The 144,179-nt window shown below is 37.2% G+C and overlaps 3 protein-coding genes across 8 annotated transcripts; 1 reads left to right on the forward strand and 2 right to left on the reverse strand.

The window, feature by feature from the left end:
• Positions 1-6,554: 6,554 nt before the first annotated feature.
• MSANTD4 (Myb/SANT DNA binding domain containing 4 with coiled-coils) lies at positions 6,555-21,311 on the reverse strand. 4 transcript variants are annotated; one of them, XM_012474452.2, is made up of 3 exons: positions 21,219-21,311; positions 11,745-12,362; positions 6,555-11,424 (listed from the first exon to the last, which is right to left on the reverse strand). In XM_012474452.2, exons 2-3 carry the CDS (start codon positions 12,204-12,206, stop codon positions 10,849-10,851), a joined length of 1,038 nt encoding a protein of 345 aa, XP_012329875.1. In that variant the 5' UTR covers positions 12,207-12,362; positions 21,219-21,311; the 3' UTR covers positions 6,555-10,848. The 4 variants fall into 4 exon arrangements, with proteins under 4 accessions (XP_012329875.1, XP_012329877.1, XP_012329876.1 ...); XM_012474454.3 differs by having other exon boundaries at positions 20,858-21,311; XM_012474453.2 differs by having other exon boundaries at positions 21,169-21,228.
• A 325-nt stretch (positions 21,312-21,636) lies between these two features.
• On the forward strand, positions 21,637-97,791 carry AASDHPPT (aminoadipate-semialdehyde dehydrogenase-phosphopantetheinyl transferase). Of its 2 annotated transcripts, XM_064375387.1 has the most exons (7): positions 21,637-21,774; positions 23,548-23,617; positions 80,558-80,783; positions 89,836-89,957; positions 90,592-90,753; positions 93,892-93,963; positions 95,878-97,791. In XM_064375387.1, the coding sequence occupies exons 2-7, from the start codon at positions 23,603-23,605 to the stop codon at positions 96,040-96,042; spliced, it is 762 nt and encodes a 253-aa protein (XP_064231457.1). In that variant the 5' UTR covers positions 21,637-21,774; positions 23,548-23,602; the 3' UTR covers positions 96,043-97,791. The 2 variants fall into 2 exon arrangements, with proteins under 2 accessions (XP_064231457.1, XP_012329845.1); XM_012474422.3 differs by lacking the exons at positions 21,637-21,774; positions 23,548-23,617 and adding an exon at positions 78,746-78,996.
• Positions 51,968-78,493, reverse strand: KBTBD3 (kelch repeat and BTB domain containing 3). 2 transcript variants are annotated; one of them, XM_012474418.2, is made up of 5 exons: positions 78,412-78,447; positions 77,612-77,812; positions 75,978-76,077; positions 58,977-59,221; positions 51,968-55,327 (listed from the first exon to the last, which is right to left on the reverse strand). In XM_012474418.2, the coding sequence occupies exons 4-5, from the start codon at positions 59,207-59,209 to the stop codon at positions 53,722-53,724; spliced, it is 1,839 nt and encodes a 612-aa protein (XP_012329841.1). In that variant the 5' UTR covers positions 59,210-59,221; positions 75,978-76,077; positions 77,612-77,812; positions 78,412-78,447; the 3' UTR covers positions 51,968-53,721. The 2 variants fall into 2 exon arrangements, with proteins under 2 accessions (XP_012329841.1, XP_012329840.1); XM_012474417.2 differs by lacking the exons at positions 75,978-76,077; positions 77,612-77,812 and having other exon boundaries at positions 78,412-78,493.
• Positions 97,792-144,179: the final 46,388 nt, after the last annotated feature.

The following is a 144,179-nucleotide window of genomic DNA, read 5'->3' on the forward strand; positions in this document are numbered from 1 at the left end:
GTGAATGAGGCTATAGCCCCCCCACAGCTCCCTGCTGAATAAAAAGCCACTTCCTTCCTCAGTTCGGTGTCGGAGAGGTTTGTTCCCCACCGCTCCTGCTACAGGCAGAGCAGCAGGTATCAGATGAATCAGCAAAAACTGTGAGACTTACCTTTCTGTCATGTCCCTGACAAGGCATCTTCTAGTTTGAAGATTTTCATTGACATTTTTAGGGCTGAAGCGCATTTGGAGTCTATTCATGAACACCTATTAGGAAGCACTGCTATGAAAGTACAAATTGCAAAATTCCCACTTCCAGCCTATTGCTGGTAACAATGTGGTGAATATGTTGTACAGACAGACAACTCATCTGTACCTCCCTTAGCTTTCACTCCCAATTTCATATTACTTTCTTCACTTCAGTCGGGAGGCTGCTGAGATCTGTGAATGATTAGGTGTGGTAAGACTTCTGCCTCCATTGGGGTTCCTGAAGAAAGAATAGGGTGGTCCACTGGAGAACAGCTAGAATCCCAGGAGTGATTCTGAAGGTAGGAAATTCCAAGAAAAGCTTGAACTTTGGGGTTTTGTGAACTGGAAAGAGAAATTTACCAGTAACCTATCAGTGTGTGTTAGATGTTAGTGATCCCAGAAGATAAAACATAACCTGAACAGGTGACCTGAGTCTTTCCAAACTTGAAGCTGGGAAAAGTACAGTAGAGTAGCCTCTTTCAGGTGATTTGGGCAGGACTGACAGCCTATCCTTATCACACAAGACCCCTTTTAAGTATTCCTGCATTAAGAATATATTAGCAGGAGCCAGGTAAGGTGGTTCATACCTGTAATACCAGCACTTTGGGAGGCTCAGCTGGGAAAATCACTTGAGACCAGGAGATCAAGACCAGCCTGAGCAAGATAGCAAGACTTTGTCTCTATGTAATAACAATTTAATAATAAGCCAGATGTAATGGTGCATGCCTGTAGTCCCAGCTACTCTGAAGGCAGAGGAGGGAAGACTGCTTGAGCCCAGGAAGTCTACTGCACTCTAGCCTGGACAACAGAGTGAGACCCTGTCTCTTAAAAAAACAAAAAAACAAGACGAAGAAGAAAGAAAATCAGAAACAAGGGCTTCTACCATTGTTTGGTAAAATCCAAATCTCTTACAATGGCCTAGAAGCCACATGGGATTTTGGATGAAGATTAAGAGTTCAATTTTGCACATATTGGATTTGAGATGTCAACCAGATAGGCTAGTGAAGATGAATAGGCACTTAGATAATCTAGTCCAGAATTCAAGATGTAAGTCTGAGCTAGAAATGAGATAAAGGTCATTCTAGAAAGAACTCAAATCCAGAAAAATCACATGATTGCATACATTTATAAATAATTTTTATGATGAAAATTTCCATAAAAAGTTATGAGAAATGAGAGAAGTAAATATACACAGTATTTTAGAAACAGTTAATATACCTAATTTTCTAAATAATTAAAATTATACATTGAAAGGAAAAATAATATATAGTCAATTTATATATGCAAATATGCTCAGCCTCACTAATTATCAAAGAAATGCAGATGACACCAAAATGAGATACATATAAGATTTTCAGTATTAGCAAGGATGAAAATAAATTTCAAACACTATTGTTGGGAGTTACATATTTGCATGTAACTTGATAATATAAACTAAAAGTTAAAATGCACATACTCTATGATCCAGAAATACCACTTCTAGAAATTTAACCAACTGTTCATATTTCCAAGCCTGTAAATATATACATATAATTTTATATACATAACTTCACTTATTTCATTGTTCATTTTACACTAGCTCTACTGTAAAGTAGCAATCCTCTTCCTCATCATCATCATCTAAGTGTCTAGCCATAGGGAAAGAGTTTAATTCTGTAATTAATATCCATAAAATTGAATTGTACAGTCATTAAAAATAATGAGGTAGATATCTACATATACTGACCTAGAAAGATGTCCACAATATCCTTATTTTACAAATGAGAAAATTAAAGCTCAGAGAGGTTAAGTAATCTATACAAGGTCATTCTAATAGAAAATGATGGCTCTGGGATCTAAACTGAGCTCTTACACCATGGTTTATACACATGTCTCTAGTATGCACTGCCTTAAACTAAAAGATAAAAAGCCTTAGACTAGATCAAGCTCCTTTAAAAAGTATAAAATATTCATTAAATACACCTTCTGTGCTAGTCACTGTTTTAAGTAATAGAAACAAAATTATCAGCAAGACAGAGGAGGTCTTTTCACTTACAGCATAGAAATGCAACTATATTATTTTTCTAATGTGAGAATATTGCTCTTAAAAGTTTTTGGAAAAAAATTAGCATGTTTTTCCCCATTGTTCTATTATTTAGTTTTAATTATGTGGATTTTTTTGTGTAACTATTAGTTCAAGAAGCAGAGTATGATACATTCAATTACAATGCCAGATGCTAAGAGCAAGCCACATTACATCCTCCTAAACCCTGCTAACCAATAAAATAGAAAGTAACATTAAGGGAGATGGTACTTGTGATAGAGACTGCTATTGTCCCACAAAATCTATTTTCTCCTTTTGGAATAACAGAACCCTTGTAATCTGAGCATATATCCTACTTCCCAGACTCTGTGACCATGATTCTGTCACTTAACCTTCACAAAAGCCCTAGATGTCTCCTAAGGGCATCCAATATAGCATAGTAAATCAAAAGTGTAACCAGAGAAGGAAATGAATATTTAGGAAGAAAGGAGTTGTCCAGTTGGATAACAATTAAAGATTAAGTGAGATAAAAATGGCCGGACATGTGGTTCATGCCTGTAATCTCAGCACTTTGGGAGGCTGAGGTGGGAGAATGGCTTAAGCCCAGGAATTCGAGACCAGCCTGGAAAACATGGTGAGATCTCTGTCACTACGAGAAATAAAAAAGTTGAGAGGCATGCTGGCATGTGCCTGTAGTCCCAGCTACTTGGGAGGCTGAGGTGGAAGAGTTGATTGAGCCCAGGAGTCCAAGGTTGCAGTGAACTATGATTGCACCATTGGACTCCAGCCTAGGTGACAGAGTGAGACTCAATCTCAAAAAACAAAAACAAGTGAAAACAGATTGGAAAGTAGAGTGGCGCAGAAGAAAAAAGTCAGAAAGCTTTTGCTGTGAAGGGCCTTGGGGAGAGGTGGATATCTAGGAATTATTCAGTCATTTCGTATGTGCTATTTTTAGGTGGGAGAGAAAAGAGAACATTTACGCCATGATGCAAAGCAGCAGATATATAGGCTGAAGTTGAAGACTCAAAAAAGGAGATAATTGATCACGTGAGTCTGAAAAGGCAGAAGAGGATGAGATCAAGACAACACCAGAACAGATTATCTTCTAATAAGAGTAAGAACTACCCTAGGGCTACATTCCGTGTAATAATACACTGAATATACGGAATTGCCAATGTTTAAGCATTTTTTTTTAACTTTTACTTACAAATTCTATAGGCTCAACTAATAACAAAATATACTAACTGACCTTTATTGAGCACTATATACTCAGTAAATTCCTTTAGCTATCATATTTAATTCTCACTATGAAGTGTTATTCATTCTACCTTAAGGCTGCAGTATCAATCACTGCCTGAGTTTCCAGTCTGCCCTTGCCCTACAGATAACAGATTTGCAAACTCCCACAACTGCATGAGCCTATATATTCTGTTCATTCTGTTTCTCTGGAGAACTGTGACAAATACATCAGATCTGAGGTGGGGTCTGAAGAGGACTATTTGTCATTGAGAAATTAGATATTTTACCCATAATTATACAGCTGGCAACTGATGAGTTCAGATTTAAAACAAAATGTTTTGACTACAGAACATGTACCCTTAATCACTGCTGTATTTGCTACTATACTGTTCTTGTTCTAGGAGTGATAAGAGAGCATGAGTATACTTTGTAAGTTTGGTGTCCAGCAGTTGAGGAAGTTACTGTCTGATGGCTTCTACTTCCTCAAAAGCAAAGTTATCAACTGAGTATGAATGGAGGGTCAAAGGGACGTTGGAACTGTCCAATGGAAAGACTTTAAAATCATGTGCATTTGTTTTCTAGGGTGGCCATAACAAACTACCACAGACAGAGTGGTTCAAAACAAGAAATTTATTCTCACATTTCAGAAGGGCAGGAGTCTGACATCAAGGTGCCAGCAGGGTTAGCTCTTTATGGAGGCTGAAGGAGAATGTGTTCTACGCCTCTCTCCTAGCTTCTGATGGTTACTGGCAAGAGTGTTCTTTGGCTTGCAGCCATATCATTTCAATCCCTACCTCTGTCTTCACATGTCTTTAATCTCTGTGTGTATCCCTGTCTCCAACTCTCTCTTTCCTTATAAAGACACCAGTTATTGTTTAATGTAGTATGGCCTCATCTTAATTTGATTATATCTGTGAACACTCTATTTTCAAATAAAACCACATTCACAAGTACCTGGTGTTTAGGGCCTTAAGATATCTTTATAGGGACACAGTTCAACCCACCACACCATGGTTTCGGAGAGAAGGAGCTGTGAACTTAGAGTAGCACCAATCTGCCTGGGTATGAGTAAAATCGTGGTCATCTAATCTGAGCTGAGAAAGGAAAGTTATGGTAGGAAAACTTGGAGCAGCCATTGGACTTGAAGTCCTGAGGATGAAAAGCATGTGCAGCAAACTGGAAGAATCATAGATTTTAGTCACTGGGCTGGTATTGGAGTTCATGATCATGGAGAAGCGCTAGTAACTGGGCCCAGAATAATATTGTAGGACAAGGACAGCGGAAGTTGAAGAGATGGAACTGGTGACAAGGACACAGAACTAAGTAGCCAAAGCTTTCAGATTCGCCACTGGGACACCAGTTTCCTGGGAAATTCCTAGGATGACCAGGATGGAGAGGAAGATGAGGCAGTCATTAGTTAACGAGGTGTGAGCAAAATGAATAATGAGAAAAGGAAGATGGCTTTAGTCAGCCAGCAGGTATCAGCTTCAAAGTTTTTTGTTTTTTTTTTAAATAATAGAGAAACAGTAATCTGGAAATAGCATGGGGAGCCAAGAAGAATCAAAACCAACAACTGACCCAAGTCTCACAGGGGGACACCCCAGAGTACATAGCAGGCAGGTGAGAATTGAAATCTTCATCATCCTATTCATTTGAGAAATCATCAAAAGCAACATTGTATCTGGATCAGGACATAGATAATCTCTGATGGGAAAGAGAATCCTCTGCACAGTACAGTTATTTCAGGGAACGCAAAGCCAAGCTGTGACCCTGCCTGGTCCAAGTATGTAGAACACAGCCAAAGCAACAGTCACAGAACACACATGAACGCCAAAGACCACTGCAATGATTTAGGAGCAGTTCTCAGGCAAGAGGGGAATGCGTCATAAGCTGGACAGACTGGTGTTGACTTTCACACTTGTATTCAAAAAATTTCCAAGGAGACTTTGAAAGACATGATACCAACTTTATGTGATAAAATATTCTAATTTTATTCAGTGAAATTTACTTTGATACTTTTAAATTATGGTAAACAGTAATAGAAATGATAAAGCCCCTCCATCCTGCTGAAGTTTTGTGCTGCTAAATGTCACTGTAGAATAGAAAATGGGAAGACGGGATGGGTGTGGTGGCTCACGGCTGTGATCCTAGCACTTTGGGAGGCAGGAGGATCACAGAGCGAGACCATGTCTCTAAAAAAGAAAATTAAAAAAAAAGAAAAAAGAAAATGGTAAGGTGAAGAGTGAAAGCAACACGATCAAAGAAAAACACAGAGTATTTGGAGAGCAGCTTGACAAGCATACTTAGTTATGATGGCAGGAAGAAATCTTAAAAGGGTAGGCAAAGGACATTTGCAGACTTTATACTTCTTACTCCTTACAAGAAAAACCAATTTTTAATACCTCCAAGCTGCTTTCCAGTTTTAAACTGCATTCTCATGTTATTATTCCAAACATGGTGAGTGTCAGACAGCACACATATACTAGATGTAATACAGACAAGAACAGTGAGGATCAGAGAGACCCACTGCTCCATGTCTGTCAGCCAAAGTGGAGCTGGGGCTGGACCTAAGTCTCCCCTGAGTTTTGCTCATTTTCACTACTTCGTGTCCTGTCAATTCTCAGAGTACTTTGGGAAAGCTATTCTGGAAATGTAACACAGGGAAGACTGGACAGGAAGAAACTGAGAGAGATGTTGCTGGAATTCAGGCTACACATGCCTCCATCCTAAGGACTACATGTGAGATTGAAGAAGGCTGTTCTGAGGCATCAGCAGAAGAAAATACAGGACTTGATCAGTAACTTGGATAGAATGAAGACAAAAGACTCAAAGACACATCTGAAATTTCCAAACAACCTGATACAAATGGTGTCCTTGCAGAGAGAAGATGATTTATGGGTATGAGAGGAGAGCTAATGAATTTGATTCTGGTGTGCATTGAGTATTTGAGGAAACAGGAAAATATACAGGGCAAGATACCTATAACACTTGTAAAATTATATTTCAGCTCAAATGTTGGACCTGGAGATTTTAAATTAGAAAGGAAATGACATTAAGAGTTGACTGACTTTATATTTCAGTTTATTTTTCTAAAGATGAATGGGTCACATCAAAGAAATAAATGGTAAATAATAAAGAGTATTGATAAAGTTATTCTCTGAATGTACAAAAAAATCAAAGTTTATAATAATTGTCATTTCTTGTTTCTTCTTAGTCTTAATTCAAACAGCACAGTCTCAATGCCTCTATCTACAGTGGCAAATTAATCTGTGATTTCAGCATCCAACTTTCCTATTTTTTAAAGAGATATGTTCTTCTCCAGCTGTGTCCCAGTTACACCTAGGCTAGATCTCTTTCAATATGCATTGGGAGAAATTTTCAAAATGATACATTAGACAGACAATCTTCATCTGGATTTTAATTAAGGCCCTATGCAAAACACTGCCTGGCATGCATAAAAAGGAACTACATATGTCAAACAGAAGTTACAGGTGGAATAAGGAAACAGGTTAGTAGTTCTCTGGGAGCTTTAGAAATTATAATTCAGGTCTGATAATAGTGGCTAGAAATCTCTGATAAATTAAAAATTAAATATTTTCTAAATTAAATTTACTTTTGGGGAAGTATAACACAAATGTAGAGCAACACAGTAAAAATCATTTTGGATTTAAAACGAAAATGTTAAGGATGTGGAGGTAGAAAAAAGTAGCTATTAACTCAAAATAAAATATTCTGGAAGCATTATGATCTGCTTTTATATACAGCATAGAGGTGACAAAGCATGAAGAAGTAGAAAAATGAACAGAGAAGCAGTGAAGTAATATAAAATGGACAAATTAGGCAGAAAATGAAACAAGTGAAGCAGAAATTACAAAGACTAAAGCGTTTAATTTAGAAGAAAAAGCCTGAGAGAACACTATATATTTCTTTCTGCAAATTTATGGTCCCTTCCTTCTCTTAAACCAGCCATTTCTACAAAACAGATGGGAAGGTGCTCCTTACAATAAGAATGCTCGTATAATTCAAAGTCCTTATTGGGGCATTTTTGTGTAGAACTAACGCTAAACCAGATAGGATATCAGAACCACTGGTATAATCAAAGTATACCAAAGGCAAACCAGAGTGAAGGTGTGGTAGACTGATTGCAAATATGGCCATAATTCCTCAGTCCTCCCTGTATCCCAGTTTAAGCAAACTTCACAGCTCCTCTTATCAGTAGGTGGACTCTATTGCCCACCCCTTGACTCTGGTCTGGCTTTGTAATTAGTTCTGGCCAATCCAGTGTTACAGAAGCACAATGAAGTGCTAGTTCTGAGACTTGGCCTTGCTTGACATCTTGAACACCTCTTTCTCTCCTCAACTCTTGCCATCTCCATTAGAACAAGCCCAAGCTACCCTGCCTATAGGATCAAACACCATAGGGAGAGCTTAGCTCCACCATTTACCACCCCCTGCTCTTCTGTTATTTAGCTAACCCCAGAAGCTGAACCACATAGCCAACCTGCAGCTGACACTGAGAACCCAGCCAGGAGCAAAACCACTCAGCTAAGCTGCACCTCATATCCTCTAAAATTTTGAGCAAAATAAGTGGTTGGGATTTCCAGCCATCAAATTTTCAATCAGTTTGTTACACAGCAATGGCTAACAGATACATGCAGTATGAGTGTGCCTACCACCTCAGAGGTGCAGCAACAGTGTTTCCTACTGGAATGAACCAATCCAACCCATCTGCACCTGAAGCAGGGTTAAGAAATCCAAGGCTCTTCAGCCAAAGCCCTAGAATATATTATGCTTCTTTTTAGTTTCTTACTTCCAGGCATTTAAGAGTGCTTCACCCAAAATTAATTATTAGGTATTTTCAGGCTTTCCCTAAGAAATTAAAACCTGGCCAGACATGGTGGCTTACACCTGTAATCCCAAAACTTTGGGAGGCAGAGGCCAATGAATCACTTGAGGTCAGGAGTTTGAGTCCAGCCTGGCCAACACAGTGAAACCCCATCTATACAAAAAATACAAAAATTCACCTGGCCTGGTGGGGGTGGTGCTTATACTAAAATCTTGGGTCAATATTCGTATGTAATTTTTAAGATAGACAGTTAATTAAATAAATGAGGCTTTTTGTTGTTGTTGTTGTTATAATAGTGGAGATAACATGATGTATTAGTCCACTTTCATGCTGCTGATAAAGACGTAGCTGAGACTGGGTAATTTATAAAGAAAAAGAGGTTTAATGGGCTCTTAGTTCCACGTGGCTGGGGAGGCCTCATAACCACGGTGGAAGGTGAAAGGCATGTCTTACATGGAAGCAGGCAAGAGAGAAAATGAAAACTAAGAGAAATGGGTTTCCTCTTATAAAACCATCAGATCTTGGGAGACTTACTTATTCACTATCATGAGAATAGTATGGGGGAAACTGCCCTATGATTCAATTATCTTCCCACGGGTCCATCCCACAACATGTACTTATGGGAGCTACAATTCAAGATGAAATTTGGGTGGGGACACAGCTAAACCCTATCACATGCGTTAGATCTCAAGGGTTCTTCTGAGGAGCAAATAACATATCCAGCATACATAGCTCAATGCCCAGCCCAAATGTTAGGCCTCTGACCTTATTGACCATGATAGGGCTCTCTTCTCTAAGCTTGATAACCTCTACCCTTAGAGCAATGAGTATCATTTGAAATTACAAATTCTCAGATAGTATAGGCAAATTTATTTCTACAGTAGAAGCATTTATCTCAGATGTAGAAAAATAACACTATTTCAAAGACAGAGTAAGTAAACAGAAGTATATTTTTTCCTTGCATACCCATCCTCAAATGTCAACATACATTTGAGTTTCAAGCCACTCTTAACAAGGAAGAAATGCAGAATCAAGGTAATAACTGTCAACAGAAGAGCTGTATTAAAGCTACGTATCAACCTTGAAAATCAGAAACCACGAAGTGATCAGTACAGCGATTCTCAACTTTAGTGTGCATCAGAATCACTTGGATTGTGGAGAAAGCAGCTTCAGACAACTGAAGGAAAACCATCAGGTTAAGCAAGCCCTTGGTCTCAGGGTAAATATCAAAGAGACTAAAGATACGTACTTTGTTCCTCAGGGAAGGGGAAGGACAAAATACACGACAATATAAAAGATCAGCCATTTACTCCGTGTGACTTCTCTGAGCTTCAGATTCAGAAATAACAACAGATACAACTCTAAAAAATTGTTCTACATATCAGGTTAGATAGTGTAATAAGTGCTTCTCTAATCCATAACACATAGCTACTATCATTATTTCAACATCATCGTTATTATTTGATACAGAGTACATTTTCCCCACCCACTCCCCATTCCCAAATGGCTGCTATTACTTATGTTAAAAGTCAAACAATCAGTCATTGGGTTCAAGCTCATGGAATACAAGTACCATTTTTATACTGTTATCATTTTTACTAGCTTCAACCATTCACTTATAAGATTTCAGTACATTATTGAAATGACAATTTTTGTACCCAAACCAAGACAAAGACTGAAAGAAAAGGAACTAAAGCTTTAAAATTACCTCTTCCTTCTAAAGCATTAAAAGTGAGATAAATAATTCTTTTCAAAGTGACCCATTTTAGATAATCTCTAATGTTCCCTGTATTGTTTTCTGAATCTGAGAAGGCTATTTATAGATGGAATCATGGGAATAAAATACCTATAATCTTCATCACTTCCTATATTCAATATACTACACAGTAACATTTCGGAGTTAAAGTTTTTGGCCATTTAAGTACCTATCCACATAAATATCTGAGGTTTTAATATTCTAAAACTATAAAACATAGCTATAGAGGTACAGAGTTAAGCAAGGACAGGATTTCTCAACCTCCACTAATGATATTTTGGGTTGGAAAATTCTTTACTGAGTCTGTGGCGGGGGTGGGGGGGGCGGTTGAGGAGGTATGCATTGCACAGTAGCAACCTTCTCCCTACCCCAGTTTTGACCACCAAACATGTCTCCAGACATCGCCAAATTGGTCTTCTAAAGGCCAAAATTAACCCCAGTTGGGAACTTCTGGGCTAGAATTTTATATAGACATAATTGTAAACTCTGGGTATACAGACTATACAAGACTCTATGTTATATTATAAGGTAGAGAGTCCAGCACAGTAAATTTCTGCTATACTGTTTATGCTAGGGCACAGTTTTCATATAATATACTATTTAGGCATACAGTTATCCACATATAACATTTTCCTACTGAACACTGACATGAGACAAGAAAAGAAACCACAGCTAATCCAGCAACCATCATTCTATCACCTGATATGAGAGAAATCTACAGTCTTCAAATATTCGCTAAATGGAGGCCTGGAAAAATCATTGCAAGTGTCCTTCTTTCTGAATTCGAAGTCTGTCTTTCTCTACTTGTAAGCGCTCCTTTTCAATCTGTAGCTTCTCCGATTCAAACTTCAAAAACTGCAGCCTATCCTTTTCCAGTTGCAAGCGTTCTCGCTCAAGTTTTAACTTCTCTGTTTCTATGTCCTGTGGTTGAAGCATGGACTTTTCTCCTTGACCAAGTTCAGTTTCCAAGGACGGTTTCTCTGAATTGACTATCTGTAACCTCAACTTCTCTCTTTCAATCTGCAGCCGTTCCTTCTCCAGCTGAAGCCGCTCGTGCTCCATGTCTAAATGCCGCAGCCTCTCTTTCTCGATTTGTAGGCGTTCCTTTTCTACCTGCAGTCTTTCAGCCTCGATATCCAGTCGTCGTTTTTCCAACTCTAGTTTCTGTTTCTCAATATTTACAAGCAAATGAGGCTCATCATATGCAGATCTAGACGGTGTTGAATTAAGGGTAAAAAACTCATCAATGTGGGGGAAATCAGGAAGTTCATTTTCTCTCCTGGAATCTGGTATGACGGATGATAACATTTCTTCCTCCTCCTCAATCTCAAACTAAGAACAAAGAGAAAAGCAATTTTCAGTATTGACTTCTACTTTGTGGCAATTTGTCTAAATATTTCTGAAAAGCTTTCTGCATCGTTTGGGGAAAAATACTTAATTTGAATTTTGAATATCATTTCCATTGAATTACTTGATGTCTGTAATACATATGACCTAGGTAATTATATTTAGGTGGGAAGAAAAGTATTAACGACGTAAAGAGAAAACAAATAAAATGAACTTTTTATGTTCTATTTTTAAATAAGCTTGAACAATAATCTCCCAAATCAGAATTGAAAAGATTAAAAGCGGGTACACAGGCTAATACTTACTTCAGGACTCTGGGGATCCCTTTCTTCCTCTTCCACTTTGACCTCTGTTAAGGAACCACCTGCATCCCTGAAATCAGCCACATTTTGCCAGTCAAAATTTGTATCATTTCTGAATCCAATCTTTTCATCTATCTCTTCAGTGAGAGAGTCATCTAAATCAGAGGAGGGAAGGGGAAATCCGGAACCGACCAGCTTAATGTTGGCCTTCATCCTCTTTCTCTTCATAAGTGCTCGCCAGTCAAGGTATCTTCTTTTCACCTCTGTCCCTGTCCTCTGTTCTCCTTCTCCCACAGCATTCACACACTGTGCAATCTCTTCCCAAGCCATTCGCTTCATCACATTAATTGTTGTATTGAGCTGCTTGGAAAAAATGACTTCTTTCCTTTTTGTAATTTCTTTCAAAAGGGTCTGAGTTTCTTGAACACTAAAATTGCTTTTCCTTTTTCTTTTTAACTGCTTCATTTTTTTAACTTCAATGCAGTTTTTATAGTAAGAGAAGATGTGAAAACAATTTGAGGAATGCTGCAAAGCACAAAAACCAAGGATAATTCTCTGCTGGCACTTAGTTCAAATCATCATCTTCCATTCATCTAGTAGCAGAGGCAGGCTGGATAATTCCTAAAAGAGAAAACATACAAGCAATCAATCTGCAACTTCTATAACATACTTCAACCTAATAAGCTATATAATATTTCAAAGAAACAAAAAGCAACCCTCTAAATATAGCTTTAAAATACTGAATGTGGATGATGGGATGATGGATGCAGCAAACCACTATGGCACATGTATACCTATGTAACAAACCTGCACATTCTGCACATGTACCCCAGAACTTAAAGTACAATAAAAAATAAAATTAAAACAAACAAAAAATTGTCTTCATCTTTGCCAGTACCAACATAGTCCAAATTGCCATCTTTTCCCCAGTGCACTGCTGCAAAGATTCCTAACCAGTTGCCAGTATTCACTCTTGACTCCCTTCTTATTCCTTCAGCTCCTTCTCCCACAAATTCTCCCTCTCTCCTCCAACTGCACTGGCCATCTTTCAGCCACCTATTCCTGTCAAGCTCTTTCTTGGTTCAGGGCCTTTGTCCACACTGTTCCTTCTGCCTGGAAAATGGACTGCTCCCTTTTTGGCCTACTTAATTCCTCCTCATCCTTTAGCTTGCAGATTAAGCATCCATTTCTCAGTGAAGCCTTTCCTGATAAGTCAAATTACTCCAGCATAAAATGTGCAGTACTTTTCCTAGACTGAATTTTACAGTTGTGCTAACATACAGCTCAGAGTCTGTCCCTTTCCCCACTTCACTGCAAAGCTTCACAAGGGCAGGGATGTTTCCTCTGGCCATTACCTCCCCAGAGCCTAGCAGAGATTCTGGCACATGGCATGCACACCATAAATACATTTTGAATAAATGAAAGAGTCGATTTGCCAAAATGATCATTAGTTCGAGATATCTAAAAGAAAAAGTATACTTTGGAGAATAATTTGAGGAAAACTGAAAGGCTGAGCTGCAAAAATCAATAAAACTCAGAAACCAATTTAAGACAATGTAATCTGATCAAATAAACTTTACTACTTCACAAATTCAAACTCATTTTAAGGTTAAATCAACATAGAAACCCTAAACCTGGAATAGAATTTCCTGAAACCATTAAAGTATTATAGCGATATGACAAAATAAAAGGAGTAACATAAAAATGGCAAGGATTTTACCAGGCCATCCCACCTAATTAATCAAGTTAAAGAAAGATAACCAAAAGAGATCACCAAAAAAAAAAAAAAAAAAAAAAAAAGATAACCAATAAAGAAAATGATCACCAAAAAAGAAAAAGGCAAAGATCACCAAAAATTGTTTTTAGATTCCTAAACTTTTCATAGACTAGTGCACATCATTTGGTTTGCCCTTGTAATTCTGTTCCTCAAAGCTCACCCCATCCTCCTCCCGCTCAAACTACCTAAACAAAAGCCCCTTACACCAAACAAAACCAGGCTGGACTATATTTTTGTTTCTAATTAAGGCTCTTAATTATGTGCCTTTCTTTGGAGAATTTCTCAGCCAGTATTTTGCATTGTTCTGTGCTACTTTAATTATAGAGCTGAAGATCACGATATAGGAAAGTAAACTATACTTGGTGTCTCCATTAAATAATTTTAAAATATCCATGTGGCAGTATTTGTATACAGAGTTTGAGTGGAAAAGATCCTCTCTTGTAAGCATTTCTTTTAGATATAAGACAATGTTTCTCCAATTTCCAGACTCTCGGTTTGTCAGACTGTTAAAGAGGGTGTACCTGAAACTTGTCAGAAAAGTAAACTTTTTAGGCTCCCTTCCAGACCAGGAACTCTAGAAGTGGGACATAGCAATCTGTGTTTCCATAAACCCTCCAGATAACTCTAATGCACAGTAGCCTTCGAAAACCTCTGTGCTAGACCCACACTAGTAAAACAGATGCTTCACATGCCTGACTCTCTTGTCTACCTTGAATTCAAGCCTTACGTAAGTGCATCTGGTGGAATCTAAAGCACATCCACAATCCTCATTGCAATGGATTGGGGAAGTGCGTAGTTTTTGTGCTAGCTAGCCTTTGCATTACTGGAAGGCATACTAGAAGGCCGGAACAGATGTTGAGTGAGTGAGGGACTGGATTTTCTCATACTGGCAGAAAATGAGGCCATCTATCAAAAAGGTTCTAGTGTCTTACACAATACAGTACATATTGCTTTATTAATATTGATTCAACTGAGAAGTGGGATAGATGTCAAAAAAGCATTTTGACTTGGAAAAGAGATTTTAAAAGATCTAAGGGGAAACAAGAGCTCAGAAAGAAGTAAGGGGTATCTTATACAGACCATGCTGTCTGACTTCAAATTCACTCACTGACAACTACTACAGAGCTGACTTTACCTCCCATACAAAATGTGAAATGGGATGACATTGCCAAGATCCCTTCTAGCTCTATCACTGTTTGACCTTAAACTTTTTCTGTCAATATGAAAAAAGTATCAAATATCCATGAAGTTCCAAGTCCTGTCATTTAAACACCACCATGTCATTATATGGGAGATACTAGCTTTTCTATTTATAAAACAAGATCCAGAGGGGTTAATTTGTCTATAACACAGCTAGTTAAATGGCAAGACTTATTACATCCATGTTCCCTCGTGTCACATCTACTTTGAATTTATTAGCAGCTTGTGATAGTTAAATCTTAAAAACGTGTGGCTGGCTGGGCATGGTGACTCACGCCTGGAATCCTAGCATTTTGGGAGGCCAAGGTGGGTGGATTGCCTGAGCTCAGGGGTTCGAGACTAGCCTGGGTAACATGGCAAAACCCCATCTCTACTAAAAATACAAAAATTAGCCAGGCATGGCGGTGCACACCTGTAATCCCAGCGACTCGGAAGGCTGAGGCACGAGAATCGCTTGAACCTGGGAGGCGGAGGTTGCAGTGAGCTGAGATCATGCCATTGCACTCCAGCCTGAGTGAAAGAGCCAGACTTTGTCTCAAAAACAAAAGTGTTACTAAGTTAAGTTTTTAGATGTCATTTGGTAAAATATTTTCAAAAGGAGATTCTTATCTATGTGGAAGGTCCAGATAAAATTCTTCATGTTGGCAGAAAAATTCCTCAAAACTTCGATCAGTTACATTTCCTCTACCTCCTGTTATGGTAAATTAGAATGGAGACCTGGCCTGAAGAATCCCTGAGCAAACAAAACCAGTTAGGCCTCATATGTGACTTTAACCTTGCTTGATTTGCAAACATATGCAACACTTAACTTGGGCTATGTTTTTGGTAAATACCTATATTTTTTAAAAAAAGAAACTTAAGACTAAGCAATCAGAAGCCATCAACTAACTTATGTAACTAGGGACCTTCCAGCAGGATAGATCAAATTAGACAACCTTATAACTGTAACCAATCAAATATTTTCTTTGCTTTACTTCTGTTAGCCCTATAAAGCCTTCCCATCTTACGTCTCCACTGCAGAGCCCCCCAGCCATTTCTGGTTTGGAGCTACCTGATTCAAGAATCACTGTTTGCTCAAATAAAATTGTTAAAAGTTATCACGTCTCAGTTTATCTTTCAACACATGGTTTCTTCTCTCTTACTCTGCCTGCCAATTTAAACTTTTCATTAGCGTGAAAAATAGTTCTATTGTAATTCACAATACAAATAGTATCTTCTACTGAAGCAAAAACACAGCAATTAAGCAAGGCTAAATTTTTAATCAGAAAATGCACATATTTTCTATCATCTTTTCCCTTTTAGACTGAAAACTGGATGCTAATACCTTACTTTTAAACTTTAATAACAAAGCATTTCTTATCACCATTGCATTAAACCTTTATGCATTTTTTCCTTTTCAAGCTCTTAGTCTTTGTTCAGCTGACTTTGTACATGTCTAATAACACCACCAAAAATATGCCCATCACCACATCTTTTTGTTTCCAATCACTCATGTGGAATAACCATCTCCTGAACTGCCACTTGCTGCTGAAATAGAGGTCAGAGAGAACTAAAAATTCAAAACAGCAGAAATGAACTCTCAAGAAATCACTGTCAATTTCACATACCCACAAAAAAGGGCAAAGTATGCAAAAAACTAATAAAAGAAGACTGCAAGCCAACTATTTCTAAAGTAGACATTCCATCAAATCAAATACCTACATATGATAAATTTTTGTTTCCAAAATATACAGAATGTATCAGAGCATTGACGTAGCCTTTTGAGTCATTTAAAAATCACTATCACATTTTAAAGGTAAATGCATGGTAAAAATAGAAATATTTATCAAAAGGGGACTGGATGAATAAACTATTAAGTCACATAATAGAATATATGCAATAAATGTCATGTTAGAATATGGATGTCTTAGCACATTGTCCCATGTAGATGCTATAGTTGACACAAGCCAACAAAATTGGCAAAGGAAATGCATGTGTATGTCTGTGTGTGTACATGTTCACAGATGAACTTAGGAACATTCGCAAACACAAAACATGCTATGCTCTACAACAGGTTCATTAACTCTGTCTACCACCAATCTGTGGATCATGGGCACGGTTATTTCTGTCTCAGCCGTATGGCTGTTTCTTAGCCCACCGCACATTTATTTTACTTTGAAAGGATCACAGTTATATTAAAAATCTACTCATGAGAAATTTTTATTATTGAGAACTACATTTTTTAAAGTCTGATTTTTTTTAAACAGGAAAATAAACATACAGTTAGAAGATCTAAATAAGAATGTAAATTCACAATGAAGTGAAAAATCTCTACCACCAATGTAACTAATATTAGCAATTTCTTGAAATTCTTTCCAGAAAAATCATGTTTATAGTAGCATGTAAATATTTATGGACAAATATATATTACATGAATACATACTAGTTCCACCACATACGTTGATTTAAAAAGCTATGTCTGTTGAAAATGTTAACGTATAAAACGATAAAAAAAATTAAAGACAATTTATTGAAAACAGAGAAATGACATGCATGTGAATGATTCTAAAGGACAAATGAAGAGACAAAGACGGAATCTCATTTTGTATTAGCCACATTTCAAGTACTCAATAGCACATGTACTTAGTAGCTAATCTACTGAAAAGTGTAGGTCTATAGCACATCAAAATAACCTAAAGAGCTTGTTAAAAATACCTATAACCAGTTCCCATCTCTGACCAATGAAACAATCTTTGGAACAGGGCCAGGCATTCAGAGTTTGAAGCTCTCCAAATGCTGCTTATTTGCAGCCAGGATTGAGAACCACCCAGCTAGAGAATCAATGTTAAGAGTTTACTTGCTCAGATAAGTACAGAAAGGCAAAGCAGAGAGCAAATGGTGTAGCTGCTAAGAAATTTCCTTTTGGAAATTATTAAGACCTCATCCGACACAAAAGACTTATAATACAGACAAAGCTGGTTTATTTATGGAAAAATATGCCCAACGAAATGTTATGTCAAATGCAAGAAAAATATGCTAGTTGTAAGGACCAGCTCACACTCCTACTTATTGGAAACACATCAAGGCCATACAAGCTTAGGTGATTTAGACTTAAGAAGAAAAGGACTGCTCTCTCGAGAACCAAATTTTCTTCTAAGTAGAATGTCTTTAGACATCTATCCATACCTTCATTAGGAAAAATTACTACTGAATTAGGAGTATAAATCAGGAACATGCACTATTAAATGAAGTAATTAGGACACTGTCTCATTCAACAGAAATATGCTGAGTGTTTAAAACCTTACAAGACTTTCCATTGCACTTAAGAGGTTAAGTTTACTCCCCTTGCTCTTCCTCTCTTCCTATTGTAAACCCTATCTGAACTCTACCTTTAACTTTCATATGTACCTTTTCTGGTCTTATCCATCACCTACAAAACCAACTCAACCTACTTTCCCAATTCACCTTCCCCATCAAACATGTACTCACATGTATGTGGCACACAAACACAGTACCGGTCATTGTGAAATCCCTCTAAATTCTAGATCAGTGCTGTCCAATAGAAATGTAAGAGCCCTATATGTAATTTTAAATCCTCAGGTATCCAGATTAAAATAGTAAAACGAAACAGGTAAAAATGGGTATTTTATTTAATCCAATATATCTAAAATGTTATTTCAAAATGTAATCAATATAAACAATTATTGAGATATTTTACACTCTTTTTCTAAACTAAGTGTTCAAAATCCAGTGGTATTTTACACTTCACGTCTCAATTTGGATTAGCTGCACTTCAAGTGCTCAATAGCAACGTATGGCTACTGGCTACCATATTGGACAGCACAGCTCGAGCCATCATGGTCCCTGCCCTTGGACTATCACACATATATTTCTCCAGCCCATCTTCCCAATTTCCATGGTGTCTGCCTTATCATCAGGCAAATACCTACTCATCCTTCAGCACTTGATTTAAATGTCTCCTGTTCCAGGATTGTCTTCACTGTTTCCATTCATCTAAGTCTGATGTCCTTCCTGTGTGCGTCCACTATCAGCTTTATTACACCACTGATTTACAATAGGAGCAATAAGGGATCAGATATGAATATACCACCCCTGCTTTCAGATAATTTACAACTTAGTAAAGCCTGTAAAACATAGATGCATAAAGATGTACATAAACAAACTGTAATGAAGTCTATAACCTGAAGGTTGTGGATACAGAACCTAAAGTTCTACCACTTAACTAGCTCTGTGATCTCCAGCAAATTACTTAACCTCTTAAACTTGTTTCCTCATCTATAAATGGAATAATAATAGACTAATACTCATGATGTTTTGAGGATTAAGAGATAATCCAATTAAGAAGCTTATGATGCCTAAGATATCATAAGCCCACAAATGTCAGCTATTATCCATTGCCCAGTATAGTATTTGGATGTAATTAACAAATATTTCTTCACTGGATGAATAATGCAAATATATAAAAACTACAATAAAGAAATACTAACAAAATACTCTGGATATTCATAAGAAGGACAAATCTTTGACGGGATCAAGGAAGGTTTTGAGTCGGAATCAGCCTTTGATTATGGTCTTATAAAACAAACAGACTAATGAGGGACAGATATAAAAGAAAGAAGTATCAGGGATTAAAGCTGGAAAATTAGTATGGTGCCAAAGAGCAAATCTTTAATTCTGTCTTAATAAGACCTATTCTTTGCTAAAAAATGAACTAAAAGAGATAAATATATCTGTGAAAGTTTTTTGAAATTCAAGCAGGCTATCTTTAATATGGAGGAAATGTTACTGTAGTAACATAAAAATATATAACCAATATAAGTATATAATAAAATAAAAATGATTGAAGTTGTCAAGAGAATCCAAATTTATGCAGACATCTATAAGATACTGCTCTTAGAATCTGAGATCAATTTAGAAATTGCACTGTTGTAAATGTATTGATACATGGCAGAAATAGCAGTCTTTTTTGAAGTACCAGTGAATCAGTATATTTTTTAAATTTGGCAGCAGCTGTTGCTATTTGCAAGGCCTAATTTTTTTTTACCAACAATTCCTAACTCCATACCTCTAACTTACAAAGTGGTATTCCATTGTCCCTGACTGATCTGTTCTGAACTAATGAACTATTTCACTCAATACATTTTTAACCTGACTAAAATTGATATTGGGATGCACTTTAGATATCCAGTCTTGGCTTAATTGTGTGAAAATCTTCTTCTCACACCTTGACATTTTCTGATTAAGTGCAAAAAAGTGCCAGCATTGATGCATTTTTACTTTTTTAAGTTCTGTAGCTATGTTTACCTGGATAAAAGCCATTTCCAACTGTCCTCCCTTTTATATGTTGAGAAGCTTGGGTTTTCTACCATACACTCATTCCCCAATAATTTCCTCAAAAACTACTTATTGAGCTCCTACTGTGTGCCAAGCACTATTCTTGGTGCTGATGATATAATACCTCATAAAATGAGACAATATGTCATTTTAGATGTCAAATACTATCCCTTTTATATTAGCTATCGTCCCTCTCTTAGCAGAAAGGATTCAACAGCTGCAGCCTCTAAAACTTACAAACCTTCCATGCCCAATCACAGAGAACAGCCATTTTCCTGAAATCCCATTTCACAATCGTTCTTTACTAGTTGGAAACAGAAATGAGATATAGTTCACTTACGTAATCCTTGTGAAGATGACGTACCGCATAACCAGATAACTTTTTACAAGCACTAAAACTTGAGAATGAAGTTCCTAGATACTTCATGATAAGACAGAATTAAGAAGTCTGAGAAAAACCAGACAGTAAGTTTCGGATCAAAAAAAAATTGAGGGTAAATAACTTAAGCAGTTCAAGAAAAGCAGCATAAATCTACAATATCAACCCCTACTCCACTTCTCTTTAAAGTGTGGCTTTCCCCTCCCCTATGTTCTTATGGGGGGATTCACTTCCCTGCCAAAAAGGATGTTCTTCTCTAAAACTTGTGGTGGATACATAACAAGTTTATTTAAGGGTTGTCGGTTATCAAAGTGTCTTTCACTTTCCTCCCGGGGCCTCCTTTGCGATCGTCTGAAAACCGCCCCTGGTAAGAATTGAATTAGACTTGACTCCAGGGAGGCCACCCAGGGGAGCAGGGGCGCGCACCTGACTCGGCCACAACGACGCGGTTGCTGCTGGTAGGAGTCCCGGTGGAGTCGGGACAATCTGAAAGGAGAATCCTCTCTCTGGATATTAAATGAGACTCCCGGCTGAGTGCCCAGAAACTTCTGCAGTCTTGTTTGCGTGGCCTGGGCCCTCTCTAGCCTCCCTAGTCAGGCGACAGAAGCGCGTGGCATTTCTCCCGAGCGTGCAGTCCCGCTACGCCACAACCCTAGGACCAAACCCGGCAGCAAGCGGCGCGGCCACTTGTCGCTGATCCCTCTGGGACCCTTCCCACAATGAGGGCACCTACTGACCACGGAGCCGCCACTTCCCTGGCCGCCTCCTCCGTCACAGAACCGCTCACCTGCGACCCCAGCGGCACCTCCCCACGATCGCCCCTGAGGGGGTAGGTAAAAAGATGCATCATTGATTCCCCTCCCGCTAACTTTGCCCGCCCATCTTCTGCCACCCATTGGCTAATATGGCTGCCGTTCATTTGATGAAGCTCATCCATTGGACGGAAGGGTGTTGCCATTCTGGCTGAGAGCCCGCCCCAGGCCAGGCCTCACAATGAGAATCGAGTCCCAAACCGGTTCCGGGTTAGTGCCCTGGAATTCCGCCCCCTCGTGATTCACCTCCCTCTCTGCGCTTCGTCTGTGGCGCGCAGCTCTGTCAGTCAAGTAGACTCTAGGAAAGGATTGGCCCCTAGCGATCCGCTTGCTTCGCTGTTCCAACTGATGGGGGCACTAGCCGCGCATCTCCAAACTCGTCTCTTGTCCTTGACCCTCACGTGTTAAAAGGGCAAAGAAGTGAGAGCCTGGTGCTGCTGCAGCCGGGTTCCTAGGCCAGCATCGCCTTCTCCCGGACCAGCTGCGACCTAATTGACCTCAACCATTCCTCTGAGACTGCCCGTGCCAAAGGTCACTGGTGACTTCCTTATGGCTAAATCTAGGAGTCGCTTCTCAGTCCTTATCATGCTATACTTCTCAGAAGACATTTGATTTTTTGACTGTTTCTTCACTGTTTCCCCAAATGTGTGCTGCTTCTGCTTTCTTCTCTCCCAGTCCTCTTCTGTATTCAAGTTTGCAGTTGGTTACTTTCTGCCGTCTCACGTTCAGGCGTTTGTGACTGATACACCTTTCTTCCGGCTGCCTCTGTTCAGGCCTCTGTGGACCCACCTGAATTCCACAGTAGCCTCCTAACTCGTCTCGCAATATCCTGCCGGCCAGACTGTAGTTCATTCTTCGCCCTGTAGCCAAAATGAGCTGCTTTTTTTAATTTTTATTTTTTGAGGCAGAGTCTTGCTCTGTCACCAGGCTGGAGTGTGATGGCGCAATCTTGGCTCACCGCAACTTCTGCCTCCCGGGTTCAAGCGATTCTCCTGCCTGAGCCTCCCGAGTAGCTGGGATTACAGGCTCCCGCCACCACACCCATCTAATTTTTGTATTTTTAGTAGAGACGGGGTTTCACCACGTTGGCCAAGATGGTCTCGATCTCTTGACTTCGTGATCCGACCGCCTTGGTCTCGCAAAGTGCTGGGATTACAGGCTTGAGCCACAGCGCCCCGCCCCTGCTTAAAGTTTTTTAGTGGAATCTCACCACTGGTGATACAGTACAAAGTTCTTATTGAACCCTGAAAAATAAAGGCACCTAGTTTCCCTCAAGCTTCAACTCTCAACGTTATATCCACCTTCCTTCTTCCTTACTCCATTCCCTTTGCTTCTTTCAGTTCCTGAACTCCAGTTTACATTGCTGTGTTTCCTCCCAGAAAGATTTCTTTCTGCCTCTTCACTATGCCCAGCATTCATTTCAGAAATTCCTTTCTAAAGGAAGGCTTCCCAAATACTCTCCATTTACCCTACCTCCACTTCCAAGTTTTCCCTCCCATGTAGGTTTGCCAGATAAAAATAGGACGCTCAGTTAAATTTGAAGTTCAGATAAAAAGCAATTAATTTTTAATCTGTCCAATGCAATATTTGGTATCCATATGTTTATTTGCTAAATTAAAGAAATAAAATTTTTTATTTACTAAATCTGCAACCCAACTTCTGCAAGCTCTTATCACGGCCTTTCCTCTGACAGCTATCACATACTTTGTGTGGGTGGGGCTTTTTTGTTAACTGTTGTGAATAAGGCAGTGCCTAGAATGTAACAGACATTCAAAAAAGATTTCATAAATGATAGAACGTTCTGGATGAATTGTGAATTCTTGCTGGATATTCTTGTAGGAACGCTCCCATAAAATAGGAAGTAAGTATGAAATATGCTTTTTAAATGTAATGGTCTGTTTAATCTTACAGATTGTTACTTATGACTTTGTCAGTAACTATAGACATGCTTGTTTAAGAAGCTTGTCTATACTTTTGCCTAAGTAGGTCAAAAGAAACTTTTGTTATTTTTGGAAAAATACAAGTTGTATTTTATAATTTTGGATTTTGTTTGTGGTGGGTTTTTTTTTATTTTTAATTAATTTATTTTGTATGAGTACAATGAGAAAGAGAACTAGCTATCCTCATAACCAGACACAATCAGTTCTGTTCAGAACCTGTCCACTGCTGGAATCCGTTTATTTACCTCAGTAACAGGGACAAGAATGCTGAATCGGTATTAACAAACTTTTGCTTTCATATCGTGAACTTTAAACTTTCCCCAAGTAATCTCAGGCTCTTTGCTAATTGCAATATCTTTTCCAGATCCCCTCACTATTTCTGCTCAACTACATCTTCTTTGAATGGATATGGACCAACAATGAAGAGTTTGAAGGTAATCCATAACGTGTACTATTTGTACTCCATGACCAACCTGTTTGCTGATTTAATTTTTCTTACGACTGAGTCCAGGCTACATATTTGACCCAAAGGTACTTACACACTTATTTTGAAGCTGGAACGATGGGGAACAAACCTCCCAAACACGGAACTGAGGAGGGAAGTGGCTTTTTATTTGGCCAGAAGCCGCGGGGGAGCTACAGCCTCATTCACTGAGCTCCAGGAGCTGCAGCTTCTCTCCCCTTTTATAAGCTTACAACACTAAAGGGGAAACTGAGGCTGAACTATGTCATTGTCCATTGCTGGACGTCTGACCTTACAATTTTTTGGCTTCATCGATTTGCTAATTCATATGCAGCATGAGCAGGGACCAGCAGGGGAGGGGGCTTACAGAGTCAAGACAAAACCAACAAGCTGTTTGTTGGCAGACCTGTTTCCTGGAGGGAGCCTGGTCCGTGGAGACGTAGGGGCATGAACCACTGCTGGGCTCCAGCCGGCAGGGATAGCATTCATTTGCAGCTCTTTCACGGTTAACAGATGGCAGAGAAGCTGGGAACTAAAGAGGGAGTAATTTTCCCAGCTCCTTGATATCTTATTTTATTTTTCCTTCTTCACCCTCCTTCCCATCTGGAAGCGAGGGGAGGGAGGAGGTGCCTCTCTCAATTTTACAACTGTGCCGTCCAACTGTGATAGCCAGATGAGTCATTGGAATGTGACTAGTACAATTGAATCACTGAATTTTATTAATTAACTTTAATTTAAAAACTGATATTTGATTCAAATTACTAGATACTTCTAAGTATATTTGGAAAACTTGGGTTATGTGTATCTACTTTTTCAATTGTAAACTTTTTGAAATCTAAATATGGATCGAGTATTCCTGATTTTAAAATAGTGTCTAAATTGAGATGTGCTATAAGTATAAAATATACACAGGATTCAAAGATTTAGTGTAAAAAATGTAAATATCTCACTGATAATTTTTGTGTTGATTATAAGTTGAAATTATAATATTTTGCATAATTGGGTTAAGAAAAATATATTACTATAATGAATTTTACCTGTTTTTAAATTATTTCCAGGTTTATTGAGGTATGATTGACAAATAAAAATGATATATATTCATGATGATTTGATAAGCATATACACTGTGAAATGACTACCACAATCAATACATCCATCACCACATATATTTACCAGTGTTTGTGGGGGCTGGGAGTGAGGAAACTTAAGATGTATTTTCTTAGAAAATTTCAAGTAAGCAATATAACATTAACTATAGTCACCATACTGTATGACAGAGTCCCAGAACTTACTCATTTTATAACCGGAGGTTTCTTCCCAACCCTCAGTGCTGGCCATATCATTCTGCTCCCTACTTCTATGAGTTCCATTTTTTTTTTTCTTTTAGAGACAGAGTCTCACTGTGTTGTCCAGGCTGAAGTGCAACGGCATGGTCATAGATCACTGCAGCTTAGAACTTCTAGGCAAAAGTGATCTTCCCACCTTGCTAGGACCCCAGGCATTGCTGCCACATCTGGCAATTTATTTATTTATTTATTGTTGAGACAGGGCCTTGCTGTGTTGCCCAGGCTGATCTAGAACTTCAGCTTCAAATAGTCCTTCCACCTTGGCTTCCCAAAGTGCTTACAGGTGTGAGCCACCACATCTGACTAGAATTCAAGTTTTTGTGATTCCACATATAGGTGAGATCATACAGTATTTGTCTTTCTATGTCTGCCTTATTTCACTTAGTATAATGTCCTCTTGATGCAAATTGCAGAATTTTCTTCATTTTTATGACTTCATAATATTCCATTAGGTGTGTGTATATACATATACACACCACAGGTTCTTTATGAACTCATCCATAGATGGACACTTAGGTTGTTTCCATATCTTGGCTATTATGAATAATGCTGCAATAAACATGGAAGTGTAGATATGTCTTTGACATACTCATTTCATTTCCTTATTAATATATATTTAATAGTTGGATTGCTGAATTGCTTAATTGTATAGTTGCTCTATTTTTAATTTTTTGAGGACCCTCTGTACTGGTTTTCACAATGGTTGTACCAGTTTCCATTCCTACCAACAGTGCACGAGGGTTCTCTTTTTCTCACATCTTCACCAATACTTGTTATCTTTTAAAAAACTGATAGCCATTCTAACAGCTATGAGGTGACATGTCATTGTGGTTTTGATTTGTATTTCCTTGTTGGTTAATGATGTTGATCATCTTTTCATGTACTTATGGGTCATTTGTATGTGTATTTTGGAGAAATGTCTATTCAGATTTTTTTTATCCATTTTTATCCATCAGGTTATTTGTTTTTTTTGCTATCAAGTTATATGAATTCCTTACATATTTTGGATATTACCTTCTTATCAGATATATGGTTTACAAATATTTTTATTCCATAGATTGCTTTTCCATTTTTTCTTTCATTGTGTTTCCTTTGCTGTGTAGAAGGCATTAAATCTGATGAAGTGACACTTATTTTTGCTTTTCTCTGTGCTTTGGTGTCTTATCCAAAAAATCATTGCCAAGACCAGTATCAAGGAGATTTTTCCATATCGTTTCATTTAGGAGTTTTAGAGTTTCAAGTCTTACATTTACATCTTTAATCCACTTTAATTATTGTATGTGATATAAGATAAGGGTCCAATTTTATTCTTTTCTATGTGGATATCCAACATACAAAAGTTTTCCAACATCATTTATTGAAGAGATTATCCTTTTCACATTGCATATTCTATGTGTTCATTGACACCCATATCAAAGATTAGTTGACTGCATGAGTGGATTTATTTCTGGCTTCTCCATTCTGTTCCATTGGTATGTGTGTATGGTTTCATGCTAGTACCATACTATTTTGATTACTGTAGCTTTGTAATACAGTTTGAATTATTTTCCTTTAGTTTGAAATGAGGAAGTGTGATACCTCCAACTTTCTTCTTTTTTCTGAATATTTCTTTGGCTACTTGTGGTTTTTTATTTTTTTTAATGGGGCTAATAGAAAATTTGAACTTATATGTTTATATGGTTTGGCTGTGTCCCCACCCAAATCTCATCTTGAATTGTAACTCCCACAATTCCCACATGTCTTGGGAGGAACTCAGTGGGAGGTGATTGAATTATGGGAGCAGGTCTTTCCTGTGCTGTTCTCATGATAGTGAATGAGTCTCATGAGATCTGATGGTTTTCAAAATGGGAGTTTCCCTGCACAAGTTTCATTTTCTTAACACTTTTAGACATATACATATTCTATTTAGATATCATACTATACTTTTTACTTTTTTTTTTTTTTTGAGATGGAGTCTCTCTCTGTCACCAGGCTGGAATGCAGTGGTGTGATCTCGGCTCACTGCAACCTCCCCCTTCCAGGTTCAAGCGATTCTCCTGCCTCAGCCTCCCAAGTAGCTGGGATTATAGGCGTGTACCACCGTTATAGGCGTGTGCTCAGCTAATTTTTGTATTTTTAGTAGAGATGAGGTTTCACCATGTTAGCCAGGCTTGTCTCGAACTCCTGACCTCATGATCTGCCTGCCTCAGCCTCCCAAAGTGCTGGGATTACAGGCGTGAGCCTCGTACTCGGCCCTTTTTACCTTTTTATCTCCAGCACCTAGCATATTACCTGACACCTAGGCTGGCAAATATATATTTGCTGAATTTAACTGAATACTAGACAAAGTAAAACTTACTCTGTTTTGTTTTCTATAGTGTTCCATCAAATTGCTTACATTTTTATTACCCATCAAGTAAATTACAATGGTTTGTAAAATGACATTGAAAGCTTTTCAGCAGCAAATTTTGTGTTTCTAAACAATTTACACTGAGTGGAAAGTCAGTATGGTGCCTATAGAAATTGTTGCAATTATTTTCCTTTAGTTTTTTTTCCCCATATAAATGGGAATAATAGGAAATGTTGGGACACCAGTTATGTTTATATGGTAATCATTATAGCAAGTAGGGTTGACAGATTTATGTTTCAAAGACCAGTCTGCTGTCTGGAGAAGTGAGATGGGTCCTGACGCTCCAACCAGCATAAAGTCTAGTTAGGTTGCCATTTTTGTTTATAGTGGGTGGTTGGCCAAACTTTGGTTTCTACTGGAACAGCCTATGTAATAAGAATAGCCAGTCATGATTTGGAGAATTATTAACAATCCTTAAATCATATTATCTTCATTACAGCGTACCTATACAGGGAATGAACCGTGGAAGAAACAAATCAAGTACAAATCTGTGCTTGCAGTTTAGAACGTGTGTCCTAGTGACTTTGTATTTGGAGCTCATTTTGAAAAAACACTTTTGGTATATCTCTCCTGTTTGGTAGTAAAAAAGGTCTCCTGTAGAACAATAATTTTAGTATTTCTGTAGTACAATCGCCTGTTTCTTTGAGTCTCCTAAAGAATGAATTTTATTTATGCAAAATAGCCTGTTTTACATCACCCCATGCCAAATGCATCCTGAATATTTCGTGAAAATGGGTCCAACTGTTTTTGTATAATGATGTATCAACAGAAAAACAGATGCACACATTGTTAGTAGTAAAGACTATGCATGTGATTGTCTCTAGCTGAGAAATTACTGTATCTTTTTGTAACTTTCTGTTTGTGTTTATGTGTATGCATTCTTGATTTCCTTTTTATAATATTTCACAGATTTTTTGAGTTGGAGGCTTTTTATTTTTTTAAGTTTTCATCTTTAATGAAATAACTTTGGAAACAATATGTATTTCCGTAACACCAATACTACAGTTTTTGGAGTCACAGTAAGATGACTGTGGTTGGCCAGTTCTCTTAACTCATTTAATAAATATTGAATATTATTCTGTGCCAAGCACTGATTTATGGCCTTTGTATGTACTAATCGATTTAACTATTGTTACAGTCCTATGTGGGAAGACCACTAGCATTTTCATATTATTTTTCAATGAGGAAACTGAGGCTAAGAAATATTAAGTATCTTTCCAATATTGCACAGTTAGTAAGTAGCAGAGCTGGAGTTTAAACCCTGATAGTCTGTGCACTTCAAACCTCACACTGTACCATCACTTAAAATGGATGTGATTGACACCTGCAAGGAGATTACTTTAAAGGTGACCAAAAGGCTTGAAAGGTTTTAGTGGAGTAGGAGGACACCAGAGCTCCCTTCACAATCCGCAACCTTTTTCCTAACATTCGTTGAATGTGTTGTAAGCTCTCAAAGGAAGGGATCTTGTTGTTAATCTTTGTTTTGTCTCCAGTACCTAGCATAGACCTTGCATTTACTATTTACTATCAAAAAAAATTAGAATTCAGGTTGTAGGATAGGCAATAATTATATAACTAATTAGAATAGTAGCCTTACTCGATTAATCTGTCATTGTTTAGCAGCCGATTGAGAGCTCTTTTATCCCACATTGTTCCTTGCTTTTATTTCACTTCTTTACCAATTTTCATGGAACACCTAGTCCTAAATACCAAAGACTGTGTTGTCTATAAGCAACATTCTTGATTTTTTTTTTCTATTTAGCCTATTTGTGGAGAGTAAAAGAGTCTGTGATCAATACATAATAACAGCAATGCAAATGTAAATGGAATTCTAAGGTTGCTAAAAAGTTTCCTTTCATTTAACTTGTGTTGAACTCATTTAAATTTTTAAATGCAAGAGCTGTGATTCCTGGCCAGGCTTTTTGGGTTGTTCAGCAATAGAAACAATATGTATAAATGTTTTTCTGAAGAGGAAAAGAGAAAAGAAACAATGGTCCCAATGCCTTCAGAGGCTGAGGCGGGAGGGTCATTTGAGGCCAGAAGTTCAAGACCAGCCTAGGCAACATAGTAAAACCTCATGCAAAACATTTAAAAATTAGCTGGGCATGATGACATGTATCTGTAGTCCTAACTACTCAGGAGGCTGAGGTGAGGGCAGGGGGTGGAATCACTTAAGCCCAGGAATTTGAGCCTACAGTGAGTTATGATCAAGCTACTGCACTCCAGCCTGAATGACAGAGCAAGACCCTGTCTCTTAAAAAAAAGTAATATGATAATATTCTGGTTCCTGATTATAAGTTTAAAAGTAGATGAGAATATAATGTATTGTAATGTGATATATGAAAGCCGCCTAAAACCCCTAGAGATATTTTTACTTCTTTTTGTGGCTCTTAATTGCTAATTATTCTACCCTATTTTCTAAAAAGAAACAAAAAGCTCTTCCTTCTGTATTAATATTGGATGTTAAATTTTAACAGGTCATAAATTCAAGCTATTTTTATATGTATTTAAGATAAAAGGCTGTTTTTAATAACAAAAATAACTTTTGTTCTACTTTATGTATTTTCCTACTTTTCAGGCGTGTTTTCCAGTTTGATTAAAATGCAGCGAAGTGTCTCATGTCATCTGTGTCGTAGTGCTAGAAGACATTCAATACATTTTGTATTTGGATCATATTGGCTCTCCCTCCTTCTTGGGGGATGAAACGGCTTTATTTTAATAGAATTTGGAATTGGTGTCAGAATTCAAGATTTTATTACTATAGCAACAGAGAATAATGAAAAGACTGAATGTCAAACATTCAATGTTGCCATAGTGACAATCAGTTGCTTTACCAGCTATGTTTACTGTTCCATTATGGTCAGTTTTTCAAATATGCTTATCTATATGAATGTTCAGAAAGGAAAGAAAAAGTTCAAGATCATTTAAGAAAGAAGCTCCTTAAGAGATGAAAGTAATTTGTTTCACTGTCCATTATTTAATGAGAGATTTACAGAATCCACAAAAAAAGGATGTAAAAGAAATAGAAATTCACATTTCTGTCCTAATGAGTATTCTTCCTATTTGCAATCAGGGAAATTGAAGTATAGAGTTTAAGGCATGTCTGTATTGTCATTTTATGCTATTTCAAACCATTCTCTGAGAGCTTCTGAAAATAAGGGATTCTACCATATTGAAATGGAAAACATTTTTTCTTCTTAAGCAATATCGTTGGGGGCACATGCCTGCCAAACAGTTGTGCTGACCCTGGAGAAAATCCTTAAAGCAGGCAATAGTTAATTCTTGTCTTTCTGATTGTCTTCCTTTTCCTTTCAGAAACCTCCTCCCCTTGCTGACAAAACATTTACATTACAGTAACTCATCAAGATCATTACTGCTATACAACTTTTTAGTAACCTTGTTTCATACCTGTCTCTTCCTCTCCCATAATTATTTTCACTAGACTAAACCTAGGGAGGACAGGGATGATTCTCACTTTCACCACTGAAAATGCAGTTTTTAGCACAATGCCTAGCACATTGCAGGACATGATAAATATTAGTTGAATGAATAAACTTCTTTTGTTTTAGTCTCTCGAAGGCTCTACCAGATCACTGAAACACTAAACTCAAGGTATTGTGTAAATAAGCAGCAATGGCCTAATGAGCCGCTTTTTTCAAAATACAAACTGCTTTACAAGTGACTGGTATTTTTTGGTTCATTTGGGAGGTGGTTGTTGAGAAGTAAAGATGCACTTATTCTACGAATGTGATTTGCTAAATGGTAGTTAAGTTTCTGGATTAACTAGCAAAACTATAAGTAATGCAAACTTCACCTGGGCTATAAATATAATAGTACCACTTTAATAATTTCTAATTCCTTTCCTAAAATTATTTCAATTCTTCAAAATCAATTGCTATCTCCAATTCAGGATTTCAAGAGCTTATCTCCACTAGCCAAGAATGGTAGTTCTGGCAACAGAAAACATTCCCAGGTGTCACCAACTGTTGGCTAATTATACTTCTAGGGTAGGCAGGATAACATCCGTTGAAAGGTATCCAAGTCCCAATTCCCCAAACCTGTAAATATGTTACCTTATAGGGCATAATGGACTTTTCACATGTGATTAAGGATCACGAGATGGACAATTTTTCTAGATTATCTTGTTGGCCAATTTAATCGCAAGGTTCTTGTAAGTAAAAGAGGGAGGAGTAAAGTCAGTGTCAGAGCGATGGCTGTGTGACAACACTCCACCAGACAGTGCTGGTACAGAAAAGGCAGTAAGGGGCCCATGAGCCAAGGAACAGGGGAAAGCCTTTAGAAGCTGAAAAAGTAAAGAAACTGATTTTAACCCAGTGACTCCAGTTTTGGACTTCTGACCTCCAGAACTGTAAGATAATGAATTTGTGTTGTTTTAAGCCACTATGTTTGTGTTGATTTGTTACAACAGCAATAGGAAACTAATACAACTTCTAGATCTATTTAAGGGAAGTGAGCTTTCGAAGAGCAATAGTTCTGAGATGCTTTGGATTTAGCCCACTTAACATTGAGTTACAAACTCCTAGCTCACCCACTACAGCTATCTTTATTTTCTAGTGACCAAAAGAACTCCGATCATATTGAAGAGGAAAATAATTAAAGTAATAATGAGAAATATCAATCATAAAAAGACAAAGGAAAAGTAAAAACTTTACAAATACATTAATAAATTAATAACAATAAAAAACCCCAACCAGGTTAAATCAACACAGATGATTCAGTAATAATTATTTTCCCTCTGGAAAATTTTGGACATTCTAATGCTCTGCATATCCATGTACACAGAGAAACTTTGAAGTGTTGTGAAGCATTTTATGCAGGCTGATTCTAAGTAAACTCATGATGTGTTAGTTTTAGTTTATGAGCATCAGATTTTATTAATCCTTAAAGGACTCCCTTGGAAGGTTACTCAGAATTAGCCTTTATGCATACAAAAAATTAATGTCTTTGAAATGGACTTGTAAGAGCTAAAAAATAGCCCTTGGTTTGGAACACCTCCAATGCAAACAATAGGAAACAAAACTTTGAGAAACAGTGCATAATTGTTCTTCCTGCAAGTCTTGTATAATGAATTGAAGACAAAATCTCATTTTGGCATAAGATGAAGAACTATAAAGAGGTTAAAAGGAGGTTAAAAAAAAAGTAATTAAAATGTTTATTCTCAAGAGATGATCCCACTCTTTAGGTAGATCATTCTAAAGTGATTCTTTTTCTTGGGACACTTTGGTTTGCGCTTTTATTTTTTATTTCATCTATAATGTTTCCAAGTGTATCTGTATTACATAAGGATTACTATACCGTTATTGCACCTTACACAATTGACAATTGTTACAATTGACTCCAGGTATTAGTTACCTTACCAGATAAATATGTGGCTGTGATGTGCTTACCTGCCATATTTTCCAAAAGCTTTATAGAGAACTCACAACATATGTTCCAAAGATTAAGATGGGAATCACTGGACACACAGGAGTAGAAGTGTCTCCGTAGATGATCTAGTTCAAATAGCTGAATATATGAATCCCATCATCCCAGCAGCACTAAAACTTTCTAGCTAAATTTCTTCAGATTCTTTAGTTGATTATCATAATAAGATTTCAAACCTCTTCACACTTTGATCCTTTAGAATACTGCTAGTGTTCTACCTCTTTTCAAATGTAATATGCAATATTCTAGATGTGAAAGCAATATTCTAGATGGAAACTCCTGTGGCAGAATAATCAAACAATCATTTTTCTTTTTCTGGATATTAAACTTCTATTAATGAAATCTAAGATGACATCAATGTCTTGATTATCTATTTTGATTATCACATTTATTTATTCAGCAAAAATTTATTGGAGGACTGCTAGGTAAACAAACAAAAATCCCTGTTCTCATGGAGTTCACTCTCTGCGTTCTCATGGAGTTCACTCTCTAGGACCTATATCATTGACTTGTAAATGTATAAATCCTAAATTTACTTTGAACTTATTTTCAAATGTACTTCTAAGGTTCTGCCAGCTTCACCTCCACTGTAAGTCACTGCTTTTCCAAATGGTGTCTACTAATGCTCTGTTCTGAAAACAGTTTTGAAGATTTTATAGCTTACCATGTGTAAGAGTCACCATTTTTTTCATGAGAAATAGGTCTTTAAATATAATATTTTACCCACTTTTTATGTTTGCCATTTAACTAAAAATTATTTCCTTATGAAAACCATAAAAAAGGAGCAGGACTACAGTGAAAAACTTAGAAAACTTAGAAAATAAGGCAACAATAACAAGAAACTAAATGATACAACTTCAGCACTTTGAAAATGATGAAAAAAAGAATATGCACAAATACAGGAAGCCAAGCATTGCCTTGTAGTTAATTGCCAAAACGACAGCAGTGCACTACTGAGGACAGTTATTAAGAAGCACATCACTTGGCATTTTCTATGTTGGCCGTTTGATTACACTTGTTTCCATTCGTGCATGTGGACTTTGGACATTTTTAAAAATTATGCTGCAAAGAAAGCCAAGCATGTTTTTTGTTTTATGTGGTGAACAAAATGGTTTTGCAGCATCACTGACTAAAGTAATAACTGTTATTTCAAGGCATTTTTCAAAAGCATGAGGCACTACTCTTGCTGGGAAGCAAAGATACTTAAGGTCATTTGATTCAATACAAACTAATCCGTAGGGAATTTCTCACAGCAAACAAAAGAAAGGGTCTGTTCATATTCTAATATGACTGGTTGTGTTTCTCCCTTACCCCCAACTCTAAGCAGTTTTTAAAACTTTCCTTCTTAAGTGCTTTTAAAAACTGTTCTATCCCATCTCCTCTGTGTTCAGGTTCTCAACATCTTTTGCCTATATAAAGGAATGACCCCCCCACAAACCCTCTGCTCCAATCTGTCCCCTCTTTGCTCTTCTCGAGGTCTTCATCTTAAAGCATAGATCCCATCTTGTTTCTCTCTTCCTCAAGAGCCTCTTATCCTGCTTCCTGTTCTTTTCCATACCAACATCTCAGCTTCTGAATCTTTACAAGGTAATTTCCATTTTGATTTCTTGCCACCAACAGGTAGGGGTTCTTTATCCTCTGCCTGTACCTTTTGTTTGGGATTTTATTCACCTGGAGATTTTTGTCTAGTTGTATTGTTTGCTTAGGGGGAAGTGGTGGAAAGTAATGGTGGAGTCTATATGCTAGGATGCAACACATGTTAATAAGTGGGTGGGTTTCTGTGTCTTTGGCAGAAAAGTGGGTTATTGTATCTTGGATAAGCATTGAAAGTTGGCAAAAAGAATAGACGGGACAGTGGAGATTGCCTAACAAACACACTTTCAAGGACAGCACAGGAGGAGGGGTTTATGTGGGAACTGGGTAAAGAAAGAGCAGACAGTTGACAATGTAGTTGGGTAGCAAGCTGGGCCTAGTTATACAAATAGGTGTCAGGTTCACAGCGACACAAGGATTTATAGTAGAGGCTATGTAAATGGTGAGTTTTGACAATTTCTCTAAGCATAATTAAGTGAGCTTGGTTAGTAAGAGCAACATAAGATATTCCCTATTCATGATTGAACTGGAAATTTAATCAGGTAGAAATAGTTTAGCCATTAAAAGACAAGTTTAAAATCTCATGCATTGATTTGTTGTTGTTGTTGTTCCTATCAAGAAGTTTTGTGTAGTGGAGACATCACTGGATGTCGATTCAAAGAGGTTTGAGTTTGTGGAAGATTATATATTACAAAGATGGCTGCAGTATCTCCCATTCCCCTCAATGTTCTCCTGCAAAGTGGCTTTGCCACTCCCCGATCAAGAGAAGGAATCTACTTCTCTTTCTTGAATCTTCTCAGATCCTGTGACTATCTTGACCAAAACAAAAAGCAAACCAAACAAACCCAACAGCAAAAAAACTAGCAGAAGTAACGCTATGCCAGTTCAGACATAGCCCTTAGCTGGCTTGGCAGTTTCCACTTTGCCCTCTTACAAAGCAGCAGCCACCGTATCAGAAGTGTGGTCACCCTGATACTACCAAGCTGTGAGAATCCCATGCATTGTGGATAGGTCCTAGAGGAAAAGATGTCACATGGTGAAGAAAAGATGCCAAAAAGCACTGAAGCAGCCGATAGATAAGTGAAGAAACCACCTTGGAAGTTGAATCCTCACCATCTGCCCCCGATGCTTCATAGAACACAAACAAACTACAAAGCCAGATCTTTTTGGAATTCCTGATCCACCAAATGGGGAGGGAGGGAGATACAATGGTGGTCCCAAACCACTACCTTTTGGGGTGTTTTGTTAAACAACAATGGATAACCAATATAGGATTCATGATTCATTTTTGTCATTTAGTAAGCCAGTAACTGAAGTTTTTCATCCACATCCATAAAATGTAGATACTGATCCTGGTCGATCTACCTCATGTTCTTGCTGTGATTTTCAAAGAAGATAACTAGATGAAAGTGTAGTGAAGACAAGTTATTACTATTGCAGCTTGAAAAATCTCTATGTCTATAAGACTGATTTGTATGTATCCATTACATATGTTTTCATTATCTCGTGATGGTTCTTTCCAATGATAAGCATGGATATTTGAGATTAGGTCACTGTATTTAATTTGCAGACTTTGAGATAGGTTTTAATTTAGGCAGAATGTATTTTATTATACATAGAATTTATACTACTATGTTATTCTGATAATATTTTAAGCAATTACTAGCATTTTCCTTTCAAAAATATTTTACATTACAGTTGAATATGATTAGAAAGTATGCCTACATTTTTTAAATAATCAAAATGATTTTTCAATCATCTGAACAAATCACAAAGACTTACAGGAATTCTATGGCTCATTGTTTCTTGACTAAAGTAATTTGAAACAGGAAATAAAAATCAATTCTGCTTCTCTAAATAATAGAAAAGCTAAGGAGAAATAAAAAAAAAAGCAGTAAAATAATATTGGCTGTTTCTTTTTATTTCTATAGAGCAAGCATATTTTAATTTCTAGTCAGCAGAGAGACTCTTAATCTGCGAAATTGGTCGATAATGTAGGTCAGTCACTGTCAAACTTGGAGGCATTGTGGTTAATGAAGGAAGGGCTCACTTTTCAATTATAATTCCCAGCAATAATAACCTTATAATGTTGAACAAAGGCTAAATGTGTATTTCTTCTTGTAATAAAATGGAAAATATTGACCAAATGAAATTTTAAAACTGTGCTACTTCCAAGCATTGTATCTTGGAATTGAGTGTTCTAGTCAATTTAATAATCTAGTTAATAAAAATTTTCATAGAGAGATAATGGGGTTTCAAGAAAATAGTTTAGGTTCTATTGTAAGCTCATCTTCTTGCTAGTTGTGTGCCCTTGGGCAAGATATACAACCACCTAAACCTCAGTTTACATTATCTGCTGCCACATAAAATTGAGATTATCTACATGATTAGGGTTATGATGGTTAAGTAAGAAATAAATGTAAAGTAGCTATCATTATCCTTTATGTCACAGAGCTTTGATTGGAATTTGTTGTTGTGATGTGTATCTTGGAGGCAGGACTGGCCCTGTTGCTACCTGTGTTGCTAACATCAGCCTCAACACTTCTATAAACACTGTTACCAGCCTTACTCCTATTACTCTTTATGCACCTGCCGGGTCAGAGGCAGAACCTCTCCTCACCAGAGGCCCCTGAAAAGATATTTTAGGTTTTCTTATAATCCCTTTTTCTAGATAAGCTTTCCTTGCGTTGGTTAGTGGAAACTGGAATCCTGCCTCCAGTCCATTTCTCCACCTGGCCACTGTCAGAGAGCCATGAGATGTCCTAGTCCTGGGACAGCTACTGCTGGTTTGGATGTTTGTCCTCACTCAAGTCTCATGTTGAATTATAATCCCCAGCGTTGGAGAAGGGTCTGGTGAGAGGTGTTGGGATTATGGGGATGGATCCCTCATGAATAGCTTGGGTCATCCCCTAGGTGATGTGAGCTCTTGCACTGAGTTCATATGATAGCCAGTAGTTTAAAAGCGTGTGGCACTCCTCCCACACTGCCTTTCTTGCTCCCATCCTTGCCGTATGATGTGCTTGTTCCCCCTTTACCTTCCGCAATGATTGGAAGCCTCATGAGGCCTCCCAGAAACAGATGCTGCTTTGCTTCCTATGAAGCCTGCAGAACCATGAGCCAATTAAACTTCTTTTTTTAAATAAATTGCCCAGTCTCAGGTATTTACTTATATCAGTGCAAGAAGAGCCTAACACAACTACCCAATAGACACACACAACACTTCTTTGAGCCTCATAATTCTAGTGTCTCTTAACAGCCCCAAAATCTGTAGATGCCTGTGACCAGGACATCTAGTAACCTACCCCCTCATGCTAGACTTTCCAGTAGGTGCATTCTCTTTCCTAAAGCCTTTTGGGACATTGCACCTAAAGGTTTGGATTGCTTGTAGATGATTTTCTATGTGAAATCCTTCTTTTTGTACCTACTGGTCTCTATGAAGTCACCTATTGCATCAAGTCAGAGGTCAGATCTGTGGCTAGGCTTACCTTTAGAGTATCATATGGCTAATGCAAACTCAGCCTAGGTATACAATGCTTATTCTTTAATTTACATTTCTTTCTTATTTTTAATTTTTATTTGAGACAGAGTCTTGCTCTGTCGGCCAGGTTGGAGTGCAGTGGCATGATCTCGGCTTACTGCAACCTCTGTCTCCCAGGCTGAAGCAATTCTCCTTCCTCTGCCTCCTGAGTAGCTGGGATTACAGGCATGTGTCACTACACCAGGCTAATTTTTGTATTTGTAGTAGAGACAGGGTTTCACCGTGTTGGCCAGCCTGGTCATGAACTCCTGACCTCAGGTAATCCGCCCGCCTCGGCCTCCCAAAGTGCTGGGATTACAGGTGTGAGCTACCGCGCCCGGCCTTAATTTACATGTCTAACATGGTAAAAAAAACCAGGACAAATTGAGAAAAGAAACAAGAGTGCCTTGAATTTTATTCCACTTAGGAAAAAACATTCAGCAAGTAGGCCACATATATTTGCATCTTTAAAAAATTAAATCAATACAGTAATCAAACAAAAATCCATTAAGCTATGAAACAGCAGAGCTAGAAATCTACGTTCTTTTTAATGAATGCATTTAATCGTTAAGGGATAAAATGTTCAGAGGAAAAGCTAAATGTGTCCTTGGTTTTAAATAGATTTAACCTTGCAAATACTATTTGTATATTCAAGCTCTACTGCTAAAAAGAAATTATTCTCAAAAATGCAATTTACTTTACCAAAAGATAAAAGAATAAAACATTAAATAGTGTTTTTGAAAATGCTGAAATATTAAACATTCCTTGGACATCTGCAGGATGGACTGTACTTCATTAGGTACTTTTGGACCTCTGTAATTTCCAAGCAGTTCTTGTCCTCAGAAAGCTTAGAATGAAATAAGGAAAGAAGTAGATAAATGTTAGATATAGTAAAAATGTGTTGATTTAGTTAATATTAAGTATAAAATTTGTTAGCTCATACATTAACATCTATTTAAAAATTCTTACTTTATACTGTTCTCTATATGTTTAAGTATGCATCCTAAGTTAAAAAGCCCTTGAATTTTTATGATGCTATTCTGCGCCCTATAGTATCTAAAGGCTTCTATGTATGTTAACACACTGAATTCTCACAATGACACTATAATGAAAACACCACTATCATTCCCATTTCTCAGAGGAAGAAACTGATCACTAAGATGCCAAACAGCCCTCTGGCTCCCTGTACCAAATTCATAGAAAAGAGGAAAGACTTGTTCAAATCAAAATAATTTCACATTGCAAAATTGATTTTTGAAACTTTCAAATATTCTCAAATACAGGACAAATAAAGTGTGGGACAAAAAAAAGGGAAACCCAGTAGTTGAAAGAAGAGTTTTCAACTGAATTTTGAAAACAAACTTTTTGTTATAGGCATTTTCCTGATTAAGTACCTACTTTAAGCCATTATGTACTAATATATTAGCAGAAATTAGTTTATGTCAGAAAAATAAGATAAGGAGAAAAGGCTAGCTGGGCATGGTGGTACATGCCTGTAGTCCCAGCTACTTGGGAGGCTAAGGCAGGAGAATTGCTTGAACCCAGGAGGCAGAGGTTGCAGTGGACCAAGATTGCATTACTGCACTGCAAGGTTGACAGAGTGAGATTCCACCTCAAAAAGAAAAAAAAAAAAGAGAGATTTCATGACAAAGACACCAAAGGCAATTAATTGCAACAGAAGCAAAAATTGACAAGTGGGATCTAATTAAAGAGGTTCTGCACAGCAAAGTAAACTATCATCAGAGTGAACAGACAACCTTCAGACTGGGAGAAAATTTTTGCAAACTATACATCTAACAAAGGTTTAATATCCAGCATCTATTAGGAACTTAAACAAATTTACAAGGACAAAAGTGGTCAAAGGACATGAACAGACACTTCTCAAAAGAAGAGCTACATGCAGCCACCAACCATGTGAAAAAAAGCACATCACTGATCATTAGAGAAATGCAAATCAAAACCACAATGAGATACCATCTCACACCAGTCAGAATGGCTATTATCAAAAAGTCAAAAAAGAACAGATGCTGACCAGGTTGTGAAGAAATAGGAACACTAGTATACTGTCGGTGGGAGTGTAAATTAGTTCAACCATTGTGGAAGACAGTATGGTGATTTCTCAAAGACCTAATGACAGAACTATCATTTGACTCAGCAATTCCATTACTTGGGTATATACCCAAAGGAATATAAGTTGCTCTATTATAAAGACACATGCATGTGTATGTTCATTTCAGCACTATTCACAATAGCAAAGACATGGAATCAACCTAAATGCTCATCAATGATAGACTGGGTAAAGAAAATGTGGTGTATATACACCATGGAATACTATAAAACCATAAGAAAGAATGAGATCATGTCCTTTGAAGGGATGTGGATGGAGCCAGAGGCTATTATTCTTAGCAAACTGAAGCAGGAACAGAAAACCAAATACAGCATGTTCTCGCTTGTAAGTGGGAGCTAAGTGATGAGAACACATGGACACATAGTGGGGAACAACACACACTGGGGCCTATCAGAGGGTGGAAGGTAGGAGGAGAGAGAGGATCAGAAAAAAATAACTAATGGGTACTAGACTTAATACCTGGGTAATAAAATAATCTGTGTAACACACCCCCATGACATACATTTACTTATGTAACAAATCAGCATATCTTGCCCATGTACCCCTGAACTTAAAAGTTTTAAAAAAGAAATATGCGGCCGGGTGTGGTGACTCATGCCTACAATCCCAGCACTTTGGGAGGCCAAGGTGGGTGGATCACAAGGTCAGGAGTTCAAGACCAGCCTGGCCAAGACGGTGAAACCCCATCTCTACTTAAAAAAAAAAAAAAAAAAAAGAAATACAAAAATTAGCTGGGCATGGTGGCAGGCACTTGTAATCCCAGCTACTTGGAAAGCTGAGGCAGAGAATTGCTTGAACCCATGAGGCGGAAGTTGCAGTGAGCAGAGATCACGCCATTGCACTTCAGCTGGGCAACAGAGTGAGACTCCATCTCAAAATATATATATATATGCCAAGAGAAAAAACAGTGTTATGTGAGTCTAACAATTCCATAAGAAATGTATAAAACCCATGAAGTTCAAATTTTTAAAATGGCAACCAGCGAATTATATCTCTCTGTTTCCTCACCTTTTACAATATGTCTTTACTGTTTGCTATGGAGTCTATTGAAATCTGTGCCGTTTTGTGACTTGCTTGGACCAATAGAATGCATTATTTGTGGTATCTGGGACTTTCAGGGCCAGGCCTTGAGACCCTGTAGCTCTGTTTTCAGTTAGAGGGAAGCCAACCACCATGGAAATAAGTCTAGGCCATCCTGCTGAGGAGAGGCGCCCTACAACAGTGCGTTCCAAAGATTCCTGCTGTAATGGAAGTACTCGTCCAATGTGGTAGCTACTAGCCACATGTGGTTACTGAGCACTTCTAACATAACTTGTAACTGAGAAACTAAATTTTATACTTTATTTACTTTTGATTAATATAATTTTCTATGTAAAAGATACACGTGGCTAGTACTTACCAGTTTGGTAAGTGCACTCATAAGGAAAGAGGTCACATGAGGCAAGAGGCCACATGAAGAACTAACGCATCCCAAATGACTGCCAGCAACAAGGCACCAGATGTGAGAGGTCTCCAACCCTAGTTAAATCTCCTAGCTGACACCAAATGGAAGAAATAAATGCTATCCCTGCTGAGCCCTGCCCAAATCCCTGACCTTGAGAATCATGAGCAATAAGATTGTTTCCAGGCATTGAATTTGAGGTAGTTTGTAATTCAGCAATAGGTGACTGATATAGACATGGTGACTGCAACAAGGTCCTGCCATCCTAATGAGGACCTGTCTCATGCAGCCAACTGCTGTTTTCCAGGTGACATCTTATGTGTCCATTCAAACTGTGATGCTGTTAGTCTATAGAAATGTTGACTGCACATCGTCCCTAGCTTAAGAAATTGAGATGCTTGAAATAAAAGGTGCAAGAAATCAAACCCATTTTCACTTATTAAGCGTGAGGATCTTCATATGTAGATTTCAAAGAGAGGTCATTATCGTGGGAATGGAACTTTATAACAACAAAGTCTGGGCTTCAGCCACTGGATTTGAGTGTTTCTTCTTTGTTCTCAGCAGAACCTGTAAGTCTGGATCCCTCCTACTCTCTCCATAAGATAGCCTCCCACCTTTTTCCTCTCAAAGACACAGATTGTCATAACTCTTGAGCATACGTAAATGTAGCCTACTTAAGGCCAGAGATGTTAGCTGAGCAGACCAGGGCTGAGGAGCGAGAGTCTACAGCATCTATTGATAAGGCTCCTCTTGTAGAATCACTAATTTCTCTCCTTCAGCCTCCACTTTTTTACTGAATTGCTGACTCTGCACTGTATAAATTCCTTCAATATTCCTAATCACATGGCATTTTCACTGTTTGACTACTTGCCTCTGCTTTCTTTTACTCTCCTGGTGCTACATTAATTACATTTTCAGGATTAAGGAGAAATATTAAAGTATTAATGAGAGGGATCCTTGTATACAAGTGGACTTTTTCATGATTGACTATTCTTGTTTATATATATATATATATATATTCATAAGCTGACTTATTCACGCTTTCAAGTCTGATAGTATTTTGGTGAGGATATATGATGGTGAAACAAATGAGAAATGGTATTCTCATTCAGTTTATCAGGTGAAAAAATATTAAAGTAATACTCTGCATGATATATGACAGTTTGCCAACATACAACATTATATAGGGCTGAGTGCCCGTACCAGGGTAGGAGATTACTGAGAAAAAAAACTTTTGGATTTTGCTCATTCAAAAACGTATACATTCTTCTGCATTGCACTTTGTGAAAATAAGTTATTTAATAGATTAAAAATTCCTTGTAGGCTGCTAAGATCTCTCACCCATTTAAATGACCACTCTAGGCTCTGTAAACTGATTGTCTGACTCCTCTCCTCATGGGTGAGCAGGAGAGCTGAGCTTCATGCTGTGGCTGTCATCAGTCACAGGAGCCCCTGTTGATCTTGAGACCCGTGAGTCGAGGAGCAAAGGGGAATGTTCCTCTGGGCAGAGCAGATGTAGAAGCTAAGGAACTTTTCAAGGCTTAAGGTCCTGGGAGATCATGGAAAACAAAAAGGAGGCCTAATTGAAAGTGTTAGCAATAGAAGCCAGTCAAAATCAACAGATTCACAGAAACAGCAGGATGCTCCGTCAGTCAAAAATAGAGAACACACTGGTTTTCTTGCCATAATAATCCCAAGCTTACTATAGTGACAACACACATTAGGAGCTCAGGAAATGGTTGTTGAATGAATTAATTAATAAATGAGAAACTCATGGTTGAGTCTAAGCGGGAACGTTTCGAACCAAGTCAAAACTAAGCTGTACATTAGGCAACATTTTACTTTGTCACAACAATTTCTTTACCAAGGCAGACTTGGGTACTTTTCAAATTTAAAATTTCATCCCTAATTGAAGAATGAAAGACTGTGATAGCATTTGCGACAGGGGAAGATGGCTTCTGTTGAAATCAAGGAAAAAGAGACAAAGGAGACAAAATATTTATTGAACATTTTCCATTTGCTAAGCATGTCACATGCATTATTTTATTTAATTCTCATAACACCCTTTTGTGGGTGCTTCAATTCTCTCATTCAGTTTTATTGATAAGGAAACTAGGACACAGAATCTTTAAGTAATCAAACTTATACAGCTTATAAAACAATCTCTGATGGAACTGAGATTCAAATCCAGGTTTGTCTGGTTCAGAGCTAATTTCTCAACCTTTAGCCCAGTGTGTTGCCTACCTTGCCCACCAAAAAGAATTATTTGCAGTGCTTGTTAAAAATATGGATTCCCAGGACCCAAATCTAGAACTTACTAAATCAAAATCTCCAAGAGTGAGGTCCTGCATTTGGTACTTTCAGCAGGCACCGCTTCCTCCAAATGATTGACTGATTGACTTAAAATTTTTGTAGAGATGGGGTCTCAATATGATGCCCAGGCTAATCTCAAATTCTTGGGCTCAAGCTATCCTCCCCACCTCAGCCTCCCAAAGTGCTGAGATATCAGGAGTGAGCCACCCACTGCACCTGGCCATTATTATTATTATTATTATTATTATTATTTTTTTTTTTTTTTTTTTTTTGAGACGGAGTTTCGCTCTTGTTACCCAGGCTGGAGTGCAATGGCGCGATCTCGGCTCACCGCAACCTCCACCTCCTGGGTTCAGGCATTTCTCCTGCCTCAGCCTCCTGAGTAGCTGGGATTACAGGCACGCACCACCATGCCCAGCTAATTTTTTGTATTTTTAGTAGAGACGGGGTTTCACCATGTTGACCAGGATGGTCTCGATCTCTTGACCTCGTGATCCACCCGCCTCGGCCTCCCAAAGTGCTGGGATTACAGGCGTGAGCCACCGCGCCCGGCCCTATTATTATTTTTTTAATTTGGAGACCTGGTCTGACTCTGTCACCTAGGCTGCAGTGCAGAGGCACTATCAGAGCTCTCTATAACCTTGAACTCTGGGATCAAGTGATCTTCCTGCCTCAGCCTTCTGAGTAGCTAGTACTACAGGTATGAATCACGATGCCCAGCTAATTCTTTTTAACATTTTGTTTCTGTAGAAATGGGGTCTTGCTATGTTGCCCAGACTAGTCTCGAATGCCTGGCCTCAAGCATTCATCCCACATTGGCCTCCCAAAGGATTGGGATTGCAGGCTTGAGCCACCATGCCTGTCCTAGATGATTTATTTGTGAAGCAAGTCTGAGGAGCACTGCCTAACACTGTGCATGCATAATAGACGTTCACGAAAGTATTTGTTGGAGCTTCAATATTTCTTTATGAATGGAAGAAATGTAGAAGCTTTATTTTAAACTATTGAATAGTTTTCTTTGTGAAAATTCTTAGAAATAAAGGTTCATATTAATTCATTCTTGTAAAAGAAATTAAATAGAAGAATACTGTGGTAATATTTTACTCCTTCAAGAATACTGAATTCAAAAGGTGAATACTGTTTGTAAAAGAAACACAAAATTTACAGATTTGTTAAAAGGTTGTTTTAAAAGGAGCTATAAATACTTTGAATTCCAATTAATGTTTCATAACATAAAAGGGTGGTTAATCTCTAAAAGGAAAAACATCAAGGCTAATTGGATTTTTAAATCTGAAAAGCCCACAGGGAAGGGCTTTTCTTGATTAAAAAATTTAAACTCATTTTACAGCACACATTTTGGTCAGGGTTAGGAAAGGGTAATTAACTTCCCATGGAAGATTCACTAATTACCACCAGAACAAAATCAAGTTAAACAAGCCCTAAACTTAGAAGAAATGCAAAAATGTTTATTATCAGGTGTAGCAAAATCTAACACTTTAAATACTAGGATAATGTATTTAATATTTATGGCTAAATTGTATTTTAAGATAGCTCCCACAAATTTCTTAAGTTTTATATAAATATTATTAACTTGGCTATCTTAGGTTTAGGCTCATTAAGCTTTATAAAAGTCTTTAAAATTATAAAATTTAATAAGCACAAAGCAACTGTATTCTGGATGCATGGGTTTTATAAAAAGTGGTAATAAAATCTTCAGTTTTAAATAATTAATGTTCATTATGGAGACTGGTCTAGTGCCACATTTCCTCAAAATTCAATATTCTGTATTTATTTCAAAAACCTCAAAACACTTTGTAAACATTTTGAAATTTTTAAGATCCATAATGAAAAGAATATTACATTTTTAGAGTTATTTTCACTGGAAAATATAACATAGAAATCAATTAAAATCTGTATACTAGCTAATTACAAATAGTTTTCAGTGAAACATATTTTGTTACTTACATTCTAAATGGATAAGAGCCTGTAGCCCAATATTATGTAACTCTTGTTGATTGGAAAGGGGACAAACTGTTATTTTAAATGCTTTTTGCAATTTATTTTCTGTAAGAATGGAGATTGAGATTTGTCATTGAGGGGCTTCTGTCCTTTTTTCTACTAAGTGGGAGGAAAGGGACTAATGCAGACAGGTTCGGAATTTCAGGAAAGTACTTCAAATGCTAATGCATCAGACTGCAATGATTAACCATTCTGCTTAATGACTTAAAAGGAAAGCTTCAATCAGGGCCTGTGAGTATTAAAATGTTAACTTAACTGAGAGAGGAGGCCTTGATTTTGGGAGGGGAGACCCCCTTGCCTCCTTCTATTTCACCTCCTCCCTCCCCTGCCTTCCAGGTGGGAAGGAGGGTGAAGAAGGAAAAAATAAAATAAAATAAAATACCAAAGAGCTGGGAAAATAACTCCCCTTTTAGTTTCCAGCATCTCTGCTATCTGTTAACCTTGAAAGCACTGCAAATGATATCCCTGCTGGCTGGAGCCCGGCAGTAGCTCACGGCCCCATGTCTCCCCAGACCAGGCTCCCTCCTGGAAACACCTCTGCCAACAAACAGCTTGTTAGCTTTGTCTTGTCTCTGTAAGCCCCCTCCCCTACTGGTCCCTGCTCATGCTGCATGTGAATTAGCAAACCAGTGAAGCCAAAAGATTGTAAGGTCAGACGTCCAGCAAATAAACAATAGCATAGTTCTGCCTCAGTTTCCCCTTTAGTGTTGTAAGCCTATAAAAGGGGAGAGAAGCTGCAGCTCGGGGAGCTTGGTGAATGAGGCTGTAGGCCCCCTGCAGCTCCCGGCCACATAAAAAGCCGTTTCTTTCCTCAGTTCAGTGTTGTAGAGGTTTGTTCCTCGCTGCTCCTGCTTTATTTTGAGGAGGACATCTCCAGCAACCTGGCAGGCCAATTCCCTATGATATTCTTAAGTTTTAAAATAAACTCTGATAAAGGATTCTGCCTGGGGGATTTAAAAGAAGGAATGGGTCTATGTTTGAAAGCAAAGTGACCTGCAGAAAGTTAGAGGCATATAGAAGATTAGAGGTAGTAAGGAAAGAAGTCTGGAACAATACTTTTGGAACAAGGACTGACAAGTAAGCACCAGAGCTCTTTGGAAATTTGGAGAAGGCAAGTGGCGTTATGCAGTCATGTGAGATGGGGACAGAGTTCACTTTTCAAGGGTTGGGTTCCCAAGGAGGAAATGAGTTGCAACCTGGGCCGTAGTCTGCAAGAAGGACTTGAGAGACAATATGACTTAGAAATCACAGCTCATCACAGAGGAAAACCAGACACATGATAGAAAATGGCCCTGTCCAGAAATAAGAAGAAATTACAGGAAATGGAATTAAGAGAGCATCTGTCCAATGCAAACACATTAAAAGCCCTTTTGAGGTACTACTTAGTCTCTCAGACTTTGACTCCTTCACTGGCTCCTCCCATGAGCATCTGAGTATATGTAGATAGGTTCATACCCTGGCAGCTGACTGGTATGCCTGGTGTGCCTGGTGTGCCTGGTGTGCCTGGTGTGCCTGGTGTCCAGTGAGGCAGGATTGGGAAGTTCCTGCCCCTGCAGATTTGGCTAGCTTCTGCTGCAGTCATCTGTGGCCCGTGGACATTTGGTCTGTTCTTAGCTCAGTCAGGACCTGGAGATCTCTCTCCACCTATGACTTACCTGAAGACTGGTTGTCACTCTATTCATTTCAGTCCTAGTTTTCCACCTTGAAATCTATGTTGCTGACATATCCCAGCTACAGAAGCCGTTTTGATAATCCTCCACCTTCACCACCACACTCTTAGTACTCCTGAGACCATTAAAGCCACTCAGAAACCCAGAACACCTGGGAAAGGAGAGGCAAGAAAATGAGAATCTTGGCATTTGCCTTTCTCCACCTCTTTTACTTGTAATAACAATAAATACGGACAATATATATTTTTTCTGAGATACATTTTTAATTAATCATTTTATAGAATTGAAATATTTTACTACATGTTAATATGGTTAACATGGACCTCAAAAATGCTAATTTTAGTTCTCATAGCATATGCAAAACCCCACATTCCACTAACAGAGAAATAAAGTAAGTTGTGTGTGCAATGTAAATAGCTTTGGGCACTATTCCCCTGCCTGAATGGGAAAAAGGTCACTGATGCTATTATACTCTTGTAGGATAAATAGGAAATTTGTAGTCATTGTTTTATCCATTACTGCCTTTGAAAAGAAACACAGAATTAAATATGAGAATTAACTGAAAACAAATACTCCCCAAGCATTAAAAAATTAAGTGAATAAATAACTTTAAATCTATAATTTCACTTTCAAGATCCAACTATATAGTCAACTATAATATATACATGCTCTCCAAAGGTGGGCAGTGCACTTGTATAATGCAATTTCACTCTAAAAAAATGCTTTTGATTAACTTTTCCATTTATTGTACTACAAAAACTAAAATTGCATAAACTATCTAAACCAATTTTTTCAGAGACTTTGAACATAAGCAAGATTAATATTACAAAAAGAATTAACACATACATTAATAAATTAAAGTACAATGTGGTAACATTCTAAAATGTAAAATCCTAACATAAATCAAAATAATTTCCTTTGCATGTGAAAATAAGTCAAAAAATATACAGATATACCAAATTGATTTAGAAACAACTAAAATATATCTTGCTTCACATGTCGGCTCAATATAATATCAGTTTATTGGAAGCTTTATTATATTACAGGTACTCTGCCAACTGCTGGGCCCAGAAATGCTGAAGGTATATCCCTATCCCTAAAAGTTTCCAGTTAAATGAGGCAGACAGACATATAAAGAAATATTTATGCTACAATATGATACTCATTAGCAGAAGACTGTACTCTGAGTTATTTCAGGAATCTTGTTACCCTTGAGACCAACAGCATAATTTGTTGAGCTAGTTAGACCTTTGTCATTGGGAATGCCAAAGTTAGTGAAATGAACAAAACTATCTGACTCACAAACTTTTAATTATGGCATTGTTTTCTGAAAATATCATGCTCTATTCAAATGAACTAACTGCACAAATGAACCTCCAAATTTAGATTGTTATTTTCATAAGGCTGGTCAGTATTGATTTGTGAGCAAATTGTCTTCTACTTCACCACCAAGGATGTGTTTGGTTTCTATTCTTTGTATACTTTCTGGAGTTTTCTTTAGTGTTTTTAAAAGTCTTCAAACCATATCTAAAGACAAATTGTTTGACTTACTAAAATTTGGCTTCATAATTCCTCTCCCAGAAAATATGGTTGTGATTATGTTGATAGGCATGAGTAGGAGAAGGGAGACACAGCAGGGCTGTAGTCCAAATGGGATATATAAGACTTAAAGAACTAAATGAGGGAATGACATGTCTGAATTATCCAGCACACTGAGAATAGACAGGGAGGCAAGGTCCATACATGAAACAGATTCTGTGACACTGGTCAGGCTCAATCCACCATAAAAGCAATAGAGCTAGGTAGGACACATTGTCCTGAGATAACTGGACAAGGAGATACATAACACCAGCTATTGTAGGAGATGTTAAAGTGCCAAGCATTTGAACAAAAATAAAAATGAGGCCTTGATTTTGGAGGAATGGAAGACTTGGTACTGGTTCAAACACTTAAATGACTGGCATGTGAAGAGAGCAACCTAAGACCAAGGGCTGGAAGTTATTACAGGAAGGCAGAGTTGTTTTCAGTGTTAGGAAGAATTTTCTATTAGAACTGTTCAAACGTGGAGTTAGTGATTCTTAACCACTGAAAACACCAATTTAGAAACTGAAAAAAAAAAATGCATGTCAGGATGTTTTAGAACTTAGAGGAAATTTCTATATCAGGTTGGCAAGCTGCATTAGCTTCCAAGGTTATTTTCAAATTTGAATGAGTCTGTGATTTAGAAGAGCTTTCTTTTGTTAAATGTATAATAGCATTTTCCTGTGATTGAATTCCCCATTTTTATATTAAATTTGATCAAGCACTAGTCATCAAGTATATTTTATAAACACATATAGATGTTTAAGACATATTCTTTCAAATTATATATTTAACTAAAATCACTATATTTGCCATATAAATACTATGCAGAAAAATAATAATTCAGGAGAAAATTGTAGGTACTGATCTTTCAGTTTTTACTCATTATGAAATGAACATGCATCTATGGCAAATCAAAAGAAAAATCCCAACTGGCAGCTCACTATAAATGTCAGCACCATTTACAGACTTTTTCTAATTAAAAAAAAAAAATTCTCTTGAATGAGATAGTTCCAAAAATGGTGTAGTTTTAAGCCTCAGCTCCTATGGAAAAAATTCGAGTATCAAGAACCACTGAAATCAAGTTATTCACAATGCCTAAAATGCTAAATATGTTGGAGGAGAAAACATATATCAGAAATGATGGTGAGTGAGATGTGTAAGTAGAATGTAGAACTCTTTGGTCATGCTAATTCATATAGGAAATTATTGATCTAATGATCTTCCATATGCCACAGTTTTTGGTAAGTGGTCTCGTTCTAAAGTATGACTTTATAGAGTGGACAGAAATATGATCCCTATAATTTTCAGCCTTTGTGTTTAGATTGCCATTTAGAGCTGCCCCCTCAGATAACATTTTTGAGATTTAAACTTTCAATTCTCAATAAGAGTTTCCATAACACTAGATCCAATTAAACTGAGCATGATGATCGTAAAGTAACATTATATATTCAACTACTTAATCATTACATTATAATATTTATTGCATTCAAATCTCAAAATGTAAACAGATGTATCCCTCTGTGCTTAATTCTGATTTTCAAATGGTATACCTTGAGCTAATAAGCACATTGAACATATACTCAATTGCTTCTCTTTGTTTCTGAGAAATATGGAATCATATTGCAGCGTGTGGTCGCTACTGAATACTAATCCAGCTTTCAAGGGTAGCACATAATGAATATTGCTGTGATAACAACCTCCTTCACTCCCCAAACCAGAGCCAATTATGGGAATGTAGTTAACTTTGTTTGATTATGCAAATATTCCCCACACTACTTAGTCTCAAAGGGTGTAGATGAACAAAAGGTACTCCACATTTTAGGAATGTCCATTAACTTTGAATTGATCTCATGTGTTAAATATACTCTTTTTTGTATTTAATAATGCCATATATCTACTTTCAATTTTAGAAGACATTACAATATTACAATATTTTTGCATGCATAATGCAAATGTAGTGGAGCAAGACAAACGATAATGGATTTAGAAATGTTAAATAGAATTTTTCCACAGGAATGATAGCAATCTGAATAATGAGCATAATTATTTTGTCTCTTACACTGTAGCATTGGCTGAAGGATATAATGAAAGGAAAATAGACTTAAAAAGACTAAGGGAAGAGCCCATTAAAGGATGTTATTTTCTCTTACCTAACCTTACAGACAGAAAAAATAGCTCCTTCTGGAGGTACTGAGAATAGACTTGAGGGATCAATGAGATTTGCATGTCAGAAATCCAGAAAGAAGGGTGAGGCCAGAATAATATATACGGTTCTTAGACAGTGAAGCCACAGTCATTAACAAGACCAGAAGATATAATCAGAGTTTAGTCATTGTTCCTGTGTGGTTGAGTTCCTTGAGGACTTAGAAGACACAAACCATTTTCCAATAAGGCATATAGATCAAATGAAAGTGCGACCTTTATAAGGAGAGGCAAAATCCAAAAGGAGATGAGTTAGTGGGAGGAGTCTAGCACCGATTGCTATGGTGACCAGGAAAAAAGAAAATAAAGAGTTGGAGGGTTTTTGATAGATAGAGTCTTTTCCTTGCAGTGATAATTGGTGGATAGAACAAAGGTACAGATGTGAAGGAAGGGATGACAGTCAGTGAAAATGATTAAAAAGTAACCCACAGCAATTATTAAAAAAAAAAAAAAGAAGGCAGAAAACCTTTTGCATTAGAAAAATGTATTATATCAAATGCAGAGGGAGCCACCTAGGCATTGATAACAAGAATGTTTCTGGAAATATTAGCATAAAGCAAAGGCCAATCAGAACAGTAGTGGAAATCAAGAAGATGATGCAACAATGAAGCAATATCAAAAAGGGATTCGATTTTGGGTGTCTCCTTTCTGAAATAGATGAACAATTCCTAAAGTCAGTGATTAAAACAATATTTATTTTAAACATACTCTATTAATATATATGCTTAAATTAACAGTTCAGTAACTCCACATATAGGTTACTCACTGTGTTATGGTCTTTCTCAAATAATTTGTTTTCAAAGCAACACACATAAACAAAAGCTCCACTGAATTTTCCATTTTTTTAAATACACAAAGTGCAGAACCAACTATTCATGTGCTTAGATAAGAAGGCCACCAATTTTACAGAAAACTCTATGCACCTGTCATCTAATCAGGAACAGTCCTTGATTTTTAAACTGCATGAAAATGTACTCTAATATTTCATTCCATTTTGAAAAATACATTTGGAACTTATGGTTGCATAAATTTATATGGTTAAATAACAAAATCTTCATTTAGGTATATTTCTACTTAGAGACACAGTTTTAAAGAATATGCACATTTGGGAAAGATTAACATTTACAACTGAGTGTAGAAAACTACATTTGGTTCAAGAGAAATACAATATACACATTACCTGAGATGTAAAGCAGGGGTCTTAAAACCTAAAATGCCTTTATCTTTTAAACTGATTAAAGAAACATACACTCTTAGAAGGCAGAATCACCTACCTGAGAACAATGACAATACTTTTTCATCGTTTCGGGTAAAGAACAAACATTACACAGATGCAGGTTGTGAATGCTACTATCAATACCAAAAGCCTAGCCTTTTTTTTTTTTTTAATTTAGAAAGTAATTCACTAAGAATAATTTACTTAAGTAGCAAACCAACATGATGCTTTATAGTTGGTATACATCAACACAGAAAATTGATTTGGTACTAATTTAAATCCTGAAATGTTTTATGTAGCTCAATTTGGACAAAGTTTAAGAAGTGCAATTATAATGAACCACTTAATTAGAGGTCAATTTTCCATATCCTCAATTAAGCTGGAATTTAGCAATGATACATTAAAATTATTTTAGTACTACCATCCCAGAATCCAAAAATTTCCCCTTGAGGATTACATGTTAACATAAACTCAGGCCTGGTTTAACTTAGAACCACTAATCAAATCCAGAATGTTAATTTACTAAGATTAAACCAGAATATGAGAGAGACTGCTAGAAACTGAAACCAACTGATACTGAAAACTAATAGAATCAGCACTTTAAAAAAGCATTTAAGTAACTGCTAATGGCATTATAAGATGGTACATTATAGTTTTAATGAAAAAAATGAGTCATTAAAAAAAGTTGGACTACGTTTAGTATAGTTTATAAAGTTGGGAAAATATATTTCTGAACTTAAAAAGGGTAAAAAAGGTACCTAAAACAAGTTAACCAATCATCACAAATGATAGGAATTCAACAACTCTTATACCCACAGTAACAAGTTTTTCACCTCTAATTTATTTTTTACTTCATATAAGATACAGTGTAAGTAATTCATTTTTACTCTCTCAAGAGTTTTCTCCCATTTAAATAGTACAAATCTTTTATGGACAGAGTACTTTAAAAATCAAAGTGTCAAAGTCCATGATTTGTAGTTTCATGAGAAAATACTAAGTATTCTGGATTCTCCAAGGTTATATACAATAATTTTTGGTAAAATGTATTTTGTATTTTAAGGTTTTGGAAACAGTTTATTCATATATAGTGCGCATACATAGTAACTGAAAGCAGGAACATTTTATTTCATTAAGATGTATAGACCTTTTTACCTATCATTTTGGTTAACAAATTTACTTTAGGTTACTAGAACTGGGATTGTTTTAGAATGTTCAAGCACATAGATTGGGAAACCATGGGTCTCTGTATTTATTAAATTGAATCACCTGGCAGTAAAATTCTGTTAAGGCTCTCGGCATTGGTGAAACTTCTTCCCACTCAGACCTGTTGCTATGGTAGACCTGCACTTCATCTGTGATTTCATCTGGTGCATAATCACCACCTAATATATAAATTTTATCTTCAATTCCAATTGCACCTGCATTAAAGCCTGCACACTCAAAAGATCCTTCACCTTTCCAAACACAAGTGTCTGGACAAAAACTATAAACCTTATAGGTGGAAAGGTCACATATATACAGTGTACAGTTTACTGGGACAGCTTTAATTAATGTTGCATGAAAAAATTGCCCAAACTCTGCTACTAGTTCAGACCACTGATCAGTTGTAGCATTGTATTTAAAAAAGCAATCAAGCGATGGGTTAAAAGCATCTGTGATCTCTACTTCTGATCCAAGAACATAAATTATATTTTGGCATGCACTTGCTTCTGGATAGTATATGCCTCTGGGTAGTGGGCTAACAGATGTCCATTCTTTGGAAAGAGGATTGTAAGATTCAACATCTAAGAGACTTTTAATGTCCCGGGATCCTCTAGTTTTTCCACCTATAACATATAATCTCTCGAGAGCCATAACTGATGTATGCATGGTTCTTGGTGTTTTCATAGTTGATACCAAGAAGAAATCATTTTTAACTGGACAGTAGCACCAGGTTTGATCAGTGGCATCATGATATGACTCGCCAATATGTAGTCGAACCGTTCTACAACATTTCCCTTTGCAACCACCTGTCAAGAATATTTTCTCTCCATAACTAGAAAGACTAGATCCTGGCAAATCAATCAGGTGTGATTGCGGCAGTATTTTCCATGAATCAGTTTTAATATTGTAGCAAAATGTATATTGATTTTCTCCATTTTCCTCAGTTTTGTGAATGAATATGTATTTTTCAGTTGTGGATGGTCGAGCATCAGGGAAGAGTCCACCAGAACCTTGCACACACTTAATTGCATCCATGATTATGTCAAAACAGTTTGTGCTTTTGAGTAAACTCTCTTCATTGAACAGACAGTCCTGAAGTGTCTCCTCAGATAACTGATGTAATCTTACTTTTTTAATCAAACGAGGCAGATACTTTTGCCTTGATTCTAAGTTATGTTTAGTCCAACTAAGGACAATTTTCAGTACCATTTCTTCTTCAGGAACATTTAATTCATCTGATTCCAGACATTTTTGTAGTACTCCAAAATTCATCTCTAAGAAATCACTGGATTTAAATAGTAAAGAAAAGTGATGTTGTACAAAGTGTAATGCATGATCAAACAAACTGGTGGAGCCATAGCTATCTGATATAGATAATAACTGTAAACAATTGACAAGATTAATACTTTTTATTAAAAAGTCACTGCAAGCTTTGGATAGGAAGGAAACTTGAAGAAATGATGACAACTGGAAGAACATTTCCACATTATCATCTGTTATTTTTGTTTTTCCTGTATAGGCATAATCGAGAAATGCTTTTACTGCTTTGGAGGACAAATTAGTAATGGTAACACTTCCATCATCTCTTTCTTTCATGTTTACTTCAAACATAGCCCTGCAAAAATAAAGAACACAGAAAAACAACAGGGATATTTTATTCCATAATTATTTTCAATATTACCTTAAAGAGTTTTCCTTTACTTTTGACTTAAAATATATTTATAAAATCATATTTTAATTGCATCCTAATTATTTTAATATCTAGAATTATATACCATATTTTTTATCTACCAACAAACATATTATAAAATGCCTATAGTACACAATATGTACAGTATAGCTGAGCTATAGCAACTAATAAAAAACACTATAAAAAGATTCAAATTTTGTATACTAATTTGTTCTTATGTATTATTAATACTTTTAGAGTAAAATCTTGCTGATGGCCAAATTTCTTTATTTATGGATTAATTAGTATCAACTGTGCTGGTGATAACTAAAATTACTTAAAATATACTTATTTAGGGCTTAGGATTTAAAAGTCTCTTTCAAATTTATCTTCGATTTCACATTAATGAAACAGAAAAGAGTACAGTGAGATACCTGATGTTTCCAGTGACTCTATTTGTGTGGGGGAAATTCACCAAATAAGATACATGTCTAAAAAGACATTTTATATAGTTTTTTAGGGAAAAGGAAATGTGATTTCCTAAAACTAACAGTGTACCACATCAAGCAAAAAGGTGAAAAAAAAATAACAGTTTGGTAATAGGTACTGAGAGATGGAGATAGGTCCCCAAATCTGAATAATTAGACCAGCTTGAAAGTTCTTCATAATAAGTTTTGTTTTATCACTAAATGGCAAACTGACAGAATCTAAGGAACTGGGGATGTCTTTGGCTCAGTTTAGGTAAAAATATAAATTATTTGGAAATGTGTACGCATGGAACAAAATCCATTTTACTGTTGGTTCTGGTTTAACAATGATTTGTATTTGTGCCAGTATTGTCCAGGATGTCTTTCTGAGCAGTGTTCCTAGTATTCTAGGGAAAACCAATTTACTTATTAGACTGTACTCCAGAAGCTAATGAAATCTATTTAAAAAGTACAACATCCAACTGAAAAATATGAGGAGACTTGCAAATAAGGAATATCCCTTAGAAAAAGGATGACAAAATGCCTTCCTACAACGCTATTTGTCACTTTATAAATAGCTATTTACTATCAGCTTCCACATTTTCTTTGAGAAGACACATGTAAGATTATGTTTGTATACTTCATCCTTATTCATCTTAAAGTATTCAGTTGACATCTATCTCCAATTTACCATCTCATACAGTACATATAGAATGTGTGTGATTCCTTTTCAATTTCTTGTCTCTAATGACCTCCTATCTTAATAATTTTATTTTCCAAAAACACCGTAAGAGGGATATTTTCATGTATTGTGCACTTTTCTGACACTTTTTACATTTTCAATATTCTATTAAGTGAGTTTGATCATATTTTGAATTAGTGGCATTATAGGATAGTGGAAATTGTCAAATTTCTATTACATATGTACATATTTTAATGTGAACTGTGTACTCATTTAATAAAGTAGTATATGTAATAAAGGATCTGATATTTTTGTTATTTAAACTAGGCAGAAAACTTTAAAAATACATTGGTCTAACAGTAATTTTAAAAACTAAAAGCAGACCTATAAAAAACTAGCAGTAAGCTGAACAAAGAACTATGGGCAAAAATTATGTGTAGATTACTAAAAAATAACATCAAAAGAGTACAAGACTACAAATTCAAATGCCTACATAAGAGTATTTTATTAGCATGAAAGGGAATTACAGGGAAATCAAGCTGTGTGTTTATACCAGATTATTTATATTTTTTTGCTAGGTTTAGAAATAATAATCATTGCAGCTAATATTAACTGAATGTAGTAGGTACTATGCTAATTATTACTCATATATTTTTTCATTTAAGCAATATAGTAATTCTGTGAGTTAAGTCCTAGTTTTATAATACTACTTTTTTACAAATGAGGAAACTGAGGCCTGAAGGGGTTAAGTTACTTGCCTAATAAAACATATCTAGTAAACGATAGAGCTTGGATTTAGATTTAGGGCATATGTATTAAGAGGCCAACTACTTAACCATTGTACTACACAGCTTCCTGTGATGAAGAGGGGACCTGAAGAATAAGGGAGGAGAAAAGAGTTACATGGAAGAAAAGCTAGGTTATAAGAGAGGAGGGAAGACACTGGCGGAAATGAGAGTGGCAGAGTATAAGACAGTAAGGGCCCCAGTGAAGTTCAAAGAATAACTTTGATTACCCAAGAGAAGAAATAAAAAGAACAGATGATGACATGTAGTTGAATTAGGCAAACAGCTAGTTCAAGACTATTGTAGCCTCCATGGTCCTAGTAAACTGTGCTGCAGTACTAAGCCATTGCTCCCAATTTTAAAGCAAGAGTCCCTACAGGTGTTTAGCAGGAAGTATTTATCAATAAATGTTTGCTGAATGAAATCTATCTTGGAAGATTTACTCTGAAAGCAATAAGGGTGAGGTCTAATTAGATGCTGGTAAAAAAGTAAGGGTTAAAGTGAGGATTCAAAACAGTATAAATTAACTTGCATATAAAAGATGCATCTTGGTATTTCTATATCTTAATTCTTATTTTTTTAAATCAAGTTTATTTATTGAAGATTTAAACCCTGCTTAATTCATATTAAAATTGCTTCCACAAATGAACATAATGCAAAATATTGCAATTAGGATTTAAGTTTCTTGTATAACCAGGGAGGATGAAGATCAGGGTTTCATCAAAAGGGGCTTGTCTAATGATCAAGACACCTCCCAGGATAGTACTCTCTTGATACAATTAACACAGTAATTGCAAGGTCATGTGTCTGAACCTTAACCTTGCAGAAAAAGAAACTGTTGTCATCATAGTGATTATTGCAGTGTCATGACTAGGACGTTCTCTTTAGGGTGATCTACATGGGAAACCAAATTATATTCAGAAGGTTGCTTAGAATTAGAACAAGTTGGGTGCTTTCAAGAAATATTTTATAGCTAAGAAGTACTTTTCCCTAATATAAGGGTATCTTTGCCAAGGAGAGGATAAATTTTTAAATCCTCTGAGTTAGAGCCACCTCTCCCCACAATACATGAATACAACATAGTACTGAAATTTACTTTTCTCGCAAAGTCATTTTCTTCAAACTTTGCTTCCATTTTTTTCAACCTGTCCTGTCTGCTTTTTCTAAAATAATGCAATATAGGGATTCTCCCCCCAAAACCTGACCCCATCAAAAAAAAATTTTTTTGTCCCAGAATATTTCAAATAATTAACGTTCCAGAGAACTTTGGGAAATGGTAACCTGGGAAGACCTATACTTTAAAATAAACGGCAGTTTTAAATTATCTCCTACTAAAAAATCATTAGTTAATCTTGGTTCTAATTAGTTTTTCTTTGTTTTTGTTTTTGTTTTGAGACACAGTCTCGCTCTGTTGCCCAGGCTGGAGTGCAGTGACACAATCTCAGATCACCTGCAACCTCAGCCGGTTCAAGTGATTCTCGTGCCCTCAGTCTCCCCTATAGCTGAGATTACAGGTGTGAGCCACCACACCTGGCCTAATTAGTTTTTTTTTTTTCTTTTTTTAAGAATTAGAAGTGACTGTTACATGTTCCTGTGAGTAGCATAAAACAGAACTTAATTATCCAAATCAGAAAATCTGAGGCATAGACAAGGTAAAGTACCTGAAAAAGTCACTGCATGCTGCTAACACACAACGATGACATGGGATTATTTCATCTTTCATAATTATTTTGAAATCATAAAAGACATTTTGTTCTCTAAAATTCTGTAGTACACTTAAGATTTTTTGTCCATGATCTTCTGATATAAGGAAGTTGTTTTTCTTCTCAGATGGAATTCCATTACAGGTGCTTCGTTGATTGAAAGCATATGAATTATCCATAGCCAATTCCATATGTCTTTAGAACTAGAATTAAAAAAAAAAAAATCACTGATGTAGTAGAAACCTAATGCAAGTTTCAGACTCTAAATTTTGCCCTCTTTATGTCAAATATACAAAAATGGTCACTAGGAAAAATAATAAGACAGTAAAACTTGTTCTAAACATTTGTTTTCCTGACATTTAATACTAAATTCCTTTTAAATTTTCATAAATGTTGACCTCATTGGAATAAAAAGTGTATTTTTCATAAGTGCTAACATTCAAGACTATATAATTGTGTTAAATAGCAAAATGTACAAGTTGTATAAATAGCTTATATAGGATTTCACTACATGATTAATATTATTATTACACATAAGACATGTTATTTCTAACATAGTTATTGAGTATATACCCAACACAATCCCTCACTTTTTCAATCCATTCTCTTCCGGTAGCAAAGTAGCTGTTAAAATGCTGATCTTGCAGCATAAACTATATGGCTTTTAAGGTTAGACTTTTACAAGATAATTGGTTGAAAAAGATCAAAGTGTTAGATTAATGTATTATGGCTTTAGTAAAGAAGAAAAAGGCAAACACTTTTCCAAGTTGGCCTATGTAAAAGTAGGAAGGAAAACCGCATATATCTTAATTAAGAAATTTTTTTTAAACATGAGGTCAGAAATCCAAGACAGGTAAAGATCAGATAATTGTGACTATCTTGAACTGCAAATTCAGCTCTAAACATAAAAGTTGTATCATCAAAAGCAAGGAAGTGGGAAACAGAAAAGATTGGGAACTTGGGGAGCCAGACAAATAGAAAACCTTGATTCTACATTTCTGTTCCAGTTATCATCCCAAAACTTAGTGTCTTAAGACAACAATTTATTATCTCTCATGGTCCTGTGGGTTTAGATGATGCTTCTTGCTTGGAAGCTTTCATATAACTACAGGCAGATGGCAGCTATGGCTGAAGCCATCTGAAGGCCTGACTGGATTACATGTTCAGTATGGTTTCCTCATTCACATTTCTTATGATTCAGCTGGGATCACTTGAACAGATGGGGCTCTTTCTCCTTTTATTGTTTTTTTTTTTTTTTTTCTGAGAACACTTAAATATTTATTCATTCATTTAAAAATAAGAATAAATTTTATATAATTATATTGAATATATCTAATATATGTATAATACATATTCACATATATCCATTTTATATTCATAGCTACATATATAACTATATATAATTACAAAAACATATAAATGGATAACTGTAAAATAACTATTTTCCAAAACAAAAAAAAGGGTTTCTTGAGAAGGGTTACACTGTTTTTTGCAAATCTCTTTAAGCATCTGGCTTAATAGAAGACAACTAGATTCTCATATCTGCTTCTTTATTCAATCTTTTGTGAAATCATATACCATGTGGCCACACGTCTACAACCATCTGATCTTCGACAAACCTGACAAAAACAAACAATGGGGAAAGTATTCCCTATTTAATAAATGGTGCTGGGAAAACTAGCCAGCCATACACAGAAAACTGAAACTGGACCCCTTCCTTATACCTTATACAAAAATTAACTCAAGATGGATTAAAGACTTAAATGTAAAACCCAAAACCATAAAAATCCTAGAAGAAAACCTAGGCAATACCATTCAGGACACAGGCATGGGCAAAGACTTCATGACTAAAACACCAAAAGCAATTGCAACAAAAGCCAAAATTGACAAATGGGATTTAATTAAACTAAAGAGCTTCTGCAGAGCAAAAGAAACTATCATCAGAGTGAACAGGCAACCTATAGAATGGGAGAAAATTTTTGTAATCTACCCATCTGAAAAAGGTCTAATATCCAGAATCTACAAGGAACTTAAACAAATTTGCAAGAAGAAAAATAAACAGTCCCACCAAAAAGTAGGCAAAAGATATGAACAGACACTTCTCAAAAGAAGACATTTATCTGTTCAACAAACATGAAAAAAAGCTCATCCTCACTGATCTTAACACACCCTCTCCAAGTGGCTAGCTGGAGCTTCTTCACAGAATGACAGTCTCAGAGTGGCTTGGCTTCTTGAATAAAGCTTGGTTCTCCCTGAGTGGGTATTCCAAGAGGCCTGGGTGGAAGCTAGATAATGGAGAAGTAGTCTAAATTGTCCTATAGCATCAATTAAAGCTCCATTCTAGGACCAAGCCAATCTACTGTTGTGCTGTGCAATACAGTAACCATGAGCCATGTGTAGCTATTTAAATTACTTGTCAGTAAATACAATTAAAAATTCAGGTTCTTCATTGCTCTAGCCACATTTAAGTGGTCAGCCATATGTGGTATGATGAGTGATAACTTGTTTGGGCCACAGGGTGCCCACATTTTTGGTTAAACATTACTTCTGGGTATATCTGTGAGAGTGTTCCAGATGAGATTAACATTTTGATTGGTAGACTGAGTAAAGCAATTGTCCTCCCCAATGTAGATGTGCCTTATCCTGTGTGTTGAAGGTCTCAATAGAACAAAAGGCTGAGTAAGAAGGAACTCTTGCTCTCTGCCTGACTTCAAGCTGGAACTCAAACTAAAACTATGCCATTAGCTCTCCTAAGTCTCCTGCTTGCTGACCTCAAATCTTGGGTCTTCTCAGCCTCCGTAAACACATGATCGCATGAGCTAATTCCTTGTAGTTTCTCTGTCTCTCTCCATATATATTTATGTATACTTGTTTCATATATATAAAAAACACACACATATATAGAAAACAAACACATATACCTCTGTAGTAAAAATACATATACATGTGTATAGTACAAATACATATACGTGTGTGTGTGTGTGTGTGTATGTGTGTAATATATATATCCCTTTGGTTCTGTTTTTCTGATTAAGTCAGATTAATACATCTGCCTAGTGACTACTGTATTATGCAAAGCAAATATAAAACATTCTCATCATCACAGAAAGTTCCACCAGATAGCTATAATACTCTGTGGAAAAATAGTGTGCCTGTGTGAATATATGTGTGCCTGTGGAAATGTGTGTGTGCCTATGTGTGCAGAAGAAAGTAATAAGTTGTAATTGGCAGTACTGCTAGAAATCTAAGTGACTTGCAGAAATAATTTTGTACACAGTATTCTGAATAACTGTGAATAAGGAGACATATTAAAAATGAGTGGATATCATGGAGGAAGAGAGATAATGAAAGGCTTAGGTGTTATTTCTAAGGAAAAGGAACTAGAAAAAACAAAACCAATACAATGGATGAAGATATATATATGTGAGGTCAGAGAGCGAGATCAAGAGAGAGAGTGCAAGATTGATTTATTATAAGCTTACATGATAACAGAGGCTAAGAAGTCCCAAGATCTACAACCAGTTAGATACCCAGGTGAGCTGACAGTACAGTTTCAGCACAAATCCAAAGGCCTGAGAACCACCACAGCTAAGTTTCAATCCAAAAGCTGGCAGGCCCAAGAAGAGTCAGTTTTTAAATTTGAGTCCAATGGCAGGAAAAGACTGATGAATGTCCCAACTCAAACAGGCAGGATAAATTTCCTATTATTCACTCTTTTATTCTATTCAATTCTTCATTTGATTGGATAAGGCCTACCACACAGGAAAATCTGCTTTACTTGGGCTCCTGATTCAAATGTTATCCTCACAGACATACTTAGAATATCTGACCAAATGTCTGGGCACCAGATGGCCCAGTCAAGCTTATATGTGAAATTAACTATCATAACAGTTCAAATGTTGACTTAACAATGTTGATGACATATGACCTAGGATAGAAAAAGAGTATTCCAAATTAGAGTGAGGCATAAAGACAATTTATATGGCTAATGTCCCAGCACTAATTCTTCACCTCACAAGACATCTTTATAAGGTTTTTTAAAATTATACATGTTTTCTCTTCTTTTCTAATATTTATAAAATACACAGATGTGAAATTGTGTATTTATATATTTGCTTGTATAAAACTTTATGTTTTATAATTGCTTGTATAAAAATCATATATCTTCCCAAGAGTATGATATAATGTTGTTAAATAAGGTGGCCATTAGCCTGAGGTTATCTCTGTAACCAGCCCTCTTATATAGGAGAACTGAAACTTAACTTGGAAACATTTATTGTAATTGGCTTAAAAACCAAAAGCCAAAAACAAGCCTTAGCCAATCACAAACAGCCAACCAGCCTATTGATTACAAATAGGGAACTTCCATCAGACAATATCCAAATAAGGCAAATGCCTAGCTGTAGTCAATCAGGTAACTTCTCTACTTTGTTTCCATGTTCAACCTATAAAAGCTTGCTGGTCACACTGCTGGAGTGGAGCTCTCTGAACCTCTTTGAGTTTTGAATGGTACCTGATTCATGAATTGTTCTTTGCTCAAATTCTGTTAAATTTTATATATCTAAAGCTTTTCTTTTAACAATGAGAAATGAAAGAAAAAGTAGGTAATCAGAATCAGGCTTGAGTTCCAATGCTGGTTCAGCATTTACTTGTGACATATTTGAGGCAAATAACTTATAATATTTTATTATTTTCAACATCTGTAAAATGGGGATAAACTAAATCTATCTAGTTGTTTTGCTGAAATATTAAAAAACATAATTTAGCATATACTATGTATGAAATAAGTGGAAGTTAAGGCTTATTTTCTAAGAAATTGAATAGAAAAGCAAATCATTTAAATGACATTAATCAAGAAGTTTACACTTATAAAATAGTGGGAGAAGGGACAAGAGAAGAAGCTCTCTAATAATTTCTAGGGCATAAGAGCAAAGTTGAACACAAGAGTTATCATTGCAAAGTCTCGTTTTATCTGGAGTGTCAGAATCAAAGGAAATAATAAAGAGAATTGGTGGGAGACTTGAGCTAGCCTCCCTAACTCCATGATGATGAAAATATATGTTTAAAAGGAATAGCCAGGGGCTGGGTACAGTGACTCACGCCTGTAATCCCAGCACTTTGAGAGGCTGAGGCGGGCAGATCAACTGAGGTTAGGAGTTCAAGATCAGCCTGGCCAACATGGTGAAACCCAGTCTCTCTGAAAATACAAAAATTAGCTGGGCACGATGGCAGGTGCCTGTAATCCCAGCTACTCTGGAGGCTGAGGTGGGATAATCACTTGAGCCCAGGAGATGGAGGTTGCAGTGGGCCAAGATCATGCCATTGCACTCCAGCCTGGGTGACAGAGTAAGAGGTTGTTTCAAAATAAATAAATAAATAAAAACAAAAGGAATAGCCATGAAATATTTATACTATGCAAAAGGGCATGCAAAGCAGGTAAACAGACAATATGATTGAAAACAGTCTATACTAGTCTGATAGATATATGTTAATGCTGTGCAAAAGATCAAAGTGTCCTCTCAGTGTCACAATGTAGCCAAGATGTTACTCCTGGTCTCATTCTCCAGTCTAGTGATGAGGTGGGGCATCAATAACCTAAAACAGTAATGTAGGGCATCTCTATGACCTGTCTAAAATAATTACAGAATTGGTTGACTCAGTCCAGATCACCTAGATGCCCCTTGGAATTGCTGTATATTTTCATCCACTAAAAGATATGTATTTGAATACCTCTATGCGTTAGAGGAAGTTAGATGCTGAGGATCAAAAGATATATTATCTCCTATAACTTTAGATTGCTCTGGATTTCTAAAAGTTCTCTCAAAGATTAGCATAATAGATGTTGGCAGGGATATTTGATCAACATGGAACATTCTAAAGTAGTAATTACTACCCTGACCTCTAGGCTATCCAGCAGGGGAGACGTGGGGAAAAGGATGTGGGTAGATACTGACTACCTGTTTCATAATGTTTTTGTTCTATACACAATCAATATGTATGCATATTATTTGTGGAGCACTTGCTACAAACCCGGTGCTGGTCTAGATGGATTGAAAATATAGCGGAAAATGGAATTTGTGAATGACACAAAGTGAGCAAGGTATATTGCAGAAGAAGAATTCACAAAGAACAGTGAGAGAAATGGAGGAAAACCAGGAGAAGTAGTAGAAACTAAGGGAAGAAAGTTTCAAGTATGAAGTTGTCACCTATATCATGAAAAGGAGACGGAAAAAAAGTCACTGATGATTTAAGGTGGAGTGAGGAGAGAACAGATTACAGTGGAGTTAAGTGGAAATAATGGGCACAATTTATAAACATTTTTTTAAAAAAGTTCATCAAAGCTGGGCGCAGTGGCTCATGCCTGTGATCCCAGCACTTTGGGAAGCCGAGGCAGGTAGATCACCCGAGGTCAGAAATTCCAGACCACCCTGGCCAACATGGCGAAACCCGCTCTTTACTCAAAATACAAAAATTAGCCAGGCATGGTGGTGGACACCTGTAATCCCAGCTACTCTGGAGGCTGAGGCAGGAGAATCACTTGAACCCAGGAGGCAGAGGTTGCAGTGAGTTGAGATCGTACCACTGAACTCCAGCGTGGGCAATAGAGCAAGACTCTGTCTCAAAAAACAAAAATGTTCATCAAAGTAGGGGCTAGAGGAGCATGTAGATACTAGGAAATTTTGTTTTGTTTTGTTTTGTTATAAATGGGAGAAACTTGAGCATGTTAATACACTGAAAAGAAAGGGCATGTATGGAGGAAAATTTTGACAATGATGACAACAATCTAAATTCACTATCTACATCCACCTCACACAGCAAAAGTTATTGGACCTTTAAACCAATAAATTGGAGAACAATACAGGAAGACTTCTATTTTTCTTGACAGGTAAACATTGATAGGCAAATAAATGGTTAGAAACTGAACTTTTACAGTTGTTTAGTGATGTAATGAGAATGAAGGTATCAGGATTTATCATAAATAATTTATACAATTATTTCATCCATACTCATAATAATCCTTTAAGATTGGTATTAATTAGATTACTTTTTCAAACAGCAAATTGAGGCTCAGAGATTAAATAACATACCTAAAAACATAAAACTAGTAGAAACATGCTTGTTCCACTAAACGTCCATATTCTTTCCAAAACGAGTCATTCTGACCCTGGATTTTAATATTAAATAAAAGCCCAGAAAGCAATTTTAGTGCTCCTGAGATCCAATCATAAATATACTTGTCAAAAGTTACCACAGCACTTTAAGATCATTATTAATAAGAATGACATACATGATAATAATAGCTAATATTTGCTGAGCCAGTAAGCTGTCCCAGGCACTGGCCTACAGCGTTCACATAGTATTTAATTTGATTCTTATAAATATAACCCCTATTAAAAAAACAAAAAAAACAGACTGTGCTTCCAGTAAGGTTTAGATGTACCTTTCTCTATTTCTCCTGCTAAGTACAAAAAACAAAGAAACAAACAAACCCTGGAGGTACATATACATATAAATAAACATATATTGAAGACAAATAAATGAAGACAATGAAAAGTGGAAAGATGAAATCAAACTGACTAGTGACCTGAGGAACAACATAGTGGTGAGTTCCTTGGGTTTTCCTTTTGCCTAATATCTTCCAGATTCTACAAAAGCTGCAACCCTGATACACCAACGGGCACACACATAAACAGCACCCAAACTGCCCTCTTTTAAGTCACAGAACCAGGAAAGAAGCAACCTAACAAGACAGAAAAGTTTTAAGAAAATAACCACTCTACCACAGCAGAAGACCACACACAAAAAATTCTGGCTCTATACACACCCAAGCCTAAAAGGTACAATGGAGAGCCTAGAATTTCACCAATGATAGGCTATAATGAGGCACTTCTACCTTTCTCCTCCTATCCCCCAACTAGAATCATATCAGAGAAGGCTAAATAATCACTAAAACATCTATGCAGGCCAGACGCAGTAGCTCATTCCTGTAATCCCAGAACTTTGGAGGCCGAGGCAGGCAGATCACCTGAGGTCAGGACTTCTGGACCAGCCTGGCCAACACGGCGAAACCCTGTCTCTACTAAAAATACAAAAATTAGCCAGGTGTGGTGGTGGGCACCTGTAGTCCTAGCTACTCGAGAGGCTGATGTATGAGAATCGCTTGAACCCGGGAGGCAGAGGTTGCAGTGAGCCGAGATCGTGCCACTGCACTCCAACCTGGGCAACAAGAGTGAAACTCCATCTCAGAAAACAGTAATAATGATAATAATCTATGCAAGAGATAACATTCATAAGTCAATAATAGCTAAACCAAAATGAAATTATAAAAAAGTTCAAGTAAGCCACAGGAAGATAGAAAAAAAAAAAAAACACTGAGAAATAAAGACAGAATAAATAGAAAACAGAAAATAAATGGCAGACTTCAATACTGACATAACAATAATTGCACTAAATGTAAGCAGTCTACATACACCAATTAAAAGACAGATTACCAGAGTAGATTAAAAAGTGACCCAACTTTATGCTTCCTAAAATTAAAATCACTTCAAATATAATACATAGGTTGAAAGTAAAAGAAGAGGAAAAGATATACCATGCAAACCACTAATTAAAATAAAGCAGGTACGGCAATATAATTACAAGATAAAGTAGACGTGAGCAAGGGAAAGGAATATTACGTAATGTCCACCCACCACCAAGAAGACTAGCAATCAAAAATATATATGCACCAAATGTTAGAGCTGTAAAATATGTGAAGCAAAAACTCATAAAACTGAAAAAAAAGACAAATCCACTATTATAGCTGGAGACTTCAACACTCTTCTCTCTAAAATTAATAGAACTAAACAAGAAGGATAGAGAACTCAACAATTATAGAAAACTCCACCTAACAACAGCAGAATACATAGTCTTTCCCAGTGCTCATGGAGCATATATCTAGATAAATCGTATCCTGTCCCACAAAAACAAACTTCAAATTATTTAAAAGAATTGAAATCACACAGATTATATCCTTTCACCACAATGAAATCAAACTAGAAATCAGTAACAAAAATACAACATAAACCTCTCCAAGCACTTGGAAACAGAGTAACACACTTTTAAATACTCCATGGGTCAAAGAGAAAGTTTCAAGTATAATTTAAAAAATACATTAAACTAAATAAAAACTAAAATACGAGATATCAAAATGTGTGAGATGCAACTAAAATAGTGCTGAGAGGAAAATTTATAGCATTAAGTGTTTACATTACTACAACTCACCCAACATGAAATATATAATTTGAACAGCCCTGTAACCAATAAGGAAATTAAATTTACCAAAAGTTTAAAGAAGAATTAATACCAGTTCTATACAACTTGAAGAAAAGGGAAGATTCCCAATTAATTTTATGAAGTGAATATTATTGTGGTACTCCAGACAAAGACAGTACCCCAAAAAAACAAAAAATGAAACCCCATACTATAGACCAATAGATGTAAAGATTGTTTTAAAAATATTAGCGCCGGGCGCGGTGGCTCAAGCCTGTAATCCCAGCACTTTGGGAGGCCGAGGCGGGTGGATCACGAGGTCAAGAGATCGAGACCATCCTGGTCAACATTGTGAAACCCCGTCTCTACTAATACAAAAAAATTAGCTGGGCATGGTGGCGCGTGCCTGTAATCCCAGCTACTCAGGAAGCTGAGGCAGGAGAATTGCCTGAACCCAGGAGGCGGAGGTTGCAGTGAGCCGAGATCGCGCCATTGCACTCCAGCCTGGGTAACGAGAGCGAAACTCCGTCTCAAAAAAAAAAAAAAAAAAAAAAAAAAAAAAAAAAAATATTAGCAAAAAATTTCAGTAATATATATAAAAGGAATTATACGCTATGGCCAAGTAAGTTTATCCAAGGATGTAACGCTGGTTCAGTATTTGAATACCAACTAGCGTAATTTATCTTATTAGGCAGCTAAAAAAGAAAAATTACAAGATGCAGAAAAAGCATTTGAAAAAATACAACACTCAGTTATGGGAAAAATTCTTAGCAAAAGAGAAAGAGAGGGGCAAATATCCCCCTTCTCAATTTGATAGAGAAAATCTACAAAAAAACTATAAGTAACATTATGGAATGCCTTCCCCCTAAGATGAGGAAAACAGCAAGGATATCCACCCTTACCACTGCTATTCATCATAGTACACACTTATTTAGAAGTGTATTATTCAGTTTCCAAGTGCATATAAGCTCTAGCCAGCACACTAAAACAAGAAAATTAAATAAAAGGCATATACATTGGAAAGGAAGAAACAAACTGCCTCTATTTGCAAATTCCAAGATAGTGTATGTAGAAAATCCAAAGGAATCTACCAGAAAAAAATCTCATAGAACTAATAAGCAAGTTTAGCAATGCCACAGGACACAAGAGCATCACATGAAAATCAATCATATTTCTATATACCAGCAATACATACATAGAAACAAAAATTAAAACAAAAACAAAAATTAAAAGTACAATAATTCAAAACAAAAAACTGAAGTAAATACTTAGGTATAAATCTAACAAAACATGCACAGGACTTGTATGCTGAAAAATATAAAATGCTAACAAAAGAAATCAAAGAAGACTAAAATGGAAAGACATGCTATGCCTGCTAATGGGAAAGTCAACTTAATAAAGATGTCCCCTTAATTCTCCCTAAACTGATACAAAGATTTAACACATTTTTTATCAAAGTCCTAGCACGTGGGAACAGGGGATCCGTTGAACTGAAAGAACATTGCCGAGTTCACCCAACTCCAAGGCAGCAGCAGGAAGGATCCCTCCTGGCCCCATTCCGCAACGACTATCGTCACCTGGATCAGCCTCTCTTGCTGTGAGTTGGAGTCCGCAAAGTTGAGATCTTTCTCTCTGTCTCTCTACCTGTACCTAAGACAGAGGTTCTCACGCTTTAGTGTACTAGAGATTCCCTCAGTGTCTTCCCAGACCCCTGGCCCTGCCCAGGCAACCAGCAGATTCTCTGGAGCTTGAGAATCAGGCATGTGTGTTGGACAAGAGGAGCAGGAAAGGGAGGAAGACAGAGTTGGTGACTTATGTGGCTCAGAAAGAACTCAGGAATTGGCTGGGCGTGGTGGCTCATGCCTGTAATCTCAGCACATTGGGAGGCCGAGGCGGGCGGATCACAAAGTCAGGAGTTCAAGACCAGCCTGACCAACATGGAGAAACCCCGTCTCTACAAAAATACACAAAATTAGCCGGGTGTGGTGGTGGGCACCTGCAATCTCAGCTACTCAGGAGGCTGAGCGAGGAGAATCGCTTGAATCCAGGAGGCAGAAGTTGCAGTGAGCCAAGATCATGCCACTGCACTCCAGCCAGGGTGACAGAGCAAAACTCCATCTCAAAAAAAAGAACCCAGGAATCTTTTTCGAGGTTGTCGCTGGGATAGTAGTGCAGATGTGGCTGGGGGAGGCCCAGCCAACCCCTGTGGGACCATCTCGCTTGGTGCACAGGACACCTAGTGACAGTCACCAGTGCACTAGCATGGAAGAAATCTTCCTGGAGCTCATGGCATGGACCAACCAGCACTTCTCAGAAGCTAAAAAAGGCCTAGCCCACTCCCCTTCTCTGAGGGTCCCAGTATATTTTTAAAAGTCAAGACAATTCAAAACAGGGTTTCTAAAACTATGGCATGTTTGTAATGTTTTAGTTATTAAATTAGTGCTTTTGATGCATACACACACAGGAAAAAAAAAAAAAAGTCCTTGCATGATTTTTTGTCTATATAGATTACTGTAAAATTTATATGGCATGATAAAGAAACTGGAATATCTAACACAACCAAAAAGAATAATAATGAGGGAAGCATCAGTCTACCTGATTTCAAGACTTACTATAGCTATGGTAGTCAATGCTGTGTAATATTAGTGAAAAGAAAGACACATAGATCAGTGGAACGCAATACACAATTGAGATACAGCCCATACAAGTATAGCCAAGTGACTTTTAACAAAGGTGCAAATGCAATTCAATGGAAGAAAAAGAATCTTTTTAACAAAAAATGCTGAAGAAAATGGATATCCACAGGAAATAAAAAAATGAACCTTGACCTCTACCTCATACTATATGCAAAACTTAACTCAAAGTGGGTCATAGATTTAAATGTAATATATAAAACTTTTAGAGAAAAATGTAGAAGAAAACCTTTGTAACCAGGGTCTCCTTAATGGGCTCCAAGACATCAAAAGCACAACACATAAATGAAAAAAATTAAAAATTATATTTTTTCCTCTGTGAATGTCCCTTTAGTTAAGAGGATGAAAAGACAAGCTGTGAGCCAGGAAAAAAAAAATTTGCAAACTGAATCCGATAAAGAAATAATCTAGAAAGAAATCTGAAAACTTACCACTAAAAAACCAGACAATTCAATTTAAAAAATGGGCAAAAGGCACAAAGAGCTGTTTCACCAAAAAGAATATACAGATGGCAAGTAAGTACATGAAAAGATGTTCAACATCATTAGTCATTATGGAAATGTAAATTAAGACTGCAATGAAATATCCTACCCATCTATCAAAATAGCTTAAATAAAATATAATGACAACACCAAATACTTGAGGGTGTTCAGAGACACTGGATCACCCATACATTGCTGGTGGAAATCATTTGTCAGTTTCTTAAAAAAAACTCATCATACATATACCTTATCACTCAACAGTCATGCTGCTGCACATTAGAAATAAAAACTTACATGTGCACAAAAGGCTGTACATGTTTCATAACAGCTTCATTTGTATAGTTAAAAGCTGAAAGTAACCAAAATGTTGTGCAATAGGTGAATGAGTAAACAAATCATGAAATCATGGTACATCCATACCATGGAATACTACTCACCATTAAAAAGGGATGAAGTATTGATACATATAATTTAGATAGATTACAGGAATCTACACATGTAAGAAAATGATAAGAAACTACACACACACATTGTACCAATGTCAAATTCCTGGTTTTGATCTTTTACTATACTTATATATATGCCCATTTGGGGAAACTGGGTTAAGGATACATGGAAACACTAGCTTTACAACTTCTTGTATAATTATTTTTAAGAAAAGATAACAAAAGATCGATTCAATTCAAAAATTATTTTGACATTCCAGCCTTCTTCTTGCTCAAAACATAGAAAATGCAAATAAAACATCATTTTTTTCAATGGTATAAAATCATTCCTCTGTGTTTTAAAATAAATAGTAAATAAAACAGTACAAAGGTGACTAAAAGAGATACTTCCGAAAGAATAAAACTATAATTCTACATAGTGGCGTAGGTCCTGAGAATATCAATTTTTAAAACTCCAACCACAAACACGTTTAATTAACTTCATTGTCATGAAAATCATGTATGTAATTTAGATCTTGTGTTGGATTAATTATTGAGCTTCATGGTTCATGAATAAGTGAACCACATGAGAGAAACTCAAAGTTATTTTTATTTCTATAAATAGTAACAGAAATCAGCTTTATTAGAAAATTTCAAGTATCCTAAAATAATATATAAGGATCATACATAGCTATTCACTTTTATAAGACTTTTAAAAAAAATCTGCCATGTTTATTCTACACAGAATGACAAATCCAAGGAGCTGAAAATTTCCATTTCTTAAATTTCATTTGAGTAAATCCTACTTGTATAGTGTATTTTGCAAATAACAAAGAATATGGCATTCGGAACTAGAGAAATAAGAGTCCTAAATGGTTCATCACTAACTAGTGACTCCTACTTAGGCTCTCTGAAGTTTTGGCTTCCTCATCTGCAACATGGACATACCTATCACACTGGACTGTAGTGATACTTAAATGATACAATGTCTATTAAGTTAATATTGTCAAATTATATATAAATGTTAATGATTAAAATCAATAACATTAACTGTTAAACAATTCTTAATTCTTGGTAAAAATTTATAAGGCAATTATTTTTCTTCAAATAGTTTTCAAATTCAATTATGCTATTTCACTGATTTTAAGACACAGACTTTTTTGCACTTAACTGCACCTGACAGACATCCTATAATCACTCTGGTTGGGTAGTAGTCATGACATATTTGTCATTACATGTGTATTAAATTTGAAGTATGGATATCAGCATCTTGGAAGAAAACCCTGGAGATAATAATGGACATTGGTTTAAGAAATGATGTATCACTAATGCTCTAAACAGAGAATGATACGATAAAAATAAAACATAGACATGGAGACTCTGAGTTGAAAATCAATAAAAGACACCTTGAATGTTAAGTTTTAGGAGTGCCTCAACCAATTAATTTTGCTTATGTTCTTTGTATGTAGGTGCAAGGATATTATATGATTTTTTTTAAAGGGAGCTCTTTGTATGAGTAGAAAAAATTCTTAGTGATAAAGAATTGTGTCATAGTTGGCATTTTTTTCTTAGTAGTATATAAAATAATAGTGTACTTTATAAGATTGCATCCTAGCTTCAATGAAACACCTTCCTGCCCAAAAAAATGATTCTCTTATTTTTTTAAAGTCTTCCATTAAAATTTGATTTAAATAATTGAATCAATAAAGGTACAAGAGTCAAGCCTAAGAACGAAGCCTTTGATAAAAAGTAATGACAAAAATCAAATGCCACTTGATAAAAGTAGAACATTAAAGCTGTGCTCTACCTGATCTGGGCTTTGATTTCATTGGGTCCTACAGTGATCTTAGTTTGGTCACTGATGTTTCAATATGTGGCATGATTTCTGGCCTATTCTAGTAAATATTTATTATAGATGCTAACTATATGACAAGCACTGAATTAGGCACTAGAGATAGCAAAGAGAATAAAAGACAGACATGGTCCCTGCTTTTTTGTTGTTCAGTATCCGGTGAAGAAGACATAATAAATAAGGTACTATAAGTTTTTATAAATACTGTGAAGACATAAGTAGGAAGTGGAAATAAAGATGAACAATGGGGGCATTCAATTTCAGACAGTAACAAAAGGGGTAACAGTGAACACTTATATAGCGTTTATTATGTGCCATGCTTTGTACTATGTTTTTTGTTTTGGGTTTTTGAGAGAGAGTCTTGCTGCGTCACCCAGGATAGAGTACAGTGGCAAGATCACAGCTCACTGAAGCCTCAGCCTCCTGGTTCAAGCAATCCTCCCACTCCAGCCTCCTGAGTAGCTGGGATTACAGGCGTGCATTAGCACACTTGGCTAATTTTTTTTTTTAAGAGATAGGATCTCACTATATTACTCAGGTTGGGCTCATACTCCTGGCCTTAGGTGATACTTGCGCCTCAGCTTCCCAAACTGCTGTGACAATAGGCGTGAGCCACTGCGCCTGGCCCATGCTATATGTTTTACACATACTCTTTTAATCTTGAAAAAAACTAAATAAAGCAGATACTTATTTTCACTTTAAGAGAGAGAAAATGGGCTTTGATAATTTAAGTAGTTTGGCTAAGATCATATAGCAAGTAAGTGGGGAGGCTGGTATGTGAACTCAGTCTGGGTCGAGATCCCTTGCTTTCATCCACTACACTATTAGGGAAAGCCTTTCTGAAGTGTCATTTGAGAACTGAATCATAAGAAGGTAAGGGGATAGTGAGAGAAATCACATATAAAGCCCTACAGGGGGAAAGGAGTCTTTCAGTTTTAGGAAATTAAAGGCGGCCAATGGGACTGGAGTAGTTAATGAAAGCAAGAGGGTCAGGAGATAGGGTTGCAGAAAGCAGTTGCTACCTCAGGCAGAATCCTATGGGTCACAGGAGCTCGGATTTTATTCCAAGTGAAATAGGAACAACTGATCACTTTAAACTGGACAGTGACATGACATCATTTTTTAAAAAAATATTTTTGTAGCTAATGTATCAAGAATGAATTGAAAGAAGGTACGAGGAGTCCAGGTCATTCATTTATTCAACAAATATTAGATAGTTTGTGGAGTAACAAATATTGTGGCAGGCACTATTCTAGATACTAGAAATGCAGCTAAAAATAACATAGACAAGGTTCTCTACTCTGGAGTCCACTTTAGAATGGTGAACACACACACACACACACACACACACCCCTCCCTTCTCCTACATTAAGAATTTCTCCACACTTCTGGACATTTTCCAACAGCATGCCACTTCTACTATCTTTCATCTTTAAACAAACATCAAACAAAAATCTATCATCTGACCTTTTATTCCCCTCTAGCTACCATCCCATTTTTCTACTTCCTAAATCCAGAAAAACTTTCAAGAACACTCTGTGGTAGTGTCACCTCCAGTTATTGTCTCAACCCACTACAATAAAATTTCTTTCTTTTACTCCATTAAAACTGCCCTTGTCAATGTCACCACATTACCATCTTGAAGCTAAATTCTCACTTCTCTCTCCTCATCTTATTTCACCTCTTAGGAATATTCACACTGTTAATTAGTCCTTCTTGAAACACTCATCTTTTAGTTTCTGTGCCACAACATTCTTCAGGTTTCTTACCTTGCTGGCCTCTCCTCAGTCTAATTAGAGGGCAATATAGCATAAAGATTAAGGGCATGGATTTCTAGATTTAGCTCTGAAAACAGGTTGTGCTATGGCATGGAAGACAGTCATTGGAAGAGAGTGCTCCCCTTTCTCAGGCAGGCTAGAAAAATGATTAGTACTTCAGATGAAAAGTGACGGTGGGTTATACCGGAGTGTTAACAGTGGAAATAAAGAGAAATAAATGGATTTAGCTGTATTTTAGAAGTAGAGCCAAAAACATTTGGAGATGGATTGGATATAGGAAGTCAAAGAAAAGGACCATCATACTTTTTTCATTGAGAAACTGGTAGAATTAGGGAGCTACTCAAAGAAGTCTTGAGGGGGGGAAAAGATTTGAGGTAGAATAAAGTTTGTGACCCAATAAAAAGTTAGTGAATATATCTAAAAAACACCTAGACTTAGAGATGATCTCATCCAGTGCCTTTCCATTGAAATTAATACCTGGAAAAGGTTACATCATGCATAGGATCCTCTGTAACCAAAGTCACACAGACAATTGGTGGTAGAGCCGGAAACAGAATACGAGTCTCCCAGAATCCTGCTAAGAAGCCACAGATCAGCATCAAGCAAGACAATCATTACAGACGGAGTGAGGCTTTATTACTTTAGTCCTCTTCTTCCCCTGACCAATGCAATAAAAAATATTTTAATAAAATTGTTGGGTTCATTTAACATAGTTTAAGGAACTTATGAACTGCATATTTATATTTCCTTAATAAAAGTGAGTGAGGGAAGTAAAGACAGATGGGATATAAAAGCAGTGTTACCCTTGACAGTAATTGTGGAGGCATTAATAACCTTTACTCATGTATCCTATTTGTAAAAGGTTTACATGACATTCTCGCTCAAGTACTATCCATTCTATTTTGCAAGATAGTGCACATGCAAATAATTCAGGACAGTAAAAGAGATGTCATAAGGCAATACTAGATTAACTGCCAAATGAATTATATAAACAATACTGTTTTGAGAAAAGGTACTCTGAAGTAGGCCTTAAGAGAAGGTTTAAGCTAAGCTCTAGAGGATGACACATAAGATTTTTAAAAGTACACAGGGAAGGGGATTAAACAAACCTATAAAATGTATTCACTAGGATGCTAGGTTTGGGGCTGAGGTTTGGGAGTGGGGAGAGTGAGCTATTTAGAAGGTTTAAGCTAAGCTTTAGAGGATGACACATAAGATTTTTAAAAGTACACAGGGAAGGGGATTAAACAAACCTATAAAATGTATTCACTAGGATGCTAGGTTTGGGGCTGAGGTTTGGGAGTGGGGAGAGTGAGCTATGTTCGACTGGGGGAACAGAGATACTCTCTTTGGTAGGACATTTGGGGCTGAATGATACAGAGGAAACAAGGAATGTGATAATGGGAGAAGAGGAGAATATTCTAGATATAACAAGTACAAATAATCCCTACATTACTGTCTGTGTGTTAGACTCCATAGATTTGACACACAGAGATCTTGTTCGATGGGAAAATAATGGGATATGAATTCCTAAACTTGAATTTAAACAAATTCTTTTTCTGAGCTCAGTGTCTCCATCAGTAATAAGTGCTGCACATAACATGTGCGATAACGGACACAGAAGTGTTTTGGAAGCAGAAACGTATAATGTATCAAAGTTATAAAAATCAATTTAAAAGGCAAGAACGAAAAGTTATATGATTCTTAAAAATAAAGAAGTGAGTTATGATCATTGATGATATGGGTATTAGTATTACCTTATGTATCTTTACACTGTCTCTTGTACTTTTTATGCATATGATTTATTTGCCTTACCAGATTGTAAGCTCCCTGCAGCTGGTAAGTAGATTTTCAATATGGTAGGTGACACAGGCTTTTGGTTAGCTAAGATGATATATTAAGCCAATAATTCATTTTACTGTCCTTTAGGGATCTGAATTTCTGTGTGTGTGTGCGCGCTCAGAATCCCATCTACTTTCGAGGGATTCGAGGGGGCTTATATCATGAAAAGTTAACGAAAACAAGTATAGATAAAAACAGAATAGAACCCATCTTAAATAGAACCCATCTTAAAATAGACAGAGTAATAGGAAGGTAATTGTGTTAATTACTACTGCTGGCCTTTGGCTGGTATATCCTGGCAGTCAGAGGAAGAAGGAAATCGGCTGAATCCCGCAGTACTGCACTTTAATCGACCTCCAGGTAGTCATTTACAGTCATCTGCAGAGACCTTTTCCCTGGAACAAAACCTGCAGGGCACTTGGATCGCGTGGGCTTTCATACGAGAATCAACAACAGCCTACACGGAACAACTAAGGAAACAGACATACATCAGTATGACCCTTCATAAAGCCTGAGAAAATAACTGAGCAGAGTTATTTACTTGTTTCTGCTGCTGTTAGAGAAAGGACCTCTGTCATGATGGAAACACTGCTGCCTCAACAACGGAATCCTGTTTTCTCGCTAGGGCTCTAGCCCAGGCTTGGCAATAGAAAACAGCACCTGGATCGCTTCATCGCCCCCAAATAAACTGCCATCATTAGCCCAGCTGCTCGCTGGCAACCTCGGATTCAGGCAAGGTCGGTGTTCCGCACTGGGGGCAGTGCCTCTGTTCGGCCTTCGGAGGGACAGTTTCAGGTAGGTGGCTGCTAAGAGTCGGGAGCATACGATGTGAGGGTTGGTCTTAGGCCGATGGGGCTAGGGGGCAGGGAAAGAAGCAACTCAGGGTTGCCGCGTTGCACAACTCCAGGGGGCACCACCGCAGACCCCCTCCTAGAAGTGGAGACCTCTCATGCCCTGTACACGAAGGAGCGACAGAAGCAGCTGTCTCTGTGGGTCACAGGGGCCAACCCAGACCCAGGGAATAAAGGCTACCATCCCACTCCTCCCTCAGACCCCAGAGCTCACCCACCTGCAACTGCAGTCTCCGAAGTCTCCACCCCAGTCTCCCAGCCTCCAGAGGACTGGTTGCGATTGGCCTGCACCGCTGTCCCGTTAACTCTTCCACAAGTGTGAGTGGCGTAACTGTCGGGCTCTCGGCCTTGGTCCCGCCCTTCGCTCGTCTCCGAAGCCACGCCTGCGTAACGTCATACAATGCCGCAAAGCGCAGGGCTGATCTCCGCCCCCAGCTGCTTTCACTCCGAAAGGAGGTGGCTGAGTTGGGGGCGGGCCGGGAGGGCTCTCGGTGGGCAACGTGCCCGTCTACGTAGCGACGTCCCTCCTCCTGCCCTCGGACGCTGGGAAGAAGGGGGTGGGGCCACGTTTGCATCCGCGCCATCAGGCCCGAGGTAGCGGCGAAGTCCTCCTTCAGTGTATGGTTTTCCCTGCCAAGCGGTTCTGCTCGGTGCCATCCATGGAGGGCGTGCGCTGGGCCTTTTCCTGCGGCACTTGGCTGCCGAGCCGAGCCGAATGGCTGCTGGCAGTGCGATCGATCCAGCCCGAGGAGAAGGAGCGCATTGGCCAGTTCGTCTTTGCCCGGGACGCTAAGGCAGCCATGGTACTGCGGGTCTTTTTGGTATTTAGAGTCTTGGTAGCAGATGTTGGGGGAGGCGGGCCAGGCTGTGGAGATCCCACACTCCCGCCCTGTCGGCGGCGCTCTCGCTGTGGAGCCTGTGGCCGGCCCGGGCGACAATGGCCGGCGCTGTGGGGTTGCAGGCCACACACTGCCTGGTTTCCACGGCCATTGTAACCGCCTTGGAGGCCTCGATAGCTGTAAAAATTATCTCTTTCCCCGTTATTGAAAATGGAGACCATACTAAACCAGTGAAATAAGTGTAGGGAAGGCCGACAAAAATTTTTTTTCTGTAATGAATGTTTTTATATCTTTATCTTTAAATTTTATTAATTTTTTTTCTTTTCATGGGTTCATAGCCCATGCTTATTCTGCCTGTTAAATATCCCACCATTCTCCAGGGACACCCTACACGTGGTAGGCCCTAGAAATTGTCAATATGATTTAGTTTCTAGCCCTGCGCTCCCTGGGATTGAAGCCAATGAAATTGAAGCCCGGAGAAGATACCTTCCTCACTAGATGGCATAGGAAACAATATTTTATGTAGATTTGTTTTAGCGATGTATTTTGAAGCAACAAATGGAAAACTGGATTTCAAAACAATCTACTATATAGCGCAATTTGAAACAATCGTGAATTACTATCATTTAAAAGACAGTCCTTTATTTAAAATGTTACATATTCAAACACCTTTCTGTTTGAAATGTAGGCTAGTTTATAATTTTTAAGGCACATTGGTCAACATTTTTTACACTTATAATTTGTAAGGAATTGTGAAATGAGCTACTTTTAAAAGCCTGCAGTGTTTAAAATTTAGTCAGTGTTAGAATTAAAGAAGAAAAAAACCCCTGAAAGATAATTTTTAAAAATATATGCTTTGTCATCTTATATTCTTGTTTGTGTGTGTGTGTGCGTTTAGTAATGTTTTAAAAAATAATAAATGAGTCGGGAGAGCAGAACATGTTAGGTCATGCCTTGCTAATTGTTGAAGCTGGGTGATCAATATATGGGATCCAGAAATACATATGCACAGATGTAGATACAATAGGGCTGCTTATTGCAGTTATTTATGACAGCAAGTCTAAAGCCAGCCTAAAATGTCCAATAAATGGGAAATAATATTAATGAAATATGTTACAGTTAAAATTGCGTGGACCAGACCAATGTGTACAGACATAAAATAATTCCCAAAACTTGTAAAAGCTTATATGTGGTAGAATATGATGTAAGTGTAGTCTCATGTTTGTGTTTATATGTAGAGTTAGCAAAAACATGTAAATGCACACTTAAATACAGAAAAGACTGAAAGGATGCCAGCTGTTAACTTTGGTTACTCGTGAAGGAGAGGGAATTGTTAAGGTGAGCTTTAACCTTTTATCTACTTAAGCATTGCTTAAGTCTTAATTAAAGTGTGTTTAATACGTAAGTATTTTGAAAAGTTTTAAAAATGAAAATTTTAGAAACCAAAAAAATACACTTTTACACACAGTGTGCTTTTATCTTTAGTAGACATCAATACATACCAAATGTTTTATGTACTTAACAGGCTGGTCGTCTGATGATAAGGAAATTAGTTGCAGAGAAATTGAATATCCCTTGGAATTATATTCGTTTGCAAAGAACTGCAAAAGGAAAACCAGTTCTTGCAAAGGACTCATCGAATCCTTATCCGAATTTCAACTTTAACATCTCTCATCAAGGGGATTACGCGGTGCTTGCTGCTGAACCTGAGTTGCAAGTTGGAATTGATATAATGAAGACTAGTTTTCCAGGTAATATGGCATTGTTGTAGTACAGCAGTTAAGTGTCTTATGCCTCAGTTCTTACCTATTGAGCAATCTCAGGCCAGGAGATGTATTAGAGATATTTAAGTTTAGGGAAAATGTCCTCAGTACACAAAGGTAATGGAGAGCATAAATCTGAAAAGGGTGTATTTCTGTGAATATTTACAGAGTTATACATAAATAGTGCATTTCCTTGTCTTCATCTTAATTTACTATCCTCATTTGGAAGATTTTAGTTGGTTCTCCCTTGATTTTCTAATTTTTTCTATTAAAGGTGTTAGCAGTGATAAACATAAAGGGTAACTTTTGAATTGTTTAGTTTTCTGACCATATTTATAAAATAAGGCAAAATAAAAGAGACAAAATACATAAAAATTACAATTGAAATTTGGGAAAGGACCAGAATTTTCCCCCCATGGTTTTACATGTTCATCTTTACATTTTTAAAATAAACTTTGCTGGATTTTTTTTTTTAATGCCTTTGAGATTTAAAATCTGTAAGTAGTTTTATGAAGTCACACATCACTTTGTACTCTGAATTCCTTACTGGAAAACCAAGTCTCCACCCTCAAGGAGTTTTCCCCCTTCCCAGTTACAGGTGGGTCTTTTTCCATTGTTTGTAGGATTTAATTGTGTAACTAGTATTTCTTGAGCAACTCCTACAAATGTGTAACACTGTATTCAATGCCTAATAGGTATTATTTCATCATCTTAAGACTATTATGTAAGTACTACTGTTATTTTATATAAAAGGTTAAGACATTTGTCCAAATTGACTTCAGCTAAGAAGTTCATTTATTTAACCACTGCTCTCTACCGTATATGGCCTCTTCGGTATGAGATTTTATTGATTCCTGTTAGAAGAATTTCCAGATACCAAAATATGAAAAATTCTGTGAAACTAGGTTACATACATTTAAAGTTGTTATGGAAGAACTAATGGCTAGGAATATGAAAAATATAGTAAGAAAGGCCTTGCCTTTCCATTTTCAAAAACTTGTGTTAGGCATTATAAACTAAAAAGAGTATGATATTAGCGAACGAATAGACAACTGGAAGAGTTAATCTTACAGCCCAGGATATATACATATTTCAATTCAGTGGATAAGAGATTATTTATTAAATGGTGCTCGTAGAATTGGTTAGTCATATGGATGTAAAACTTACTATATACACAAATCTGGAGCAATTAGAGGCTTAAATGTAAACAAAAATTATAATTTTAGAACAAGATATAGTTGACTGTGACCTTGAGTTGCAGTAAATCTTTTTATGTACTTATTATTTTCAAACAAGACAGAATTCAGAATTTATCAAAGAAATAATAGATATTTTAATTTTAAAAATTATATTCCAAAAATATAATCAAATACAAAAGATAAATAATAGAATAAGGAAGATTCTTACAACAAATTTGGTAAATAAAAGTGTCAGTATCCATGATATATAAAGAGTTTTAATGCAGAAAATATTAATAGGCACCTTACAGAAAAACAAATTCAAGTAGTCAATAAGCTATTACCTTAATGATTAGAGTAATGCAAATTAAAGTAACAATGACATGCCCATCAGATTTGCAGAAAATTGGTAAAACACTGGAACTTGTTGTGAAATTGTCGGAAAAGAACAATCATACATAGATGGAAGCACTAGAAATTGCTATAGGCTTTTTGGAAAACCATGTTAAAATTGAAAATACACATACTCTTTGATTTAGTGATCTTGTTTATGGTACTGTATCCAAACGATTTATGAATGACAAAACCTGAATGCTGGTAATAGAAATTAGTTAAATAAATTAATGGTGGATGCATTCTACAGATAATTATTAGCTGTAATAAAAGAATGAGTTAGGTCTATATGAACCTGAAGGGACTTAGAACATATATATATATATATATTTAGTATTCTAAAAGAGGGTTTTGCCATGTTGTCCACGCTGGTCTTGAACTCCTGGGCTCAAGTGATCTGCCTGCCTCAGCCTCCCAAGTGCTAGGATTACAAGCATGAGCCACTGTGCCCAGCCAGTATCACATTATAGAAAAGCATATATAGCAGAACCTTATTTTTTTAAAAACAAATGCCTCAATCCCTTTAAAAACCAACTATGTAAAATAATTTTTTAAAACTTAGAAAGTTATAAGAAAAAATTTCAAAAGCTAAAAGACTTAGGAGAAATATTTTTCTCTGAGATAAAAATTCTCCATGAACCTTTTTAATTTTAATTTTAAAAGAAGATTGTCCTTATTACTAAATTCAAGTTAAAAGCATGCAACTCTGTCCCCTACAAAATCCTTAATCCTCCTTTCCCACAAACATCAGTAACGGAAGAATCTATGTAGGAAGCTCTAAATAGACTAGCTTTTACAGAAAATTGAATTGATGATATCTAGGATAAATCTGATAAATAAATCTGAGAAACACTTCCAGAATGAAGAGGAATGAATAAGGAGATAAAGAAGAATGAACATAGAGATTTGGTTTATGGAAATATACTATTGAAGAAGATGACCGATTAAATGGATAAGACACAAAAATAAATTATTTGGTAGGAAACTAGAGATTTGGGATTAGATGGATTTAGTTCCAGTTTAAAAAAGAATAATAAAAAGTTCTGGAGATAGGTAGTGGTGATGATTATATAATAATGTAAGTGAACTGTATACCACTGAACTATATACTTAAAAATCGGTTAAATTATAAATATTATACTATAATAGAGAAGAAATCATACATAGAATATCAGAATTAAATGTTGTAGAAAGTGGAACAGTTCTGCTGGTATCCAAAAATAAAATAATTTATCTTGAAAGAAACCAGAGCCAGTTTAGTCTTAGATTTTTTCTCTAATAATAATAGGACCATAGAATAGTCTTTCTAAATTTTGATCAGGGTATCAAAATCAGCCAGGGTGCTCATTAAAAATACAAATTCCTTGAAACCACTGCAGACCTATGGCAGTCAGAATTTCTGAGAGTACATCAGGGTTTTTTATTTCTTTTTATTTTTTTTGACCAAGTTTCCCTCTTTGTTGACCAGGCTAGAGTGCTGTGGCACCATCTCTGCTCAGTAATACCCCTGCCTCTCTGGTTCAAGCGATTCTCCTGTCTCAGCCTCTGAAGTAGCTGGGATTACAGGTGCCCACCACAACACTTGGCAAATTTTTGTATTTTTAGTAGAGACCGGGTTTCACCATGTGGGCCAGGCTAGTCTCGAACTCCTGACCTCAGGTGATCTGCCTGCCTCTGCCTTCCAAAGTGCTGGATTATAAGCCTGAGCCACCGTACCCAGCCGGGTTTCTATATTTAGACAATATTCCCAGTTGATTGTTAGTCATCTTAATGTTTGGAAAACACTGTATTAGATGTAATTTACAGAGCTAACAAAAAGAAAAATTGTAGCCCATTTACCAGTTTTTATGAGTGATATTATCAGGAAGTCATTGCCTCACACTATAACAAAATTAAAGTTTTATTAACAGTTACTAGAATACAATATAATTCTATAGTCAAGCAAACTTCTGAAAGATGCCTTTTGAAGCTTGAAAAGGTAAAAATAAATCACAAAGTCAACAGATACAATGTCATATTAAATCATCTTTCACAAACCAGAGAATATATTCATGGCAAATTTGATAGACAGAGGTTAATGTTGTTAAGATATGAAATATTCCTCTAAATATCGATGGGAAAACCACTTAAGCCGTACTTGATGGATGTAGGAAGGACTTTATAAGTTAACAAAAACAGTTGACAAAAGAAGATACACATTTAACAATGACTTTCACAACAACCTTAGAGCTAATATTTATTAAGTACTTGATAGTTCAAGGCATTTTACACACAGAGAGGAGACAGAAAAAGTCATCTGAAGGTGAAGACAAAAATTGGAGTGATGCAACTGTAAGCCAAGGACTGTCAGGAATGAGCAGAAACTAGGAAGAATTAAGTATTATTCTTAATCTGCCCAATTTTTGTACTTATTTTACAGTTTGAAAAGCAGCCATAGAGATGTTAAGTAAATGTTAAATAAATAACCTACAGGTCGAGTAGCCTTAGTGGGAAATCGACAGTGCTCCAGTGAGTTTTTCCTTTGAGTATAATTTTGGTGTTCAAATTTTTGAGTTTTATAACATTTTTGATTTCAGATTTTCAGATTAGGGATACTCAATCTGTAGCTAAGAAGTGATGGATCGGCATTTGAACATTTGACTCCAGGGACATAAAATTAAAGCTCCTAAGGGTACTTAAGTGTGTATGCTTCTGTATAATTTAAATTGTATGCATGTATATATTAGTTTCTTCAGGCTGCCTAACAAAGTACCTCAAACATGGTGTCTTAAAGTGACAGTTCTGTGAGTTCTGGAAGGCTGGAAATCAGTCAGGGTGTCAGCAGGGCCATGGTCTTTCTGAAGGTTCCAAGAAAGAATCCTTCCTTACTTAATTCTTCTAGTTTCTGCACATTCCTGACAGTCCTTGGCTTGCAGTTGCATCACTCCAATTTTTGTCTTCACCTTCAGATGACTTTTTCTGTCTCCTCTCTGTGTGTCTATCTCTCCTTGTAAGGACACCAGCATTGGACAGTTATGACCTCATCTTAACCTGATTACATTTATAAAGACTCTATTTCCAAATTAGGCCACATTCTAAGGTTCTGGGTGGATAGGAATTTCAGGAGACATTTTCTGTAGAGAATGACATACTTAGTAGAGTCCATTCTCTGGCCCCCTGCATAATTTGTATCCATCTAACATACAAAGTAAATTCACGCTATCCCAGCATCAGCAGTTCTCAGCCCATTCCAGCATTAACTCTAAACCTCATGTAAGTGTTAATATCATCAACTCAAAAAGTGGCAAATCTCATCCTCTCAATCATCTAAATCAACTATTTGTGAAACTGGGGTATGATCCTTCTTGGGGCAAAATTTCTTTCCATCTGTGGACCTGTGAAAGCAGAAAACACGTCTTCTAAAATACAGTGGTGGGAAAGGCATAGGATAGACATTTCCATTCCAAAAAGAAGTTTGAATTAAAAAGGAGTTGTGGTTCTCAAACATGTTCCAAACCCAGCAGGGTAAATTCCATTAGATTTCAAAGCCTGAAAATAAAAGGCTGCATGCTCTGTCCTCTTGATCCGCTTCTTCCTTCTCTGGAGTTCTTCCTGAAAGGATAACATTCGAAGCTCAGTAGTTCTAGCTCTATCAGCCGGTTTCTTGCCTCTGTATGTTAATACCTATATGTGTTGGTAAGCAAGGTAAGAGCAACTGAAGTTTAGGACAGCCTAAATGGTGAGTCTCAAACCTAGGTTGTCATATTTCAAACTAGTGTTTTTTCTGCTGTACTCCACGAATTGAGGGCTTAAATACATCCTTTGACAGTATTTGCAAGTATTATTTGCAAGAGGCTTTGTGCATGTAGTTTGTGAAACCTGTATTGGCAGCTCAGATACTTTTGTGTTATTCTTTGTTTTTGTCTGGGTAAGTTCCTGGACAAATGAACTGCATTATACATACTAACTCATATCTTAGAAGATGTTCACTTCTCATAGAAGCAAAATTATATATAATTCTATTATATACAGTTCAGCACTTAGAAAATGAAATTATTAGAATTTCCAATATGATTTATTATATAAGGCTAAATTTTGGTACTTTAAAGCAAGCACATAGATGGGCAGTGCTTCAGTCCCTTCCACTTTCCCCCAAACTGACCAGCCCATTCTCCTAAAGACTGAGGTACTGTTATATATACATATGGGTGTCCTTGTTTTGGAGAGGGATTCATGTAGGTAGGCCTTGAGGTTCTGGTTGGTACTGGTAGGATTTTTTTCATGGGCCTGCAATAGTGGCTCAAGGCACCAGATCTAAATGATCTTATTGTAGGTTACTACTGTGTTTAAAATAAAACGTTAGTTGCTGTGTGGTCCTGGTTAGTTAGTCGTTGTTGCAGAATACAATATCTAACACTGCTCTCCCTAAAGATCAAGCTATAAGATGGAGGATCAGGTTTTTCTAAACTTGACTGGTGATTCTCTGTGTATATAATGGTATTATTAGAATTTGCCAACATATATATCCAGTAATTGTACTGTCTTCAAATAGTTGTCAGGGACAAATTCACCGTTCTTCCTAATGATTTTTCTTTATTCCAGTTTCCTAGGTAAACTGTATTTAATACTTAGCAGAATACTTGCCCACTGTATATCCACCACAATGCCACAGTGTGGTGCTGCTGTGCTTTGGCTGAATATTTACAAAATTACTTTGCCTATTGCTGTCAAATTTTTATTTTGTGGACTAAATAAGATGCTCTCTAAAGTATATGAAAATGCACTTATATCGGATACTTTTTTAGCTGCACATAATGAGTTATATGATTGCTTTCTAGTGATTGTGCCAGATTGATTGCCTTTTATGTTAATCAGTTTTTTATTAGCATGCTTATTTAAATTTTTTTCCTTGATTGCCCCATCTTATTTAGTTAAGAATCAAAAGGCTTCTTGAAGGTTATGAAAAAAATTTGAAAAAACCAGCAAGCAGAATGAAACTATAGATAACAAAATACTTATCTTTTTAAATGCAGGTTTTTTGGATATTATACTTTCTCTCAAAATATATAATGCAGTCTTCCAAACCGAAGATAGTATATTCCTCCCACTGTTAATACTTATGCTGTTTGTGCCAAAATCCATTCAAGAGGAAACAGTTTATGATTTTTGTAGATACAGTGTTCCCAGTGTTTAAAATTTCCAGATTTACTTTACTTCAGAAGCTTTCTGTCTTTACTGTTTTTAAGGTGATCTTTAAGATGTTCTTTAAGATGCTGTTTATCAATGCTGTATGTACTATTGATATAGTGAACAAAACAGTTTTTATTGAGGGGCTTCTGTTAATGTTAATCTCAGGAAGGTGTTGAGGAGTAAGCATCAGACAATCAAAAGGATTTATGGCACCAAAAGGGGTAAGAATTTCTTGCCATTGAACTCTCAAGATCACAATTTAATATTTCAGTGCCTGAAAATGAATGAGGATCCTTGTCTTGATCCATAGTACCACATATCAGCAACAGGATCAGCAGAAATATTTCCTGATGAACTAAGAGGAGACAATTTTGTCTTGAAGAAGGAGTACTGGAAAAATCATAGTTTCATGAGAGAACTGACTTTTAATGTTTTCTACCCTTGAGATGAGTGTGGGAAAGGTATTTGGTTACTGTAGGAGAAACTGTAAACTCTCTAGGAAGATAAGGACCATGTCTGTTTTGCTCATCATGATATTCCTGGTACGTAGCACTTGTATATTTTTACTGAGTGGTCATAATGGAATTCTAATTGTTGAATTCTCATAGAGAGAATTAGTGATTAAATTCCAGTGAAGTATTAAGAAGGGGGCATTCAACATCTTTTTTCTCTGCATATCTCACGTAAGAAATGCCCTTAGAGAGTGTGGTATCAGCTATCACTTTCAGAGTTGCAATAACCATTTGAGAATGTCAGATTTTGGAGTTGGGTATTTTAGAAGTGGGAGTTGGAATAAACAACAGAATCCTCAAAGGGATTACCTTCAAAAGGTTTTCTGGAAAATAATGTAATAATGAACTAAGGATACAGGGCAGTAGAATATTTAGGAAGTAATTTACCATATAATAGTTAACATTTATGTATACACTTAGTAAATGTTTGTGGTTTACCTGCCTTGGAGCAGGCTTTCTTATAGCCCTATTAGGCTGTAAGTATAAAAGGCAAGAACAGTGATCATTTTTTAAAAATATTTAGTTGAATACGTATTTGTGTAACTATTTATACACATTCTGCATATTTGTATAAAAAAATGAATGGTGGTAGAAAGTTTGTGCTTGGTGGTAAAGACACACAAGCACATAATTTTAATGTTTTGGAAAATTCAATACTGGAGGCCTACCGTGAGTTTTAATATTTATCTTACCCCTTAGTTCTGGTAATCGGATCCTTTGAGTTGTATCTTTTGTCATTTATTTTTAGAATGCTATGTAATATTTTGTTATCTATGAAATAGTGGCACTAAAGATATGTTTCAGGTTTTTAAAAATGAGCTTATTTTGCAATTGCAACCACAAAAGAATAATAAAAATCTTTTTATTTGGAGAAGTTATATTAGAAAACAAGTTGGAAAACATTTTAAAGAAAATAAGTATTTATTTTTTAGCCATGGTGATAATGTAGAATAAAAGAACGATTTTCAGCTTTCTGCTTATTTTCTTTTTTTTTTTTTTTTTTTGAGACGGAGTTTCGCTCTTGATACCCAGGCTGGAGCGCAATGGCGCGATCTCGGCTCACCGCAACCTCCGCCTCCTGGGTTCAGGCAATTCTCCTGCCTCAGCCTCCTGAATAGCTGGGATTACAGGCACGCGCCACTGTGCCCAGCTAATTTTTTTTTGTATTAGTAGAGACGGGGTTTCACCATGTTGACCAGGATGGTCTCGATCTCTTGACCTCGTGATCCACCCGCCTCGGCCTCCCAAAGTGCTGGGATTACAGGCTTGAGCCACCGCGCCCGGCCGCTTTCTGCTTATTTTCTAAAAATTGTAATGAAAGAATTATTCCCTTTTTTTCTCTGTTACATAACAAAATAAAACTTTAGAATAATATGGCTTTATTTTAGGAGTATTTTTAGTGGGCTTCTGATAAATATTCTTTTATGTAAAAAATTTCCTCTTATTTATAATAGCTTTGTCTGCTAAAATTTATCAAAACTTTTCAGGGCATATATTGATACAACCGTATGGTTTTCTTAATTAATAATTTACAGAATATCACCAGTTCCTGTTAAACTACACTTGTGTTTCTGGGCTAACCACTACTTGTCATAGTGTATTTGCTCTTAATTCTCAACTTGCTTTCACTTGCTGAGATTTTGTTTAGGATTATTTAAAATGTATTCAAAAGTTTGATTGCCCTGTAGCTCTTTGGGGGGTGCTGTCTTGAACAGTTTTAGTAATAGAGCAGCCTTTTATTTTTTAATAGAACTGCTATTTTTAATTTTGTATTTCCTTAATTGACAGGTCGTGGTTCAATTCCAGAATTCTTTCATATTATGAAAAGAAAGTTTACCAACAAAGAATGGGAAACAATCAGAAGCTTTAAGGATGAATGGACTCAGCTGGATATGTTTTACAGGAATTGGGTATAATTCTAATTTTGAAAACAAAAGTCTATAATGATTCCATTATCTTCACTTAAAATCAAAGTCCTTTAGTTACCCAGTAGTGTCCAAATAGTGCTTGAAGTAAATGGGTGATTGCTTGAGAACTTTATGGATTTTATGCATACAGTATTACATTATAATGACATTTCATTTTAAGAAAATTTAACCTATATGTAATGCTCAGTTAGAAAGTACTTAGAGCTAAAACAAAACATTTATCACCATATATAAGTAATGTTTTCTATCATAAAGGAACTAATACACATGAAGTCTTATGTAACAAACACTGATACATACACTACATGCCAGAAAACATTACTTCAAGCTCTTGTTAAGTTAGTTAATTTAATGTACGTAACAATCCTATGAGGAAGGTGTTATTACCATCATCGCAGGTTACACATGAGGGGATACAGGTACAGAGAGCTTAAATGATTTGCCTTAAGATCATATGGATGGTTTGTTTCCATGCTATAAGGGTTTTTAAAAAAAGCTTATAACCATATAGCCATAATGTAGTATAGCGTTAAAAGTCCCTGTCTGTTGGTCCTGTGGATTCTATGAAAACTTTTATCTACTGAATTCTAAGAGAAAATGTCTTTCTGTATCTTAGGCACTTAAAGAAAGCTTCATAAAAGCCATTGGTGTTGGACTAGGATTTGAATTGCAGCGGCTTGAATTTGAGATATCGCCGTTAAACTTGGATATAGGCCAGGTTTATAAAGAAACACGTTTGTACCTGGATGGAGAGGAAGAGAAAGAATGGGCATTTGAGGTAAGAAATTTATTAGAATTGTTATAACTAAGAATTTCCATTCTTTTATGCATGTATTTATGATTAATTTGGGTAGGCTAGTCACTGAATCCAGTTACAACCGAATCCCTTCCTGGTCCTCTGAAAGTGTGATCAGGGCCAGTATGAGAGCATATAACATTTATACTAATACTTGAAAGATGAGGCATTGTGAGTTCAGCAAAATAAGAAAGGAAAAGAGGCTCTGAACTGGAGCTTTGCATGTATGAACAGCCAAACGCAGTCACTTTGGCTGGGTCATAGTGAGGTTGTTTGACAGACATTCCAGTTCAGGCTGGTAGATCCTGCAGGTTATTGATCAGGTTAAAGATTTTGGTCTCCCTACTGTATTTTGTTTCTGTCACTAGCAGTTCTTGGTTGCTAGTGAGAGAAGCCAGCACACACTAATTTAAGCCAAAAAACAGAATTATAGGTTACTAGAGTAATTCAGTAACGGTCCCCAGTATTAGCTAGAATTAGGGAATGAAATATTCAGAGCCTTTTTGTCACCTACTTTTGCCTTTCTATACATTTTGGCTTCAGTTTTCTCTTACCCTTGTTTCTCATTCTATACACCAGCTTTCTCAGCTTCTCTGGTCTGCATGACAGAAAACATCGCTCTTGTTCGTTTCATACTGTTGCGTGTAATAATTTATGGTTTACAAACAATTTACATTAAACAAACTGGTAAACTTGCTTTCTGTTCCAAGCCCAAAAATCCTAGAGAAGGGACTCCCTGGCCTTGCTTGGGCTAGGTGTTTATCTCTAGAGCAGTCACTATACTGTGATTGGTCCTGCTTATGTCAGATGTCCAGAGTCCAGCAAATGGACTGTAGAACAGTTCTCTGACTTATAAGATCATCTGTTGAGATACAGAATACTAGAAAATAAATGAGATGTTAAGTTTGAGATACCAACTATCTAAGTGAAGATGTTAAGTAGGTGAATGGAATGGAGGGCTAGGCTAGAGGAAAAAATTATAATCATAATGGTTATAAGTTTAACCATTATGTCAATGGTAATTAAAACCGTGGATTTAAAATTAGAACTATGAGATTACCTAAGGAGCAGCTATAAATTGAATCTATGAAGAGAGAAACACAAATTGAAGCCACGAGAAGTTAGAGGGCCTAGAATAGAGCCCTGAGAATACATATGCGACAAAGAGGGAGGGAGCTATAAAATGTAATGATGGTCCCCAATTTACGATGGTTCAACTTTTTTTGACTTTATGATGGTGTGAAAGTGATAATGCATTCAGTAGAATTCATATTTGCAGAACCCACGCAACCATTCCTTTTTTCATTTTCAGTACAGTATTCACTAAATTACATGAGATATTCAGCATTTTATTGTAAATGAGGCTTTGTGTTAGATGATTTCACCCTTATAGGCTGATGTAAGTATTCTGAGCACATTTAAAGTAGGCTCTACTATGCTATTCTATGCTATGTGCTATGCTATGATGTTTGGTAGGTTAGATGTATTAAATGAATTTTCCATTTAACCATGTTTTCTTACAGTGGGTTTATTGGGGTATAACATCATTGTGAGTCGAGGAGCATCTGTACTAATAGTCAAAGGTGGATTTGTGGGGGAGATAAAGAATGACCAAAATGGTATAAGAGAGTCGTGTTGGGATCCAAGGACAAAAGGCATTTTGAGAAAGAGAGCTAAGTCAAAAACTGCTAGGGGCCAGGTGGGTGGTTCATGCTTGTCATCCCAACACTTTGTGAGGCTGAGACACTATCTACAAAAAATTTTAAAAATGAAATGTTGAAAACAGTATGTCCATTAGTTAACATTCTTTAGTGTCCAACTATCAGTTGTTAGATACATAATACCTCTAATTATACGTTAAGCATGATTCTTATTTACTGAAATATTCTATACATATAAGAACTATATCTTATATTCTAAATTTCTGAAAAATTGTTTTAAATATTTTTTAATTTGCACATTCAGGTTACTTTGTTCTTGTTTGTTTAAAGAAAAAACAACAGGGCTACATAGCAGACTTATTTTGTGATAACTTTGGCATAGCAAATCTTCTGATACTTAGTCATATATTTTTCCTCTTTAAACATGTCTTAAATGTATCCTTATTGAATTGCACTTTTTGCTTATTTGGGTACCTGAAGGTATGAAGATAGAAAGAAGAAGATAAAAAAATAAAAGCTCCCTAAGTACTATTTCTAATTGTAGTGTCTTCTGATGTTTTATGGAAGAGTGCTTTAGTAAAGTGGTTTTTCAGTGAAAAGTTTGTTCAGCTTTTAAGTGTTTGTAATTTTTTCTGGTAACTGCCTCAATCTGTATTACATTTTAAAGCTCCCTCCCCCTTTGTCTCATATGTAAGGGAAAATAGAAAATTGCGTATTGGTTATGTATTACCTGTAAATTTCCACCATGATTTTTCATACGTGATACTATGTAGTTAACTAAATGTTTACATACCAGTGTTGCAACCTGATTTTTTTTTTTACCTGCACTTTATTATATAGACAATATTAATATCACCAGTGAAGGACAGATAGCTATCAAGTGCTTCTAGACAGGGCACATCACCTATGTAGTCTTCTGGTTGAGAATGTATAACCTAAATCCAGTCATTAAGAATCATGAAACAAACCCCAAATAAGCAATGTTTTGTTAATAAAAAGCAGATTTGGGGGAATTTCTATTTTCATACGTTAATGTCATTAAAAAAACAAAGGCTAACAAGACATGACAACCGAATGCAATACTTGTCCCAGTTGCCCATTACCGGGCTCCCGTTCTGGAGGAGAGATATGCCACAAAGGAGAGTACTGGATTAATTCACAGAATTTGGAATACAGTTAATATTTTTTCATTGTTAGACTTACTGCAGTTATTAATTGCTGTGGTTATGTAAGAGAATGTGCCTACTAGGAAATACATGTTGAAGTATTTAATAGTGAAGGGCTAGCACGTATGTAACTTCTAAAGTGGTTCAGGGGAGGTGGGGAAATACATATATGCATGTGTGTGAGTGTGTGTGTATATAGAGAGAGAAAGAATGAGATTTAGAAAATGTAAACAAAACTGCTATCTAGGTTTACATATTTTATAATCTATATTTATTTACCTTTTATTTTTCAGGAAAGCAAAATAGATGAGCACCATTTTGTTGCAGTAGCTCTTAGGAAACCCGATGGATCTAGACATCAGGATGTAAGCTTTAGGATTTCTCTTTTTCTAAGCAGCATGAATCAATGTTAAGTTTGCTGTTTATTGATGGAAATAGTCATTTGCCTTGTATCAGTTAGAGGGACTTTTTAAGATTAGCAAATCTTTAAGATCACTAGGGATTTTGTAGAAACGTTTTCAAAAAGCATGTTACCTGCTTCTTCACATTCATATACACTTAAGTATTACAACAACAAAAAATGTGGTTAGTACTTTCATACTACTCATATTTCCAATAGACGTTCAAGATAATCACTATCTTAGTCATCTTAGTAGTAATTTATTTCTTGGTGAATTGGGCTTGTGTTGAATATGAGAGTACCAAGTTGAAGGTTGATAAGTCATGGAATTACCTTGCAAATTGAATCCACTCCTCCTTTTAAAGTAATATCCTGAATTATTCCCATAGTTACACTGTCAAACATGTAAGAGACCTTGTGTCATACTGTGGCATCACATCAGTTTCAATTCTTCAGTCACAATGTTTTTATACTTACTTATCCTATTACCTAGTAAGCAAATGCAGGGGAAAAACTTAGGGTCAAAGACTCTTAGCTTGCATATAATTGTGATTCTGCAGAACTATTTATTTAAGGAAAACTGGTATGTTTTAATCAAAACTACATACATGTCATTATTTTTAGGGAATCAACATGAAAGAATGTAGCATGATCTATATATATTCATCATTACTTCCAGAAGACTGGCTCAGGCAACACACCACACCTTTGATAGATTAATCACAGGATTAAGAATTCTCCATAGATTATCTTCCTTAAAAAAAGTATGGCATGTTAAAATTGACACCTGTTATCCGAAGATGTTCTGACCCAGGTTACTGGTCCTTCTGTTTTTAAATCTCAGCTTCACACTCTCTGCAAAAATACTTTTTGTTTCCATAGAGCTTTATAATTTTTGAAACATTTGCACATTCATTACTTACATTTTATTTCCCTGGATAGAGCATGTTTAGATGACAGTGGCATATTGGGAAAACCAGCGTACAATTCACAAAATTGGGTTCCAGGCCTGTATCTACTATTTAACCTATGTTTTGAGCTTGGGCAAATTGTTTGAATTGTTTGCTCTTCCTGAACCTTAGCTTCCCCATCCATAAAATTTAGATAACCATATCACAACATAGCTATGACACCAGTCATATACAATAAGTACTGGACCATATTAAAGCGCTATACAAAACCCAAGCACTGTTTATACTAGAATGTGTAGAATATTAAAGAGGGTCTACACTGGGTTGAGAATGTAGTATTCTGGTTGAGAAGGCATAATCTAAATCCAATCATTAAGAAACATCAAACAAAACCCCAAATGAGCAATCTTTTGTTAATAAAAAGTATTCTATCTCAGAATATAAGATACAGTGAACAAGGCATCTTATCTCAGAATATAAGATACAGTTTGAATTTAGTATTGGATAAATAATTTCCTAAAGAAGTATACATCTCTGTATAGTTATGGCAGTCTTATCACACCCACCTTTTAGAGTAGTATTTCACAAAAGTTCACCTTCTTACTCAGTTCTGTCCAAATAACCTGACTGCTTGTTAAAATTACAGATTTGGGGATCCCTTCTAACTTATATCTACTGAATATACTTTTTGGATGTGGGGCCCAGTAAATCTACATTTTAAATACCACAGGTTATTGTTATATAAAAAAGTTCAAAACCAGGTTTTATAGTTCATATTTTTTTATTTGTTGTATTGGCAACACTAACAAAATAGGAATAAAAAAGAAATAAAAACAATGTTCTAGGATCCTACTGTGTTGTCATTTAATAGAACTGAAATGTAAGTTGGTCTTATTTTCATGATTATGAAATTGATCATAAGATTAATATGCAATATAACAATAAGATAATCTGCTTTTCTCTTTTAGGTTCCATCTCAAGATGATTCTAAACCAACCCAGAGGCAATTTACTATTCTAAACTATAATGATTTAATATCATCTGCTGTTCCCATGACACCTGAAGATCCTTCATTTTGGGACTGTTTTTGCTTTACAGAAGAAATTCCAATACGAAATGGTACAAAGTCATGATTCCCTGAATAACAAAGGGAAATGAAAACTGTTTGTAAGCTTCCATATTCACTGAAAAATAAATGCTTGTTAGTATCAAATTTTATTTCACAAAAGTTTTTTAAAGAACAGAAACTTTTCCAATTAAAAAAAAAAGCAGACTTCCAATTCAAGATAGCTCACTGGAATACATGTGTACCCATTTCTCTCCCAAATTGCATTGAATTAATAAGAAGGATGGCAGAATTTTAAAGTGATACATGCTAAACGTAGAAAAAAATAGAAAATGCACGTAAGCAAAAGGAAACATTTAAATGCTATCTTTCAGAGAAAACTGCCCTTAACACCTTGAGTATCTTTCCGTACCCTTTTCTTGGAAGATGAATCCATATTAACACATTTTGATTTTTTAAAAACATGGGAGCATACTGTTTTTGTAATTTTTTTTAACTATACATCTACTGTTCATAAATATACCTCTGTAACATAAGAGTATGTGCTTCTAACGTACTCTGTTGTATAGCTAATACAAGTTAGGATGTTTTTGGCCAGAGGTAACAGTGTCCAAATATAATTGGCTTAAGCAACCAAGGACGTTGTTGAACGTAACACAGGGTTCAGGGGTGTCATTAAAGACACACTTTTTTTGCCTTGACCTCGGTTGGTTTTGCCTTAGGCTAATCCACCTCTCAATCATAAGAGCTGCTGCTATAACTTCTAGTTTTACGTGTTTGTAAAATTGTGTCTCAAAGGCAGAAAAGGCCATTTCTTCTCTCATTTGTTTTATTCATGAGGTAGACTTTTAACAAAAGCCTTCAGATTTCCCCTCAGTTTCCATTCACTTAGATCAGGTTACTGAGAAAGGCAATGTCTAATGTTTTTGGTCTCTGGTATACTCTGTTGAAAAGAAGAAAGCTAAGGTAGGTTTGAAGAATGGAATGGGAAGCCCACTGCCTTCCCATAAGAAAGGTTTGCCATAATTTATTCATTTTTTTCTGTGTCAAGACAGTTTGATTATCTGAAATTTATTACTACAAGCAGTGGCAGAGTGAATGTCCTTGTACATTTTGAGGTACATGCTTAATTATGTCCTTGAGAAAGTTTCTGACAGTGGAATGGTTTGACTGGTTCACAGGGTTTTAATTGTACAATTTACCCCTCCAATTAGTACTATATGTGTTGACCTCCCTCCCCGCACCCAGCCAAAATACTCCGTCAAATTGCCAATATAACTAAAAAATGATATGTCATCTTTTAAATTTGTATTTCTTCATTACAAATGAGGTTGATATGTTAGTGTTGTTACTGGCTTTTCGTATTCCTCGTAATGTGAACCGTCTGTTTGTTGTCTTTACCTGTTTTCCTTTTAGCAAGTAGTACTTAATTTAAAGTGGGAACATAATATATAAGATGCCAAGACCATCATATTGATGACAAAAATTTATTATGTGGTTGAGTGCATGTCTTGGAGTTAAAGTCTTATGTATCAAGAAGTCAAATAATTTCATTGTTTCTATTACTAACATTAAAAGTTGTGTGCAAATTGTATAAAATTAGGTACTTTGATTCGTAAAAAATAAAAAAATTGAATGTTTTATAATTTTTTTATTTTATTAAGCATGCCCAGTTATGCCAAGCATAGTAAATAAAGGTCAAGTAGCATTTATAATAGAGGAAATACTGTTATCCCTAGCATGAGTGTAATGGTGATGTGAAAAACTTTGTCGTGTCATTATAATAATAAAAAAAGTACATTTATTATGGAATTTCTATGAGCCTGATACTGCATTGTATTTGTGTGTTTTAGTTTCTAGTTTTTCTGTAACTTTTAATCAAAGTTTCATGTGTATATAGCTTTAAAAAATCAAATAGATCTGTAAGATTTTCCTAAGGAAAAGCTCACTGCTTTGACTTCTTCCATTTTCCGTCTCCGGGGCAAGCCATTTCAACTCTTTAGCTGTTTTTTGTTGTTTATTACCATATCTCTAAATGACATGCTTATATTGCTTTTACTTGATTTTTAAATTTCAAGCATTGTTCCTTTGATTCTCAAAGCTTCCCTCTTCTGCTTCCCAGCATTACACATTCCCTTTTTATTCCCTCTTCTCCTCCCAACATAATTATATCATAATTCAATGTTTACATTGTTGATCGTGATTACAGTAAGAATATGTGCACCTTATTGAGATTATATAACTGCTGTGTACAGCTAAGTGATATATTATCCTTGCCATATACTAATTTTTTATTTCCTTGATTTAATTGACTTTGCATAGATTTCTACCATTTGTATGAATGTCTTCTCTGTATGTTGAGACACACTAGTTATTCCATCAGTTTCATTCATCTTTAAAAAAATCATTTCTAGAGCAATCTGCTTCGTCCAGTTGGACTTTCTGCCTTCTATGACTGGTGTACAGCTGTAATCCTGGAATCTCCTTTGCCATGATCCTGGGGATTGTTTGCCTCCCCTATGTTGGAGTCCCTGTTTCCCCATTTGTTATCTCTCACATCTGAGATTTATTATATGTGGAATAGCTTTTCAAGAACAACACAGGCATAGGAGTTACATGTTTTTTAGATTTATAAGAGGAAGGGGCAGTCCCCCTATGCAGAGTGGTATAGGGATCTAGTTGTTTCTTAAACCCATTATCCTATCCCCCTCCACGTGAAGCTGTTTGTTAATTCTATATTTATATCCACTTCTTCCAAAGTATTGATGCCAAGTTTTGTGCTGGGCTGGCACCTGCTGCTTCATAGTCATGCCTGCAGGGTCCAGTTATACCATACTGACCAATTTATGGCTTTATCGGTCTCTGTTAATATGTTTCCTGCATGGGAACTCTCATAAATTGATTTTTGAAATGAATCTGTATATTTTTGTCTCTTCCATTTCAGACTCAGAAGTTGAAAAGATTTGGATAATTTTCAATTAAAATTTTTACTATCGAAATTAGAATTGTTACCTCTATTCAGTATCTGAAACTCAAATACCAGTTATGTTTGAGTAACTCAGCAGCTCCTCACTAGTTGAACTATTGCCATCTGAACTTGAGGACCAAATAGATTTATAAATATACATATGCAAATATATCTTTGGTTTAAAATATTCCTGAAAACAACTCCCAAGTATCAGTACTTTTAAAGAGGATGTGAAGAGAGCTAATGAATGATGGATTTCATTTTTATGAAGGAAATAAATACACCTTATAGTGTTTGTGAATTTGGGATTGGCAAAAGTCTTTGAATATATTTCCAGTTTACCAGTTAATGTCAGGTAACTGCTGTATATGTCCTATGGTATTTACATTAGAAGCTATTTTACATCTTAAGCACTCATGTATCAGGCTATTCTTATAACTTTATGGAGTTTTATTGATGGGAAAATAAGTTACAAATTCTTAAACAACTTACCGAAGGTTATATATTCATTGAATAGTGAAGCTTGTTATTTGATCAGTTAGGCTCTGATCTTTGGATCCAGAATCTAATTCAACCGCTATGCTTAGTGGTGTGCTAATAAATATTTAACAACCAGCAATCCTGGGGCACAGAAGGAGAGGCCTTTATATGTGACTTTTGTTTATTCCATGAAATAATGACGTGTAACCAACACCTAGGTTTAACGTGTGTTGGCATTTTGTCATAATCGCTTCAGATCTTTTTCCCCCATTTCAGGAATAAAACAAATGCAGCTTGCAGCTAAAGACTTCCTGTCCTCCATTTACCACTGCCTCCCAGTTACCACTCCTTCATCTTTCCCTCTCCAGAGATAATCTCCAATATTTGCAATTTTATACTCTATTTGTGTATGTGTAGTATTTTGTGATTAAATCTTTTTTTTTTTTTTTTGAGATGGAGTTTCGCTGTTATCGCCCAGGCTGGAGTGCAGTGGCATGATCTTGGCTCAGCGCTATCTCTGCCTCCTGGGTTCAAGTGATTCTCCTGTCTCCGCCTCCCGAGTAGCTGGGATTACAGGCATGCAGCACCACTCCCAGGTAATTTTGTATTTTTAGTAGAGACAGGGTTTCTCCATGTTGGTCTGGCTGGTCTCAAACTCCTGTCCTCAGGTGATCCTCCTGCCTCAGCCTTCCAAAGTGCTGGGATTACAGGCGTGAGCCACCTCGCCCAGCCTTGTGCTTAAATCTTATATTACCCTATTAGGATTGAAACATTAGGATGTGTGACATTGGTCATGTTGGGGTCACCACTTTTGGGGGGCTGTCCTGCAAACCCTGATTCCGTGGCAGATGAATCAATACACTCAAACAGTACAGTAAACAAATGAACTAGGGGGTTGTGCGTTTCCTGTTGAGTGAGATCGCAGCTATGCAACAACGACTAGTTCGCCTTCCTCTCATTTATTCAGTATAGATTTAACAACAAAGGCTTTGAATAACCACATTGTGGATAATTAACATGGTTAACAGAGTAGTTCTTCAAAAGATTAAAGTTTGGGTACCAATGCCCAGAGCAAACACCATTAAAGGATAATCTCCCTGGTCGACCTCCCCCAACCCCCTGCCAAAGGACCCTATGGCTCAAAGTTTACATGAGTAAACAAGCTAGTTAGAGCAGAGACAAAGGAATGTGGGGGTTTGTCTAATTATTTAACTAAAGGGACAAGGCTGCCTTCAGCCAAGTAATAAAAAACCCTTAGCCTTCCAAAAGGGTTTGTTATCATATTCTGTAACTTTCCCTTAATATTTCTGCCACCATCCTGAGTGAGCCCCAGCATCTCCCCCTTTTATGTTTCTAATATCAGCCTCCATTGACTGACAGGCACTGGTGTGCTCAGCCATGGGTCTGTCAGGTGAGGCAGTCATTGCTCTTATTCCAGCTTTGCATCCTAGAATTAACAAATAACATAAGACAATTGTAAGTACAATTAGCAACCTTGTTTTCCAGTCAAGGAGAGACTCCCAGGAACAGGGGTCTAACCAGGAGAGATGATCTTGCACACCTTTCCATATGGCTGTTTGTTGGGTATGTAGATCTATAGTGTGAAGGGATTCTAAAATTTTAGTTTTAAGTGCTTTACATCTGCTGTTAAATTGTCATGAAAGGTTCTCTAGGGGTCTTTCATCTCATCCCAACTATATAGATTCCATGGTAGAGAAGTGACACAGATATGTTTATGTTCCCAGTCTCAGCTTAATTGTCCTCAGAATGCCAGTGTACCTTGTTGCTCCCCCACATATTCCACAGCAGACTCAAGGGCTTGCAGACATGCAAGAGCCATACCTTGCTAAAAGAGAAGTTCATTAGACACATTTTTCAGCCAGATTATCTACAAAAGCAGCTGTTTGTACTGACTCAGTAATAGGTGCCACTGCAACGCTGGCAGTTGCCAGGATGACTATGGCTGAGCCTATAAAGGCTATAAGTGTAACTATGAATCTTTTGTGTCTGACCTGGGACAAGGCACATTCTAAGGTTACAAAGGCAGAGGAAGCTTGCAAATCACATGTTAAATTGACTGGTAGGAGTGCCTCAGATTGTCTTCTTAATACCATGACACTAGTAATTTTTAAATTAGATATGTTGTGATTAGTGATACATGAGGCAAACCAAGTCTGTCTCTACTCAGGTCACAAACTTGGGGCCTTGGGGTGTAATGGAAATGTTAGTTCCCATAAGGAAAACATATGGATGGGTAGTGCAAATCAGGCACCGATCAGTGTGATTATGAATAAAGGTTATAGTACGATTGCGACTAGAATTATGATATGTCCCATGCCAGGTGTTAAGGGCAGTGCTAAGATGTCCCAGGTGCCATAAGGTGCCTTTGGGTGGCATGGACTTTACTTGGGGTCTGGGATATCTCATCCCCCCATCAGCCCAAATTATAGGGGAAGAAGATGCTATGGAACTGTGATTAATGCTATGATGGATGAAGACATTAGTAAGGCTGCTTTGCAATTGGCCATGGGGGCTCCAGTCTAAGATGTTATAATTGCCTAACTGGAGGCTATGGACTTGTTTCCCATGACAGACCTCCCAACCAAAGTGGAGTCCATTACTTTCCTGGCTCTGTTCTTTAGCACAGGAGGGAATGTTTGGGAAAGCAGCATGGATTACATTGCCTGGTTTGAGGCTACCTGCCGCTAAGAATGTTAAGGTATCTCCTTTGCCATGATGTAGCCATACTTGTTTTTGGGCAGGTACACAGTAAGGATTAGGACCTTTATAACTTACACACAGTGGGAGGATAGTGGAGTGATATGTAGTGTTACCTGGCACCTTAGTCCAATGTGTGCCATTATTGAGGGACCCCACTGGGGGTAAATCTATCCCTCCTAGCTAAGCCATTGCATTGTAAAAAGCTGGGAAAGGGGGTCTTCGTCTACGTAACAGTGTAGAAAAAAGGTAGATTTAGAAGATGGGCTCAATAGAGTATAGCAGATACAGGTTGCAGGCAGAGTGAGAGAATAAATAATAAATTATCTAGAGTGAATGATGTTTGTGTCGGGAGCAGGATTTGCTCAGCCTCCTGCATTATCCTTTCAGCATTCCCCAGGTGATGTCCAGGGCGTGTGTGGTTTGAGGAAGCTGTATTGCCTGAAGTTGTGGGTCTTGCAGAGTCTTTCTTAGGCTGATTCGAGTTTTTCTTCTTTCCATCCTATGATGAGGACATAGTCTCCAGGCTGGTGCTGGTGTACTGGAAATTTGAGGGCTTGTGCCTCTGCTAAGAGACCTTTTATAATCTTTGTAGAAGAGCAGGTTAGTGCTTTAAGAAAAACCTGTTGTGCTTTATTTTAATATCTAGTTTACAGAAAAACTGGATGATAATTCTTTAACTTTAGCCAATATGTTACACACAGAATTTCTTTTACAATGTTTTAAAACTTGTTTAGACCTTCAAAACAAGTATTATACAACATTTTCTGCATAAATTTGTTCCTATAACATTTTTCATGACCTTCACAGATAATCTTCAACATGCCTTAACTTTCTTTGTTTTATAACCTTTCTTACTAAAGGTGCATTCTTATATCTATATAACTTTTCTAACATTTCTTTCTCTACTTCTCTTTCCTTACCTTTCCTTCCCTCTTTGCCTCCCTGTCTTTCTCTCTTTCCCTCTTTTCTTTTTACACTATCTCTTTCCTTAGTCTCACTTTCTGTTTCTGTCTGATCTAGCAATGTGCTTTTCTACAGTTGATTGAAATTTGTCATCTAAATTTAGAAATTTAAGGGTAAATAAGGCTTGTGCCAATAGCGTTGCCTTTTAAGATAGCAAACAGGTTTTGCAACTTATCAGTCAATGAGGAAATTCTTTTCTACTGAGGAGCAAAGCCATTTGGCTGGCTTTTGATTGCTCTTTAATTCATGGGTTTGCTGTAATTTTTCTCCCTTCAGAGGCTATTGTTCCATTCTAATAGGATTTTGAGATAGCTATGGTAGAGGTACGGTTGGAATAACAATAGTGGCCATTATCAGAAAAAGGTCTTACAAATTTTTAAATTGTACTTAAATCTTAGCAGAGCTTGTAAACAAGGAACACATGAAATTTTTCCCATGGGCCACCAGCGGAGCTAGAGACCAGCGTCATAAGTTCCAGGTGGCGGCTGCTTTTCGCTTGCCTAGGTGTGACTTTTTGCCTGTACGGCTTTTCACTTGTGCTGCTGGCTCCCTCTGGCTGCTGGGTGACTGTGGCCTGCTGGGGGAACTGCCCAGTAGTGCAAGATCTACAAGGAAAAGCATTAGAAGTCAAAGCAGTCCCTAGCAGGAAGTGCAGGAAGCTCACTTCTAACGCTGCTTGCTTAAGACAAGGACCCATAACTGTGGTGCGTCTCTTGTCTGTTTTTCTATTTATTGGAGGAAGCGGCTCAGGCAAAACCTCTGTTTCCTACTTGTTATCTTTACCTGATGATAGCTGGACTGAGGAAGAGGCAGGAGAACCATCTCAGGTGAATTCATTGATACACTGTTTTTCCTTTGCCGGGCAGGAGGGGATGTGCACTGGGCTATTCTTGTGTTGCTATAAAGAAACGCTCGGGACTCAGTAATTTATAAAGAAAAAGTTTAACTGGCTCATGGTTCTGCAGGTTTACAGGAAGCATGATGCTGGCATCTGCTTAGCTTCTAGGGAGACCTCAGGAAACTTTCACTCATGGAGGAAAGTGAAGGAGGAGTAACCAGAAAGCAGAAGCAAGTGAGATAGTGAGGGGGAGGTGTCACCTGCTTTACAGCAACCAGATATCAGGAGAAATCACTATCACAAGGACAGCACCAAGGGGATGGTGCTAAACCATTCATTAGAAACCTGCCCCCATGATCTATTCACTTCCCACCAGGCCCCACTTCCACCGTTGGGGATTAAAATTCAACATGAAATTTCAAACTATATCAGGAGGTAAGACTTTCCCCTAAGACAAATGAGGCTGCCTCTGCCAGTAGGGAAGTTTCATGGAAATGTAAAAGGTTCAAGTTTCTCAGCCTTGCCTGTGGTAACCCAAATGTCCCCATCTCATTTCTGATGGCCCCACTCCGTCCATATCAATGCCCTTACCTTAGCATGAGAGTCACAGCACTAGCCAGTAATTGGTATTACAACTCTATAGCCCTTAAAATAAAAGCTCTAGGCTTGATTCTTAGCTATATCTACAAAATATAAGATATTCCCCTAGAGTTGCCATAGATTTTGTGATGCTTTCCATTTTTACCCATTTTTTCCCTTTGCTTTCAATTTATTCTTTTTCCTCTGTATATGCTCTAGACATTCGAAGAGCCAGTCCTCCCAACAATCTCTGTAATCCCTACCATGACCATAGTGACCATATGCCACAGCCACTTGATCTTCCGACAGTGCCCCCCACTTGTATTCCATGTCTCCATACCACTACTAGTGATAATGTGAGCAACTGTGACATCACCACTTGCCACCAATGATAAGCATTAATTTCCCCTGACAAAGAAGACATTTGTATACACATCAAATATGTGAACAATCCAATTCTAGTATTCCACCTTCCCGGGGCTACTCACGGTACAAATTACTGTATTATACAGGGTTATAGCAGGAAACAGATGGCGCAACCAAAAGAAATGATCAAAGAGGATGTAGGCAAGAATAACAGAAACATATGAGAAACGGTGCAGCAGCTTAGGCTAAGCAAGGGCAAGAACTTTCTACTCCAAGGAGGACAGGGATTTAAACTAGTTTTGTTTATTCCTATTTTCCCATGGTTTTATAACAGTGCCTAGCTGATATAAAAGCTCGACGACTATTTGTTGAATGAATGAATGATGCATTTTTGGTTTAGTTGTCTAGGGCTGGCATAGCAAAGTACCACAGACTATGTGGCTTAAACAGAAATTTATCTCCTCACAGTCTTGAAGGGCTAGAAGTCTGAGATTAGGGTGTTAGTAGGGTCAGTTTCTTCTGAGGACTCTCCTTGGCTTGTAGATGACCCTTTTCTCCCTGTGTTTTTGCATGGTCTTTCCTTTATGTTGTCTGTGTCTTTATCTCTTTTTATGAGGACACCAGTCATATTGGATTAGTGCCCACACTAAGGATATCATTTAATCCTCATTACCCCTTAATTATCTTATGTCAAAATACTGTCACATTCTGAGATACTAGGGTTTAGGACTTTAACATATAAATTTGGGGTGACAAAATTCATCCCATAGCATGTCTCTACCCCTATGACATAGTTATTCACTTTCTCAGATGAATTACTTCTCTCCCATCCTCTCTATTTGCTCACATAATGCTAATCTCTTTCCTTCTTTGCTAATATCCCACTTTTCAACTACAGTCATGTGTTGCTTAATGAAAGGGATATAATATGAGAAATGCGTCCATTAGGTGATTTCATTATTGTGTGAACATTATAGAATATACTTACACAAACCTAGACGCAACAGTCTACCACACACCTAGGCTATGTGGTAGAGCCTAGTGCTCCCAGGCTACAAACCTGTACAGCATGTTACTGTACTGAATGCTGTAGGCAATTATAACATAATGGTAAGTATTTATGTATCTAAACATATCTATACATAAAAAAGTACAGTAAAAATATGGTATAAAAGATTAAAAGTGGTACACTATTTTTAATGCAACATTTTTAATGGTACATTTTGTATAGGGTGATCACCATGAATGGAGATTACAGGACTGGAAGTTACCCTGCATGCATCAGTGAGAGTGGTGAGTCAATTTGGAGGCCTAGGACCTTACTGTACACTCCTGCAGATGTTATCAACACTCTACAACTAGGGTACACTAACATTATAAGAAATACTTTTCTTTCTTCAATAATAAATTAACTTTAGCTGACTATAGCTTTTAAATTTATAAATTATGTTATTTTTTAAATGTTTTTACTTTTATAATAACATATATTGTATGTGATACAAAATTATTTTCTTTCTTTATATTCTTATTTTATAAGCTTTTCTCTGTTTTTGAAATTTTGAAAATTTTTCTTACTTTCTAAACTTTGTTGTTAAAATCTAAGTCCTAATACATACACATTAGCTTGGGCCTGTACAGATTCAGGATCATCAGTGTCACTGTCTTCCACCTCCACATCTGGTCCCACTGGAAGTTCTTCAGGGGCAGTAACATACAGGGATCTGTCATCTCTTGATAACAGTGCCTTCTGGAATACATCCTAAAGGGTCTGCCTAAAGCTGTTTTACAGAAGTAGGAGTAAATTTTAATAACAATTAAATGTGTAATATAGTAAAGACACAAACCAGTAACAGTCATTTATTATCAAATATTCTGTACTGAATATAGTTGTTTGCAATAGACTTTTATACAACTGGCAGTGTGGCAGGTTGTTTACACCATCACTACAAACACATGAATAATGCATGGTGCTGTGAAGTTACAACAGCTATTACGCCACTAGGCAAAAGAAATGTTTCAGCCCCATTATAATCTTATGTGGAACCACTTTTGTGTATGTGATCTTATTGACCAAAATGTCGTGATCTGCCACATAATTGTATACATCTCTATATTTATTTGTATAAATTCTCTCTTCCTTCTACCTTTGGACTCTTGAGTTTGAGGCATTCTGTTAACACTTGACTAATATTCTTAACTTAAACATCATAGCCACACTACAAAGTAAGCACAGTTACTCATATTTCAAGAATGTACAATCTGAGGCCCAAGGAAATCAGCCAATTTTTCTGAGGTCATATTTACTCATAAATGATGTCATTCTGATTTCAATTTAGTTTCCACAGACTCAAACGCATATTCTTTTATTTCTATACCACATTGTCATCAAGATGAATGGTGGGAAGCCATACTTCTGCCTTAGCTGTTGTGAGTGAAACTTCCCTTGAAGGAAGTCTCCCATTTGAGGAAATGAGATTAAGTTTAGATTCTGAATAATTATCCCCATAAATTGAATTTGGATGTTTTATTTGTATGTTTTACTGCTACAAATTGTAATTGTCCTTGATGATCATTTAAATTTATTGTGCACAATTTAACAATTTAAAAATATTGTTATGTTTCCTTATGAAAGTGTCAGAATTACACAATGAATTAATAATGTCAAAGCAATGGCTGTAATTGTATCATAAAATATAAAGGAAAAAGTCATTGCTTTTGTTAAGAGTGTAACATATGTTCTTGATGAAATCCAGGGCTTTATTGGTGAAAACCATAGTAGGCTTTGAAAGCCAGTTATTTATAATTAAATGAATATCATTATCTCTTTGTGTGTAGATAATTGTTTAAAATAGAAATTTTTTAAATTGATTTTATATTGTAGAAATAGCTTTGCTTTAAAGTATATATCATGTTGGCATTGAAAAACATAATTCCAGTGGATACCAATTGTGAAATCATTAAGTTGACAAAAAAATAGCTGTCCATAATTTTGATATATAAATGGAAATACTATAGGTCACAGTGCAACTACTTATATCTGTTGAACTCTGATTTTTATTTTGCATTTTCAAACTATTGCTCTGAGTTTGTGGATGATGATCTAGTGGCCATTTAATTATAGTTTTTAAATTGGTGTCAAGAGGTGGAAGTACAGAGATGGTGCTTTCATTGACTCTTAAGCTGTGTATAAGGAAAATGTTTACTGGCTTTTTATTTGTGTGTATATGTAGCTCCTTGTTTTTTTTTTTGAGATGGAGTCTCAGTCTGTCATCCAGGCTGGAGTGCAATGGCACGATCTCAGCTCACTGCAATCTCTGCCCACAGGTCAAGTGATTCTCCTGCCTCAGCCTCCTAAGTAGCTGAGATTACAGGTGCCCACCACCATGCCTGGCTAATTTTTTTTAATTTTTAGTAGAGACGGGGTTTCACCATATTGGCCAGGCTGGTCTCAAACTTCTGACTTCATGATCCACTTGCCTCAGCCTCCCAAAGTGCTGGGATTACAAGCATGAGCCACTGTGCCCGGCCTATGTATCTCCTAAAAACAAAAGGTTAGAGCATTTTATCCAAATAAATATTTTTTTCAGAGCATATGAACACTCTAAAAGAGCTAAAGACTTAGACAATAATCAATGCCTGTGAAATCTGGTATACATTTAGGGATTTAAAATAGCTCTAAAATAGACCTGTGGACAATGAAACATTGGCAGTGAATGGTAATTAAAACAAACGCATACCCTGAATCTTCAAGTATAAATTCCTGTTGTTTTCCTAGGAACCCCTCATATATAAATGAGTGCAGTTGGCCATTAAGTTGACTGAAAACATTAATCTTTTAGTAACATGGAAGAGGTAAGCATAATCTAGTGAAATTTGGTTTGTATCATTGTTGGAGACCTATTTTATTTAACAGTCCAAGAATGAATTTGAGCCAAGCTCAGCAGTGCACATCTGTAGTCCCAGCTACTCTGGAGACTGAGGTAGGAGAATCACTCGAGCCTAGGAGTTAGGGACCGGCCTAGGCAATATAGCAAGACACCAGGGAAAAAAAAGATAATAATAATTTGAGGTATTTTTCTTTTATTTCAATATTCAGGGTTAAGCTGTGCATCTTGAATCATTAATTAAAACCATTTTAAAGCTGAGCTAGGCTAGAAAAGCCTTATCCTGGAATCTTAAAAGAAAAGTGAAGTTGAATAAATACAATCCCTTGAGGATAATCTTCATGTAGAAAATAATTTACAGAGTTGTGGAAAAGAATGGCATATAATTTTGAGTTAAGGACACAGCCTTCCTGCATTTTTTTTTTTTTTTTTTTTTTTTTTTTTGCAGAAATCGGGGTTCAAATATCAAATACATCATTTGTCAAAACTGCTTTTTGCAAAACTGACATCCTTTCAACTTTGGGCATGATTAATTTTCTAAGGGAAAAAATGTTTACTTCTCCCTGGACTTTAACCACATTTATATTTAGAATTATCATTAAAAATGATATTTCTCAAAGATAGTTGATATGTCAAGATAGATATACTCATGTAGCTATCAAATAGAAAACTGTTCCCAAAGCAATTATTTAAATTTTATAGAAAAATGACACTTTTATGTCCTTAGTTTACTTATGTTTTATTCCAGTCACTTGCATTTCATGCTATTTTTAGGGTGTGTGTGAAAATGTGCAGTATTTGATCACTTAAAAGCCTAATTTAGGAGGTGTCAGCCAGAAACAGGTGCAATATATTATGTCCAAAGTGTAGAGTTTTCATCATGAGAAATGAGAAACCTATTTATTTCAAATAGGTTTTCTTTCCTCTTTTCTTTATTTCTAACATGCCAATTGAAAGAGAATTATTTTCTTTCTGCTGACCTTGAGACAGGGCAAGAACAAACAATTTGTTTCAGAGCATGATTTCATTTATGTGAGGTTCCTAGGAAAATTAAGAAAGCCACTTAGATAAGCTTAAAGGGTACTCAAGATGGGTTCAGATTTTTCAACATTTCTTTAGGAAACATTTTATTTGCCAGTTTAGTTTTATAGAATGTCCTGGTTCTAAGAAGGCATCATAGGTACTACATGGTCCATATATACACTAATATAATTTTTAGTCCATCCTGTTGATGCTTTCCAGAATTATCTTTCTTGCAAATCAAATTAAATTGTACCATTGTCTTCCCTGAAAAATAAAGATTTTAACTCTCTCTTATTCTCTAGGCTCAAGTATAAAGTCCTTAATATGGCTTTACAACACTCCAGTTACAAACCTCCAGATCTTCACTTCTCAGCTTTATTTCACTATGCCACACTTTAGCTGTACTTGCTCCTTATTGACCTTCAGACCCCCAAATCCATTTACCCTCTGCCTTTTCTGTACTTGTCCTTCCCAAATGATTGCTGTCATTTCAATTCATGACCCTTATATAAAATGGATTGTAGTGCTGCTCCACAAACATGCATATTCCTGGTCCACTCACCCAGATAACTTTTCCATACTTTCCCTTCTCTTCTCCAACCTCTAATACATTCTCCATCTTCGCTCTTTGCTGATTACCTTGCTTCCTATTCCACTGAAAAAGCAGATGTTTCAGAAGAGAATTTCCCCAAGCTTCCTCCATCACATCCACCCACCTTGTTGCATCTGTGCCTCCGCAGAGTATCATCCCTCCTGCCACTGGAGAGGAATGTCCACACTCCTGTCTAAGCTCAGCCCCTTGATTTGTACATTAGATTCATTCCCTCTACTCCAGAATGTACTTTGGAAAATCAATCAATTTCCCATCAATTATGGCATTATTCCCAGAAACATAAACATGTTGTTACCTTTCTCATCTTAAAAAGAAACCCTCTCATTTTTTCACCAAACTGATGCTTTTGTAAAAAAGAGGAAGAAGAAAGAGAAAGAAAGAAACAAACAAACAAAGAAATCCCTTTTTTACCCATCCGTCCCTCTTGGATAGTATTTCAGTTTCCCTTTTCTGCAAAAACTGGAGATAACTTCCTTATCTACAGTTCTTCTCATGTATTACAATAATTCTAGAACCAGCTCAAATCAGGCTTTTGCCTCACTGACCGCTGATGATACTTCTTTACAAAGTCACCAAAGACTTGCTTGTTGCCAAGTCCTTTGGACGGTCCTCAGTCCTCATCCTACTTGACCTGTCAGCAGCACTTAACTCACTGTAAATGCTTTCTTCTTTGATACAGCATCTTCACTTTCAGGATACCACATCAATCAAGTTTTCCTCTTTTTTTTTTTCTCATTGGTCAGTTTTTCTCAGTCTACTTTGCTAATTCCTTTTATCTCCCCAAACCCTAAATGTTGGCAGGTCCTAGATCCGGTTCTCAGATCTTTACTCTTTCTATACTCATTCTCTTCAAATACTTTTATACATTGATTATCACCAAATTTATGTCTGTCTCTAGCGCAGACCTCTCCCCTGACCTCTAGGCTCATAGATCTCTCTATTTGACATCTTCCCTTGGATGTCTAAAAAGGATCTCAAATACATTATGTCCAAAACTGAAATCTTCATTTTCTTGAAGTCTGTAAATCCCACAGTTATGTCTCCATGATTAAAATAAATTCAATGTTTTCAGAGGCTTGAGTTAAAAATCTTGGAGTTTCCTTTAGTCTTCCCTTTCTTGATGCCCCACCCTCACATCCAATCTGTCAGCAAGTACTGTTGGCCTTTTATTAGAAATATATCTAAATCGGACCCCTTTTTCATCTCCTCAACAATTACCACTGTAGTCCAAGCCACCATCATTCTTCACAGCCCATTTATCAAGTGACCCGAAAAGCTGCCAGTTTTGAGTGGGGTCTAGAACAGGAGAAGGCTCTGCAACAGTTCCAGGCTGCTGTGCAAGCCGCTCTGCCACTTGGACTATATGGCACAGCAGAGCCAATGGTGCTTGAGGTGTCAATGGCAGATAGGGACACTGTTTGGAGCCTTGGCAGGCCCCCATAGGTGAATCGCAGTGGAGGCCTCTAGGATTTTGGAGCAAGGTCCTGCCATCTTCTGCAGATAACTACTTTCCTTTTGAGAGACAGCTCTTGGCCTGTTACTGGGCTTTAGTAGAAACTGAACATTTGACTATGGGTCATCAAGTCACAGTGAGACATGAACTACCTATCATGAACTGGGTGCTTTCTGACTCGTCTAGTCATAAAGCAAGATGTGCACAGCAGCATTGCATCATCAAATGAAAGTGACATGCACATGATTGGGCTTGAGCACATCCTGAGGACACAAATAAGTTACATGAGGAAGTGGCTCAAATGCCCATGGTCCCCACTCCCGCCAGTCTGCCTTCTCCCAGCTAGCATGCACTGGTGGCTTCACGGGGAGTTCTCTGTGATCAGTTGATAAAGGAAGAGAAGACTAGGGTCTGGTTCACAGATGATTCTGCATGATATGCAGGCACTACCCGAAAGTGGACAGCTGCAGCACAACAGCCCCTTTCTAGGTCATCCCTGAACAACAGCCATGAAGGGAAATCTTTCCAGTGGGCAGAACTTCAAGCTGTGCACCTCATTGTGCACTTTGCTTGGAAGGATAAATGGCCAGATGTGTGATGACATACTGATTCAAGGGCTGTAGCCAATGGTCGGGCTGGATGGTCAGGGACTTGGAAGAAGCATGATTGGAAAATTTGTGACAAAGAAATTTGGGGAAGAGGTATGTGGATGGACCTCTCTAAGTGGTCAAAAACTGTGAACATATTTGTATCTCATGTGGGTGCTCACCAAAGAGTGACCTCAGTAAAGGAGGATTTTAATAAAGTGAATAGGATGACTCATTCTGTGGACACCACTCAGCCTCTTTCCCCAGCCCACCCCTGTCATCACCCAATGGGCCCATGAACAAAATGGCCATGGTGGCAGGGATGGAGGTTACACATGGACTCAGCAACATGGACTTCCACTCATCAAGGCTGACCTGGCTACAGCCACTGCTGAGTGCCCAATTTACCAGCAGCAGAAACCAACACTGAGCCCTCATTATGGCACTATACCTCGGGGTAATCAGCCAGCTACCTGGTGGCAGGTTGATTATATTAGAACTCTTCTGTCACAGAAAGGGCAGCAGTTTGTCTTAACTGGAATAGACAGTTACTCTAGATACAGGTTTGCCTATTCTGTACTCAATGCTTCTGCCAAGACTACTATTCATGGACTCACGGAATGCCTTATCCACTGTCATGGCGTTCCACACAGCATTGCCTCTGACCAAGGCACTCACTTTATGGCTAAAGAAGTGCAGCAGTGGGTTCATGCTCATGGAATTCACTGATCTTACTACGTTCCCCATTATCCTGAAGCAGGATGATAGAATGATGGAATGGCCTTTGGAAGTCACAATTACAATGCCAACTAGGTGACAATACTTTGCAGGGCTGGGGCAAGGTTCTCCAAAAGGCTGAGTATGCTCTGAATCAGCGTCCAATATACAGTACTGTTTCTCCTATAGCCAGGATTCACGGGTCCAGGAATTAAGGGGTGGAAGAGGAAGTGGCATCACTCACCATCACTTCTAGTGACCCACTAGCAAAATTTTACTTACTGTTCCCACGACATCATGTTCTGCTGGCCTAGAAGTCTTAGTCCCATTGGGAGAAATGCTGCCAACAGGAGACACAACACTGATTCCATTAAGCTAGATGTTAAAATTGCCACCTGGCCACTTTTGGGTTCCTTCTACTGCTGTCAACAGGCTAAGAAGGGAGTTACAAGGTTGTCTGGGGTGATTGACCTGGACTATCTAGATGAAATCAGTCTACTACTCTACGATGGAGATGAGGAAGAGTATAGGTGGAATATAGGAGATCCCTTAGGGTGTCTCTTAGTATTACCATGCCCTGTAATTAAGGTCAATGGGACACAACAACTCAGTCCAGGCAGGACTACAAATGGCCCCGGACCCTTCAGGAATGAAGGTTTGGTGCACTCCATCAGGTAAAAAACCACAGTCCTGCTGAGGTGCTTGCTGAAGGCAAAGGGAATACAGAATCAGTAGTAGAACAAGGTAGTCATCAATACCAGCTACAACCACATTACCAGTTGCAGAAACTAGAACTGTAATTGTCATGAATATTTCCTCCTCTTTTTGTTAAGAACACATTTGTACATTTATACACTTGAACTAAAAATATCTTCATTTTATTTCCTTTTTTTCTTTATCATGTGACATAAGATTTATTGATTTCATATCAGCATTTAAGTGTTGTTAACTTTATCTAATAGTATTTGGGTTGGGAATTGCTGCACTTCTGGTTGTACAAAGGAAAGCTGTATTATGTTAAGTATAATTATGACCTTATTATTGCCTTTATTTGAAGATTATATATGATCTCAAGAGTTATGTATGGGTTCAAATTGACAAGGGGTGGACTCATGATGGTTAATATTGTCAACTTGATTGGTTGCAAGGATGCAAGGTATTGTTTCTGGGAATGTCTGTGAGGGTGTTGCCAGAGGAAACAGTTGAGTTGGTGAACAGGAAGAGGAAGGTCCCCAGTCTGGGTGAGCACCATCTAGTCAGCTGCCAGTGGCTGTTAGGACAAAAGTGGGCAGAGGAATGTGGAGGGACTAGACTGGCTGAGTCTTCCGGCCTCCATCTTTCTCCTGTGCTGGATGCTTCCTGCCCTTGTACATTGGACTCCAAGTTCTTCAGCTTTTGGACTCTTGGACCTGCACCAGTGGTTTGCCAGGGGCTCTCGGGTCTTCAGCCACAGATTGAAGGCTGCACTCTCGGCTTCCCTACTTTTGAGGTTTGGGGACTGGCTTCCTTGCTCCTCAGCTTACAGATGGCCTACTGTGAGACTTAACCTTGTGATCGTGTGAGTCAGTACTCCTTAATAAACTCCCTTTCATATATACATCTATCCTATTAGTCTTGTCCCTCTAGAGAACCCTGACTAATACAGAAAGCATATATTATCTGGCTTCCTGTTACTTCTCTGACATTATCTTCTTCCAATCCTTCTCTTTCTTACTCTACCCCAACTGTATTGGCCTTCTTGATGTTATTCACACACACCCTGCAAGTACTTGCAAAACTTTACAAAAAACTTGGAAAATCTTCCCCTGGTTTGCCAGGGGATTGACTTCTTACCTCCTTCTGGCCCATAGGAAAACATTAGCATGTCAATAAAGCCTTCCCTGACCACCCTAACTGAAATTGCACCATTTTTTCTGATTTCTATCCCCCATTCCATTTATTTTTTCTCATAGTTATCATCATGATCTGTTTGTCATTTTACCTAAATATCTTGTGTATTTATCTTTCCCTCTACGCCTATTAAATATTAGATCCCTGGAGGCAGAGACCGTGGTCTGTTTTGTTCATTGTATTCCTTTTGCTTTGAATAGGGCCTCAATAAATATTTGTTGAGAGATTGAAAACCTTCATACTTTTATATTATCTCTTCTTTTGAGATATTTTGAATGTTTGTTTAATGATTTCTTTTTCTTTTTTCTTTTTATTTTTGGGACAGTCTCTGTCACCCAGGCTGGAGTGCAGTGGCATGCTCTCAGCTCCCTGCAACCTCTACCTCCTGGGTTCAAGCAATTCTCCCATCTCAGCCTCCTGAGTAGCTGGGACTACAGATGCATGCCACCATGCTCAGCTAATTTTTGTAGTTTTAGTAGAGACGGGGTTTTACCATATTGGTCAGGCTGGTCTCGAACTCCTGACCTCAGGTGATCTACCCACCTCAGCTTCACAAAGTGCTGGGATTACAGGTGCAAGCTGTTGTGCCTGGCTTGTTTATCAATTTCTTATTCTTCCTTCTATAGTAAAGCATTCTACTACAGAGATTATTGTTTCTTATGAAAGCAGCTTCCAGCTGCTTTTAATAAAATAATAGTACTCACTAACATTTATATTGTGCTTACTTACTTTGATCTAAATGCTTTATTTGTTTTAATTATAGGTAGTATAGCAACCCCATGAAGTAGGGGCTATTACATTGTCTATTTTACTAATGAGTTGACACAGAAAGTCTAAAATTACACAGATAGTAAGTGATAGAGCCAGGATATCTCAAATACAAGGAATCTGATTCTAAAGTCTTCACTTTGAACCACAGTGCTATACTGCTTAGAGATAGAAGTTCAATGTTAAGTAGGTCTTGAGGATCCATCTCTTATGTGGATGATGTATATAGACATTTTCTTTTGATTTATGGAAGCCAGCCTCTCTTAGTGTTGGAATCAGTGTGTTCTTGAAAAGGACTGGATAAATGAGAAGAGAAGCATAGTGGACATTCCAGGAAGAAGAAATTGAGTTGGGATTTGGTTTTCTGGTGGACTAGGACATTCCTTACCAAAGCTCAGTGACAGAGAAAGGTGGCAATTATTGTTGCCATTGTGACAATCAGGACCGGAAGTAGTTTTGAGTTGTGGGAAGGAGCAAAGAGTTGGATTCTGCTTCCATGATGCAGCAAACCCTGGAACTAGTTATTACCCAGCCACTTTGTTCTCCAGGAAGCAACTGGACAGGTGAACTGAAAAAATGGCTCAGGAAAGTCTCAAACACTTTGGGCCCGTTAGGGTGGGAAGTCCTCTCAATCCAACATTGTATCTTCCTCAAATAGCCTTTGGAGACAGCTTCCTCTACGGAATGCCACTGTCCACACTCCCCTTTGCTGGCTACCCCAGTCACCATCCTCTGAGTTGACAGGCCCTCTGCAACCTGAGCAACCTCACCACTCTGGGGCAGTTCTGTGCTCTGTGAATGTAAATAGGTGAAAGGATGACAGAGCACTGATCTTCAAGGACCATTTGCATTTGATTACACTACTAATGCTTTCTACTGTTTTATAAATTCAACTTAATTGATTTAACATATACTAATTAGGTGCCTACTTTGTATAAAGTAGGTCTCTTAGAGCATAATACTGGGGAGTGGGTTCTTGGCTCACTGCAACCTCCATCTCCTGGGTTCAAGTGATCCTCCCACCTCAGCCTCTCCAGTAGCTGAGAATATCAACATGTACCACCATGCCTGGCTAAGTTTTGTATTTGTTGTATTGACAAGGTTTTGCCATGTTGCCCAGTCTATGCTCAAACTCCTGGTCTCAAGCAATCTGCTTGTCTCGGCCTCCCAAAGTGCTAAGATTACAGACGTGAACCACCATGCTCCAGCGATCACTTTTTTAAAAAACTTCTTAAAAAATTAAAAAAATATATTTTGTAGACATGGGGTCTCCCTTGTGACCCAGAAGGGTGTCAAACTCATGGCCTCAAGTGATTTTTCTGCCTGGGTCTCCCACAGTGCTGGGATTACAGGCGTGCCCTACCTAAAGAAAATCTTTTTTATCTTATTCAACTTTAGGTTCTGGGGTACATGTGCAGATCATGCAGGATTGTTGCATAGGTACACACATGGCAATGTGGTTTGCTGCGTCCATACCCCCCATCACCTGCACCTGGCATTTCTCCCAATGTTATCCCTCCCCCACCTCCCCACTCCCCTGTTGTCCCTCCCTTGGCCCCCCCAACAGACCCCAGTGTGTGATGCTCTCCTCCCTGTGTCCATGTGTTCCCATTGTTCAACACCCACCTATGAGTGAGAACATGTGGTGTTTGATTTTCTATTCTTGTGTCAGTTTGCTGAGAATGATGGTTTCCAGATTCATCCATGTCCCTACAAAGGACACAAACTCATCGTTTTTTATGGCTGCATAGTATTCCATGGTGTATATGTGCCACATTTTCCCTGTCCAGTCTATCATCGATGGGCATTTGGGTTGGTTCCAGGTCTTTGCTATTGTAAACAGTGCTGCTATGAACATATGTGTGCCTGTGTCTTTATAATAGAACTATTTATAATCCTATGGGTATATACCCAGTAATGGGATTGCTGGATCAAAGGGAATTTCTATTTCTAGGTCCTTGAGGAAGCGCCACACTGTCTTCCACAATGGTTGAACTAGTTTACACTCCCATCAACAGTGTAAAAGTGTTCCTATTTCTCCACATCCTTTCCAGCATCTGTTGTCTCCAGAATTTTTAATGATCGCCATTCTAACTGGCATTAGGTGGTATCTCAATGTGGTTTTGATTTGCATTTCTCTAATAATCGGTGATGATTCATATGTTTGTTGGCCTCATATATGTCTTCTTTTGTAAAGTGTCTGTTCATATCCTTCTCCCACTTTTGGATGGGTTTGTTTGTTTCTTATAAATCTGTTTTAGTTCTTTGTAGATTCTGGATATTAGCCCTTTGTCAGATGGGTAGATTGCAAAAATTTTTTCCCATTCTCTTGGTTGCCAGTTCACTCTAATTATTGTTTCTTTTGCTGTACAGAAGCTCTGGAGTTTAATTAGATCCCATTTGTCTATTTTGGCTTTTGTTGCCAATGCTTTTGGTGTTTTAGTCATGAAATCCTTGTCTATGTATATGTCCTAAATGGTTTTGCCTAGGTTTTCTTCTAGGGTTTTTATGGTGTTAGGTCTTATGTTTAAGTCTTTAATCCATCTGGAGTTAATTTTAGTGTAAGGTGTCAGGAAGGGGTCCAGTTTCTTCTTTCTGCAAATGGCTGGCCAGTTTTCTAACACCATTTATTAAACAGGGAATCCTTTCCCCATTGCTTGTTTTTGTCAGGTTTGTCAAAGATCAGATGGTTGTAGATGTGTGGCATTGCCTCTGAGGCCTCTGTTCTGTTCCATCGGTCTCTATCTCTGTTTTGGTACCAGTACCATGCTATTTTGATTACTGTAGCCTTGTAGTATAGTTTGAAATCAGGTAGCATGATGCCTCTGGCTTTGTTCTTTTTGCTTAGGATTGTCTTGGCTATGCAGGCTCTCTTTTGGTTCCATATGAAGTTTAAGGTGGTTTTTTCCAGTTCTGTGAAGAAGGTCATTGGTAGCTTGATGGGAATAGCATTGAATATATAAACTACTTTGGATGGTATGGCCATTTTCACAATACTGATTCCTAACCATGAGCCTGGAATGTTTCTTCATCTGTTTGTGTCCTCTCTTATTTCATTGAGCAGTGCTTTGTAGTTCTCCTTGAAGAGGTCCTTTACATCCTTTGTTAATTGTATTCCTAGGTATTTTATTCTCTTTATAGCAATTGTGAATGGGAGTTTGCTCATGATTTGATTCTCTGTTAGTCTGTTATTGGTATATAGAAATACTTACGATTTCTGCACATTGTTTTTGTATCCTGAGACTTTGCTGAAGTTGCTTATCACTTTCAGGATATTTTGGGCTGAGATAATGGGGTCTTCTAGATAAACAATCATGTTGTCTGCAAATAGAGACAATTTGACTTCCTCTTTTCCTAATTGAATACCCTTGATTTTTTTTTTCTTGCCTATTTGCTCTGGCTAGAACTTCCAATACTATATTGAATAGGAGTGGTGAGAGTGGACATCCTAAGATGTTTCCTTTATACAAAATAGGCATCTAATTTGCATATGTTAAATCAATTAAGTTGAATTTATCAAACAGGAGAAAGCATCATAGTGTTGTAACCAAATTCAAATCCAGTTGCTTGCCACTTGCAGAGTCTAGTTAACAAGAGAGAGGTCTAGTAGACACAGAGTAACCTTATTCCACGTGCTAGTTGAGGGGAGATAATACAGGCACCTGCCTTGAGGGCCCAACTTCAGCTTTCAGGGCAGAAAGCAGGGGCATTAAAGGGGGACTTAGCATGAATAGCACGCAGGGGAGTGAGTGAGGAGGTGTTGGGTCTACGTGACTTGTTCAATGTCTTTTTCATTGGGTGGTGTGGTGGTGCCATGATGGGCAAAGCTAGGCTGTAAATTAACCCTTGTCTGGAGGCAATCTCCCAGTAGGGGAGATGTTCTGGAAGTGCCTGGTTTGTTTCAAATTTCCACCCCTGGAACTTCTGGGTAAACACATAGATAAACTTTCAGTGCAGAAGGTGCCTGTGGAGTAAAGGTAAAGGTTATCATTGCATTTCTGAACAGCTAAGTAAAAGGTGAACAAACAGAGAAAAAGAAAAGAGGTTGAAGATAATTTTTAGGAAAATGGGGTATTTGGTTACCGTAGAAAGAGTGCAGCTGGTTGTAGTCCCATTTTTGCCACTGACCTTACCTTGAACAAGGAGGTTAACCTCAAAAGTCCCACTGGCTTATATATTCTACAGTTTTATGAATTTATAAGTGGAAGTAGATGATATATCTACTCTCCAATGAAATCAATGAAAAGGCAAAAAAAATTTAAAAAAAGGAAAAAACAAAAAACATGCAACCACCTCAAGGCACAGCCCATTTTTCTAAGAAGAGAAGAATGTGAGGAATGATCTCCAGTAGACTTTCTTGGAAATGGTTTATTTTGCAATTGTGCCACTAACCTCAGAAAAAAACTATTGTTTGAACATTTGACTCATTACTCAAAAACTCATATACTCTCTATTGTTCAGACAGATCAAATTCTACTTCATAGATGAGTTGAAAAGTTCGTGAGATCAAAGATAAAATAATAATGTAACTGTGGCCTGATCTGGAGAGTTTTCAGGCTCCAGAGCTAAAAGAATAAAATAATATCCTGGTAAGTTAGATGTATAAGAGGACAATTAAATCTTACTACATTTGTGTAAATTGGCTGAAAATACCATAATAATATAACTTTAGCTGATAGAAAGTGTTTTAGAGCATATTTCTAACAGGTACTGCATATAATTTACCCCCACAAAATCTTGTGTTAATTCACTTACTGGCATTAATTACATAATTGTATTAATTAACATAATATGAACCTAATGTTATGATTGATGAGATTCAAGCCCATAGACCTGTGCCCTACAGCAAATTGGATGCTACTAGTGCAGAAAGCAGAGCACAGGTGTGGTGTGCCCAGCAAGGCTTAGAGTTTTAATTAGATAAATCAGAGAATGTCTGGATTATCTGTCACTTTCAAGTGCTTTTCAAAGCAAACCTCAAAAAATGTGCTTTGCAATAATACGATTTGGGGGTGAGAAAGTCATATATAATTGGGCTGCTAGCTTTGCATCAGAGAAGAAAAATAAAAAGCTCCAGTTCTAAGAACTGTCAGGAAATGGGGAGAAACAATCGCAGCCCTCAGCAGTACCTGGGACTTTTGGCATAAAATGATGCTTATCAGTGTCTACCAGCTATAGAGAAATTGTTATCAAACTTTAGGAAACATTGGGAAGCTTGCAAAAAAATGCAGCCGCACAGTCTGCATCTTCAGAGATTCAGATTCATTCAGTGGGGCTAGAATGGATCAAGGATTCTGTATTTTAAACAGGCATACCATTAAATGGCAAATTTTATTTGTTTATTTGTTTTTGAGATGAAATCTTCCTCTGTAGCCCAGGCTGGAGTGCAGGGGTGTGATCTCAGCTCACTACAACCTCTACCTCCCAGTTTCTAGCAATTCTTCTGTCTCAGCCTCTCTTGTAGCTGGAACTACAAGCATGCGCCACCATGCCCGGCTAATTTTTTGTATTTTTAGTAGAGATGGGGTTTCACCATATTGGCCAGGCTGGTCTCGATCTCCTGACCTTGTGATCCACCCGCCTCAGCCTTCCAAAGGGATGGGATTACAGGCGTGAGCCATTGTGCCGAGCCTAAATGGCAAATTTTTTAAGAACTTAAGGTGCTTATTTCTCTATGAAACAACAGTTGTTTGTGTGAAGAGTTGGTTTTCCCAAAAGAGTAACAAAAACTTTGTTGTGTTCATCACCTCAGACTTTAAGGGCATTAGGTTTGTAGCCATAATGACCTGAGGGTATATTTCAGACCTTTTGTTCTCAACAGAAAAAACCTTTGGCTTTTAAGTCATGTCTTGTCTGCTCAGATAGAAGTTTTAAAGGATGATTAAGAAATTTGAGCTAACTTGCCCAGCTCAACTTTCCTTCCAGTTTACAATTTTAGTGTAGAAGCAAAGTTTATTTATTCATGTGTGTGTTTATTCACTCACCATTTGTTACCTAATCTATGTGAGCTATGTTTTAATCACTAAGAGTATAAAGATAAATAAAATAGTCTTTGTACTCAAGGAGTTCATAATCTCTTAATAGGTGATAGACATATAAGTAATAAGTATAATAAAGTGTTACTGATGTTATTATAAGAATATATGCAGAGTGTGATCTAAAACAAAGAAGCAGGTCAACTCTTGCTGGGTTGGAATAGAGTCCTGTGAAGGCTACATGAAGGAGTTTATACTTAACCTGATTCTTGAAAGTATTGTTTGACGGCCTAATAGGAGGGAGAAGTGATTCTAGGCAGAGGGAAGCAGCAGCAAAGTTTCGAAGGTAGGAAATAGCATGGAACATTGGCTCTCTGTGTTGGGTGTGGATGGATTAGGTGGAAGAATAATTAGCTTCTAAGGTTCATAAATTGTCTGTAAAGAGGGCTACAATGAGATGGGATCATCAACAATTTATTAGGCTAAGGGATTTGAATTTTATTCTGTAGATGATGGGAAGGAAGCCATTGGGAGGATTTTAAGTAATGGATTGCTCTGATGGTTAATAAAGCTGTTGATATTACTCTAAAGTCTTTCTCGGGCTTTCCTGAATTTCTTGAGTCAAAAAAAGGGAGATTTAGTGGAACTGTTAGTACAGATGCTTCATCCTTCTGATGTACTTGTTATCTGCAGATAAGTAAGGTAAATTTAAAAACCCAACCTTTCAAAAAGAATATGAGCTTATCTATTGATAGTCAATCCTCTCAATGTTTGCGAGAGTCACATGGAAGTGACCAAGTTACCTGTTTATCATTTTCCTCACACATGAGATTGGATATTTCAAAGAACAACTTTGTGGCTCCATAAAAACTTACAGGATTATTTGCAAAGCCCATAAATCTTAATGAGGCTTGCTTCAGAGATGAGAAAAATTCACATAAGCTGTATGAAAATAAAAAGCCATCTGCCTGTCTAAAGATTAATTCTAACCCAGACAATACATCCAGCTCAGCTTTATGCCTTCTGTATGTGGATGTAGGAAGATACTGGTAATACATTAGTGCTCAAACTTCAGGCTATTTATTTTATTTAGTCTTGAGCATTGAAAACTCAATACAAACTATTAAGAGCCTGTAAATTACATACAGCCAGGTGTATTGTTATTTTATCTGATGTGTATTAAATTCATTTAGTTGGTTGATTTTTATACAACATTATTGTAAAGTTAGACTAGCATTCATCATCTCTACATGCAGACACTCTATGAGAAACAATTCAAAACTCCTGTTCCGCATTCTTTGCTTACAATGCCAAGCATAGCTGAAACTACTGAATTTAAATCACATAACTTAAAAAGAAATTCTGTATGTGCAATGTGCAGCCTCAGGATAAAAAGATAAAGATAAACCTGAGCAGCCTAAATGACAGCTCTCCTACTAGGTCCTGCTGCAGAGAAGACATGCTGAGAATGCTCCCAGGGCTGAAGACTGAGTCCATTTTATGGCTGGGGAGGGAAATATTGGGGAAGAAAAAGTGCAGTTTTGGCTTCAGGATTTTAAGAAGATTAAGGGACAAAGCTCTTATTGAATGAAATATTTATTTGGCAATGAAAAGTAGACATGGGCATGATTAACAACCCTTTGGTTGCAATGCTGTCTTACACATTGATATAAAACTTTGCTTGAATATTTGACTGATGGTTAAATGAGTAAATAAATAACCCGTAAAGGAAGAACAAATGCAGATTGTGTGTCTAGTTCAAGGTTATTAGCTTGTCAATAAGTTCCACTAGCAATACCTGTATAGAGAGGAAATTCAACCTCTAAACTATACCCTCTGAATTACAAAGCTGATTGTTGCAAGTTACCTGTGCTTTTGAGTAAACATTTGAGATTTTGTTTAGAGAATATACTTGAAAAATATGCTTTAGGTAAGCTTTCTGTGCATTCTTCCTTTTAACAAAATGTCTTGTATGTATTTGAAAGAGATTATTCATAAGTTACAAGGCTTTGTGTGGAGTTTGATTTGTTGGTTGCTAGAGATGCTCCTGTGTTTCCTGCTATTCACCAGAGTTGAGTCAGCTGGTTGGCATGTGTATTAAGACTCAGTTGCAAGTGTTAGAAATGTAACTCTATCTAGTTTGTGCCGAAAGGAGAAAAATAAGCTCATATATCTGGGAAGATGAGAGGAACTAACATTTTTGTTCCTGTTTTTTGCCTACTTTGTGTTAAGCAAGAGTCTATGCTCTAGAATTTGACTGCCTCGGTTCCAATCCTGAATTTATACCACTCAGCTGTATGAGTTAAGGCAAATTATTAATACTTTCCTTGATTGTGCCTCAATTTCCTTATCTATGCAAAGGGTATTCTAATAGTACTTACTTCATGACATTGTTGAAAGGATTTAATGATGTAATACATGAAAGTGCTTAAAGTAATGTTATTATCATTTCATTCATGTTGGCAACATCGCGGATGAGTAAAGTATCATTAGTCCCATTTTACCAAAGAAGAAGCATGCTAAGGAAAGGTAGTAAGTGATTTGCAAAGGGTCACATAGCTTGTGGGGATGCTGTTGTCTTTCCACTCTCTATGTTGGTTTCTGATGTATGAACATGGTGTTTTGAAAAGATCAATTTGGAGATCAACTGTCAAGTGAATTAGAAAGGAGGAATATACTGTGGGAGGCTATGATCCACCTAAGAAATCACAATGGTCTGGATTTGAATAGTAAAAGCCAAACTACATAAGACAGAATGATTTTGCAAGATATTACCAAGATAGAGTTGTTAGAATTTAGCAATAGATGGACTAAAAAAGAAAAAATGAGTTAAAGGTGCCTGAGGCAGGAATGTGTGCCCAGTGGCTGACTCAATCCCTGGAGTGTGACAGGTAGGGCTTTCTTTCAGTGAATAAAAAAATAACAAACTTTGAGTATGAATGTCGGGGAGCATTGTGTTGTAGGAAAATTTAGAAGAAATAGGTTTGCAAAGTAGGCTGGTAAGCTTCATTTTGGATGCATTCATTTGGAGAAGCCTGAAAAATATCAGGAGATTCCTGGCAGACATTTAAAAATATGAAGCTGGAGCTTAGGTGAGATTTTGTAACTCGAGATAGAGATGTAGGAGTTAGCTGGGTGGATGTGGAGTTTGAAGCCATATGATGAATTCAGATTTCTGGTGGAGAAAAAAAATACAGAAGAGAGATAAGGGCAAAAAGGAGGAGTAGAAAGGAGAGCTTGAGGTACAGGCTGCACATGAGCAGCTGGAGAGGCTGGAGGGAGCCAGACACAACCTATAGACAAAGAAGCAGGAGTGCCCAGGAACCACCACGGAAAGCCAGGAGGCGTGAGGTAGAGGGTGGACAGATGGGAAGTGAAAAGGTCATTTCCTAGAGTCATTTCCATAAAGCAGTGGGGATTGAAGCAAGATTCTATTGGGTAGAGGCCATGATAGGTTTTCCTGCTGTTGGGAACAAGTGGAGGCCATGAATAGGTTTTCCTACTGTTGGGAACAAGTAGAGGCCATGAAAAGGTTTTCCTGCTGTTGGGAACAAGTAGAGGCCATGAAAAGGTTTTCCTGCTGTTGGGAACAAGTAGAGGCCATGAATAGGTTTTCCTACTGTTGGGAACAAGTGGAGGCCATGAATAGGTTTTCCTGCCATTGGGAGCCTCTCCTTCCAATTATGCCAGTTGCGAAGAGTGGCCTGGCTTTTGCCAGGTTGTATTTGATCAGAATAAGACAAAATGCTGCTGCAGTCAAATGCACCCTTCCTTTCTGTGGGGGTCTTGGCTTGAATTTTTATTTTCTTTCACTCTGATAAACTGGGTGGGGCTTAAGCTGGCTCAAGTTGGTCCTCTGGGCCCACCCTGGCTCCTCTTACACCCCAAAGGAAACCTTCCTCCCAGTTATGCCTCATCTTACTATCTGAAATGGGCCAGAGAGAGATGAGAAGCCTAAAAGGTAGGCAGGCACTTGTTGCGTATCCCTTCACCCTTTCTGTCTAAGGCTCATTTTGCCATTTTGTCCTTGTCCAAATGCTGTCCCCTCTTGAACAGTGAGGCAGGAAGAAAAGAGTGTTTGTGGTTAAACATGAGTGAGACAAGAGGCAAGGGTAGTTTGATGATAGAGACTCAGAGTTGACCAGAGAAACAGTATTAATGTTTTCTAGGACCGCGGGAAATTTTAACACATCCCTAAACTATGTGGAAAAAAACCAAAATAAAAGATGGTAAGCTCAGGCTGGATTGTGAACATTTTGAGTTTCTGAAAGATACTCCTGTGTGTTAGGTCCATCAGAAGGTTAAAATGAAGGGCTGTGGTTCAGGAGAGAAGACAGGCAGTAGCACTCTTTTTTGTTTGTTTGTTTGTTTTTTGACACGAAGTCTTGCTTTGTTGCCCAGGCTGAAGTGCAGTAATACGATCTTGGCTCACTGCAACCTGCCTCTCAGGTTCAAGTGATTCTCCTGCCTCAGCTTCCCAAGTAGCTGGGACTAAAGGCCTGCGCCACCATGCCCAGCTAACTTTGTATTTTTAGTAGAGATGAGGTTTCACTATATGTTGGCCAGGCTGGTCTCGAACTTGGGACCTCAGGTGATCTGCCCACCTTGGCCTACCAAAGTTGTTGGATTACAGGTGTGAGCCACTGCACCTGGCCCAGGCAGTAATACTCTTTTGATTGCCAATCCTGCATGCCTTTCTCCATTATCAGTATCTGCTGACCACATCCCCATCTCCTTTTGCAGTTGCCATGACCCCCATTTCAGGCCCTTGTTATTTTAACTGAGACTAACAGTTATTTACTCTCCTTTCTCCTTTGCCCCTTTACACATGGCTCCCAGATTAACCTTCTGGAAATTCAGCTCCAATCCCATCACTCCCCAGGTCAGTGGCTGTGGAGCACACTTATAAGATTAGAAAAGCCCACACACCTCACACACAAACATATTCTTCTAATTTCCTGGAGCTGTTTTTTTTTTCCCATCACCTGCTAAAGATTTATATAATGATAAAGACCTACTTTCCGTCTCTCCCCAACCAATCCTGCAATCCACAATAGTTGAAGTGGCGGAGGAGGCAAAGAAGCATTTCTTTCCTTTAGTTCTGGTGGAACCAATTTTTTTCTTTATACATAAAAAAGTTCATTGTTATACATGAGAGCATTTTACTCAGTAGAATGCTATTGAGGTTGTACGTAATACATATTCATTTTTGAAGCAATGCATTCATTTCTATGCATCGCAGTTCAATGGAGTAGTGCCAGAAACAAAGAAAAAAAACAACCCAACATCCTTAATGCTATTTTAACAAAATGCTTCAAATTATGTTTCTTCCAGCTAATGGTTTGAAAAGAAAAATGGGAAAAGGACACGCATTTTACTAGAATGAGCCATAAGAGATCTAAATAAATGGACCAAATGAGTTTGTTTGAATGTTCTCATTCACATAGGATTACACATTCAAATAAAACTGTGTACATTTATTTGAATATGTAATCAAGGAGCTAAGCGTAAGTGGCACTTATTTCTAAGTGTAGCATTCCTGGTTTACACATGTGAGTACCTCAATGTGTTGTTAAAAAGCAGAAAACAATTCTTCCTATGTGCATTTTACACAGATTTCAAAGCTATTGTTATTGTTGATCAGCTTCGTTGCTTCTCATGCACAAAGAGACTTGCACGTATTAGCAGTAATGCTGCTGCCAAATGGAAGGTTATATTCAAGTTTCTCAAGTTGTGTGAGCCTTTGGGCAAGTTGGAGTTCATTCATTTCTTCATTTTTCATCTGACAAGTCACTATGCTAGGTGCTGAGTTACAAAGGTATTTGAATTATCTAGGCATTTTAAAGTACCTGTCCCTACTGGTTTCTGTACTATTAGTATAAACCTGTTTTGGTTCATGACCCAAATCCTTTTAGGCCTCTGATCTTTTAGGCCACCTTTGGTTCTAGAGGAATGGTGAATATAGAGCGTGCTCCAGGCGAATGCTCATGTTAACATGATGTGGCACAGGAATACAAATGAGGGCTTACAACATAAATATTAAAAGAGTTATTAACTAAACTAACAAAGTGTTATGTTATTACATTCTATCCTCCTATCTTGTTCCTAGCTTCACAATGGCTGGCTGGAAGGTCAAGTTCAAATTTAGGAATCCTTAGTTCCTTGGGGTTCCATGCTGGAATGTGGCAGCACTGGGTGTATGGCCCCTAGCCCCCGGCCGAGGCCTGTAGCCTGCTCCATTCTTTGCATACCCTGGCCTCTGTCATGTATCACAAGGAGCTTTACATTACATGGGTAGATGCCATTGTCAGCACATCTAAGCTCTGGCCATGCTGTATAAATAGTTGCTCTGGACCTAGTGAAGGCCAGTGAAGTGAGCAGATTCTGGAAGCAGTTATGGGCTGGTTGGGAAGGGAATTTTGCAGTCCCACATGCCTGGAAGGTGGTCTAGAGCAGGGAACGTGTGAGATCTGTCCTCTTCTTCTTAATCTTAATCTCACTTAGAGATTACTAAGTGATCGCTAGACTGAGAGCTCTTGGCTGGACAACTTGTGGACAACTTACGAAGGACTCCCCTCCTTCTTAGTTATATGAATGTTTACGACTTTCCAGCAGGTGCCTTTCTGGTCCTGCTTGGCCTTTTTAGCACAACCATAACTCAAACTGGGAGCAAGAGAAAAGAGAAAATTATATGAGAAAGACAGTCTCCTTCTATCCAACTCCACCCCTATGGTGGTAACACAGACCTAGCATGGATGAATAATGTCTGGAGGAAAGGGTTTGTGTTGGCTTAAGTCAGTTTGTTTACGGTCCTGAGCAATCACCGTGCAGTAGGACACATCTCTTTCGGGGTCCAGGGATCTTGATGACTGCTGCCTAATCTGTTCTGTTATTTCTGAACAAAATGTGGGAAAGGAAGGTGGAGGGGAAGCAACAGATGGAAAGATGCTGCTGGAGAATTACAGCTACTGAGAGATTTTCAGGATTAAAAAAGAAGTAGTTTCATTTGAATATTGTTTAAAAATAATCTGAGTTGTCAAGAAAGAAGACACAGTTGACTAAACATTGATGTTGAATAAATGAATGTGAATAACTGAATGATAAGAAATGCGTATACAGAGCTATGTAAAGCAATGTAAATATGTTCACATGACAAAAAATTGTGTGAGTAGGTGACATGAATCAGCAAGATGATGATGATGATGATGCTTGAAGTTTACTGGGTGCTTCCTTTGTGCCAGACACTGTTGTAAGGGACTGATATATAGTAACTCATTTAATCTATAAATCCCTTGAGGCAGACACAATTAGTGACCCAATTTTGCAGATGAAAAACTGGGTGTAGGAATACAGGTTGTAAGTGACAGAACAAGGATTTGACTCTGGACCCTGCACTTCTAACTACTATACATAGAGACAAAACTCATCATCACTGAATTAGGCTACAGTATGCATTTTCGTTTTGTTTCAGTATGTTTTAATTTTTTTCCTATTACATAAGTAACAGCATGGTGACATATTTCTTAATAAACAGTAGATTTTTTTTTCCAGCATATCTCTGATAGCAAATTATTTTCTTTGGGAAGTTTGGGTGTGCTGTGGTGCTAATTTTGTCCCTACTGGATGTCCTTGAAGTCTGTATTTTGACCTTGGCCCTTGTTAGACCTTGAGCTGGAATGAGTGACTGAGATCCCTGAGCTTTCCCTAGTGGTTAAAGTGTATAATCACACTAATTACTGGAAAAAGCCATTTGAATAAAGACAGTGTCTATTTGAGATAAGATTAAAATCTAGGACTGAAATATTGACGCAATGGGAAGAAAATCGGCTAATGAAAAACCATAGCATTACTTATTTGGTACAACATTTAAAGTAACTGCCTGACAGACAATAGTTGTGATATTTCTTCCTCACTAAAGAGCAGATGATGGTGATTTTTAAGGGCATATATTTTTTTCTAATCCAGATTAATATTCCTGAAATAAAGCTTCTGGTGTGTCTTTCTCTAGCTCCAAGTGCTTCAAGCAGCCCCAACACTTATGGAATTAATTCCATAATTTGCAACTCTTAGCAAAATATTTCTCAAACTTCTTTTGTTATGGGAAGTTTTTCTATCTCCCTTTATTACTTTCTACTTACACCAAATGAAACTTTCTTCCTACTCATCTCTGTTGCCATTATTTCCTTACCTTAAAATACCTCTCATAAGCCCACTCTTGTCTTTACGTGTTCCAACCTTACCCACTTACAAGGTCCAGCTCAAGTGCTGGAATTTCTATAAAAATGTTCCTAATTTCTCAGATGGAAATTATGTCTTCCTTTTCTGAATTCTCAGGACATATGTTCGTTTCTTTTATTACAAATGTTATCTTCAGCCTTGCATGATACATCATTGTCATCTACATTTTGTTCTCTTGAGAACTAACCATATATCGAAATCATCCTTATATTTCTCATGGTAGTCTGCTTAGTGCCTTGCGTACATTGGATATTCAAGTATGTGCGCCACTGAAGTGAGTGGGTGACTATGAACATATGTTCTAAGATCATATTTGAAACAGATTTAAGTCCTTTTGATTATGTCATTAATAGTGAACACATTACAGCAGAGGCTCTGGTGTCACCTAGGGACCCCTGCAGAACAAAGGCACTCGTTTTTCTAGTTTGGAGTGTTAGCTCAGGAGCTGGCTCATAGCTGAGCCCCTTGCCAGGAGCCACCTCACCCAAGGCTATGACTCTTCACTGAGGACAGCCGGCATTCAATGACTGGTTAAGGTGGGGTTCAAAGAACCTGCTCTCCTCCCTACATTTGAGACATCTCTAAAGGGTCATACAATTTTAAAGCTTTCCATGGAATTTACTGAATCCTCAATTGCAACTGAATTCACAATTTATTTTCTTCTTATGTCCAGTCCTTATGGAGGTGGTTTCTGATAAAATTTCCCAGTAAATTTCTTCTATTCACATCATCTTCTATCTCAGAGTCTGTTTCCTGAAGAACTAAATCTAAAAGACATATTTGTCTTCACTGGATTATTTTCTAGAATATTTTGACCTCATTCAGATGTGACTTGAAGCAGTTTTGAATCCTGCCTTTCTCATTTACTAGATCTGTGAACTTGAAATGTTAGTTATGTTCTTCTACCAGTTACAATTAGGTTCGGTGGCATATTATGAAAACTCTAAATCAATTCTGGCTAAATTGTATTAAAAATATCTTTCTCACACAGGAGAAGATAAGAAGTATAGTACAGAATCCTTATGATAGGGCATAAACCTGCTCTGATCCTCTAAGGTATGGTCTTTGCCTTAAAGATCCCAAATAGCTGCTGGAGTTCCGGCCTCACACACACTAACTGAATGGAGAAAGCAAAAAATGTCATGATCTCACCTTTAAAGAACACTTCCCAGGATTTTCTTAAAACCCTTCTTTACATATATCATTGGCTAGAACACAGTCACATGTCGACACTTAAATATGTCTGAAAAATGTAGTCTTTCATTCACATACATGGCAAAAGTTTTGTTCTTTATAAAATGATTTGCTATAAAGGTTTAAAATAACATATGCATTACTTGGCACAGGTGGTGGCCAATAAATGGTCCTAAATCCCTTCTTTTATTTTTTCTAATATACACTTAGTATTTTAATAAGGCAGCATTATAGCCAAGTAAGAAGCACTAGAAGCTAAATATCAGTGAGTACTGTTTGTCAAAACCTAATAAAAATTGTATGACTTTGAGATCTTTCAGTCTTCTTTTCCTCTGCTGTTGTCATAATAGAATTGTAATATGATTGATGGAAAGATGCCAATAAATACTGGTAAAGAAAACAACTCCTTTTAATATAGGTCAAGGATATAACTAAGAACATGCAGATGCTACACAGGCCAGTAGAGACAGCCACAATTCTGGCCACAGGGGCAGCTGTCAATGGTCTTCAGGGCCCAACCAAAGTGCTGCCAATGATACTATCAGTTGGGACAGGAATTTTGCCTGAGTATTGTCCTCTGCTTTTCTCTCAGACCTTTTGCTTTTTTAATCCTGCCTCTCTTGACTATTTTATAGAGTCCCAGCTCCTCTTCTGCTTGCCAACAAGATATATATAACTAGTAACAACACCAGCATATTCCTGAGTGCTTATACAAAGGGCAAATCAAGGACCAGTTTTCCAGGTGTACCTGTCCTCAGCATTTCCTTCCTCTAGCTCTCTAGATTGGCTCTGCCAGTTTTGTCAAGCTGATCTGAGAAGGTTATATACAAGGGTTCCTGGAACTCTTCTGTAGATTTTCACTACATCCATTTTTCACTTACTGAAATCAGTATACTGCATCTCAGAATGCTCTTGATCATGCTGGATGTGTGAATCTTTCTATCTGTGAATTCTGATTTGCTTGACCATATCTGAGACCACTGGGATCACATTTAGTATTTTCTCGGTTGCCTTTTGAATTATTCTTTCCATGAGGCCCCACAGCATCTGAGGTTCTTTATAATTATTCTTAGCCAAAACATAGAGACCTGTATTTAAAGTAATCAGGAGCACTGACACCTACTCAGAGCAAAATGACCCCACTACAAAGTCACATCTTAATGGCACATTTTGTTGGAAACCAATCAAGTTGGTTTGGTTCTCATACAGAGTCAGTGTGGAGTATGGAAACACCACTTGGCTTTGTTATTGAAAAGGCCTGGTTCTGAATCAATCCTTTGCCACTTTTTAGCTCTATGATTTTAGGCAAATAAATTAATCTCTCTAAGAGTACTCTTCAGTATGCATAGCATTGCCATAAGGATTTAGTGAGATATATGAAGCCCAGTGCATAGTGTCTGACATAGTAACCACTTGACGAAGATAACTTTTATAATTTTATTTATTGCATGTAAAAGGAATTTCTGGCCAGGGGCAGTGGCTCATGCCTGTAAACCCAGCACTTTGGGAGGCTGAGGCAGGCAGATCATGAGGTCAGGAATTTAAGACCAGCCTGAACAATATGGTGAAACCTCATGTCTACTAAAAATACACAAATTAGCTGGGTGTGGTGGCATGTGCCTGTAGTCCCAGCTCAGGAGGCTAAGGCAGGAGAATCGCTTGAACCCAGGAGGCAGGGGTTACAGTGAGCAGAGATCATGCCACTGCACTCCAGCCTGGGCGACAGAGCAAGACTCTGTCTCAAAAAAAAAAAAAAAAAAAAAGAATTTCTTCCATTTATAGCTTTCTTTTAAAATATAGAGTTATAAACACATGTCAGGCCCAATCAAATCTTATTTTGTGTGGCATCAACAAAGATAATTCTTTAATCTACTGAATGAGGAATTACTCTAATATTTTTGAGGTGACTCTTTCTTACATTCTTTGGACAAGCCTTCTTCAGCTCAATATTACTATTTTTTGAAGGCATTTTTGGACTTAATTAAGCTAATATTTTATTCAGGTATCTCTTATGTACATTTTTAAATGAAACAAAACTATAATTTTCTTTTCTTGTAGTGTCCTTATCTGACATTGAAATTAAGATTACTCTATCCTAATAAAAAGTTCTAGGCAGAGCCCAGACATAAGACTACACACCTACAATATCTGATCTTTCACAAAGTTGACAAAAACAAGCAATGGGGAAAGGACTCCCTATTCAATAAATGGTGCTGGGATGACTGGCTAGCCGTATACAGAAGATTAAAACTAGACCCCTTTCTTACACCGTGTACAAAAATCAACTCAAGATGGACTAAAGACTTCAATGTAAAACCCAAACTATAAAAACCCTGAAAGATAACCTAGGCAATACCATTCAGGACATAGGAGCTGGCAAAGATTTCATGACAAAGATGCCAAAACCAATTTCAATAAATGCAAAAACTGACAAATTAGGTCTAATTAAACTAAAGAGCTTCTGCACAGCTAAACTATCAAGAGAGTAAAAAGACAACCTACAGAATAGGAGAAAATATTTGCAAACTGTGCATTTGACAAAAATCTAATATCCAGCATCTATAAGGAACTTAAACAAAATAAACAATCATATAAAAAATGGGCAAAGGATATGAACAGACACTTTTAAAAAGGAGGCATACAGGGGGCCAAGAAGCTTATGAAAAAAATCTCAACACTGATCATTAGAGAAATGCAAAACAAAATCACAATGAGATTCTATCTCATACCAGTCAGAATGGCTGTAATTAAAAAGTTAAAAAAAAAAAACAAAAACAGGTGATGAGGTTGCAGAGAAAAGGGAATGCTTATAGTCTGTTGGTGGGAGTGTAAATTGTTCAACTATTGTGGAAAGTGGTATGATAATTCCTCAAAGAGCTAAAAGGAGAACTACCATTCTATGTAACAATCTCATACTGAATGTACCCAAAGTAATATAAATCATTCTACCATAAAGACACATGCATGTATATGTGCACTGAAGAGCTATTCACAATAGCAAAGACATAGGATCAATCTAAATGTCCATCAATAACAAATTGAATAAAGAAAAAGTGGTTCATATATGCCATGGAATACTATACAGCCACAAAAAAGAATGAGATCATGTCCTTTGCAGGAACATGAATGGAGCTGGAGGCCATTATCCTTAACAGACAAATGCATGAACAGAAAACCAAATGCTGCATGTTCTCACTTAGAAGTGGGAGAATACAACACAGAGAAGAACAATAGACACTGGGGTCTACTTGAGGGTGAAAGGTGGGAAAAGGGAGAGGCTTAGAAAAAAATAACTATTGTCTACTAGGCTAGTACCTGGGTAACAAAATAATCTGTACTCCAAACCCTTGTGACATAAGTTTACTTATATAACAAACCTACACATGTACCTCTGAACTTAAAATAAAAGTTAGAAAAAAGGGAAAGGGTAAAATAAAAAGGAAAGAACATGCCCTCTGTCTTTTGTTTTTTTAATTGTACTTTAGGCTCTGGGGTACATGGGCAGATCATGCAGGACTGTTGCATAGTCATATACATGGCAAGGTGGTTTGCTGCCTCCATCCCCCGTCACCTATAACTGGCATTTCTCCCCATGTTATTTCTTCCCAACCTCCCCACCCCCTGCTGTCCCTCTTCTAACCCCCTACCACAGACCCCAGTGTGTGATGCTCCCCTTTCTGGGTCCATGTGTTCTCATTGTTCAACACCCACCTATGAGTGAGAACATGTGGTGTTTGATTTTCTGTTCTTGTGTCAGTTTGCTGAGAATGATGGATTCCAGATTCATCAATGTCCCTACAAAGGACACAAACTCATCATTTTCTATGGCTGCATAGTATTCCATGGTGTATATTTGCCACATTTTCCTTGTCCAGTCTATCATTGATGGGCATTTGAGATGGTTCCAGGTCTTTGCTATTGTAAACAGTGCTGCAGTGAACATTCGTGTGCATGTGTCTTTATAATAGAACAATTTATAATCCTTTGGTTATATACCCAGTAATGGGATTGCTGGGTCAAATGGAGTTTCTATTTCTAGATCCTTGAGGAATCGCCACACTGTCTTCCACAACGGTGGAACTAATTTACACTCCTACCAACAGTGTAAAAGTGTTCCTGTTTCTTCACATCCTCTCCAGCGTCTGTTGTCTCCTGATATTTTAATGATCGCCATTCTAACTGGCATGAGATGGTATCTCAATGTGGTTTTGATTTGCATTTCTCTAATGACCAGTGATGATGAGCATTTTTTCATATGTTTGTTGGTCTCATACATGTCTTCTTTTGAAAAGTATATGTTCATATCCTTCACCCACTTTTGAGTGGGTTTCTTTCTTTTATTCTTGTAAATCTGTTTTAGTTATTTGTAGATTCTGGATATTAGCCCTTTGTCAGATGGGTAGATTGCAAAATTTTTTTCTCATTCTGTTGGTTGCTGGTTCACTCCAATGATTGTTTCTTTTGCTGTACAGAAGACCTGGAGTATAACTAGGTCCCATTTGACTATTTTGGCTTTTGTTGCCAATACTTTTGGTGCTTTAGTCATGAAGTCCTTGCCTACGCCTATGTCCTGGATGGTTTTGCCTAGGTTTTCTTCTAGGGTTTTTATGGTGTTAGGTCTTATGTTTAAGTCTTTAATCCATCTGGAGTTAATTGTAGTGTAAGGTATCAGGAGGTGATCCAGTTTCTGCTTTCTGCACATGGTTAGTCAGTTTTCTCAACACCATTTATTGAACAGGGAATCCTTTCCCCATTGCTTGTTTTTGTCAGGTTTGTCAAAGATCAGATGGTTGTAGACGTGTGGTGTTGCCTCCAAGGCCTCTGTTCTGTTCCATTGGTCTATGTTTCTGTTTTGGTACCAGTACCATGCTGTTTTGATTACCGTAGATTTATGGTATAGTGTGAAGTCAGATAGTGTGATGACTCCAGCTTTGTTCTTTTTGCTTAGGATCGTTTTGGCTATGCGGGCTCTCTTTTGGTTCCATATGAAGTTTAAGGTATTTTTTTCTAATTCTGTGAAGAGGGTCATTGATAGCTTGATGGGGATAGCGTTGATTCTGTAAATTACTTTGGGCAATATGGCCATTTTTACAATATTGATTCTTCCTCACCATGAGCATGGAATGTTTTTCCATCTGTTTGTGTCCTCTCTTATTTCCTTGAGCAGTGGTTTGTAGTTCTCCTTGAAGAGGTCCTTTACATCCTTTGTTAGTTGTGTTCCTAGGTATTTTATTCTCTTTGTAGCAATTGTGAATGGTAGTTCCTCCTTGATTTGGCTTTAAGTCTGTTATTGGTGTATAGGAATGCTGTGATTTCTGCACGTTGATGTTGTATCCTGAGACTTTGCTGAAGTTGCTTATCAGTTTCAGGATATTTTGGGCTGAGATGATGGGGTCTTCTAAAGATACAATCATGTCGTCTGCAAATAGAGACAATTTGACTTCCTCCTTTCCTAACTGAATACCCTTTATTTCTTTTTCTTGCCTGATTGTTCTGCCTAGAACTTCCAATACTATATTGAATAGGAGTGGTGAGAGAGGGCATCCTTGTCTAGTGCCAGATATCAAAGGGAATTCTTTCAGTTTTTGCCCATTCCTTATGATATTGGCTGTGAGTTTGTCATAAATAGCTTTATTATTTTGAGATATGTTCTGTTGATACCTAGTTTATTGAGGGTTTTTAGCATAAAGGGCTGTTGAATTTTGTCAAAGGCCTTCTCTGCATCTATTGAGATAATCATGTGGTTTTTGTCTTTGGTTCTGTTTATGTGGTGGATTATGTTTATATATTTGCATATGTTGAACCAGCCTTGCATCCCTGGGATGAAGCTTACTTGATCATGATGAATAAGCTTTTTGATGTGCTGTTTCAATCAGTTTGCCAGTATTTTATTGAAGATGTTTGCATCTATGTTCATCATGGATATTGGCCTGAAATTTTCTTTTCTTGTTGAGTCTCTGCTGGGTTTTGATATCAGGATTATGTTGTTCTCATAAAATGATTTGGGAAGGATTCCCTCTTTTTGGATTGTTTGGAATAGTTTCAGAATGAGTGGCATGAGCTCCTCTTTGTATGTCTGGTGGAATTCAGCTGTGAACCCATCTGGACCTGGGCTTTTATTGGTTGGCAGGCTATTAATTGCTACTTCAACTTCAGCTTGTTATTGGTCTATTCAGGGTTTTGACTTTTTCCTGGTTTAGGCTTGTGAGTGTGCAAGTGTCCAGGAATTTATTGGTTTCTTCCAGATTTACTGGTTTATGTGCATAGAGTTGTTTGTAGTAATCTCTGATGATAGTTTGTATTTCTGTGGAATCGATGGTGATATCCCCTTTGTCATTTTTTATTGCATCTATTTCATTCTTCTCTCTTTTCTTTTTTATTAATCTGGCTAGTGGTCTGTCTATTTTGTTGATCTTTTCAAAAAACCAGCTTCTGGATTTATTAACTTTTTGAAGGGTTTTTTGTGTCTTTAGCTCCTTCAGTTCTGCTCTGATCTACTTATTTCTTGTCTTCTGCTAGCTTGAGTTTTTTTGGCTTTTTCAATTTTGATGATAGGGTGTCGATTTTAGATCTTTCCTTACTTTCCATGTGGGCATTTACTGCTGTAAATTTTCCTCTAGACACTGCTTTTAATGTGTCCCAGAGATTCTGGTATATTGTGTCTTTGTTCTCATTGGTTTTGAAGAACATCTTTATTTCTGCCTTCATTTCATTGTTTATCCAGTCAACATTCAAGAGAAAGTTGTTCAGTTTCCATGAAGTTGTGCAGTTCTGAGTTAGTTTCTTAATCCTGAGTTCTAATTTGATTGCACTATGGTCTGAGAGAGTGTTCTTTATGATATCTGTTTTTTGAGTTTGCTGAGAAGTGATTTACTTCCAATTATGTGGTCAATTTTAGAGTAGGTGTGATGTGGTGCTGAGAAGAATGTATATTCTGTGGATTTGGGGTGGAGAGTTTTGTAAATGTTTATTAGGTTTGCTTGGTCCAGATTTGAGTTCAAGTCCTCAATATCCTTGTTAATGTCCTGTCTTGTTGGTCTGTCTAATACTGACAGTTGAGTGTTAAAGTCTCCTACTATTATTGTGTGGGAGTTTAAGTCTCTTTATAGGTCATTAAGAACTTGCTTTACGTATCTGAGCACTCCTGTATTGGGTGTGTATATATTTAGGATTGTTAGCTCTTCTTGTTGCATTGATCCTTTTACCATTATGTAATGCCCTTCTTTGTCTCTTTTAATATTTGTTGGTTTAAAGTCCATTTTATCAGAGTCTATGATTGCAACTCCTGCTGTTTCTTGCTCTCATTTTCTTGGTAAATCTTCCTCAATCCCTTTATTTTGAGCCCGTGTGTATCCTTGCATGTGAGATGGGTTTCCTGCATACAGCACACCAATGGGTTTTGACTTTTTCTCCAAACTGCCAGTCTGTGTCTTTTGATTGGAGCATTTAGCCCATTTAGATTTAAAGTTAATATTGTTATGTGCGAATTTGATCCTGCCATTTTGATGCTAGATGGTTGTTTTGTCCATTAGTTGATGCAGTTTCTTCATTGTATCGATGTTCTTTACCATTTGGTACATTTTTGGAGTGGATGGTACTGGTTGTTCCTTTATATGTTTAGTGCTTCTTTCAGGAGCTCTTGTTATGCAGCCCTGGTGGTGATGAAATCTCTGAGCAATTGCTTATTCATAAAGGATTTTATTTCTCCTTCACTTATGAAGCTTAGTTTGGCTGGATATGAAATTCTAGGTTGAAAGTTCTTTTCTTTAAGGATGTTGAATATTGGCTCACACTCTCTTCTGGCTTATAGGATTCCCGTCAAGAGATCCATTGTGAGTCTGATGGGCTTCCCTTTGTGGGTAACCCAACTTTTTTCTCTGGCTGCCCTTAGCATTTTTCCTTCATTTCAACCCTGGTGAATCTGACTATTATGTGTTTTGGGGTTGCTCTTCTTGAGGAATATCTTTGTGGTGTTCTCTGTATTTCCTGAACTTGAATGTTAGCCTGCCTTGCTAGGTTGGGGAAGTTCTCCTGGATAATATCCTGAAGAGTGTTTTCCAGCTTGGATTCATTCTGTCTGTCACATTAGGTACATCTATCAAATGTAGATTAGGTCTTTTCACATAATCCCATCATTCTTCGAGGCTTTCTTCATTTCTTTTTACTCTTTTTTCTCTAATCTTGCCTTCTCATTTTAGTCATTGAGTTGATCTGCAATCTCTGATATCCTTTCTTCTGCTTGGTCTATTCAGCTATTGAAACTTGTGTATGCTTTGCAAGTTCTTGTGTTGTGTTTTTCAGCTCCATCAATTCATTTATATTCTCTAAGCTGTTTATTCTCATTAGCATTTCATCAAACCTTTTTTCAAGGTTCTTAGATTCTTTGCATTGGGTTAGAACATGTTCTTTTAGCTCAGAGAAGTTTGTTATTATCCACTTTCTGTAGCCTGTTTCTGTAAATTCATCAGACTCATTTTCCATCCAGTCTTGTTCCCTTACTGGTGAGAAGTTGTGATCTTTTGTGGTAGGAGAGGCATTCTGGTTTTGGGTGTTTTCATCCTTTTTGCACTGGTTTCTTCCTATCTTTGTGGATTTATCTACCTGTGGTCTTTGTAGTTGGCAACTTTCAGATGGGGTCTCTGAGTTGATATCCTTTTTGTTGATGTTGAAGCTCTTTCTTTCTGTTTTTTAGTTTTCCATCTAATAGCCCCTCTGTTGCAGGACTGCTGGAGATCCCCTCCAGACCCTGCTTGACTGGGAATCACCTGCAGGAGCTGCAGAACAGTAAGGATTGCTGCCATTTTCTTCTGTTATCTTCATCCCAGAAGGGTACCTGCCAGATGTCAGCCAGAGCTCTCCTTTATGAGGTGCCTCTTTGCATATACGGTAGTCAAGAAGCCACTTGAGGAGACAGTCTGTCTCTTTTCAGAGCTCAAGTGCTGTGCTGGGAGCTCCATTGTTCCATTCAGAGCTGCTCAGCAGGTATGTTTAAGTCTCCTTCAATGGAACTCATAACTGCCTCTTTTCCCAGTTGCTCTGTCCTGGGAAGGTGGGGCTTTATTAGTAAGTCCTGATGTGCTGCTGCCTTTTTTCAGAGATGCCCTGCTAAATAAGGAGGTAGTCTAGTCACAGTCTGCCAGCAGAGGCATTGCTGAGCTGCCAAGGGCTCTCCCAGCTTCTGTGTAAACTTCTTCATGGTTTTGTTTAGAGAGGTATAGTTACAACTGCCTCAGTAATGGCGGTCTGCCTCAATAATGGTGGACTGCCTTGGTAATGGTGGACTTCCTCTATAATAGCGGACTGCCTCGGTAATGGCAGACTTCATTGGTAGTGGTGGTCTGCCTCGGTAATGGCAGCTGCGCTTCCCCCCACAAAGCATGGACTGTCCTGGGTCCAGCTGCACTTGCTGCAAAACTCTCAATCCAGAGCATTTCAGATTGCTGGTTTTTGTTGGGGTGGTACCTGCCAAGTCAGATCACCTGGCTCCCTGCTTTCAGCCCCCTCTTTTTCAGTTGAATGGGTGACTCCTTCTCCCAGGTGTTCCAGGGGCCAGTTGAAACAGCTACCCAGATTTATGTAAGTTTTTGTGAAGAAACCTGTGGCGCTAGCTGAAACAGCCATGCTAGAAACTAGTGGCACTTTTTGGTCCAGAATCTTCTGGTCTGTGGGCAGTAAAAACTGTGGGAGAAGCACAGTATCTGAACCACAGTGCTAGAGTGAATGGAAAAGCCCCTGATGGTCTCTGTTGGGTAGGGAGGGGATCCTCCAGGGATTGCACTTCCCAGGTGAGGCATTGCCCTACCCTGCCTCGGCTTGCCCTTCTTGGGCTACACCCACTGTGCAAACAGTCCCATTGAGATGCACCTCATACTTTGTTTGGAAATGCAGTGATCACTCACCCTCTGTGTTACTCTCACTGGGAACTGCACTCCGGAGTTGTTCCTATTTGGCCATCTTGAACCATGGCTTTTGTCTTAATTGGACAGGTTTGAATGACAATTCCATCACTTACTATTCATGTCTGTAGACAAATTATACAAACTGTCTAAACTTCGATTTCTTTATATGCAAAATAAAACTAATACAAGCTTACATGTGAAGTTATTGTAAACATTAAATAATTAGGTTGGTGCAAAAGTAATGGCAGTTTTTGCTATTGCTTTCAAAAACCCCAATTACTTTTGCACCAACCTAATAAAATAATGTTTAAAAAGACACTAAAGAATTAGTTCTTGAAAATTTTATAGACAGTTATCTGTAAAGCTAAGATACCCTGAGTTTTTTTGGAAGGAGCAGTCTTTGATTACCATTCAATTCCTTTATGATTGCTCTATTAAAGTTATATTTTTCTTGCACCAATTTTGCACTTTACACAATTTTTAAAAATGTATCCATTTCACTTATATTTTCAAATTTATTAGTGTATAGTTGTGTATAATTACTCCTTAGCTTTAGATCTCTGTTCTTTCATTTCCCTTTTTTATATTTAGTTTTGTTTATGTATATCTTTTCTTTTTTTTTTTTCACTTACTTAATCTTACTCTGTGTATACTTGTCTTATTATATTAATCTTTTTGACAAACCAGCATTTGGGTTTGCTATTATTCTGTCCTCACCTTTATTATTGTCTTTCTTCTTATTTGTTTTGGATTTGATCTGATTTTCTTTGTCCAACTTCTTGAGATGAATGCTCAGTCATTAAAAACTCTGTTATAATGGAAAATTTCAAGTATATATAAAGGAAATAGAACAAAATAGAGAATCTCCATATACCATGCATCCAGTGTAGCAGTTAGTCCTGGACAATGTAGTCTCCTCTGTACTCTGTCCCACTTCTCTCCTCCCACAGTGTATCATTTTATTCTCAAATATTTACATGTGAATCTCCAAAAAATAGGGATTCTCTTTTGAAATAACCACAATGTCATCATTGCACTTACAATATTAATAACTGAGTGATATATTACTAGTAATTTTCCCCACTTATCTCAGAAATTTTTTATAGGTCATTTGTTTGAATCAGTATTGAAAAATGTTCTATACATTATAATTTGTTTTATTTTTTAAGTTTCTTTTGATCTATGTATTCCTTCTCAATTTTTTGAAAAAATTAAACTTTCCTATAGTTTGTCTTATACTTTCATTTGCTTTATTTTTGATTTCAGATTTGGAAAATTCATTTTTTAAAATTTAATTTTAGTTTTAATTATTAACACTAATGGTTGCAAAGCCAGTTTTACAAAACAAGATACATTAAAATAAGTTTGGTTTCTATCACTGTCTGTTTCACCTTATTAGTTGTATTTCCTTAGAGTTAAATGTTTTAAAATGTTCTTGGTTTTATCCTTCTATTAAAAAAACAACATATAAGCACTCTCTGGTCTTGCTGATTGCATCCCTGTGGTGTTGCCTAATTTGTCTCTCTGTGCCCTGCAATTCCTGTAAATTGAGAGATAGATCTAGGACATGCATTCTCAACAGGGGTAGTGTCACCCTCAAAAAGTGAAAATTGGTTCTTTGAGGGTAAAAAAATTCTTACTCTTTTTAGTTATATTTCCCTAATATTAGCATATATTGTTTTCATAATCACCAACATCAAAATATTAAATTTCCCATGTGATTTCCCTTATTATAAATATGCCATTTAGTTTTTTCTAATGTATAAATTATAAGCACTATTTTGTTTTTTTATTTTCTAGTTAAATATTTCTAATAAATATTTTCTTTCTTTCTTTCTTTTTTTTTTTTTGAGATGGTGTCTAGCTCTGTCACCCAGGCTGGAGTGCATGGTGCAATCTTGGCTCATTTCAACCATCGCCTCCTGGGTTTAATCAATTCTCTTCCCTCAGCCTCCCAAGTTACTGGTACTACAGGAACATATCACTATGCCTGGGTAACTTTTGCTTTAGACAGGGTTTCACCATGTTGGTCAGGCTGGTCTTGAACTCCTGACCTCAAGTGATTCCCCCACCTCAGCCTCCCAAAGTGCTGGGATTACAGGTGTTAGCCACTGTGCATGGCCTAAATTTTTATATTATTTTATTGCATTATTGTTGGTATATATAGTCTGCATAATATTAACATTTTTGCTTTTATTGTTGTTTCATTTTTGTTTCAACATATGGTTTACTCTTGTAAATATTTCCTGAGTGCCTTATTGTTGAATATAGATTTCTTTGTCTCCTTTTCTGTGTGTGTGTGTGTGTGTGTGTATTAGCACTGATATATTTAAAATAATGTTCAAATTCTTGATATCTGTTCATTTTTGTCTCTTTTATCTATCAGTTTCAGAGACAGATGTGTTAAAATCTCCAGGTACTATTTTTTATTTACATTTTTTTCTGTATTTATGTCAATTGCTGCTTGAAATACTTTGAATAACCCTTCTTAGGGGCAATGATGTTAATGGGGCATGCCATCTTGTTCTATTGTTTATTTTACCAGTATATAATATTCCTTGGTGCATTTTTTGCCTTCCTTATATTTTGTGAGATATTAATATTGATTTCTTCTGTTCCCCAATCTAGTTCCTTCTTACTTTTCTGACCTCACCTTCTATACCTTTCCACTTATCCATCAAACTCCTGCCTTACTGACTATTCCTAAAATGCATTAGGCATCTTCTAGCATAAGGGTCTTTGCACTTGCTATTATCTCTGCCTGGAGTATTCCTCCATTGGGCTCCACATTTGGGTTTGATTAACTGTCATCTTTTCAGTAAATTTTCCTTGATCATTTTATTTAAAATTGCAACATTTTCTTTTTTTCTTTTTATTTTATTTATTTTTTTTAATGAGAGAAAGAAAGAGAAAGAAAAAGGGGGAGAGAGAACAGGATTCTTGCTCTATTGCCCGGGCTGGAATGCAATCTAAAAATAGGTATTAAAAACCTCTTTTATGCCGATAATTGTGCTTAACTACGGAGACAGGAAGGAATAAGGGAAGAAA

Source organism: Aotus nancymaae, unplaced genomic scaffold, assembly GCF_030222135.1.
Source record: "Aotus nancymaae isolate 86718 unplaced genomic scaffold, 86718_ANA_hifiasm-v0.15.2.pri h1tg000012l, whole genome shotgun sequence".
Taxonomy (NCBI): domain Eukaryota; kingdom Metazoa; phylum Chordata; class Mammalia; order Primates; family Aotidae; genus Aotus; species Aotus nancymaae.

Bases quoted from the DNA above. Each gene is read 5' to 3' on its own strand.
- MSANTD4 (XM_012474452.2), bottom strand. From the start codon at position 12,206: ATGAAGCAGTTAAAAAGAAAAAGGAAAAGCAATTTTAGTGTTCAAGAA. The intron at 11,425-11,744 runs GTAAGTATTAGC...CTTTGTTCTTAG, and splicing joins GGGATCCCCAGAGTCCTGAA to TTTGAGATTGAGGAGGAGGA.
- KBTBD3 (XM_012474417.2), bottom strand. From the start codon at position 59,209: ATGGAATTGGCTATGGATAATTCATATGCTTTCAATCAACGAAGCACC. The intron at 55,328-58,976 runs GTACTTTACCTT...TTATTTTTGCAG, and splicing joins GCATGCAGTGACTTTTTCAG to GGCTATGTTTGAAGTAAACA.
- AASDHPPT (XM_012474422.3), top strand. From the start codon at position 78,814: ATGGTTTTCCCTGCCAAGCGGTTCTGCTCGGTGCCATCCATGGAGGGC. The intron at 78,997-80,557 runs GTACTGCGGGTC...TGTACTTAACAG, and splicing joins GGGACGCTAAGGCAGCCATG to GCTGGTCGTCTGATGATAAG. The intron at 89,958-90,591 runs GTATAATTCTAA...TCTGTATCTTAG, and splicing joins ATATGTTTTACAGGAATTGG to GCACTTAAAGAAAGCTTCAT.